This window comes from Oncorhynchus gorbuscha, linkage group LG10 (assembly GCF_021184085.1).
Source record: "Oncorhynchus gorbuscha isolate QuinsamMale2020 ecotype Even-year linkage group LG10, OgorEven_v1.0, whole genome shotgun sequence".
In the NCBI taxonomy this organism is placed as follows: Eukaryota; Metazoa; Chordata; class Actinopteri; order Salmoniformes; family Salmonidae; genus Oncorhynchus; species Oncorhynchus gorbuscha.
This window is the reverse complement of record NC_060182.1, coordinates 82,599,803-82,721,827: the sequence shown is the minus strand read 5'-3', so window position 1 is coordinate 82,721,827 and position 122,025 is coordinate 82,599,803. Positions and strand designations below refer to the sequence as shown.

Here is a 122,025-nt window from a genome sequence, read left to right as displayed (position 1 = left end):
TTTGCCTACAAACACACCAGACATGTCACCCGTTGAGCATGTTTGGGATGCTCTGTATTGACATGCACGACAGTGTGTTCCAGTTCCCGCCAATATCCAGCAACTTCACACAGCCACTGAAGAGGAGTGGGACAACATTCCACAGGCCACAATCAAAAGCCGGATTAACTATGTGAAGGAGATGTGTCACGCTGCATGAGGCAAATGGTGGCCACACCAGATACTGAACGGTTTTCTCATACACTTTTTTTTAAATGTATCTGTGACCAACAGAAGCATACCTGTATTCTCAGTCATTTGAAATCCATAGATTAGGAATTTACTTCTTTACTTGTATGAGCTGTAACTCAGCAGAATCTTTTAAATTATTGCATGTTGCTTTCATTTTTGTTCAGTATATATTGTATGCTCAAAAAAGGAAAATGTATATTTTATACTAATTGTTCAGACAAAATAGATTTTGTCTAAAAAATGTTTAGACTTTAAACAATCTATTTCTCTGAGCAACTGTATTAGTATAAAATGTATTATTTTGCTCATCTTTATCAAGAGATCTAATAATTTCAGACCCCACTGTACATACAGTGCCTTTTGAAAGTATTCAGACCTCGTTACTTTTTCAACATTTTGTTACGTTACAGCCTTATTCTAAAATGGATTAAATTAAGAAAATCCTCAGCAATCTACACACAATTCCCCATAATGACAAACAGAAAACAGGTTTTTAGAAATGTTTGCGAATTTATTGAAAATAAAAAACTGATACCTAATTTACTTAAGTATTCAGCCCCTTTACTGTGAGACTCGAAATTGAGCTCTGGTGCATTCTGTTTACATTGATCATCCTTTGTTTCTACAACTTGATTGGAGTCCACCTGTGGTAAATTCAATTGATTGGACATGATTTGGAAAGACACACCTGTCTATAAAAGGTCCCACAGTTGACAGTGCATGTCTGAGCAAAAACCAAGCCATGAGGTCGAAGGAATTGTCCGTAGAGCGCCAAGACAGGACAGAAGCAAAGTACAGAGAGATCCTTGATGAAAACCTGCTCCAGAGCATTTAGGACCCTAAGCACACAGCCAATGCAGGAGTGGTTTTGGGACAAGTCTCTAAATGTCCTTGAGTGGCCCAGCCAGACCCCAGACTTGAACCCGAACGAACATCTCTGGAAAGACCTGAAAATAGCTGTGCACAAAGCTCCCCATCCAACCTGACAGAGCTTGAGAGAATCTGCAGAAACTCCCTGAATACAGGTGTGCCAAGCTTGCAGCCTCATACATTTACATTTAAGTCATTTAGCAGACGCTCTTATCCAGAGCGACTTACAAATTGGTGCATTCACCTTATGACATCCAGTGGAACAGTCACTTTACAATAGTGCATCTAAATCTTAAAGGGGGGGGGGGGTGAGAGGGATTACTTATCCTATCCTAGGTATTCCTTAAAGAGGTGGGGTTTCCGGTGTCTCCGGAAGGTGGTGATTGACTCCGCTGTCCTGGCGTCGTGAGGGAGTTTGTTCCACCATTGGGGGGCCAGAGCAGCGAACCGTTTTGACTGGGCTGAGCGGGAACTGTACTTCCTCAGTGGTAGGGAGGCGAGCAGGCCAGAGGTGGATGAACGCAGTGCCCTTGTTTGGGTGTAGGGTGTACCCAAGAAGACTCTGCTGTAATCGCTGCCAAAGGTTCTTCAACAAAGTACTGAGTAAAGGGTATGAATACTTACGTAAATGTGATATTTCTGTTTTTTTTAAATATAAATTAGCAAATATTTTTAAAAGCCTATTTTTGCTTTGTCATTATGGGGTATTGTGTGTAGATTGAATGTTGTAATGTAACCATGTGGAAAAAGAAGGTAAAGGGGTCTGAATACTTCCTGAAGGCACTATGAGATTTGACAGATTACTTGAATTTGTATTTGTTTGATTTGACAAATTTGATTCAATTTATCAGTTGATTAAGTAACTGAAAAGACTCCTACAGCTGGTCATGGCAAAGGAACAGCACAGCAGCCATCGAATACCTTTCCCTGCCATTAGTCCCCTTTTGAGGACTGCAGCTCAGCACGCAACTGCGCCGCAACAGTCATTCCCCCCATTCTACCATAGCCTCTTACTGCTCTGTATCTTTGAGGAACTCTAGCCTGGTAACCTGCCTCAAATCGTCTCTACAGTGGGCTCTCTGCTCCATCGGAGTACTGAACCTTGCTCTGTGTGACCTAGCCTACCTGGCCTCCAAACAGTACATAGATCGCCCTGGGCGGTACATGAGAACTATGACTGGAGCATGGGCCTTTCACTGTGCGTCCTGAGTAACATACTCACTCCACTTTGTAGGTCTGACCTCAAGCACCATGTTTATCTGTGCAGTCATCACCGACCGCGTCCTGTCCATAATCTTCCCACTCGAGCCTCGGTTGGTCCGAGCCCACAACGCTGCTCTGGTCTCCCTGCTGGTATGGGCCATTACCGTCCTGCTCATTTACCTCCGCTTTCCTAACATCATCTACTGGCAGCAGAAGAGTGGCATCGGCTACTGTGGTATTGTGGTAACCTCGTGGTTCACGTCAGCGCAGCCACCTACTGTATAATGTGTTATCCTACTACTCTGAAGGTGTCCGTTCCCTTGCTCCTCATCATCCCTTCCTAATGTTAGCCAGCTAGCCACTTAGCTAGAATTCGTAATATATAAGTTTAGCAAATTCGTAACATTATAGTACGAATTGTAATTCCAAACATATCATACAAAATGGGTGATGGACATTCAATAATTAATACATACCGTACGAAACGTAACATATACTAATGGATTGTCTGTACATAATACAATATGTTTCGCGACCAGGTTGGACACATGCATAATTGCCTACATTTTCACTGCATTGCTCCAGTCTAGCAGCAGACCAAATGCTCTAAAGGCACATTTTCACTGCATTGCTCCAGTCTAGCAGCAGACGAAATGCTCTAAAGGCACATTTTCACTGCATTGCTCCAGTCTAGCAGCAGACCAAATGCTCTAAAGGCACATTTTCACTGCATTGCTCCAGTCTAGCAGCAGACCAAATGCTCTAAAGGCACATTTTCACTGCATTGCTCCAGTCTAGCAGCAGACCAAATGCTCTAGCAGCAGACCAAAGGCACATTTTCACTGCATTGCTCCAGTCTAGCAGCAGACCAAATGCTCTAAAGGCACATTTTCACTGCATTGCTCCAGTCTAGCAGCAGACCAAATGCTCTAAAGGCACATTTTCACTGCATTGCTCCAGTCTAGCAGCAGACCAAATGCTCTAAAGGCACATTTTCACTGCATTGCTCCAGTCTAGCAGCAGACCAAATGCTCTAAAGGCACATTTTCACTGCATTGCTCCAGTCTAGCAGCAGACCAAATGCTCTAAAGGCACATTTTCACTGCATTGCTCCAGTCTAGCAGCAGACCAAATGCTCTAAAGGCACATTTTCACTGCATTGCTCCAGTCTAGCAGCAGACCAAATGCTCTAAAGGCACATTTTCACTGCATTGCTCCAGTCTAGCAGCAGACCAAATGCTCTAAAGGCACATTTTCACTGCATTGCTCCAGTCTAGCAGCAGACCAAATGCTCTAAAGGCACATTTTCACTGCATTGCTCCAGTCTAGCAGCAGACCAAATGCTCTAAAGGCACATTTTCACTGCATTGCTCCAGTCTAGCAGCAGACCAAATGCTCTAAAGGCACATTTTCACTGCATTGCTCCAGTCTAGCAGCAGACCAAATGCTCTAAAGGCACATTTTCACTGCATTGCTCCAGTCTAGCAGCAGACCAAATGCTCTAAAGGCACATTTTCACTGCATTGCTAGCAGCAGACCAAATGTCATTTTCACTGCATTGCTCCAGTCTAGCAAGACCAAATGCTCTAAAGGCACATTTTCACTGCATTGCTCCAGTCTAGCAGCAGACCAAATGCTCTAAAGGCACATTTTCACTGCATTGCTCCAGTCTAGCAGCAGACCAAATGCTCTAAAGGCACATTTTCACTGCATTGCTCCAGTCTAGCAGCAGACCAAATGCTCTAAAGGCACATTTTCACTGCATTGCTCCAGTCTAGCAGCAGACCAAATGCTCTAAAGGCACATTTTCACTGCATTGCTCCAGTCTAGCAGCAGACCAAATGCTCTAAAGGCACATTTTCACTGCATTGCTCCAGTCTAGCAGCAGACCAAATGCTCTAAAGGCACATTTTCACTGCATTGCTCCAGTCTAGCAGCAGACCAAATGCTCTAAAGGCACATTTTCACTGCATTGCTCCAGTCTAGCAGCAGACCAAATGCTCTAAAGGCACATTTGTTCTAAAGCTTCCTCTCAGCTCAGTTGGTCCTTCTGTAGCTCAGTTGGTAGAGCATGGCGCTTGTAACGCCAGGGTAGTGGGTTCGATCCCCGGGACCACCCATACGTAGAATGTATGCACACATGACTGTAAGTCGCTTTGGATAAAAGCGTCTGCTAAATGGCATATATTATTATTATATTATAACTACACTGACTTAAGGGGGTGCTCACCCCCCCCCCCCATGTATGTGTAAAATAAAAGGGATCCAGAATAGCATTATGGCAGTAGAGTGACTTGGAGGACTCCATTAGAAGGTTCACCTCATTGGCCACCGTACACGTATTAGTGTAGTCATATAGGGTAAAGAAGAAGATGATGATGCAAGCTATGATATGGAGCAACTGCCCTGTTACGCAGCACACAAAGAATTTGGGACTAACGTGTAATGCATATAAATGATTAATAAAAGGTTTAAAGTCTTGAAAATAAAAGGTTTGAAAATTATATATTTTTCAAGCCAACTATAATTCGCTGTTTACATTTTCAATAGCTAAAAGTCGCCATTCGCCGACTGTTTTCATTCAAATGTTGCATTCGCGTTAGGAGACACAAAACAAGTTGACAGTGGCAGACAGGCCAGGTCGGGAGCTCCACATGAGATGTCCCAGCCGCTTTCAACTACCACTAGATGGCGACAATGACTTGACCAGTTCGGGTGAGATCTGGGTCAGATTGCTTGTTCAGTGTAATCAAAACAAACGACTGTAAATGTTGATACTTGCAACTAAGCGAGACAAGGTCTGCGCTGACAGTCGTGATTTAGAAAATCGTCTAAACGAAAGGGAATGATATAAAAAGAAAGATAGATATGTTGCAATGTGTGATCATTAAACCATGCATTGCAGAACCAGGAAAATAATTATAGCAATGGCAAGGTAGCTAGTGCCCAAGGCGCCTGTGCTAACCTTAGCCCCTATAGGCACGGCTAAATATCTAGCTAGCTAACTATTGTTAGATAAAATGCTAGTTTGTTAACATTGTCAAATGACATGCTCGTAGGCAATAGCACTTGGCATATTCTTATTGAGTGTTTTAAGCAAACGTTAGTATATTTTTTGCCCATATGGGGACGCAAGAGACCGCTGGGACCATAGAGAACCGTATTCTAATTTCTAATTCTATGGCTGAAAGCTTGGCTAGCTGGCTAACCAACTGGTGTTGTGCCACAGATCCAGTTTGCCAATCATTGGTGAGTTCTCGTTGAGGAGGAGGCAATGACAAGCAGAGCGGAGACGTGACAGACTGTCTTCTGTGACCCGACCATCGAAGTAGCTAATCCTGTTGACAATCTGGGAACGTTTACAATTTTTCCAAATGCATCCAGAGAGAGACCCCTCTCCGTGGATCAGAATGCGATCCAAGAAGAACAGATGATGCGAAAAAGCTTTCTAGGCAGAGCAGGGCATGAAATATATAAATATAAATCAACGAGAACTGCACACATGCTGACAGAACCAGCTCATTGAACCTGTAGGAAGCATGACAGCATATTCCTGTATATTTGATCTATTTATTTATTTTGGTGAAGTAGAAATGATTGTGTCTGTATTTCACCACCGGTTTCCATATTTGCATGTACTAATTCTATCAACCGATTAAAGAGATCAGTCAGAATTTATTTTTCAAGATGACGGTGGAGGGTTCCACAATAAAGAGTCGGATCAAAAATCTGCTTCGCTCGCCATCTATAAAATTGAGAAGGAGTAAAGCTCTGAACAACAAAGAAAATCTCGCTAACAAGGTATGTATCTGGCATGGACACTCATCCCTGTACATTTTCATTTTTTTTAACATTGACAGAAGACCATTATAACCAGCTTATAGATTTGCTATCAAACACTGCGAGCGACCTACCAGGCAATATCACAGTCATTTGTATATAATTGAAACAGCATTGATCTAGCAGTAAAATTAAATGCACAGTCCAGTGCTTTCTAATGGGAAGAATGATGTATTGTGTTGCAACTGCACCTGTGTTCTGGAATAATACGTCAAATATTGACAATGCACATAATCATTGGAGGGACATTCATACTTATTTACTTGATCCTCATATAGATTCCATGTACATCACATATTTGGGGGAGTGTGTCACTGACCATTAAACAAAAACATGTTCTTGGACATTGCATGCGGGCTTATTTTCCCTTGCAACAGCAACACCATGGAGGTTGCTCATCATAGTTGACATAAACGTGTCCCTCCTAGTCCTTCAGTCAACTCCATATCTTCATGGCATGTCTCACACACTGTTTAAGTCAATTCTTATACTTGCAGTAAAACAATTACTGTACTCATTTTTTTTACAGTGATTTATATGCTATTCACAACCTTACTATAAGTCTGTTCACTTCCTTGGTGTTGACGTGAGAAAGTGGCATGTGACCTGACAGACAGCTGGGTTCGTTCCATTCCCATGTAGGCTACAAGCTACCTGCACCCCCCCCCCCCCCCCCATGTGTGTTGACTGAACCCCCTAAAAAGATATGAAGAATAGACCTCCAGTACAATCAATTCAGATAACAATAACATTGGCTCTTATAGGTGGCAATAATTCTGTACGTTGAAGACGATACGTCCAAGAATGTTGTCAATATGACAAGCTTTCATGTGTAGTAATTCTCCCCTCTTCCATGAAGTTCACTCTGCTGGTGCATTCCAGTCTGTCTGTTTACGGCTGTAGCAGGACACCGACAGTACACTACCTTCCTGTTCCACCCAGGAGTGTCAGTGGCTGTAGTTGGTGTACTGCAAAGTCTCAAGAGACATGGCAGTGACTAGAACAGTCATACTTAGGCTACTTAATACTCCTCCTTGCTCCCTGTGAAGCGTAGGCTATGAAGCTGTAACAGGCCCCGAGCCATGCTGGACTGTCATTCGTAGATGTCTTTAAACATTGCAGCAGAATCTCCCATTTGTGAATACACGCCAGGATTGTAGGCTCTATGTCTTTGTGTGTGCATGCAGAGTATAGGCCCACAGTAACATCACCTCTCCATTTCCCTCCCTTCTCTCTTTTAGTACAGTAGTGACATGTTAGGATTTATGACTATTATTTACAGATAAATATAGATTTTTTTAAACATTGGAAGGTTACTCAGGCAAGATGAGTGTCCTATTTGAAAAGGTCCACATTGTGTTAGTCCCATTGTTCTATTAGGCGTCCACGGCTGTTTCTCCTCGTGGGTTTTAAGAGGTGTTTGTAGGAGCGCTCCGTGGCACACCTACATCAGAGACAAACCAGATGTCAATTCTAACCTACCACTACTCTACTAGCCTGACATTATGTAACACAGCAGGGAGAAAGCTGAGAATCAGGTATGAGAGAATCAACTACATAGCCTACATATAGGCTATACTGTATCTTCACAACCTTAGTTTAACCAACATACTACATCAGGGGGGGCTATATGGAAATGACTTCTTCCCATTGTTTGTATTTTGTTTTGCTTGATGATATGTAATGATGTGAGTAATTATTAGTCTTGTTGTGGTTGTTTATTATTTAAGTGAGCTTAATTCATTTGATGTCAATCTGCTTTTGTTTTCTTAGGGTGTAGGCTAAGATGTGATGGCAAGCTTATGCAGACAGCCTACTAACCTAGTGTGAAACACTGGAGTAGGGAGTCAGACAAAGGAATGCATGTTTGAGAGATTTAAGGAGGAGTGGCTTTTCTTATTATCCTGGTTCTAACGTTATTAGGCTGTGAGTACCATTCTAGAATATTACTGTATGGGACGCCTACCTGCTGCCTTGAGCCCGTCGACCTCATGGATCGTAGCCTATAGTAACGTTAGTGGATGGGTCCCAAATGACACATTTTATAGTGCACTTCTTTTGACCAGAGCCCATAAGATTAGGCTATTTATTATCAGGAAGCCTACTGGGAACATGGATGCAACTGCACTTTAACGAGAAGAAGTACACTGCAGTGGACTCAGTACTCAATGCTCTTTTTCAACTTTCTGCTGAAAACATCCTCCTATGCTTTGTTTACAAGGAGGAGGTATACTGGGCTCATTAAAGTCCCTTTTTAAAAATGTTGACATAGTCAATTATTCCTTTGACGTAGAACTCTGGTAACAAACAACAGAAAGCACATTGTTCTAAACTCTATTTATGGAGCAATAGCCCAACTTCCACTTATTTTCCTTTTCCTGTCTGGAAGCTTCAACTTCTGTTTTTATGCAACGTCCCAATGATCTAGCCGATGTCTTATGAGCTATAGGCTAGTGGTCATTCATTTATTATATACATTTATAAATTCATCACATCAACTGAATTAGCCTATAGTCAAGCTATTTATTTGTCACTTTGCTGGCAATACTGCTGGCCACTGTTGATTGCTGCCATGGCCACATTTCAACTTGAACCAAACAACCCGGCAAGGTAGGCGTAGAGAAAGAGAGCGAGGCGTAGAGAATCAACGGTTTGTGACGAAAGCACAAACGGGCAGCTGTACAGGAGGTGGAAAGTGTCCCTCACACAATCACACTGGGAGGCACAGTAACTGAATACAGTCATGTGATGACTGGGGGGGTGATCTACCACTCTACAGTTGAAGTCCAGGAGAGGGGATCTACCACACTACAGTTGAAGTCCAGGAGAGGTGATCTACCACTCTACAGTTGAAGTCCAGGAGAGGTGATCTACCACTCTACAGTTGAAGTCAAGGAGAGGTGATCTACCACACTACAGTTGAAGTCCAGGAGAGGGGATCTACCACACTACAGTTGAAGTCCAGGAGAGGGATCTACCACACTACAGTTGAAGTCCAGGAGAGGTGATCTACCACTCTACAGCTGAAGTCAAGGAGAGGTGATCTACCACACTACAGTTGAAGTCCAGGAGAGGGGATCTACCACACTACAGTTGAAGTCAAGGAGAGGTGATCTACCACACTACAGTTGAAGTCCAGGAGAGGGGATCTACCACACTACAGTTGAAGTCCAGGAGAGGTGATCTACCACAATACAATTGGGATTCAAGTAGCTAGCCTATTCTAGCTCGTATCCAGGTGTTTTTATTATTCAGTCAGTGTTCCTGGGGGGGTTGTGATCAGTGCCCTTGGCTGTTCTGGCTTGTTGTGGGGTGATGAGGAAGAGCAGGCCTGGAGGGATCCAATCACAAGGGACGTATAGGCTATCTCTGAGAGGCGGTGAAGATGGTAAGTAGAAAGAGAGCGGAATATCAATGAGCTTGAACTTGACTTAAATCTCATCTGGCTGTCTGATTCCTGCTGGGAAATGTCATTGCTGGTTAACAAACTGCTGAAACCCAGAGAACATGTCAGTGCAGTGTGATGGCTTCGTTTTTGCAAAACATTTCAAATGTCATTAGCTCATAAGTTGGGCTGCTGACATGCTGCTTTTCTCTTCAACTATGCTTATACGGACGTTATAACCCAAGTTGTTGACCAATGCATATTTGTTTACTCTGTGAAAAGGTATTTGTGCAATGCATTGGCCTACATAGCAGTAGTTCCTTCTCCCTTCAATTAACTCTGAGTCTGATATGTCACTTCTCATCTGGGAAGATACAGTAGAATACCATTCATGATCCTCCTTTGTATTAAGGGTACAAACTATATGCACACACACACTGACATACTCTTGGCCTGTAGCTTACGTGTATTCATGATTTAGCATATGCTATGGAACATCTTCTATGGTGGTGTTTATTTGTGAGTAATGTCATGTGTTGACCATTTATTGTTTTGTTGAAGTGATGTTTATTTTGCAGGTGACACTGGAGAAGGTGCTAGGGATCACAGCATTTGGGAACCGCGCTTTGGCTTGTGACCCTCGCTCTGGACTCGTGGCCTACCCAGCTGGGTGAGTGACCCACAGAACACCTGTTACACATCCAACAACTAAACCTAAAATCTGGGGAAATCCACAGAAATGTGTGTTAATGAAGAGCAGTAGTTCAGTAAATGGTTTTAATGGCCAGGCCTAATACTTCACCTCGTTCACCTTCCCACATCTTGTCATTTTGATACTTGTTCATTCAACTCCAATGCAATGTTTGTTGGTTTCTCTTTTGCCCCACTGGGCTCCTTAGTGGCGCGGTGGTCTAAGGCACTGCATCTCAGTGTTAGAGGCATCACTACAGACACCCTAGTTCATATCCAGGCTGTATCACAACTGGCTGTGATTTGGAGTCCCATAGGGCAGCGCATTATTATTTATATATACATTTATATATTTACATTTGAATTTATACATATGTATATATTTGTATGTATGCACACACAGTGGGGCAAAAAATTATTTAGTCAGCCACCAATTGTGCAAGTTCTCACACTTAAAAATATGAGAGAGGCCTGTAATTTTCATCATAGGTACACTTCAACTATGACAGGCAAAATTAGAAAACAAATCCAGAAAATCACATTGTAGGATTTAATGAATTTATTTGAAAAATTATGGTGGAAAACAAGTATTTGGTCAATAACAAAAGTTTATCTCAATACTTTGTTATACCCTTTGTCTTAAGATTTTCACACACTGTTGCTGGTATTTTGGCCCATTCCTCCATGCAGATCTCCTCTAGAGCAGTGATGTTTTGGGGCTGTTGCTGGGCAACACGGACTTTCAACTCCCTCCACAGATTTTCTATGGGGTTGAGATCTGGAGATGGCTAGGACACTCCAGGACCTTGAAATGCTTCTTACGAAGCCACTCCTTCATTGCCCGGTGGTGTGTTTGGGATCATTGTCATGCTGAAAGACGTTCATCTTCAATGCCCTTGCTGATGGAGGTTTTCACTCAAAATCTCACGATACATAGCCCCATTCATTCTTTCCTTTACATGGATCAGTCGTCCTGTTCCCTTTGCAGAATAACAGCCCCAAAGCATGACGTTTCCACCCCCATGTTTCACAGTAGGTATGGTGTTCTTTGGATGCAACTCAGCATTCTTTGTCCTCCAAACACGACGAGTTTAGTTTTTACCAAAAAGTTATATTTTGGTTTCATCTGACCATATGACATTCTCCCAATCTTCTTCTGGATCATCCAAATGCTCTCTAGCAAACTTCAGACGGGCCTGGACATGTACTGGCTTAAGCAGGGGGACACGTCTGGCACTACAGGATTTGAGTCCCTGGCGGCGTAGTGTGTTACTGATGGTAGGCTTTGTTACTTTGGTCCCAGCTCTCTGCTGTTCATTCACTAGGTCCCCCCGTGTGGTTCTGGGATTTTTGCTCACCGTTCTTGTGATCATTTTGACCCCACGGGTTGAGATTTTGCGTGGAGCCCCAGATCGAGGGAGATTATCAGTGGTCTTGTATGTCTTCCATTTCCTAATAAGTGCTCCCACAGTTGATTTCTTCAAACCAAGCTGCTTACCTATTGCAGATTCAGTCTTCCCAGCCTGGTGTCCTTTGACAGGTCTTTGGTCTTGGCCATAGTGGAGTTTGGAGTGTGACTGTTTGAGGTTGTGGACAGGTGTCTTTTATACTGATAACAAGTTCAAACAGGTGCCATTAATACAGGTAACGAGTGGAGGACAGAGGAGCCTCTTAAAGAAGAAGTTACAGGTCTGTGAGTGCCAGAAATCTTCACCTACAAAGCTTGTTTGTAGGTGACCAAATACTTATTTTCCACCATAATTTGCAAATGAATTCAATTAAAAATCCTACAATGTGATTTTCTGGATTTGTTTTCTTCTCATTTTGTCTGTCATAGTTGAAGTGCACCTATGATGAAAATTACAGTCCTCATCTTTTTAAGTGGGAGAACTTGCACAATTGGTGGCTGACTAAATGTGTGTGTGTGTGTGTGTGTGTGTGTGTGTGTGTGTGTGTGTGTGTGTGTGTGTGTGTGTGTGTGTGTGTGTGTGTGTGTGTGTGTGTGTGAATTTACATTTATTTAACTAGGCAAGTCAGTTAAGAACAAATTCTTATTTACAGTGACGGCCTAGGAACAGTGGGTTAACTGTCTTGTTCAGGGGCAGAGCGACAGATTTTTACCTTGTCAGCTCGGGATTCGATCGAGCAACCTTTCGGTTACTGGCCCAACACTCTAACCACTAGGCATCCTGTCGCCCCCGCCACAATTGGCCCAGCGTCGTCCAGGTTTGGCTGATGTAGGCCGTCATTGTAAATAATAATTTGTTGTTAAATAAAAATATATATTTTTTAAAGTCATTTTTGGAAAATGTGAAGCATATGCGTGGAGGCCATGTGTGATCTATCTTTACAGAACTGACTAGGTAGGCAGAGCACCATTAAGTCAGTTCAGAGCTGACTAGGTAAACAGAGGCAGAGCACCATTAAGTCAGTTCAGAGCTGACTAGGTAAACAGAGGCAGAGCACCATTAGGTTTTGAATTTAATACACTTCAAAAGTCCCTAGACGGTAAGATTTTTCAGAGAATGAGTGGAGCGCGAAAGCTGGAGAGAGTGAGAGAGAGAGAGTAGGAAAGTCATTTCTCAGCAATGATCAGGACGTGTGTGTTGTATTCATCAGGGGAAAGATATCTTGTGGTTTATGAACACAGAAGAGCTGTGTCATGAGGAGCCGTTTTAGTCATGTAGCTCGCTAGGTCGACACTTTCAGAAGTAGTCCTTGCTACAAGGTTTGAGAGGCGGTCTGTAGTATACTGTACATAGCACTGCTTTAACTATGATTTTAGCCGTGGTTGATATTTTGGGTCGACAGCTTGATGCTTTCCTTGTGCTATGATAGTCATACCGTTGTATCACTTCAATAACACAGCATGTCTGTCTTTAGAGATGATAGAGACTAAGATGCATTAGTTAGACCTTTAAGTCAGTTTTCAGTGTCTCCACACGAGGTTTCTCTGCAATACTACACATCTAGTAATTGGCAACTAAATTGCTGAGTAGGCCTATGCTCAGCCAACCATCAACAATCCTAATAGTGCCTTAAGTTAAGTAAAATAACTAGTTTTGTCCTGGGGGAACTTAATTTGTTTGCTGTATTCAGTAAGAGCCTCTGACCTTCACATAGGAACCAGGCTATTGTTTTCAATCTCTCCAAGGGGTCTGCTGATAAGGTGGACTGTGGACAACATGGGCTAGAATGTGAGGTAGAGTCTCTGACCTCTATCACATGCTTCATCATCTCATTAAGTTGTTAGGCTTTACAGCTGTGTGTGCGCGGCTATGAAAACAATGAAGGGAATCACATGAGATATATATATATATATATACACTACACAGTGGCATACAGATCATTGATTCTAAATAAATACAGTAGCCATGGCCTACTTCCTGGAAGTGTAATGTGCAGGGGTAAGCCTGAAGTAGATTCCGTGGATTGGGAGGGGAGATGGTCACAGGCATCCCAACAAGGAATTACAGGAATCAGAAAGATATATTCTCTGCTTACTCAGCTGCTTGTGTTAATGTGCATGTTAGGCTGAGGTCCAGATCCAATGAGACCCGGCAGATGTCTTAGGCTGCTTCCCAATAGGCACCCTATTCCCTATACAGTGCACTACTTTTCACCAGAGCCCTGGTAAAAAGTACTGTTGTACTATATAGGGTGTCATTTGGAAGACGCTGCAGATGTTTTTGTGGGAGAGGAAGCATCTTCACACCAGAGAGTGTCTGTCTGTGGAGGGTTTAGGGTCAGTCCAAGCCCTTACACAAAGCTGTCACACATGGCCCGGGTCGTATTCATTAAGAACCAAATGGACTGAAACTGGGTGGGACTACTAACCTGAATTTAAACACTCATTCTCATTTCAAAATGTTTTGCTACGCTTTTCTATGGCGTGCACTACTGAATACGATCATGGGCTGAGTCCTGCACCTGATGAGGTCTAGCTATGGGTGCTGAATACGACCATGGGCTGAGTCCTGCACCTGATGAGGTCTAGCTATGGGTGCTGAATACGACCATGGGCTGAGTCCTGCACCTGATGAGGTCTAGCTATGGGTGCTGAATACGACCATGGGCTGAGTCCTGTACCTGATGAGGTCTATGGGTGCTGCGACCATGGGCTGAGTCCTGTGTGTCTGAAATTGGGCACACCTGATTCTAGCTTTTAATATATGGGTGAGTGCACCTGATGAGGTCTACTATGGGTTTGACCAGACCACTGATGACCCCACAATGCACCTGATGAGGTCCTTCATCGAAAGCACCTGTGAATGGGTGCTGTTCCATTTAGTCCTGCACCTGATGAGGTTCTATGGGTCTTGAAAATGATGATACTGAACACTATTCTATTTTAAAAAACACTTTTTGTCCCAATGGTATCATGAACTGAAATAGCCTACTTCTCTTGAAAAGATTATCCATATGCTGAAATAAGAGATTATCCATATGCACAAAAAAAAAAAACATTTCTCTCAAATGTTGTGCACAAATGTTCTTACATCCCTGTTAGTGAGCATTTCTCCTCTGCCAAGATAATCTATCCACCTGACAGGTGTGGTATATCAAGAAGCTGATTAAACAGCATTATCATTACACAGGTGTCCCTCGGACTGGGGACAATAAAAGGCCACTCTAAAATGTGCAATTTTGTCATACAACACAATGCTACAGATGTTTCAAGTTCTGAGGGAGCGTGCGATTGGGATGCTGATGGCGGGGATGTTCACCAGAACTGTTGGCAGATAATTGAATGTTAACTGCTCTACCATAAACCGCCTCCAACATTGTTTTAGAGAATTTGGCAGAACATCCAACTGGCCTCACAACCGCAGACCACATGTAACCACGCCAGCCCAGGACCTCCATATCCAGCTTCTTCAACTGCGGAGTCGTCTGTGACCAGCCACCCAGACAGCAGATGAAACTGAGTGTTTGTCTGTAATAAAGTCCTTTTGTGGGGAAAAACTCATTCTGATTGCCAAGTGGGTGGGCCTGGCTCCCAAGTGGGTGGGCCTGGCTCCCAAGTGGGTGGGCCTGGCTCCCAAGTGGGTGGGCCTGGCCCAAGTGGGTGGGCCTGGCTGCCAAGTGGGTGGGCCTGGCTGCCAAGTGGGTGGGCCTGGCTGCCAAGTGGGTGGGCCTGGCTGCCAAGTGGGTGGGCCTGGCTGCCAAGTGGGTGGGCCTGGCTGCCAAGTGGGTGGGCCTGGCTGCCAAGTGGGTGGGCCTGGCTGCCAAGTGGGTGGGCCTGGCTGCCAAGTAGGTGGGCCTGGCTGCCAAGTGGGTGGGCTGCGCCTCTGCCCAGTCATGTGAAATCCATAGATTAGGGCCTAATGAATTTATTTCATTTGACTGATTTCCTTATATGAACTGTAACTTAGTATAAAAAAAAATGTTGTTGGTGGTGGTTGTTATTATTATTATCGGGGAATGGGAATATCAGGATCCCAAAGATAAGTTGTTGAATGCTAGTTCAGTGACAAGGGATTGTATATTTTTTGATTTACCATAGCTTTGTTGTTTGATGACTGAAGGATATCAGCATTTTCTGCAAACATCTTAAAGTGGCAATCAGCAGTAGAAACAATAAAACATTACTCCCTGCCCCTGTTTGATTAAAAACTGAGGGATGGGGCTTGAGAAATGGAACCACTCTTAGATTCATAAACCGAGCTATGCATGAATGGCCTGACCTTCCATGATATCAAAATTATAGTCTTAACCATGTTTTCAGGCTATGTATGGTTTGTTTACATTTACTTTGTATACAAACATTGGAATTAAACAAGGTTATTACTGGTTCTGATGGGGTACAACAGTTGAACTAAGCTCATATTCTTCAAGAATCAATGGGTACATATAATTCATATATACGTCCAAAAATGGATGTAGCAACTTTTGATTGCCCCTTTTAAATGTCACCTTTGCCTACCTTTTGTTAGTGCATTTCTGGCAGAACCTGAATGCAGCACATGGACTGTATAGGTCAATATCCATGGTACTACAGTGTGTGTGTATATACAGTGCAACCTAGAATGATATGTGAGGTCATTGAACAGGGTAGGACTGTATGGGTTTTGGATGAATGAATGTCTGGGTTGTCTGACACAGCGGCATCTCTAGTGATGTGGAATCAATGTCCTCTGTGAGCATTAAACGTCCTGCTGGCTGTTGGAGTCTAACATGCGTGACTAGATGTCTGTCAGACAGGCACCCTCGACTTGTCCTGACCGCACTGCAGCAAACTGAGTCCGTATTAACTGTGTGTATGTGTGAAGAGGGAGCGAGGGTTAGGAAAAAGGTGCGGGGGGGAGGGAATAGTCCTCTTGTAGCCCCTAGCTATTAGATAGCCCTGCTCAGAGGTAGAGGAGTGTACTCTGCCTCTGTGCTGCATTGCAGCTCTTTGCTGGAGGGTCCCACAACAGCATCTGTAACTGTATTCTCAAAGGATGCAGTAAGATCTGAGGCGCTGGATGGACTGAAAAGACAAACCGCTACAAAGAAAACACTGACTACAGAGAATAGCCTCAATCCTGAGGCAATAAATATATATTCTTTAGCACTTTGTAAGTCTACAGTAGACAACTGTATCTGTCTCTTATGTAGTCTCTCATTGTGCTCACTCTCATAGGTACCAACGTTGGTACAGCTACAATATGCTGCCTTCATCAGGGTTGCATTGTTCCACAGTAGAATTAAAGAGATTGAACAGGATCTTAAGCATTTACACATTTGTTACCTGTCATATGAATTGTGCAGTGATTTATTTTTTACAGGACGTAACATATCATTTGAAATGGATGACGTCATACACAATGTCCGAGGACCCGTTTTGGCTCGTAAGCGCTGCTTTCCAAACTACTGGTGGAAATGATACAAGCTCTTTATTAGCCATCTTTAAGGACAGAGAAGCCCTCGTTTTGCTCCTGTTGTTGTTAGCCAGCTACCCTGACCGTACCGGGACAGGAGACTTGCAGCATGGCAGATTAATGATGAGGTCGTCCAGTCTGTCTCAGAGTGAACGGAGGACAAGAAATAAGGCAGGATCAGCATGGATAGATGGAGGGGTAGGTTCTTTGAAGTGGAGTGGACTGGCAGATCGGAGGGTGGTCTCTCTGTCTTCTCTCTGGGGTCGGAAGGAAATTGATATACCCTCCCTGCAGACACTACAGACCCTGTAAGGCTTTGTCGTTTCATTTCAGAGCCTTGACCACCTGTCAGTTTGCTGAACGAACCCACCAGATGGCTGATGGGTGGCTGATGAGGATTGCCTTTACTGTGTGGTAACACTATTACTCAGCCTGTCATGAATTAGCCTTAGGTATAGGCTCTTCTTTTAACTGGTCTTCCCCCTCCGCTACTGCATACTCGGCCATGAATTTAGCCATAGGTATAGGCTCCTCCCTCCTTCTTTTAACTGGTCTTCCCCCTCCATTACTGCATACTCAGCCATGAATTTAGCCATAGGTTAGTCTAGGTAGGGAGGCTGTTGTTTTAACTAGTCCACCCCCCCACCCTCCTCAGTCTATGACTGATCCTGTCTGATCAGTAAATATTGGATGTATATTGCTCTGAAATCAGTTAGAATATTTGCTTGAGATCAGGTGCGTGCTGCCATGTTGAACATCAATGTTTTTATTGTTTTAAAGTATATAAGTTTTCTATAGTATGTTTATAACTGTATGACAGTGTTAGCATTGTGATTCTAACTAGTGGTTACCATTCAGCAGCAATTCTTTGGTTTGCTGTAGTTTGCATAATATTTTCCATGTAAATTCTGCTGAACGGTTGAAGCCCCATCTCCTCTCCAGCCTCTCTTATCTGTTAAAATATACTTCATGACCAAAAGTATGTGGACACCTGCTCATCAAACATCTCATTCTAAAACCATGGGCATTAAGATGGAGTTGGTCCCCCCTTTGATACTATAACAGCCTCCACTCTTCTGGGAAGGCTTTCCACTAGATGTTGCAACATTGCTGCAGGGACTTGCTTCCATTCAGCCACGAGCATTAGTGAGGTCGGGCACTGATGTTGGGTGATCAGGCCTGGCTCACAGTCGGCGTTCCAATTCATCCTAACATTGTTTGATGGCATTGAGTTCAGGGCTCTATCCAGACTAGTCAAGTTCTTCGTCACCGATCTCAACAAACCATTTCTGTATGGACCTCGCTTTGTGCACGGCGGCATTGTCATGCTGAAACAGGAAAGAAAGCGTCTTCCCCAAACTGTTGCCACATAGTTGGAAGCACAATGTCATTGTATGCGGTAGCGTTAAGATTTCCCTTCACTGGAACTAAGGGGCCTAGCCCCAACCATTATTCCTCCTCCACCTAACTTTACAGTTGGCACTATGCATTCAGGTAGCGTTGTCCTGGCATCAGCCAAACCCAGATTCGTCCGTCGGACTGCCAGATGGTTTTGCGTGATTCATCACTCCAGCCGACGCTTGGCATTGCGCATGATGATCTTAGGCTTGTGAGCAGCTGCCCAGCCACAGAAACCAATCTCATGAAACTCCTGATGAACAGTTCTTGTGCCGAGGTGGCTTCCAGAGGCAGTTTGGAACTCGGTCCCGAGTGTTGCAACCGAGGACAGATGATTTTAACGTGCTACGTAGTTTAGCACTCAGCGGACCCGTTCTGTGAACTTGTATGGCCTACCACTATGCGGCTGAGCCGTTGTTGCTCCTGTATGTTTCCCCTTCACAATAACAGCACTTACAGTTGACCGGAGCAGCTCTAGCAGTGCAGAAATTTTACAAACTGTTGGAAAGGTGGCATCCCATGACTGTGCCACATTTAAAGTCCCTGAGCGCTTCACTAAGGCCAGTCTACTACCAATGTTTGTCTATGGAGATTGCATGGCAGTGTGCTCTATTTTATACACTTCTCAGCAAAGGGTCTGGCTGAAATAGCCAAATCCACTAATTTGAAGGGGTGTCCACATACGTTTGTTTATACAGTACCAGTCAAAAGTTTGGACATACCTTCTCATTCCAGGGTTTTTCTTTATTATTACAATTTCCTACATTGTAGAATAATAGTGAAGACATCAACACTATGAAATAACACATAACAACATCATATGGAATGATATAGTGACCAAAAAAGTGTTAAATCAAAATATATTTTAGATTTGAGATTCACGCCTGTTAATTGAAATGCATTCCAGGTGACTACCTCATGAAGCTGGTTGAGAGAATGCCAAGAGTGTACAAAGCAGTCATCAAGGCAAAGGGTGGCTACTTTGAAGAATCTCAAATCTAAAATATATTTTGATTTGTTTAACACTTTTCTTGCTTACTACATGATTCCATATGTGTTATTTCATAGTGTTGATGTCTTCACTATTATTCTACAATGTAGGAAATTGTAATAATAAAGAAAAACCCTTGAATGAGTAGGTGTGTCCAAACGTTTGACTGGTACTGTATAGTGTATAACCAGCCCAGTTGCCCTGACCTGTTTAATAAGGAATAAAAACCTGGGACACCAGGTGGGTGTAATTATTTATCAGGTTGAACAGAAAACCAGCAGGCTCCAGACCTCGTAGGGTCAGAGTTGAATACCCCTGATGTAGGGAATAGGGTGCCATTTTGGATGGAGCTAATGTCTGCAGGTTAGAGCTGGTCTGTTTTAGTGTTATGGTATAGGTTGGGAAAACATGTTTTGATGAAGCGTTAGAGCTTTTTCTAATGCTTAGCCTAAGGTAGTAGTGATACTGATTATCTAGGCTACTCTGTAGATCTTCAAGACAGGCTGTTCGTTTCCTGATTCATGTCTTTGTTAATAAATAGCCAACTGTGTTCATTTGACTGTGCTTGCTGACACCGGATGACCAGCAGTGTCTGGAATAGAAAAATCAGGATAGCAGTTTGTGCTAGCCTAGTACTGCAGCCTGTGTTGTGGGAAAGATAACTTGTAGGAATATTTTGCCTGAGAGAGGAAGCTCACGTTCAGCACTCCTACTCAGGTCTTTGATCTGAGCCCTGTCTATCAATCCAATGGTTCTATGTACACACAATAATGCTATTATGTTCTAACCACTCAATATTCCACACTCTCTCGCTTCCCCTGTAAAACCCAGTGGAACTGTAGAAGGGAGGGAGGGAGTTTATGGTGTGTTTGTGGTGCAATGAGTAATGGTGTATTGATCCATGAGCTCATTCCCCTCCCACCCCTGTAGTTCTGGCTGAAGTAATGCCACAGAGTAGACAGCCATGAGCCATTCCTCTACTGCTGACATAGGCTGAAAAAGAACAAACCGATGACAGCCAAGGCATGGAAGGCAGTGATGAAGTGCACTCAATCAACAACGTGCAGCTTGTTTCCTACCTATTGAATGAGATGACAGCACAGCAGACAGGAATTGTTCTGTGGTGTGGTCTCTAACTCTGGGGCCCAGCTGGCCTGCATGTCCTGCCTTCCCACAGTCCTATCTGGCTGCTCTCTGACATGTGACACCAGCAAGCAGGCAGCATAAAACCTGCTCCAGGGGCCTAGGTAGTCAACCACTGACCAACAGACGCTGTCTCAAATGGCACCCTATTCTCTATGTAGTGCACTACGTTTGACCCTTATGGGAATAGGGGGTGCCATTTGGGATGCAGTCTGTCTCTGTCTCTCTCTCTCTCTCATTTTCTCTCTCGTTCTTTCTTGTTCTTTCTCGTTCTCTTTCTCTCGTTCTGTGTGTCTGAGTGTCGTGTTTACACCGTGCCAGGCAGGAGAGCTGACTGGCTGCTGGCCAGTTATTGTAACAGTCCCATTTGTATCTGCAACCTACATATGTGACATTTCAGGCTGCAAGCAGAAGCCTCTCCAGCTCCCCAGACAGCCATTGACCAGGGGATGGAAGGTCTGTGTGTATCTGGCACCTACCGTACCCCGTTCAAAGGCACTTAAATATTTTGTCTTGCCCATTCACCCTCTGAATGGCACACATGAGCAATGCCAGGGTTGACTAAGTCTGGCATGGGCCGTCACCTCCCTCTCTCCTTCTCTCCCTCTCAGTAGGAGGCAGTTCAGAGGGACTGAGGAGCTTTACACCGTTAAGCATCACACAGACGCATGCTGGGCTTCCTGTACAAGTGTGGCATTGGGCTGCATTCTCAGTGCCCAGTTTGATTCTCTGGAGACTCTTTAAGAGTGAATTGGTGTTAGGTAACTTTTGGCATCATGTCAGTAGGACAGTGCATCAGCACAGTGCAGCAGGTTTGGACACTGTAGTCTTGTGGTCATACAACATCTTTCCCTCATTGTATGGCATTTCCCCCTACAGTTCCAGTGGAAGTCCTCTGGAAGAAAAACATGAAGCATTTACAATGTTCCTGCTTGCAGATCCCCAAAGCAAGGCTTTGTCAGCTGCTCTGTGGTGGTGAGGCTACTAGCTCAGTAGACAGCAGTACGGTAGGGCTACTGTAGAGTTTCCGAAGGTGCACCACCATTTCTTTTCTAGAACTTTCTCCATCTTGTCTGTCAATCTCAGTGATGCCATAGTGCCTGGCTGTCCCTTTGATTGTATCCCCAGTACACCTGAAACACTTCTATTCAAAGGCTTTCCAGCTCTGATGATCACAACAGTGCCCAGCCTCTCCCTGAGACATTGTATTCACAGCAAGTATTCTCTCTCATCTTCCCTGCTGTGTGATAAAGTAAAAGGCCCTGGACGTTGTTTAGCTTCTAGGAGTGTTTCCCCACTGGGAGATGAAACAAGAAATGGAAGGAAATCTGGTTTTTGCTTGGTCATGCTACTCAGTGCTCCTGCATTCACACACAATGACTTTTCAGCCATGCTGTCCGCTACTCTGATATTCAACCTAAAATACAGCAAGCGAGGGATATTAAGTATTTATGTAACTTTATTTTAGTGCGGCTTGGGAGTTATTCTTGGCAACAGGGAATTCCGTGTAGTCTGTGTTGTGACTCAGTTTACACTCTCCGCAGTAGTTATATTTACGTTTACTACTTACCTAACTTTGTATGTTTGTTTACTTTACTTTTTATCTAGCACTTTGCTGTCCATTTTAAATGTGTCATTTTAGCAGACCCTCTTATCCAGAGCTTTTGTACTGGTCCCCCATGGGAATCGAACCCACAACACTGGCATTTCAAGCACCATGCTCTACCAACTGAGCTACATGGGAGACCGCTGAGCCTTGATTATCGGGGGTCATTTCCCCTGAGTAAATCTATGTAGTCTAAACCCTATTCTCGTTCCTTCTCTTTCCTACAGATGTGTGGTGGTGCTGCTGAACCCCAGGAAGAACAAACAGCATCACATCCTCAACAGCTCCAGGTGAGGCTTCATACGGTGTAATTGCTGCCTCCTGTTCAGTCCGTCAAGCCAGGCGAAGCCAAGAGAGTGCATGGCTTCAGCCAGCTAGTCAGTCACTTAGGCTTCAGGGTTCCTCCTCATACATCGCTGACATACAAAAGCAAAACTACAACAGTAAAGATTGTAATAGCAATCCCATGACAATAGTCTTGATTTGGTGCATAGGCTACATACCCAGCCATCACCTGTGTCTCAAGACACGTCCAAGTTTATCATAAGACATTAACAGAATCCATCAGTGAGTCTTATTTCCTGCAACTTTTTGAAGAAGCAACCAGAATTCCCTGTCTGTGTGTGTCTACCACTTTGTGTAGCTGTTAGCGATGATGCTAATGAAAAGTCTTCTGGTAGATGGAAAGGCTTTCACAAAAACCTTCTCAGTTAAATGTTAGCTACAAAGTAGCCTATGCTGACCTGGCAGAATGATATCATGATTATTTGCATCAATTCAGTGGGAACCCCTGGAGCGTTTCAGGTTAACTGCCTTGCCCAAGGCCACAGCGACAGACTTTTCACCTTGTCGGCTCCGGGATTCGAACAAGTGATCTTTCGATTACTGGCCCAACGCTCTAACCTCGAGGCTACCTGCCACCCATATACAGTTCCAGTCTAAAGTTTGGACACACTTACTCATTCCAGGGTTTTTCTTTAGTTTTAATATTCTCTACGTTGTAGAATAATAGAGAAGATTTGTGGTTCCATGGAGTAGGATTGCCTAACCCTGTAGGACCTGTTAACACACGCCATCTGGATGAGGGAGGGAGCTAGTCTATAGTGTCTAACACAACATGGCTTAAGGAACGACTGAACAAGAGCACTGGACAGACAGTCAGCCACAACTAAAGCAGCACCCCGGCTTCAAAGCCACTGCCAACCCCTTTCATGTATGGAAAAGGCAGAGGTAGGTAGACGTGGTCGCGTCATTAAGGCTGAAAAGATGTCCTCTAAATCAATGTGACTAGCTGGCTCCATCCAGTCTTCATTCTGTCATATACCGAGATGAGTTTGTTTTCTTAATCTCTCCTTGTTGGAGGCTAAAACTGGAACTTAATACCCTCTCTGCTCTACTCCTACTGCTCATCACTCTACAGACTAATTATTACTCTGCCATGATTAGATCACAGTACAGTAATGCTTAGTACAACATTACAATCATCAGATTTGATGTATTGATTGTGGTGAGTGTGCCATTGTTATAGAGTACACCCCAAGCGGAAAAACCCCTCGAGACCAGGATGCATTCACTTATCTTCGACAGTAATGAAACGTTTCCTCTCCTATCTGTCTCCTATTCTCTTCACAGGAAAACCATCACCACTCTGTCATTTTCACCTGATGGCAAATTTGTGGTCACAGGAGAGGTGAGTGTCATTCCATTGTTAGGGACCTATAAGATCCGTGATGTGAAAAAAACGTGGACATAATCACGGAATCCAGACATTAAAACAGAATTCAACCATATTAAAAAATGTGTCAACTTAATTAGGGAATCAACTAAATGTATTTAAAGTTAATTAATTTGTCAAATTGTATCATAAGACATTAACAGAATGCATCAGTGATTTGTATTTCCTGTAACTTTCTGAAATAGCAAAGAGAATTCCTCGTCTGTATGTGCAGTGCGTCTACCACTTTGTGTAGCTGTTAGCGATGATGCTAATGAAAAGTCTTCTGGTAGATGGAAAGGCTTTCACAAAAACCTTCTTAGTTAAATGTTAACTACAAAGTAGCCTATATTTAGCTGGCAGAATGATATCATAATTATTTGCATCACTCCAGTGGGTATTTGTTTTGCAAACGCTACCATCACATGTGCGCTACAAAACACTGCGAAAGAAAAGCCTCTTGCTAGCGCTGGAATTAAAGGATAACTACACCCCAAAATCTAAATTCCTCAAAACATTCCTAGACCTCCATAATGGTCTCCTGATGTGGTTTAAACATTGTTGTGGACTTAAACACTCAATTCAGTGTTTTTTTCTATAAAGAAAAGTGTGATTTTGAGAGTGAAAACCTGAAAAAACAGGGAAAACGGACACCTGGAGAAACAAAATGGAGAAAACAGAATTTGGGGAAAAAATAAATGGAATCAGGCAAAATATAACACATTTTTTAGGGCCCTATATTATGTCTTTGCATGCCGTGATGAAATTATGATACTTCAACTGTAGCTTCCTAAAAAAGGTGCTGACTGTTTCCTGCTCCACTGCCAGGGCATGGCAGAGCTATCATTGCAGTGTCCAACCCCACAGTTCATAAACGGAACACTGTCTGTGCCACATTTACAAAGGTGTGTGTGTGTGTGTGTGTGTGTGTGTGTGTGTGTGTGTGTGTGTGTGTGTGTGTGTGTGTGTGTGTGTGTGTGTGTGTGTGTGTGTGTGTGTGTGTGTGTGTGTGTGTGTGTGTGTGTGTGTGTGTTCGCGCTGTGTGTGTGTGTGTGTGTGTTCGCGCTGTGTGTGTTAGTTTAATCCATACTAGCCAGAAAAGTGTGTGTGCTGTTGCAGGGTTGCCATGGCAGCAGGAGGGGGCAGGGTGCCAGACTGACTCTGTCAGCTGTCTGGAGGGGAGGGAAGAGAAAGAGGGAGACTTCCATGGATGTGCCAGTGGCAGAAGGCACATAGCACGTGCTGGTGCTCAGCTCACCCTGTCTCTCTGTCCTCTGTGGTGTAGCTAACTGACCATGCTGCCAGTGACCATGCTGCCAGTGACCATGCTGCCAGTGACCATGCTGCCAGTGACCATGCTGCCTACCCTATGTATGTTCTCAAAGGGAGGTCCCTCTGTTCAGTCTGCCTCTGTTCTTTCTTTTAAAGAGCTAGACAACATCTCTCCTGATTGTTTTGTTCTAAGGAGGTGCAGCAAAGCTAATCCCAACCATGGGTTTACTGTGCCTAGCTGCTACTGTAGTTGGTTATATTTATTTACCATCAAAACACTGCACGTATCTGACATTGGTAGAAATATGCCTTATGTCGCTCATACGGGACCTCTTCCCATAGCCAGTATAAGAATGATGCGTACAAAGCCACTGCCTGCAGAGGGGAAGAAGGTACTAGGGATGGATTAGAATATATTTCCTGGGTTAAGCTTCCCTCGCCTGTCCTCTTTAAATTCCCTCCACTTGATCTTCTGTTCTGTCGTTGAGTTGCATAAGACAAATCATTAGCGGATTAGTAAGCAGTTACAGGGTACATTGAAAAGCTTAGTGGAGACTAGAGCGTCTCTTGTCCATCTGCATGATCCAGGGATTCTGACTGTGGCGACATCACCTTGTGAACACAAACCTGTCAGGTGGTTATTATAAGAATCGACTTGCCGATATAAATTAATATAAAATGTGTGGATGGGGGGGATGTGTGACACATGGTGTGTAGAGTTAAAACAAGCACAATGGCTGTCTCTCTCGCTCTCTCTCGCTGACTCACTCTGTCTGTCTCTCTTTCTCTCTCTCTTTCTCCCACTCTCTCTTTCTCTGTCTCTCTTTCTCTCTCTTTCTCTCTCTCTCTCTCTCTCTCTCTCTCTCTCTCTGTATTTGTCTGTCTGTCTCTCTTTGTCTGTCTCTCTCTCGTGTCTCTCTCGCTTGTCTCTCTCTCTCTCGCTTGTCTCTCTCTCTCTCTTTGTCTGTCTGTCCCTCTCTCTTCTCTCTCTCTCTCTCTCTCTCTCTCTCTCTCTCTCTCTCTCTCTCTCTGTATTTGTCTGTATGTCTTTCTCTTTGTCTGTCTCTCTCTGTCTCTCTCTCTGTTTATCTCTGCCTCTCTGTCTCTCGTGTCTCTCTCGTGTCTGTCTCTCTCTCGCTCTCTCTCGTGTCTCTCTCGCTCTCTCTCGTGTCTGTCTCTCTCTCGCTCTCTCTCGTGTCTCTCGTGTCTCTCTCGCTCTCTCTCGTGTCTCTCGTGTCTCTCTCGCTCTCTCTCGTGTCTCTCGTGTCTCTCTCGCTCTCTCTCGTGTCTCTCGTGTCTCTCTCTCGCTCTCTCTCGTGTCTCTCGTCGCTCTCTCTCTCGCTCTCTCTCGTGTCTCTCTCGCTCTCTCTCGCTCTCTCTCGTGTCTCTCGTGTCTCTCTCGCTCTCTCTCGCTCTCTCTCGCTCTCTCTCGTGTCTCTCTCGCTCTCTCTCGTGTCTCTCTCGCTCTCTCGTCTCTCTCGCTCTCTCTCGTGTCTCTCGTGTCTCTCTCTCGTGTCTCTCTCTCGTGTCTCTCTCTCGTGTCTCTCTCTCGTGTCTCTCTCTCGTGTCTCTCTCTGTGCCTCTCTCTCTGCCTCTCTCTCTGCCTCTCTCTGTTTCTCTCTCTGTCTCTCTCTCTCTGTCTCTCGTGTCTCTCTCGCTCTCTCTCGTGTCTCTCATGTCTCGCTCTCTCTCGTGTCTCTCTCTCGTGTCTCTCTCTCGTGCCTCTCTCTGTCTCTCTCTCTGCCTCTCTCTCTGTTTCTCTCTCTGTTTCTCTCTCTGTTTCTCTCTCTGTTTCTCTCTCTGTCTCTCTGTTTCTCTCTCTGTGTCTCTGCTCTCTCTCGTGTCTCGCTCTCTCTCGTGTCTCGCTCTCTCTCGTGTCTCGCTCTCTCTCGTGTCTCGCTCTCTCTCGTGTCTCGCTCTCTCTCGTGTCTCGCTCTCTCTCGTGTCTCGCTCTCTCTCGCTCTCTCTCGTGTCTCTCTCTCGCTCTCTCTCGTGTCTCTCTCTCGCTCTCTCTCGTGTCTCTCTCTCGCTCTCTCTCTGCCTCTCTCTCTCGTGTCTCTCTCTCTGCCTCTCTCTCTCTGCCTCTCTCTCTCGTGTCTCTCTCTCGTGTCTCTCTCTCGTGTCTCTCTGTTTCTCGGGTCTCTCTCGTGTCCCTCTGTTTCTCTCGGGTCTCTCTCGTGTTGCTCTCGTGTCTGTCTCTCTCTCTCGTCTCTCTCTCTCTGACTCTCTCTCTCCAGAGTGGACACATGCCTGCTGTGCGGGTGTGGGACGTTGCAGAACGGACCCAGGTTGCTGAGTTACAGGAACATAAGTACGGCATCTCCTGTGTGGCGTTCTCCCCCAACAGCAAGTACATTGTCAGCGTGGGATACCAGCACGACATGATTATCAATGTTTGGGCCTGGAAGGTAGCTAGCAACTCTCTAAACTAATTTCAAAGTAATGACAAAGCAAAAACAGGTTCTTAGAAATGTTAGCATTTTAAATATATATGTATTTTAAAAAAAACATAAGTATGGCATTTCCATAAGTATTCAGACCCTTTACTCAGTACTTTGTTGAAGCACCTTTAGCAGCGATTACAGCATCAAGTTGGGTATGACGCTACAAGCTTGGCACACGTGTATTTAGGGAGTTTCTCCCATTCTTTTCTGCAGATCCTCTCAAGCTCTTTCGGGTTGGATGGGGAGCGTCGCTGCACAGCTACTTTCAGGTCTCTCCAGACATGTTAGATCGGGTTCAAGTCCGGGCTCTGGCTGGGCCACTCAAGGACATTCAGAGACTTGTCCCGAAGCCACTCCTGCGTTGTCTTGGCTGTGTCCTTAGGGTCGTTGTTCTGTTGGAATGTGTACCTTCGCCCCACTCTAATGTCCTGAGTGCTCTGGAGCAGGTTTTCATCAATGATATCTCTGTACTTTGCGCTGTTCATCTTTGCCTCGATCCTGACTAGTCTCCACGTCCCTGCCACTAAAAAACATCCCCACAGCATGATGCTGCCACCACCACTATGCTTCACCGTAGAGATGGTGCCAGGTTTCCTCCAGATGTGATGCTTGGCATTCAGGCCAAAGAGTTCAATCTTGGTTTCATCAGACCAGAGAGTCTTGTTTCTCATGGTGTGAGAGTCCTTTAGGTGCCTTTTGGCAAACTCCAAGCGGGCTGTCATGTGCCTTTTACCGAGGAGTGGCTTCCGTCGGACCACTCTACCATAAAGGCCTGATTGGTGGAGTGCTGCAGAGATGGTTGTCCTTCTGGAATGTTCTCCCATCTCCACAAAGGAACTCTGGAGCTCTGTCAGGGTGACCATCAGGTTCTTGGTCACCTCGCTGACCAAGGCTCCTCTCCCCTGATTGGTCAGTTTGGCCGGGCGGTCAGCTCTAGGAAGAGTCTTGGTGGTTCCAAACATCTTTCATTTAAGATTGATGGAGGCCACTGTGTTCTTGGGGACCTTCAATGCTGCATACATTTTTTGGTACCTTTCCCCAGATTGGTTCTGCTACACAGTCCTGTCTCGGAGCTTTATGGACAATTCCTTCAACCTCATGGCTTGGTTTTTGCTCTGACATGCACTGTCAACTGTGGGACCTTATATAGACAGGTGTGTGCCTTTCAAATCATGTCCAATCAATTGAGTATATCATCGCTGGACTCAAATCATGTTGTAGAAACATCTCCAAGGATGATTAGTGGAAACAGGAAGCATCTGAGCTCATTTTTGAGTCTCATAGAAAGGGTCTGAATACTTATGGTAATTCTGTTTTTTATTTTTAATACATTCGCTTTGTCATTATGGGGTATTGTGTGTAGATTGAGGAGAGATTAAAAATAAAATAAAATTTAGATTAAGGCTGTAATATAACAAAATGTTGAAAATGTCTGAATACTTTCCTAATGCACTAGACCGTTATAGTGGAAAATGCTAAGTGCTGTTTTTGAGCTACCCTTCAATGTTTTATACTATTTTTACTTGATTCTTGTCTGAGGACAAAGTATAAATCCACCGTTGATCTAAAGTTCTGTTCTGTGCTCTTCTTCTCTGCTCAGAAAAACATAGTGGTGGCAGCCAACAAGGTGTCCAGTAAAGTCACAGCTGTGTCCTTCTCCGATGACAGCAACTACTTTGTCACGGCAGGGAACAGGCACGTATTCAAGTTCTGGTACCTGGATCACACCAAATCGTCCAAGGTATTCACACAGTCACACCAAATCGTCCAAGGTATTAACACAGTCACACCAAATCATCAAGGTATTAACACAGTCAAATCATCCAAATCCACACAGTCACACCAAATCATCCAAGGTATTAACACAGTCACACCAAATCATCCAAGGTATCCACACAGTCACACCAAATCATTAACACAGTCACACCAAATCATCCAAGGTATCCACACAGTCACACCAAATCATCCAAGGTATCCACACAGTCACACCAAATCATCCAAGGTATCCACACAGTCACACCAAATCATCCAAGGTATCCACACAGTCACACCATCAACAACATTTCTTAATGGGGCAGTGTTCAGTTGCTACATCCATTTTTGATGTAAATGAATGATATGTGCTCATTGATTGTTTCGTGAAGAATATAATGTATAAATGCCTGCTGAGCTTAGTTCACCGGTCGTACACCATCAGAACCCAAAATATAAGCCAATGTTTGTAAACAATGTAAACAAACACTATATAGCCTCAACATGGATACAACTATACTGAACAAAAATATAAACACAACATGTAAAGTGTTGGTCCCATTTTTCACGAGTTTAAATAAAATATCCTAAAAATGTTCCATATACACAAAAGCTTATTTCTCTACAATGTTGTGCACAAATTTGTGTTCATCCCTGTTAGTGAGCATTTCTCCATTGCCAAGATAATCCATCCACCTGACAGGTGTGGCATATCAAGAAACTGATTAAACAGCATGATCATTACACATGTGCACCTTGTGCTGGGGACAATAAAAGGCCACTATAAAATGTGCAGTTTGTCACACAACACAATGCCACCGATGTCTCAAGTTTTGAGGGAGTGTGCAATTGGCATGCTGACTGCAGGAATGTCCAACAGAGCTGTTGCTGAGAAGTATTTCTGTCTATAATAAAGCCCTTTTGTAGGGAAAAACATATTCTGATTGGTTGAGCCTGGCTCCCAAGTGGGTGGGCCTCTGCGCCCCTGCCCAGTCATGTGAAATCCATAGATTAGGGCCTAATGAATTTATTTCACTTGACTGATTTCCTTCTATGAACTGTAAGGGAGTAAAATCTTGAATTCTTGCATATTGTGTTTATATTTTTGTTCAGTATAAATGTTGATATGGATATACACTACCGTTCAAAAGTTTGGGGTCACTTAGAAATGTCCTTGTTTTCCATGAAAACATACATGAAATGAGTTGCAAAATGAATAGGAAATATAGTCAAGATGTTGACAAGGTTAGAAATAATTATTTGAAAATTGAAAATTAATTGTGTCCTTCAAACTTTGCTTTCGTCATATAATCCTCCATTTGCAGCAATTATAGCCTTGCAGACCTTTGGCATTCTAGTTGTCAATTTATTGAGGTAATCTGAAGAGATTTCACCCCATGCTTCCTGAAGCACCTCCCACAAGTTGGATTGGCTTGATGGGCACTTCTACGTACCATACGGTCAAGCTGCTCCCACAACAGCACAATAGGGTTGAGATCCGGTGACTGTGCTGGCCACTCCATTATAGACAGAATGCCAGCTCACTGCTTCTTCCCTAAGTAGTTCTTGCATAGTTTGGAGCTGTGCTTTGGGTCATTGTCCTGTTGTAGGAGGAAACTGGCTCCAATTAAGCTCCGTCCACAGGGTTTGGCATGGCGTTGCAAAATGGAGTGATAACCTTCCCTCTTCAAGATCCCTTTTACCCTGTACAAATCTCCCATTTTACCACCACCACAGCACCCCCAGACCATCACATTGCCTCCACCATGCTAGACAGATAGCGTCAAGCACTCCTCCAGCATCTTCATTTTTTTCTGTGTCTCACGAATGTTCTTCTTTGTGATCCGAACACCTCAAACTTAGATTCGTCTGTCCATAACTTTTTACAATCTTCCTCTGTCCAGTGTCTGTGTTATTTTGCCCATCTTAATCTTTTATTTTTATTGTCCAGTCTATTGCTTTTTCTTTTCAACTCTGCCTAGAAGGCCAGCATCCTGGAGTCGCCTCTTCACTGTTGACGTTGAGACTGGTGTTTTGCCTGTACTATTTATGAAGCTGCCAGTTGAGGAATTGTGAGGCGTCTGTTTCTCAAACTAGAGACTCTAATGTACTTGTCCTCTTGCTCAGTTGTGCACCGGGGCTTCCTACTCGTCTTTCTATTCTGGTTAGGGCCAGTTTGCTCTGTTCTTTGAAGGGAGTAGTACACAGCATTGTACGAGATCTTCAGTTTCTTGGCAATTTCTGGCATGGAATAGCCTTCATTTTCTCGGAACAATCATATACAGTCGAGTTTCAGAAGAAAGTTCTTTGTTTCTGGCCATTTTGAGCCCGTAATTGAACCCACAAATGCTGATGCTCCAGGGGTGAGGGGTGTGTCATAATGATTAAGTTAATTAAAATTAATTAGTGAAACTGTTAAAAAATATTATATGGCATATTAAATATATTACGCTATTGTTATCATATAGAAACATAATGGAATATTGTGCATCATATTAGCATCAACATACATTATTGTTTCATTCAATTTCACATAATAATTGTGTATTTCCTTTTTGTTACATGTAATCTTTTGGTTCAACAATATATATAATGAGCATCATCAACGGGGGGGGGAACATATTAGGTGTACGCTAATAAGCTGTAGAAATAATTTTTAAATTTATAAGACTTTCATAAGGAAAATGTTTATTGTTGGAATGTAACAAATATGTACAGCGCTGAGTTGGAGGTCAGAAGAAGAGTCGGGGAAACGTCTCTCTAATCGCTCAAGTTATTAGAATAAAGACAAATGTCACACATCGACTTCAATAGCCATGTTGAGGCCGTATAGAAGGTCTTACATCCCGGGGTGTGGGACAACATAACAAACTGATGGACTACATCTATCAGACCCCATAGCAATGTCTCTGACCATCTCTCCCTCCCTGTGTCTTCTAGGTGAACGCCACGGTTCCTCTACTGGGTCGCTCGGGGCTCCTGGGGGAGCTGAGGAACAACTTCTTCTCTGACGTGGCATGTGGGAAGGGTCGTAAAGCCGGCAGCACCTTCTGCATCACCTCCTCAGGCCTGCTCTGCGAGTTCAGTGACAAACGCCTGCTGGACAAGTGGGTGGAGCTAAGGGTGAGTTAGTAGACTCTGTCGTCACGTTCATTAAGGACACAACGTAGCAAAACCTTTTGCAACCGAAAACAGACATGAGACTTGTTATAAGACAAATTCATAAAATCAAGAATCGGCTTCCTTGACTCAATAATTATAATCATAAGTATTCCTCTGCAGGGTTGAAAAGGAATATAAACTAAAAATGAAACCCTGAATTTGATGACATATTCCAGTTTATTGGACAAATTCAGGCAGTAGGCTACTTCCCTGTTCCCTGTTTCACTGAGACTGTAGCTGCCTGGCTGTATCCACAGGCGTAGAGTAGCACTGAATCGTTTTGTCTAAAACTGTCTGAATGAATGGAGATGTATCACTATTGTAACGATTATGTGTAAATGTTGGCAGAGAGAGTTAGTGATTTATCACAGCTTTCTACTGCATGATCAGATTAGAATTATAACCCCCTTTCAATCTATATGTGGCACAGTTTCAAACTTTCACTTGACTGAGCTACTTCAAAATATTCCTCATTCTACATGTAATCTAGCCACCAACTTTGTCCTACAAAACACAGCTTTCACTTCTGTATAAAGGTAAATTATAGACAGACAACTGGCTCGTGTTGGTGGAGTATTAATTTGACCTTCCATGCTGCTGTCTGTCTAATATCAGTGTTGTTGTGCTTTTTCCTCCTCTCACACTGTCCAGAAGAACGACAGTGTCACAGTAAGTCTGTCCATTGCCTGTCCTGCAGTTCCATGTCACATCAGCTGAAAGTTATTCCCCGCCCCCTCCGTTTCCCCTGAGCATCCAATTGGAGGGTTTCTCAGAATGCTGCATTCTATCATGCCTTTGACATTCCACCCCATTGGTGTGTGTTGATGTGAGCACCACCTTTCGCTATAGGCTGACATTAATTCACATGACAAGCTGTGGTCAATGTGATGCCATTATCAGCATCACTGCTCACATCACTGGTCCCTTTACTTTGGTGTGAGAACAAACATGAACTCATCAGTGTTTCCACCCTAGGCCTTAGATAGATACTGCTCACATCACTGCTAGTGCCCACCTCAAGTTCTGAGGGCCTGAGAAAATGATGTTGACTTGTGGGATACTCTGTTTGTGGGTTTTAGCTGTAATGTACTGCATGGGAATTATCAGTCAAACAGTCAGCTTTTACAGTTTACATTACATTTTACATTTTAGTCATTTAGCAGAAGCTCTTATCCAGAGCGAGCCATTATTGTTAAGTGCCTTGCTCAAGGGCACATCGACAAAACCAGTGACCTTTTGGTTACTGGCCCAACACTCTTAACCACTAGGCTACCTGCCTCTCCGGCTACAGAATTCATGCAGCATTACGATCAAACCAGCTCTGAGGTCACAACAACCTTTTCCTGAACTTGTACCACATGATTGTAACCCCACTCTGCTACCTTCCTGCTAACAGGGCTGAAGTGGGTGCACAGTCATGCTTTTGTAGCAGACACAGGACCGGAGGGAGGGAAGGAGGGAGAGGGAGGGAGGGATAGAGAGGGGGAGAGGGAGAGAGAGGGAGAGGGAGGGAGGGAGAGAGAGTGGGAGAGGGAGATGGAGAGAGAGAGAACTACAATGCTTGTTCTGTCTCAACTGCAGCTACTCCATCACATTCCATCCTGGCATATCAGACAGCTGATATCAACCTCTCCACTCAAGCTGCTCATCTCAAAACTGACTTCATTCATTTACGCTCTTAACATTCTCACTGTGAAGCTACCAGTGTGGATTCATTTAAAAGCAGGCTGTGATCTAGCCTGTATCATGTGACCACAACATCCAACTAGGACATGTCTTTCATCCCCTCACATGAACTGCATATCTTATCTGCTGTAGGCCATGAGTGGGATCATCCTCTGTCACAACTACACTCTTCCCCAGAGGCCACTTGAAGCTGCCACTTTCGTATATTTTGGTTTCTCCCCTTCTAAGATGGTTGCTTCTCTGGCATGCCGTAGTTAGCAGTGCACTGACTGGGAAAACACAGCATGCAACCCAAGTGGAGAATGTATCAAAAAAAAACATTTAGTAAATTAATGTTATTAGACTTGGAGAAAAAGCTGTGTCCATTCTGGGCTGCATGCCAGACTGAATTACTGTTATTCATAATTTCAAGCATCATTCTGGTAAATTGTAAGTGTGTTGTTATTTTCAAGCTGGATGCCTATATCTGGATCTGTTGTGTGGTTCATGGAGTGGATACCATATCCCATCTCCTTCACCACAGTGAAATATATGATGTGTGGTTCATGGAGTGGATACCATATCCCATCTCCTTCACCACAGTGAAATATATGATGTGTGGTTCATGGAGTGGATACCATATCCCATCTCCTTCACCACAGTGAAATATATGATGTGTGGTTCATGGAGTGGATACCATATCCCATCTCCTTCACCACAGTGAAATATATGATGTGTGGTTCATGGAGTGGATACCATATCCCATCTCCTTCACCACAGTGAAATATATGATGTGTGGTTCATGGAGTGGATACCATATCCCATCTCCTTCACCACAGTGAAATATATGATGTGTGGTTCATGGAGTGGATACCATATCCCATCTCCTTCACCACAGTGAAATATATGATGTGTGGTTCATGGAGTGGATACCATATCCCATCTCCTTCACCACAGTGAAATATATGATGTGTGGTTCATGGAGTGGATACCATATCCCATCTCCTTCACCACAGTGAAATATATGATGTGTGGTTCATGGAGTGGATACCATATCCCATCTCCTTCACCACAGTGAAATATATGATGTGTGGTTCATGGAGTGGATACCATATCCCATCTCCTTCACCACAGTGAAATATCTGTTGTGTGGTTCATGGAGTGGATACCATATCCCATCTCCTTCACCACAGTGAAATATATGTTGTGTGGTTCATGGAGTGGATACCATATCCCATCTCCTTCACCACAGTGAAATATATGTTGTGTGGTTCATGGAGTGGATACCATATCCCATCTCCTTCACCACAGTGAAATATATGTTGTGTGGTTCATGGAGTGGATACCATATCCCATCTCCTTCACCACAGTGAAATATATGATGTGTGGTTCATGGAGTGGATACCATATCCCATCTCCTTCACCACAGTGAAATATATGATGTGTGGTTCATGGAGTGGATACCATATCCCATCTCCTTCACCACAGTGAAATATATGATGTGTGGTTCATGGAGTGGATACCATATCCCATCTCCTTCACCACAGTGAAATATATGATGTGTGGTTCATGGAGTGGATACCATATCCCATCTCCTTCACCACAGTGAAATATACTGCATGTTATTCTGTTTCGGTCAAACTGTTTTGTTGTTGAACTGTTTCATTTTCAAAATGTTTATTTTCTAGTGAAGCCACTTCTTCTTAAACTACTTGAGAGATGTTCTTCTATTGTTTACTCAGGTTCCTAGCTACAGTAAAGTGTGGTAATCAGTATTCCCACAGACAAACAAGTATGTGATGCTTACTCCTATGTTCATTTAGCAGTGGCGAGCCTTATACCCAATTCTTTCCGTGATGGTAAAATGTTTACACTGTAAACTTGAACATCTTCAACCAGTTATAAAGTATGAAGAGAAGATAATGGAGAAACATATTTTTAAATTAGATCATTTTTGAGAACTATCAAAAATAAAAACTAGACTTCAGGGAGAATCAAAAAATCCCCAAATGTCATGGAATGTGGCCCCCATTGATTTTGTTATAATATTTGAGTCACAGATGGCGTAAGAAAAAAAAACAACACATTTTTTCTCCGCCCCAATGCAAAAAAGCTAGAATTGCAGGAAATATTGTTTCTATGGCCAAGAGCTGGACATTTAAAATGTTGGGTCTAACCTTGCCGCCACTGCTGAAAAAAACCCTATGGGAAACACTGTGACTGCTAGTTCCTAGTGGGTTCTTTGATGCCTCTCTGGCAATGGTCTTCAATTCAATATGTTCAATATCATTAACAGACAGTACTGTAGCTATTTTCTGCTGTCTCTGCAATTCATTTCCCTGAAGTACTGGGCTGCATCCCAAATAGCACCCTATTCCTTGTGTTGCTCTAGTGAGGCAGAAGGGAATGGAGCCAGGCGGGTCCCTGTCCTGTCTTCTCTACATCCTGTAGTGGAGGAAACCCTGCCGTGTGTGTTTTACGTAGTGGACAGTAAGTGTGTCCTCTCTAACCATCCTCCTCTGCCCTGCAGACCAGTCAGGCCACATCTCTGTCTGTGACGGACGAACTGATCTTCTGTGGCTGTGCCGACGGCACGGTTAGGGTTCAGCCCAGTCAACCTACACTTCATCTGTACCCTGCCACGCCCACACTGCCTGGGCACAGACATCGCCACCGTTGTGGAGGCTAGGTGAGTGTCCCTGACCTTAACCTCCACACAATGCAGACGACGTACAGAGGTTTTTATGTGTGCAATAATTCATATTTTATAATCAATTGGGGCTGTAATTGCCTATATAGTGACATAGGGGGAAAAAATGGATATGAGAGAACCTGTTTTTTGTCAACATTATGACTTTTAAATGTCGCCCTGGTCGTGAATGAAGTATTTAAATGGTGTCTTTTTGACTGTGGGAAGTGGGAACAGTCTCTGTCTGTCCTGTTGGTTAGCCAGAGCGGTGTGGGTTGTGTGGTATCTTGTTCTCATACAGCATCATACTCTACATACTTATGCAAATACCAAGCAAACCAACTACACAAAATACCCTTTAATGATTTCCTGTTCATCCAGGATGCACGTGGGCCCAGCTGGAGTTAAATGTCATTGTTTTGTATTCCTGTATCCCACTCAATCTCTTTTTAAAATCAACATTTTGTTGTTGATGCCTTCAGTAAGACGGACAGAGATTCCTCTGAGAGTTAGTTCTTCTCCTCATAAATATGGACTGAGTGAGTCTGGAATGCTGCTGGTTCATTTCCCTGTTCAACTGACTTCCTGACAATAGACCCCAGATGTTATAACAGATTAGCTGAATAATCATGTATGTAGCATGTTTGTGTGGGTTGTGAAAAATCCCACCAATGGAATAACTTACTGCATGTTTGCATCCCAAATGACACCCTTTTCCCTATTCGGTGTATTACTTTTGACCAGGACCCATAGATGGCTGTGTAGGTCATGTCGAAGCTGCTATTAAGTGAAGCCATCAAGGTCAGCTCACTACTGTTTATAGAAGTTTCTGTGGGAAACTCCATAGACTGGCAAGACCTCTCCAGTAGGCAGGCACATTATGCTCTGGCCAAAAACACAACCATTAAATTGTTGGTAAAGGGATGCCAGCCCAGCCAATAGCTGGGCTTTTCTCATAACCACTGAATTGGGTTAGCTTGTACTGTAACTATAAAGTATCTCTGGGTTCTGGAAAAGTGCTTTATAAATTCAATATATATATTTATTTTATTAGAGTATTACAGTGTTATTACTTCCCAACTCTCCCTCCCTCCAGTCACCTCTTCAGCCACAAGATGGACGCCCGGTGTCCAGACACGGTGGCTGTATCTTATGACCCTGCGAGCCGCTGGCTGTCCTGTGTCTACAACGACCACAGCCTGTACGTGTGGGACGTACGGGACCTCCGCAAAGTGGGCAAGGTCTACTCCGCCCTTTACCACTCGGCCTGCGTGTGGAACGTCGAGGTAAGGCCGGGAGGGAGGCCTGGAGGAACATGTTGCTCTTTACTCCCTGTGTAGAGATCGTTTTACGTGTAGAAAATAAACAAGATACCTGTTGCACACTGTTGAATGGTGGTCTCATATACAGTGCATTCGGAAAGTATTCAGACCCCTTGACTTTTCACATTTTGTTACGTTACAGCCTTAATTGCACATTTATAAAAATTTAAAAAACTGAAATCACATTTACTTAAGTATTCAGACAGAAAGTAGAAAGTGGCAGAAAGTACAGCCTCGAGTTTTCTTGGGTATGACGCTACAAGCTTGGCACACCTGTATTTGGGGAGTTTCCCCCATTCTTCTCTGCAGATCCTCTCAAGCTCTGTCAGGTTAGATGGGGAGTGTCGCTGTACAGCTATTTTCAGGTCTCTCCAGAGATGTTTGATCGGGTTCAAGTCCGGGCTCTGGCTGGGCCATTCAAGGACATTCAGAGACTTGTCCCGAAGCCACTCCTGCATTGTCTTGGCTGTGTGCTTAGGGTCGTTGGTTGTCCTGTTGGAAGGTTAAACTTCCCCCCAGTCTGAGGTCCTGAGTGCTCTGGAACAGGTTTTCATCAAGGATATCTCTGTACTTTGCTCCGTTCCTCTTTCCCTCAATCCTGACGAGTCTCCCAATCCCTACAGCTGAAAAACATCCCCACAACATGATGCTGCCAGCACCACTATGCTTCACTGTAGAGATGGTGCCAGGTTTCCTCCAGATGTGATGCTTGGCATTTAGGCCAAAGAGTTCAATCTTGGTTTCATCAGACCAGAGAATCTTGTTTCTCATGGTCTGAGAGTCTTTAGGTGCCCTTTGGCAAACTCCAAGCGGGCTGTCATGTGCCTTTTACTGAGGAGTGTGTCTTCTGTCTGGCCACTCTACCATAAAGGCCTGATTGGTGGAGTGCTGCAGAGATGGTTGTCCTTCTGGAAGGTTCTCCCATCTCCACATATGAACGCTGGAGCTCTGTCAGAGTGACCATCGGGTTCTTGGTCACCTCCCTTAACAAGGCCCTTCTCACCCGAATGCTCAGTTTGGCCGGGTGGCCGGCTCTAGAAAGTGTCTTGGTGGTTCCAAACGTCTTCCTTTTAAGAATGACGGAGGCCACTGTGTTCTTGGGGACCTTCAATGCTGCAGAAATGTTTTGGTACCATTCCCCAGATCTGTGCCTCGACACAATCCTGTCTTGGAGCTCTACGGACATTTCCTGTTAACAGTGGGACCTTTATATAGACAGGTGTGTACCTTTACAAATCATGTCCAATCAATTGAATTTACCACAGTTGGACTCCAATCAAGTTGTAGAACCATCTCAAGCATGATCAATGGAACAGGATGATCAATGGAATAGCATGTACCTGAGCACAATTTCAAGTGTCATAGCAAAGGGTGTAAGTACTTTTGTAAATAAGCTATTTTTATACTTTTGCCAAAATGTCTAAACCTGTTTTTGCTTTGTCATTATGGGGTAGTGTGTGTAGATTGATGAGGATGTTATTGAATCTATTTTAGAATAAGGCTGTAACGTAACAAAGTGTGGAAAAAGTCAAGGGGTCTGAATACTTTCTGAATGTTCTGTATATTGTTAAACCGCGTGCGGTTATCTTTTTATTTTCGATGAAGCCATTTGTCCCCCCTGCAGCTGGAATCTATCTGTATGTGCATACGCTAGTTTAGAACAAATGTTTCCGTGTCTTCTGTACCTGTCAGGTGTACCCAAAATGTATGTAGATTAATATTTACATCATCTCTCCTAGACAGGTCTACTGATGTTTCATTGCCTCTGTACCTGTACAGGTGTACCCAGACAGGGTAAGTGATGGCAGGCAGCCCTGTTTGCCTCCAGGCTCCTTCCTCAGCTGTTCTTCAGACAATACTGTCCGGCTCTGGAACACTGATGGACACAACACAACTCTTAGCCGCAACGTCATCAGCAACGTGCGTCTGTCTCACTCTCACACACCCTTTATCGAAACCCTGATCTCAATATGAATGACTGCTGATTGAGTTTTGATGCAAAGTAGTTCTACTCAAGAGCCTTTGAATCCTGAGTTATGCCACAGATAGAACAATGAGAGAGATATTTCACTAGATGTATAAATGTGAAGCATCCTGTTGGTGTTTCCACTACAAATATGGTAGTGAGAGGAAGCCCACTGGCGGGCAGTGGGAGAAGATGGAATAAGATGGATTGGCCGACATTCTGCAAATCTTCTCATTTAAACATTTGATCTCAATAAACTTTCCTGTTCCCAAAACTAGAATATGTTCTGAACGGAACAGACTATGTTTTGTAGACTCGCAAAAGTTTTTAAAAATGCTGTTGTTTAGAAAGAGTGCAAAGGTGAATTGAGGTATTGCACACGTGCATTTCACATAGTAGGTGTTCCCTAACTGAAATATGCAGATGTATAGTAGAATGCACCAATAGGATCTCACTAGTGTGTGCTTGGCTCTGCCCACCTCCTTCTTGTTCTTCTGTGCTTTAAGAGGGGGAAACTGACGCTGTTGCACCCCCCCCCCCCCCTTCTCTCCGTCTGTCCAGGACCTCCAGAAGATCATCTACATGGACAACAACACGGCCGGCCTGCTGGACACAGAGTGCCTCAACTCGGGGAACGGAGAGAAGGCCGACCCCCAGACCTCCGAGACCAGGACGGGCATCAGGACCATGTGTGTCAGCCCAGACGGGCAGCACCTGGCATCGGGCGACCGGACCGGCACCTTGAGGTACTGTTGGAGAAAAAGAGTGGTTTGTTCGCACACCTGTAGTTTAAAGTCTATGGAAGAAACTGTTGTAGAATGAGAAACTCTAGCACACTGGTGTTCTTGATTACTCCACAAACAATTGATTGGATCCCTTTTAAACTAATAAATGTTTGGGTCAGTAGACCTTCATCAGGGTAAACCCTGAGGTACAGTACCCCTGCTATGCCGTCCCAGAGAGAGCCTTGTTTTCCTTCACTACCCCTCAGGACTCAGCACCTCTATGTCCTAATGAAATTCCCTAACTAGACTCCTGGGAGGGTGTGTGTGTGAGCGCGTACGTGTGGTAATGTTAATTGGGGTTGGAGTAGGCTGGTGTCCATTCAGGCAGCAGCCTAGCTGACTCTCTGTCCACATCACTGGATGGATAGATGCTGACCCAGTTAACACCAAGACTATTTTTTGTTAATTAACTTTGTCACGCAAAACTGAATGATAGCGGTCTACTCTGCATTTTACTGCAGCCCAGCGGTGTCTCTGTGTGTGGCGAGACTGACCTGTAACAGTGTGCTCCTCGTAAAAACAAAATGGTGTTGTTATGGGAGCATAACAGGACTAATCTAGTACTATTTTGTTCTGTTTGCTGTTGCAGGATCCACGATCTAGAGAGCATGGGGGAGATTCTGAACGTTCAGGCCCACGACTCAGAGATCCTGTGTCTGGAATACTCCAAGCCTGAGACGGGTACATTCAATTGTTACCAGAATTATTTGTAAATGTTTTATTTAACCTTTATTTAACTAGGCAAATTGTTACCGTAATAACATATTCACCTTCTATGTAGTTGGCTAACTCATACTGAATACAGATATTTATTGTTAGCTTGCAAGCCATGACAAGCCTGATACGGCTAAGGCAGATTTCCCCTCTTCTGGGAGGAAATGAGAGACAACAAGGTTAAAGATACTACTGTAGGTATAAACCACTATCATCTGGTTGCCAGATGCTTCACCAACCTCCCGTTGACTTGTGAAACAAACCACTTCAGAGCTCCAGCATGTTATAAAGAGACAGGGTTGGGTCCAAATGTACTGTATGTCAATTCTTCCTCAAAGTTTAAATGAGCAGCTTTATAGAATGAACTTTCCCGGTTCACACATTTAAAACCAAAACATCTGATAAGAGATTTGTGAAATGGAATGTGAAAATTCTTGAAGTTATCTTTGTATCTACTGCTATGGTCAACAATATCAACACACCATGTTTCATCTCATTTGAATGTGTTGTTACAAAGAGTGTCTGTGTGTTCAGTGGGCTATTAAGAGGGCATTATCAGACCTGGTGAAGTCCCGTCCTGTTCAGAGAAAAGCAAGGCAGAGCATATTATGCCTGCCTGGCTTAGGCAGGCCTGGGTGTGTGTGTGTGTGTGTGTGTGTGTGTGTGTGTGAGTTGGGGGCTGTGGTAGTACCCTGGCATTGGTCCCAGACCTGCTTGGCTCTCCTCCAGAACTTTATCGTCTAGCCCCAGTAGCAGCACATCTGTCACAGGATGCGTCCCGAAAGGCCCTGGTCAAAAGAAGTACACTATATATAGGTAATAGGGTCTCATATGGGATGCATCCAGTGGCTCCCATGTTAGTCGGAGGATTGATAATATTCCAATGTTCTTAGTGGATCATTCCTCTACGTATCCATTTGGCAGTTGGCACCACACAGAGGAGCAGATAGAGAGGGCTAAGAATAAGCCCAGTACAATCCCTCTGGCTGCCTGCAGTATACGGTGCCCCCGCACATAGACTCGGTACCGGTACCCCCTGTATATAGCCTCATTATTGCTATTTGGTGTTACTTTTAAAACTGTTTGTTTATTTAGTGAATATTTTCTTAACTCTTATATTTCTTAAACTTTGCATTGTTGGTTAAGGGCTTATATGTAATCATTTCACGGTAAGGTCTACACTGGTTGTATTCGGAGCATGTGACGAATACAATTTCATTTGATAGTAACAACTCAGAGGGTGATAATAATCAGATAACAGCCATTGCCCTGCTGGGCCTGTATTCACAAAGCATCTCAGAGTAGAGGAGTGCTGATCTAGGATCAGTTTAGCCTTTTAAATTACAATGGATAAGAGGGCGAACCTTTCCTCCTGCTATTGTATCTAGCTGGGATCAAGGTTAACAAAGTCACAAAGCTAACAGATCCAGGATCCACGTTCAATCTCAGCAAGGAGAGGATAGTGCTTTTCATTTACTGAAATGATTCCGGTTGGAAATTCAGTTAAGTGCTTCAATCCATTTTTGATTGGTTTCGATATCCATGTGATGTGACGTCAGCTCATTGGTTCTTAAGCTAATTAATATAAGATTCTTTATGGCTGTTAAAAACAAAAAGGACCTCCTAATGAAAAATATTTACCACCACCGAAATGGAGAACAGGGATTGGCTGCTGGTAAGTTGCTAGTGTCCTAGAGTGTCCTGGAGTGTAATGTAGGCCTATATGTGGTGTGAAGAAGGTTTTTCTCTTGTAATGACTGTGATATGTGGCTGTTTTGACCCATTTGAATCCACTGACTATAAGTCCCTCTGGTTTAGAGTGTCTGGTAATGAATAAAATATAAGTGTGTGTGTGTTGTGTGTGACAGGGCTGAAGCTGCTAGCCACAGCGAGTCGAGACCGGCTGATCCACGTGCTGGATGCAGAGCGGGAGTACAGCCTGCTGCAGACGCTGGATGAACACTCCTCTTCCATAACCGCTGTACGATTTGCTGGTGAGATTTGCAGATGACCTTTACAATATCCCGCCAACCACCCCCCTTTACCTCAAACTCTCAAGTCTCACTCCTTTAACAGTTATATCAGCTATGGAAGTCAGACCTTTGGCTTCCAAAGGTGTCACGGAAGTGTCAATTGTGGCACTAGCTCGCAGTTTAAAGTTAACATGGTTATTATTGCCATGGTAACAGTGCTCCTTCTCTTTTAGCCAATGAAGGCAAGGTCAGGATGATCAGTTGTGGCGCTGACAAGAGCATCTACTTCCGCACAGCGCAGAAGGTAAAACACACACACACAATGGCGCTGCTCTAGAACAGCTGCTGCTGGAGGCTTAACTAGGTTAGGGGGACTAATGCTTTTGTGGTAAGGCTTGGCAATATTTCATCATGATCTCTCTGCATATTTTGGCCATGGACCCACATTCTTAACCGTGGCTCAGCCAACCCTGTTTAATTTGTCTATTCCTGTTGCTTACAGCTAATTAATTAAACTCCAAGTGGCCTATTTAATAATGACACTTTTCCTCTAAGGCTTTCTGTGTCCCCTGGCTGTTGTATGCCCCAAGTCCCCGGCAGGACCTCCTTACTACATGTTGTTCTTAGCAGCGCTGGCTGATAATGATAATGATATACATAGAGGAAGAAGACAAAGTGAGACTGGTGATATCATGTGACCAGAGCCATTTTAGTGAACGGAACTAGATTAACTTCAGATTCAGAATTGGAGTGGTCTTTCCAGTCTTTTGACACTTTAGTCTAATCCTGAAGTAGTCAGACTATTTTCAGGTTGTCTCTTGGAACCTAACCTAACCAGTGTATGAAGTAACAAATGGAGAAAATTCTAATTCGTCCACATTGAGATTGATGTGCAATTCTAACCCTCTGTATGTAAATGTTACAATCGAATTAACAAGTAGATGGAAAGTATTGTCATTCTCTACCATTTAGTCCGTGGACTGCTTTAGAAGTCACGGCACACTGCTAGAAAAGCAACAAAATCCCTACAAGGATACATGTTGTGGTTTATTAGAATATGGCTGCATCCCAAATGGAAACCTCTTCCCTATATGTGCTACTATTGACCAGGGCGCATACTATGACTCATTGTAACAAGATGTCTGCCAAAACAGCTTAAATAGAACAGCTCTCATTTCTCACTGGAGCATTTACAGTAGTGTTGTTAATGGCACTAGCATGGCAGTGACCTGTTTTAACCTCTGGTTGTTTTACCCTGTCGTTTACAGTCAGATGAAGGAACCGTGTTTACCCGCACCCACCACATCGTACGCAAGACAACGCTGTATGACATGGATATCGACCCCACCAGGAAGTATGCTGTTATTGGTTGTCAGGACCGCAGCATCAGGTGGGGGCCTGGTCTACTTGTCCTCGTTTGTCTCAATTATTGTTCTCGGTGTATGTATATGTGCGTCAATGTGTGTGTGTGATGACAGTTTTAGTCTGTCTGTGTATGCGTACAGTATGCGAGTGTGAGTACGTGCCAGTGGAGGCTGCTGAGGGGAGGACGGCTCATAATAAAGGCTGGAATGGAGTCAATGGAATGGTATCAGCCACGTAGAAACCACTTCTTTGATGCCATTCCATGAGCTCCATTCCATGAACTCCATTCCATGAGCTCCATTCCATGAGCTCCATTCCATGAACTCCATTCCATGAGCTCCATTCCATGAGCTCCATTCCATGAACTCCATTCCATGAGCTCCATTCCATGAGCTCCATTCCATGAGCTCCATTCCATGAGCTCCATTCCATGAGCTCCATTCCATGAACTCCATTCCATGAGCTCCATTCCATGAACTCCATTCCATGAGCTCCATTCCATGAGCTCCATTCCATGAGCTCCATTCCATGAGCTCCATTCCACGAGCTCCATTCCACGAGCTCCATTCCATGAGCTCCATTCCACGAGCTCCATTCCATGAGCTCCATTCCATGAGCTCCAATCCATGAGCTCCATTCCATGAGCTCCAATCCAGCCGTTAGTATGAGCCGACCTCCCCTCAGCAGCCTCCACTGGTACGTGAGTGTATTTGTGTTTGACCTCTCCGTAATCTGTCAGACTGTACAGTCATCCCTCCCTAGCAGGTGGATTAGTCTTAACTCGAGTGTTGTAAACACAGGAAGGATGAGATCAGAGGCCCAGCCCCTGGCTGGTGAAGCCTGTCTCTAGCCTGTCCTGACCTGAGCCTCCATCTGCCAGCCTGCCTGCTCCAGTGTTTACATCTCTCACTCACGTTCCCCACCCTGCATCAACGACAATAACACACGCTTTGAAAGAAAATGTGGTTTAGCGTTGGCTTAAAATGCTGATATTTCAAATGCAGACTTGTAAAAAATGTGCCTCTCTGTTTCACCTCTCCAGCAGGTCGTATGTCTACTTGTTTGAATGGCCAGTCCCTTTTATATCCTAAATACCCCATGGGTGTTACAATATGAATCTGAGATTAAATTCTTATGGCTGAAAATTCTACCATAACAGAGAAATTTCAAACAACTAAGTTATGTTAACAACTAACCACAAGTAATGCGTCATTACATAGTGCTTTATTTATCCAGGGGTTCCCAAGGTTTATCACTCGGGGCCCCCTTCCAGCATTGGGGAACATCCCACACCCCTTCTGTGCACGTGTCTATTTCTCTGGGCACAAGCACTGTTCATGACACACTGTTCACACCCCTCTTGTTGGTGGAGAGAATGTTGCAGGTTTAAAGATGATTTCCTGCCATTCTATACATTTTGTCATGGGGGAGAGAAAATGTTGCCGTTTTAACGCCAATGTTCTTGCAATTCTATACATTTTACCATGTCTGTGCATTCATGTGATATTTGATTAACAAAATTCTGATATCTATGGGCTAAAAAAACGAAATAGACAAACATTAGCTGACATGGGCTAGTTGATCTGGACATTTCTGACAAGTTATTAACACCTCTCCAAGGTGCACAATGACTAACATGACAAGGTGCACAATGACTAATACCTCTCCAAGGTGCACAATGACTAATACCTCTCCAAGGTGCACAATGACTAATACCTCTCCAAGGTGCACAATGACTAATACCTCTCCAAGGTGCACAATGACTAATACCTCTCCAAGGTGCACAATGACTAACATGACAAGGTACACAATGACTAATACCTCTCCAAGGTGCACAATGACTAACATGACAAGGTGCACAATGACTAATACCTCTCCAAGGTGCACAATGACTAATACCTCTCCAAGGTGCACAATGACTAATACCTCTCCAAGGTGCACAATGACTAATACCTCTCCAAGGTGCACAATGACTAATACCTCTCCAAGGTGCACAATGACTAATACCTCTCCAAGGTGCACAATGACTAATACCTCTCCAAGGTGCACAATGACTAACATGACAAGGTGCACAATGACTAACATGACAAGGTGCACAATGACTAACATGACAAGGTGCACAATGACTAACATGACAAGGTGCACAATGACTAATACCTCTCCAAGGTGCACAATGACTAATACCTCTCCAAGGTGCACAATGACTAACATGACAAGGTGCACAATGACTAACATGACAAGGTGCACAATGACTAACATGACAAGGTGCACAATGACTAACATGACAAGGTGCACAATGACTAATACCTCTCCAAGGTGCACAATGACTAATACCTCTCCAAGGTGCACAATGACTAATACCTCTCCAAGGTGCACAATGACTAATACCTCTCCAAGGTGCACAATGACTAATACCTCTCCAAGGTGCACAATGACTAATACCTCTCCAAGGTGCACAATGACTAATACCTCTCCAAGGTGCACAATGACTAATACCTCTCCAAGGTGCACAATGACTAATACCTCTCCAAGGTGCACAATGACTAATACCTCTCCAAGGTGCACAATGACTAATACCTCTCCAAGGTGCACAATGACTAACATGACAAGGTGCACAATGACTAACATGACAAGGTGCACAATGACTAACATGACAAGGTGCACAATGACTAACATGACAAGGTGCACAATGACTAACATGACAAGGTGCACAATGACTAACATGACAAGGTGCACAATGACTAACATGACAAGGTGCACAATGACTAACATGACAAGATTAACTGATGATGCACTACCCAATTTGGATATTTCACCCTGTGCATTCTACTATTAGCACTTTCAAAAGTAAGTTTAAAGCCGGACTGAGTTCCTTAAGAAAAAAATATATATACAGTACCTGTCAAAAGAGTGGACACACCTACTCATTCAAGGGTTTTTCTTTATTTTTGACCATTTTCTACATTGTAGAATAATAGTGAAGAAATCAAAAACGACGAAATAACACATATGGAATCATGTAGTAACCACAAAGGTCTACTGTATATATATAAATGGGGCGTGCCCCGCCCTCCCCGCCCTGTGGTTTCCACAGTTTGGAAACCACACAGTTGGTGTAATTAAGATGAATGTGGCAGCGTAGTACGACTGTCCAAATAGGCCTTTCCCTCCGCTTGAGATACTTAAAGTCAACTGTAAACACACCTTATGCTCCTCTGCTGTTTCAGCACAGTGATTAAACGTTACTATGGAAACTAGGCTGTTTTAACTGCATCTGAATGATAAATGTCTCCCAGGCCTTTTTGTGTATTTATTTCTGCTAGAGTTAGAGGCCTTAACCTTTGTTTAACAGGCTCTGATTTGTTCCTTATACAACTAAGTGGCGGTGCTTTAAGAGTGTGACTCAATGGTTGACTGGCTGCCCTCACACTTTGCCAGCTCCCCACAAGGTTGGCAGGGCCCTGACTGGGCCTTGTGGGTGGTTGCCTGCCAGCTAGCTGGTGGCTGCTGGTCTCCTTCAGGCACTCAGTGAAAATGCACCAGTTAGGCTGTTAGCGTGACCCCATGTGGTCAGATGGGGAGAGACATGCATACCAGCTGAGCAGAGAGGGTATGCTCCAAAGTTGAATCAATGAGTTGGCCAGCTAACTTTGATAAACGACCAGGAATCACTATTGATTTTCTGGGTCATTAAGAAAGCTTAACTTTATGTGTTTTTGATTATTGAGTAAATTAGACCATGCCAATTTCAAACTTATGCTTCAAAAAATGTAAAGTTGTTTCAGTTAGCTGGCTAATTCATTAATCGTGCCTTGCAGTATACCCCACTGCTGTGCTTTTAGCACACCATGGCACAGAGTTGGTTGACTCATGAACAAATCAAATATATTTGTCACATACACATGGTTAGCAGATGTTAATGCTAGTGTAGCGAAATGCTTGTGCTTCTAGTTCCGACAATGCAGAAATAACCAACGAGTAATCTAACCTAACAATTCCAAAACTACTACCTTATACACACAAGTGTAAAGGGATAAAGAATATGTACATAAAGATATATGAATGAGTGATTGTACAGAACGGCATAGACAAGATGCAGTAGATGGTATCGAGTACAGTATATACATATGAGATGAGTAATGTAGGGTATGTAAACATTATATTAAGTAGCATTGTTTAAAGTGGCTAGTGATATATTTTACATCAATTCCCATTATTAAAGTGGCTGGAGTTGAGTCAGTGTGTTGGCAGCAGCCACTCAATGTTAGTGGTGGCTGTTTAACAGTCTGATGGCCTTGAGATAGAAGCTGTTTTTCAGTCTCTCGTTCCCTGCTTTGATGCACCTGTACTGATCTCGCCTTCTGGATGATAGGGGGTTAAACAGGCAGTGGCTCGGGTGGTTGTTGTCCTTGATGATCTTTATGGCCTTCCTGTGGCATCGGGTGGTGTAGGTGTCCTGGAGGGCAGGTAGTTTGCCCCCGGTGATGCGTTGTGCAGACCTCACTACCCTCTGGAGAGCCTTACGGTTGTGGGCGGAGCAGTTGCCGTACCAGGCGGTGATACAGCCCGACAGGATGCTCTCGATTGTGCATCTGTAGAAGTTTGAGTGCTTTTGGTGACAAGCCGAATTTCTTCAGCCTCCTGAGGTTGAAGCGGCGCTGCTGCGCCTTCTTCACGACCCTGTCTGTGTGGGTGGACCAATTCAGTTTGTCTGTGATGTGTACACCGAGGAACTTAACTTACTACCCTGTCCACTACTGTCCCATCAATGTGGATAGAGGGGTGCTCCCTCTGCTGTTTCCAGAAGTCCACAATCATCTCCTTTGTTTTGTTGACGTTGAGTGTGAGGTTATTTTCCTGACACCACACTCCTCACCTCCTCCCTGTAGGCCGTCTCATCATGGGGGTAATCAATCCTACCACTGTAGTGTCGTCCGCAAACTTGATGATTGAGTTGGGGGCGTGCATGGCCACGCAGTCATGGGTGTACAGGAGAGGGCTCAGAACGCACCCTTGTGGGGCTCCAGTGTTGAGGATCAGCGGGGTGGAGATGTTGTTACCTACCCTGACCACCTGGGGGCGGCCCGTCAGGAAGTCCAGTACCCAGTTGCACAGGGCGGGGTCGAGACCCAGGGTCTCGAGCTTGATGATGAGTTTGGAGGGTAATATGGCGTTATATGCTGAGCTGTAGTCGATGAACAGCATTCTCACATAGGTATTCCTCTTGTCCAGATGGGTTAGGGCAGTGTGTATTGTGGTTGAGATTGCATCGTCTGTGGACCTATTTGGGCGGTAAGCAAATTGGAGTGGGTCTAGGGTGTCAGGTAGGGTGGAGGTGATATGGTCCTTGACTAGTCTCTCAAAGCACTTCATGATGATGGAAGTGAGTGCTACGGGGCGGTAGTCGTTTAGCTCAGTTACCTTAGCTTTCTTGGGAACAGGAACAATGGTGGCCCTCTTGAAGCATGTGGGAACAGCAGACTGGGATAAGGATTGATTGAATATGTCCGTAAACACACCAGCCAGCTGGTCTGCGCATGCTCTGAGGACGCGGCTGGGGATGCCGTTTGGGCCTGCAGCCTTGCGACGGTTAACACGTTTAAATGTTTTACTCACGGGCCGTGTCAGTGGCACTGTATTGTCCTCAAAGTGGACAAAAAAGTTATTTAGTCTACCTGGTAGCAAGACATCCTGGTCCGTGACGGGGCTGGTTTTCTTTTTGTAATCCGTGATTGACTGTAGACCCTGCCACATACCTCTTGTGTCTGAGCCGTTGAATTGTGACTCTACTTTGTCTCTATACTTAGCTTGTATGATTGCCTTGCGGAGGGAATAGCTACACTGTTTGTATTCGGTCATGTTTCTGGTTATCTTTCCCTGGTTAAAAGTAGTGGTTTGCGCTTTCAGTTTCACACGAATGCTGCCACCGATCCACAGTTTCTGGTTTGGGAATGTTTTAATCGTTGCTATGGGAACGACATCATCAATGCACTTTCTAATGAACTCGCTCACCGAATCAGCGTATTCGTCAATGTTGTTGTTGGACGCAATGCGGAACATATCCCAGTCCGCGTGATCGAAGCAGTCTTGAAGCGTGGAATCAGATTGGTCGGACCAGCGTTGAACAGACCTGAGCGCAGGAGCTTCTTGTTTTAGTTTCTGTCTGTAGGCAGGAAGCAACAAAATGGAGTTGTGGTCAGCTTTTCCGAAAGGAGGGCGGGGGAGGGCCTTATATGCGTCGCGGAAGTTAGAATAGCAATGATCCAAGGTTTTACCAGCCCTGGTTGTGCAATCGATATGCTGATACAACACAGTCCAAATCAAATTTATTTATATAGCCCTTCGTACATCAGCTGATATCTCAAAGTGCTGTACAGAAACCCAGCCTAAAACCCCAAACCGCAAGCAATGCAGGTGTAGAAGCACGGTGGCTAGGAAAAACTCCCTAGAAAGGCCAAAACCTAGGAAGAAACCTAGAGAGGAACCAGGCTATGTCAGATGACTCAGTCCCTTGATCTGAATGTTTTTCAGTCTAAAACTTAACTGCTGAGGCAGGACGTAAAATAGACAGACGGATCTGACTTGAGGTCATTGACTTATTGCCCTCCATTTTCGTGGATAGATGTGCTGACATTTGATAAACCAGAGGATTGATCACCTGATAAAGCCACAGGTGCTTCAACAGCAGAACTGTCTTTGGGATTTACTCCTGGAGTACTGAGCTGCTGGTGTGTTTTCATGTTGAGATCTGAATAGAACGTCTGTGCCTGTAGGTTCTTAGTTTGACACTTCTTTCCCCTAACAACAGAATCTTCAACATCAGTAACGGAAAACAGAAGAAACTGTACAAGGGTTCCCAAGGAGAGGATGGGACTGTCATCAAGGTGGGTTAGGCTTGCATGTTTTCATGTCATGTAGTGTTGCTATGAAGACTAATTTGACAACACTGTTGTCTGGTTTATAAAAATTGGCCCACCGTTGTCTCTTTCACTCCTTAGGTTCAGACAGACCCCTCAGGGCTGTATGTGGCCACCAGCTGTTCAGACAAGAACATCAGCATCTTTGACTTCTACTCTGGGGAGTGTGTGGCCACCATGTTTGGACACTCTGGTAAAAACTACTCCATTTAGTTAGAAGAAATACAGCAAAATAATAATATAATAATAATATATGCCATTTAGCAGACGCTTTTATCCAAAGCGACTTACAGTCATGTGTGCATACATTCTACGTATGGGTGGTCCCGGGGATAGAACCCACTACCCTGGCATTACAAGCGCCATGCTCTACCAACTGAGCTACAGAAAAATGTGTGACTGACAATCTGCAGCCAGCAGTGTATTCAGAAAGGAGGAACAATCTGGAACTCCTCTTCATCATCATGTCCATCGTTGCATTTAATGACCTCTCATACTGTGAATTCCTCAGATCATTTCTTTGTTAAAAAATGTCCATAATTGAGTGCCCAGATATTTCCTTATTTTCATTTGTTTGTCATTTTTCTTTTTCACAGAGGTTGTGACTGGAATGAAGTTTACCAATGACTGCAAGCACATGATAACTGTGTCTGGTGATAGCTGTATCTTTGTGTGGCGTCTGGCCCCGGAACTGACTATCAGTATGAGACAGCGTCTCTCGGACCTCAAGCAGAATGGCAAGCCAGTTCAGAAGACCCCACTTCACAAACCTTGCAATCTCAGGTATCTGCAGTATTAAACACACTAATACCTTGACTCATATGACTTATTCCTGTTGTTGTTTGTTCTCTTGTTGCTGTTAGCTCCTCATGGGGCAAAGGGTATGTAGTTAATGGGATAACATGTGTTGTGCTAGCTAATACCCATAGAAAGCAAACATAAAGTTTACATAACTTAGTGGAGACACACATATTCTGAATGCCAATTGACATAATACATTTGATTGATGGAGTGAAGACAAGTGTTAATCCTGAATTGTTGACATTTTAGTCATTTAGCAGAGGAACTAGGGTTAAGTGCCTTGCTCGTGGGCACATCGACAGATTTTCCACTTTGTCTACTCTGGGATTTGAACCAGCAACCATTTTGGTTACTGGCCCAACGCTCTTAACCACTAGGATACCTGCCGCCCCCTTGTTTGTCTACAGGCTTGTTGCTATGAACGTTGTTAGTTATTATGTGAGTTATTCAATGTCAACTGCAAATGCACTCAGTGCTTCCCAAATGGCACCCTATTCCCTATATAGTGCACTACTTTTGACCAGGAGCCATAGGGCTCTATATAGGGAATACGGTGCCATTTAGGAGGCATACAACAGGTTCCATTTGACTATTGTCACCTAATAGTGTGTGTTCTATTCTCTGTCTGTCCTGTGCAGCACCAGGAGAGAGGTACATAGCACCCCTCCCATTGTCACCATGTCCTCTGACAGTGACAAAGAGGTGGAGGAGGAGGGGATAGAAGAAGAGGATGAGGAAGAGAGGGTCTCTCCTTACATGGTGTCAGGCTGCAGTGCAGGGGAAGAGACAGGTTGGTATCTCACTTAACATACAGTACCAGTCAAAATAAGTTCATTTGTGTGATTTTCTTTCCTTAATGCGTTTGATCCAATCAGTTGTGTTGTGACAAGGTAGGGGTGGTATACAGAAGATAGCCCTATTTGGTAAAAGATCAAGTCAATATTATGGCAAGAGCAGCTCAAATAAGCAAAGAGAAACGACAGTCTGTCATTACTTTATGACATGAAGTTCAGTCAATCTGGCGATTTACTGCAAAGAAACCACTACTAATGGACACCAATAAGAAGAAGATACTTGCTTGGGCCAAGAAACACGAGCAATGGACATCAGACCGGTGGAGATCTGCCCTTTGGTCTGATGAGTCCAAATTTGAGATTTTTGGTTCCAACCACCATGTCTTTGTGAAACTCTGAGTAGGTGAACGGATGATCTCCGTACATGTGGTTCCCACCGTGAAGTATGGAGGAGGTGTGGGGGTGCTTTGCTGGTGAGACTGTCAGTGATTTACTTAGAATTCAAAGCACACTTAACCAACTATGCTACCACAGCATTCTGCAGCGATACGCCATCCCATCTGGTTTGCGCTTAGTGGGACTATCATTTGTTTTTCAACAAGACAATGACCCAACACACCTCCAGGCTGTTTAAGGGCTATTTGACCGAGAAAGAGAGTGATGGACTGCTGCGTCAGATAACCTGGCCTCCACAATTTTTTATTTTTTATTTCACCTTTATTTAACCAGGTAGGCAAGTTGAGAACAAGTTCTCATTTACAATTGCGACCTGGCCAAGATAAAGCAAAGCAGTTCGACAGATACAACGACACAGAGTTACACATGGAGTAAAACAAACATACAGTCAATAATACAGTATAAACAAGTCTATATACGATGTGAGCAAATGAGGTGGGATAAGGGAGGTAAAGGCAAAAAAACACCATGGTGGCAAAGTAAATACAATATAGCAAGTAAAACACTGGAATGGTAGAATTGCAGTGGAAGAATGTGCAAAGTAGAAATGAAAATAATGGGGTGCAAAGGAACAAAATAAATAAATAAATACAGTAGGGAAAGAGGTAGTTGTTTGGGCTAAATTATAGGTGGGCTATGTACAGGTGCAGTAATCTGTGAGCTCCTCTGACAGCTGGTGCTTAAAGCTAGTGAGGGAGATATGTGTTTCCAGTTTCAGAGATTTTTGTAGTTCGTTCCAGTCATTGGCAGCAGAGAACTGGAAGGAGAGGCGGCCAAAGAAAGAATTAGATTTGGGGGTGACCTGAGAGATATACCTGCTGGAGAGCGTGCTACAGGTGGGTGATGCTATGGTGACCAGCGAGCTGAGATAAGGGGAGACTTTACCTTGCAGGGTCTTGTAGATGACATGGAGCCAGTGGGTTTGGCAACGAGAGCGTACAGGTCGCAATGGTGGGTAGTATATGGGGCTTTGGTGACAAAACGGATTGCACTGTGATAGACTGCATCCAATGTTTTGAGTAGGGTATTGGAGGCTATTTTGTAAATGACATCGCCGAAGTCGAGGATTGGTAGGATGGTCAGTTTTACAAGGGTATGTTTGGCAGCATGAGTGAAGGATGCTTTGTTGCGAAATAGGAAGCCAATTCTAGATTTAACTTTGGATTGGAGATGTTTGATGTGGGTCTGGAAGGAGAGTTTACAGTCTAACCAGACACCTAGGTATTTGTAGTTGTCCACGTATTCTAAGTCAATCACCCGACCTCAACCCAATTGAGATGGTTTGGGATGAGTTGGACCGCAGAGTGAAGGAAAAGCATCCAACAAGTGCTCAGCATATGTGGGAACTCCTTCAAAAGACTTTTGGAAAAGCATTCCAGGTGAAACTGGTTGAGAGAATGACAAGAGTGTGCAAAGCTGTAATCAAGACAACGGGTGGCTACTTTGAATAATCTAAAATCTAAACTGTATTTAGATTTGTTAAACACTGTTTTGCTTACTACATGATTCCATATGTGTTATTTCATAGTTTTAATGTCTTCATTATTATTCTACAATGTAGAAAATTGTAAAAAGAAAGAAAAACCCTTGAATGAGTAGGTGTGTCCAAACTTGACTGGTACTGTATGTACACAAGCAAACAATATAGCTGCAGTATTAAGAATGTGGTTCTTCACAATGTTGACAGGACACATTGTGATATCAATTGGTTTTGTGTTTGTTTTTCAGATACCTCAGATGAAAAGCACAACTCTCATGAACTGAAAAGGGTTAGTAGCAGCAGTCTTTCTGTAGCAGCCTTTCCTCAGTCATCTCTGTCCCCAGCCTTTCCTCAGTCATCTCTGCCCCCAGCCTTTCCTCAGTCATCTCTGCCCCCAGCCTTTCCTCAGTCATCTCTGCCCCCAGCCTTTCCTCAGTCATCTCTGCCCCCAGCCTTTCCTCAGTCATCTCTGCCCCCAGCCTTTCCTCAGTCATCTCTGCCCCCAGCCTTTCCTCAGTCATCTCTGTCCCCAGCCTTTCCTCAGTCATCTCTGCCCCCAGCCTTTCCTCAGTCATCTCTGCCCCCAGCCTTTCCTCAGTCATCTCTGCCCCCAGCCTTTCCTCAGTCATCTCTGCCCCCAGCCTTGTCTCCCATGTATTTTCACTCTTCTTTTTGTCACTTGTAAAGTAGAAATTTAATTCAGACACGGTCTGTGAATATTCCCACTATAAACTGTAGGCTCACAACTCATGTGTGCGTGTGTCCATCCGTCCGTCCTGTAGGAGAACTCTTTTGGCAGGCGGTCCTCCCAGGGCAGTCACCACTCTGAGGACAGGGGTCCCCGTCCGCGGCGCCGCTGGTCCAGACGCATGGACAGCATGGATCTGATGGTCAAGTCCATGTTAGACCTCAGACAGCTGGACTCCTTTGCCATGCCCCCCTCCTCCCCCACTAAGACCCAGACCCAGCCTGTTTCTGACTCCTTCAGAGACCCATTCAGAGAGGAAGAGCTGGGCAGTACCATCAGCCTGCAACCCCTCACTGCATGGGTGAGTTAATTTAACAGAGAACAGCCATCTGACCTTACTTTGGCCCTGCTTGATACAGTGCATAGACAATGTATTACTCCATCTATGTTACCTATGGATTTACTACTTCTAAATGTTCAATCATGGGTCACAAAATAGGTTGTATGAAACCATGGTACTCTCATCCATATTTTGTGTATTGAGGATTGTGAGGTCCAATTCAGTTATTTCAGGTGATGTTTTATGATTCATAGTATTTTCTCATGTTTGTCTTTCTTGCAGGGGGAGTCTGAGCAGAGGTCCCAGCAGCGGCCCAAATACATCACGCTCTCTCCACAGACACCTGACACAGAGACAGGCCCAGTGCTGTACCCCGACGGCTTTGAGGACAGGGTCAGCTTAGCCGGCAGGTAAATCAATCAAATTAATCAATCAATAAATGAGCCGTCGGGTAACACAGCTTCTACCTTTTTTCTCCTGGATCTCTACAATCTCTCCATGACACCATTGATGTATATCACTGCCTTATCATAGTACACATACAATATAGTTGGGGCCTGTAGTTTTCTCTGACATGGTAAGACTCCTGGCCCCTACATATCATATACTGTAGTTTGTATACTAAATGTAGTGCCTTCAGAAAGTATTCATACCTTTGACTTATTCCACATTTTGTTGTGTTACAACCTGAATTCAAAATGTGTTAAATTTATTTTTTGTCTCAGCCATCTACACACAATACCCCATAATGACAAAGTGAAAACATTGTTTTAGTCATTTTTGCAAATTTCTTTCAAATTAAATAAATATCTAATTTATATAAGTATTCATGCCCCTCAGTCAATACTTTGTAGAAGCACCTTTGACAGTGATTTCCGCTGTCTTTCAAGGTAAGTCCCCTGAGAGCTGTCAGTCTTTCTGGGTAAGTCTCTGAGAGCTGTCAGTCTTTCTGGGTAAGTCTCTGAGAGCTGTCAGTCTTTCTGGGTAAGTCTCTGAGAGCTGTCAGTCTTTCTGGGTAAGTCTCTGAGAGCTGTCAGTCTTTCTGGGTAAGTCTCTGAGAGCTGTCAGTCTTTCTGGGTAAGTCTCTGAGAGCTGTCAGTCTTTCTGGGTAAGTCTCTGAGAGCTGTCAGTCTTTCTGGGTAAGTCTCTGAGAGCTGTCAGTCTTTCTGGGTAAGTCTCTGAGAGCTGTCAGTCTTTCTGGGTAAGTCTCTGAGAGCTGTCAGTCTTTCTGGGTAAGTCTCTGAGAGCTGTCAGTCTTTCTGGGTAAGTCTCTGAGAGCTGTCAGTCATTCTGGGTAAGTCTCTGAGAGCTGTCAGTCTTTCTGGGTAAGTTCTCTGAGAGCTGTCAGTCTTTCTGGGTAAGTCCCCTGAGAGCTGTCAGTCTGTCTGGGTAAGTTCCCTGAGAGCTGTCAGTCTGTCTGGGTAAGTTCCCTGAGTGCTGTCAGTCTTTCTGGGTAAGTCCCCTGAGTGCTGTCAGTCTTTCTGGGTAAGTCCCCTGAGAGCTGTTAGTCTTTCTGGGTAAGTCCCCTGAGTGCTGTCAGTCTTTCTGGGTGAGTCCCCTGAGTGCTGTCAGTCTTTCTGGGTGAGTCCCCTGAGTGCTGTCAGTCTTTCTGGGTAAGTCCCCTGAGTGCTGTCAGTCTTTCTGGGTAAGTCCCCTGAGTGCTGTCAGTCTTTCTGGGTAAGTCCCCTGAGAGCTGTCAGTCTTTCTGGGTAAGTCCCCTGAGAGTTTTCCACACTAGGATTTTGAAACATTTGCCCATTTTTATTATTTTCAACATTCTTCAAGTTCTGTCAAATTGGTTGTTGATCGTTACTAGACAACCATTTTCAGGCCGTAGATTTAAGTCAAAACTGTAACTCGGCCACTCAGGAACATTCACTGTCTCCTTGGTAAACAACTCCAACGTAGACTTGGCCTTGTGTTTTAGTTTATTGTCCTGCTGGAAGGTGAATTAATCTCCCAGTGTCTAGTGGAAAGCAGACTGAACCAGGTTTTCCTCTAGGATTTTACCTGTGCTTAGCTCCATTCCATTTATTTTTTCTCTAAAAACCTCCCCAGTCCTTAACGATTACAAGCACACTCATAACATGATGCAGCCATCACAATGCCTGAAAATGAGGAGATTGGTACTCAGTAATGTGTTGTATTGGATTTGCCTCAAACATTACACTTTGTATTAATTACAAAAAGTGAATTGCTTAGCAACATTTTTTTTTCAGTTTTACTTTAGTGCCTTGTTGCAAGCAGGATGTATGTTTTGGAATATTTTTATTATGTACAGTCTTCCTTCTTTTCACTGTCATTCAGGTTAGTATTGTAGAGTAAACTATAATGTTATTGATCCATCCTCATTTTTCTCCTATCACAACCATTAAACTGTGTAACTGTTTTAAAATCACCATTGGCCTCATGGTGAAACCCCTGAGCGGTTTCCTTCCTCTCCGGCAACTGAGTTAGGAAGGACGCCTGTATCTCTTGTAATGACTGGGTGTATTGATACACCCATGCAAAGTGTAATTAATAACGTCACCATGCTCAAATAGATATTCAATGTCGGTTTATTTAATTTCTACACAGCTACAAATAGGTGCCCTTCTTAGCGAGGCATTGGAAAACCTCCTTGGTTTTTGTGCTTGAATCTGTGTTTGAAATTCACTGCTCGACTGAGGAACTTTTCCGATAATTGTATGTGTGGGGTATATAGATGAGGTAGTCATTCCAAAATCATGTTAAACACTATTATTGTGCTCAGAGTGAGTCCATGTAACTTATTATGTGACTTGTTATTTAGATTTGCCATAACAAAGGGGTTGAATACATAGTGACTCAAGACATTTCAGATTTTCATTTTTTATTAATTTGTTACCATTTAGAAAGCATCCTTCCACTTTGACATTATGGGGTATTGTGTGTGGGCCAGTGACCAACAAACTCAATTTAATCAGTTTTAAATTCAGGCTGTAAAACAACAACATGTGGTCAAATTCAAGGACTGTGAATAGTTTCTGAAGGCACTGTACATACTGTACCATCTAATCCATATATCCAGATACTTAGGGTCTGGAATGTTGTTTTCACTATATAATGTTTTATCAATTGCTGTTATATTGTGTAGTAACACTTGGTACCCTATTTCCTATGGACCCAGGTCATAAGTAGTGCACTGTATAGGGAATATGGTGGCATTTGGGATGCATCCTAGCACTTTAATAAACTTACACTCTACTATGTGTGTTTCTCTCTCTTTAGTGAGTACCTGGTGAAGGAGCTGCTGCCTGGGCCTGGGGCCAGCAGGAGTGTGAAGGGGTACCAGAACCAGAACCAGTGGAGCCAGGGTCACCATGACAAACACAGCCCAGACAGCGCCTGCTCTGTGGAATACTCCAGCAGCAGACTGTCCAGCCCAGACAATCAGCAGCAGCCACCTGGAGAGGGTGAGCCACACACACACACACACACACACACACACACACACACACACACACACACACACACACACACACACACACACACACACACACACACACACACACACACACACACACACACACACACACACACACACAGGGCTCACACACACACAGTTTCCCTGTGGACGTTTTTATGCAATGTACCTCTACTAGTTAATCAAATTGTCTGTGTGTCAGACCCTGAGCCCACGGAGCCTCTCAGTGTGGATGGGAACTCCTCTGAATTGGACCTGGAGGAACTGGAGGTGGAAGAGGAGGGGGGCGTAGGGAGGGGAGATGCCAAGGGGGTGACGGTAGTACCCCAGACCCCCGACCAGGAGGCCTTCCTCAAACAGCACTTTGGCAACCTGGCTGAGCTTAACAACCCAGGTAAGAACAGAGTCTACATCCCAGTTACCTTCTCCTTGACTGGTATAAGACATGTTGGTGGAAACTCCCACTATCCCCTGCCTCCACCAATCCAATGCTATTGTAAATAGACGTAGTGAACGCGTGCACACTTCAAGAGAAAATAAATATTATTGAGCTGCACGCAGAGACTATTGTCCACACAGGGAAATTGATTGTGCTGCCAGGAGTACATGAGACATAGTAGTTTACACATAACAAAGACACACACGGCAATAGTTCAACTATTTTCCAGATGTATCAATTGTATTAATCCTCTCTGATTGTCAGTGAGTCCGACGAGAGCTGCCACCCCTGACAATATCAGCATCTCCTCCAAGTTCCTGTCTCAATGCTCTACTGGAAGGTATGCCAGTTAGTTGATCAAAGAAAATCACTTAAATTAGTATGGGTTATCTCAAACGTGAAATATAATTTTAAATCAACTGAATATTTTGACAAACAGTCCCAGCTGAATGACTCTTAGTTTTTCCTTTCTAGCAGGACCTCCTTTCCATTCCTATCTAAGAGCATTGGTGAGGGGAAGGTAGGCAGCGGTGTGGTGAGGCCCCTGGTCTCTCAGGTGAGGCCTCTCATGGAGCGCAACCAGGACAGAGACCAGAGCCAAGCCCATAGCCAGAGGAAGGTCTCAGAAGACTCTCAAAAGGGCCCCACCGGGAGACTAGAAGTAGTGGACACTACGGAGAAGTTTCTTAATCTGCGGGCCTCTCCTCTGAGGAAGAAGCTGTTTAACCCTGCAGTGGACTCCCGTAGGATGGTCAGCCCTGTGACCAAGGCTGCAGCCTCTCACCTCACAACTACCGGCATGAGGAAGTCCCAGTCAGTCCAGAACCTGCACACTGAGGGTGAGACACTAAGGAAGGGATTGTGATAATGTCTTGATAATGTATTAATGGACAATGTTATGGTAATGTATTGCGGGACAATGTTATGATTTAAAAAGGTCCTCGTCTTATGTTCTATGTATGGTATAAAACCAGTAGATAGTGATGGCGCTGACGTCATCCACATATTCCTATGGGAAACTCCTGATGGCTCATGAAGCAGGAAGTTTTTTAAATTTGTAGCGTTCCATATTGCTTCATGTTGCTCAGCAAAGGATCATGGTCGATGTAGTCGTATTCATCCTGCCTGAACACCAACCTTATGTCTAAGGCATGAGAGCGCAAGCCTCCTCGTAGCCTGCCCGGTCCGTGATTGGGTCTGTGTGAGCACGTGGTCCTGTGAGACAAAAAAACATATCAGAACGGATCACTGTTTAATTAAAGATCTCGATTTGTAGCAAACTTGAAAATAATTCACTGTGGGGATCGAACTTCATAATAAATACACATTTTTGCCCAAAACGGACGTCTAGGTTGCTTTGTAGTAGCCGACCAGCAGAGCTAGTGACTTCACGCTCCAGCCCAGACACTAGGGACCTGTGTAAAACATTGGTCGGCAGCAGGCGGCTTGCAGACCAAAAAAATACTGAAATCACCAGGAATTCAGCTACAAATTAGTTTAATTTTGTAAATCTGTTCCCAAATATTCTCATGACTAAAACCATTTCTGATAAGAGACAGATGTTGTCGCCCTGGCCTGCATAGCCTAATCATTTACCTTTATTCTCTGTCTCTCTCTTGTTACCAGTAGACATGCCTCTAACCCTGTCTCGGCCCCCCAAGGAGGTGGCCCCCCTGCCCCATCACTCCCAGCTTCATCACTCCCATGCCAGCGAGGGTCAAGTGACACTCCCCACCACCCCCCGCAGCACACTGCCCAGCGTGCCCCCCTTCTGCAGCCCCACCTCCCCCCAGCCTCAGGACAACACCAGTACCAGCCACAGCACAGCCACTATGCCCAGGAGTCTAAAGTCCCGCTGCTCCTACATGAGCCCCACCACCAGTTCCATGGCCAAGATGTCCCGCTCCTTTTCCATGGGAGACAACCTAAACGTGACTGAAGAGGAGTCTGGAAGTAGTTCCAACACCTCCAACCCTCCAACGACCAAGAGTCAGAGCTGCTCCTCCCAGAGCCCGAGTACTAAAGCATCTTTCCCAGTGGCCATGGTCTCCTCGGCGTCGTCCTCCCTCTCAGGGATGGGTTTAGCCATGCCCCAAGCTGCTGTTATCCCCAACCTCATAGCTAGCTCTAACCCTAACCCAACCACCAAGAGTCTGCAGGCCAAGCTGATGTGCAGCACCCAGCCCCAGCTCAACCTGGACATCTCCAAGTCCCTCCCAGACAAGCCCTCCCTGGCAGTCTTCACACCCAACAGTACCTCCAAGACCACCACCACTTCCTCCAAGACTGTCAAAGAGGACAACCTCTCCCCCAGATCCCCAGTTAGCTCATTGCCCCAGGAGGGCCAGAATCAACCACCACTGCTCTTCAACAACGTCCAGCTAGTCATTGCACTGTCCCCCTCCCCTGCTGCTCCTTGGGAGACTAGCCCAGTGCTGAGCCCTGAGGCGGAGCAGCTTGGTCTCACCGCTGAGCTGCGTCCTGAGGCCCTTGTTGTAGACAACAGACTGGAACAGCCAAAGACAGAGGAAAGCCAGGGCCTGACCCAGGAGGAGAGCCCCGTGACGGAGCGGTCTCTTCAGGGCAATCCGGTCTACCTGCTGTCACAACGAGGGCCCGGCCAGGACCACACAGGTTTGCTCCAGCGTTCTCCCTCCTTCACCCTGTCATCTCTGCGTCTGGGCCTGACCAGCACCAAGCACTTCTTTACTACTGGTGCACTGTGGCCTGCTGTCTCCACCCCCATGTACTCTTCACCTTCACCCTGTCCATGTCCTCCGTCACTTAACCGGTTTCTCTCGATTGGTGAGGCATGCTCTCATTCTTTCTCTCTCTCTCACTCTACCACTCACTTAATCTCTTGGTCTCATCTCTCGCTTTTCATTAACAATGGTCCTTGTCCTTCTGTGTTTCCGTCCCTTGTGTAAAAGATCAAACATACCAAATTCTATGGTTACATATTGTTGACAACATGTTTCTTATATTGGCATATTGCCCTACTGTTGCCCAATAACCTATTGTCTTGTAGTTGTTGGTTTAAGCAGCGCGAGCCTTAGCAATGTACCACAACTCTCTCCTCTTAAATAGACGATTCTCTCAGTATGGAGTCGTGCAAGGTGTTGGCCAGCGAGCTACAGAACTCGTTTAGGAAGGCCTCCCGGTTCTACAGGATGGTGAGTCACTCACTGAAAGGCTACTATTTTATAGACCACTATCTCTGTCTGGGAGATGCAGAGATGAAATGTGCTGTTGATATACAACAATCAATGTACAACAACATCTTAGAACAGTTCCATACACTTCATTTGTGTGGTAATGTCTGTGTCTTGCAGGTGAACAGTGTGCCTGTAGCCTCCAGGCAGGAGCAGCATGAGATGGCCCGGGTCCTGTCTGAGGCCTTTGAGGTTGTGAGGGCCGAGCTGAGCTCCCTGCCGCAGAGCTCACTACCATCCCCCTCTGGAGAACCGGCAGCAGGAGGCTCCCTGTGTACGCTGGGCTGCCGGCCTGTAGGACCAGGCACAGGGGGATCAGGCTCAGGGGAGGAGAGGACTCTGGCTCTGCTGGAGCAGTACTCTGAGCTCCTCCTCAAAGCTGTGGAGAAGAGGCTGGACAACAATCAGGTCTCCTAGAGACATCTCAAGGGAGAGGCATCTTACTTTATTTACCCCACCCTTTAAGACTGAACCAACAAACCTTCTGACAAATGTAGAATTTTAAGCCATTGTGCAAGGATATCTGCAGAGCTGATTGATCAGGGGACCTACTACAGTACTTGTTATTTAAATCAACTTTTTGAAGATGAACAAATTAAAATATTCATGAGGGACATCTTTTTTACAAGTTATTTGTTAAAGGACTTCTTATCTCTCTCGCGATGGTGAAGCTTGCAGTCAGCACAAAGGCCCACTGTAATGGGCCAACGTATAACACTAACATGCCAACAGCACAGATACTGGTTATGTAGGGAGACCCCTCAGGATGATCGATGCCTCAGCATTCATTCCCAGTGTGGCTAAGCTGCACTACAGACTGTCATTGACTAACCTTCCTCCCTCTGTGTGTCACCTACCAGATAACTGCACTCTCACAACCACTTGTTTTGTTTTATTCACCCATCTTGCCAAATATTGTGCCCTGCTACTTTGTTTTAAGTAAGTTAGCCTGAGGCTAATACACAAGTAATTAGCGGTTATGCCCTTTGTTACATACTCTAGATCTCCCCTCGATGAAGGAAATATGAATAGTTGCTACATTTGATACGGGCTATCATTTTATAATAATAATAAATAATATAATAATAATATATGCTGGGTAGAAGTAGCAGAACATTTTGGAGAATCGAAGGGTGTTGTTGTTCAATACCTTTCCTGACCCCAGTGATCTAAAACAATACAATTGTGATCGCTACAATTTAAACTTTCTGTGTTGGTGTCCCTGTCCCAACCAGGGCTCTCACCCACCAACCCGTTGGACCAGGTCATAGCCTCCTCAAAACTACAAGTGGAACACAAGACCCTTCCAAGTCATAGAAGCCAGATTATCAGATATAATGTTTTAGTGGATGAGTTCATACATTGTGTTTTGAGAGGCCCTGTCGGTGTGTGATGTGTGGTTGTATTTATTATGTTGTAAAAGGTCCATGTTACAAAGGGTTTTTCAGCCTCTTGTTGTACAGTTTGTTTTGAGACTGGTGTCAGTATGTTTTGTGCCAGAGCTAGGTCATCAGTGAGGGACCAACATGCAAAAAACAGACCACCTTGAAGATATACAGTATCAACTGAGTCTCCTCGTTCTTCAACTCTACTGGATGATTTTATAAAACGTGTGAATTGTGTTCCCAGTAATAATACAAATGTTTCAAGGAAATGGGTGCCTTAAGTCAAAACCATATTTTTTCATGGTTCTAAATGTGTTAGGCAATACCAAAATAATATTCAATTGTAATCAAAAGGCAACTACTGAAATGTATCTACTGCTGTGGGAATCAAATGACATTGAGGAGAAGTGTTCTCTGGTGACAATGAATAGAGACATCTTAGTGTTGGGTTACTTGAGGATAAGAACATATTTCATTCATAGCTCTTCAGAGCTCTGCTGCACCAAGTCCTCAACATTAATTGGCTTCATGTTTTTATCCTAGTCTCTGGTACATTTCCACCACAGTAACAATATAAAGCACTTTTTTCCTATCAAAATGGTCATAGGTCAAATTAATGTATTTGTAATAGCTTAGGATACTAAACTGAACCTTCAGGGTCTCTGTGTGTATATAATGGTGGAACGTATGTGAGTCGAGGGCTCAGACTAATTATTATGTTCTGCTTGCTGCTATGGTAATTGTGGCCGCAGACAAGCACAACATTGCCCTCTGCTGTTGGACCTAAATCACTGCCCAGCTGCTATGACAGACAGCCCAATCACTCACCTCCCACCACTCATCTCTGGTCAGGATAATGATATGCTATGCTATAATACACTAGTGCTCTCAAACAATATTTTAATCACCTGTGTATACAGTACTGGGTATTTTCTCAGTTATTGTTACTTGTTGTTAGGAAACTTTCACATCTTGGTAGAAACTGTCTGATCAGGTACCCAATGTTCTTCTACTCTTTCAAAGTGCCACGCCTGTAACTCCTTTCTACTGTTGATTAAAGCATTGTATGTACAAATGACTAGATGGATGTGCATGGACAGACCGCCGAGATGTTAAATTGCAGTCGAGCCCTGAAAGGACATGGGTTATGGTATAGAATAAGAATGAATTATTCTGCTGTTTATTAGTTATTCACTATTTCCCCATCTGATTGACAATATTCAGAACGGTAACGTTATCTAGCAGACTGGAGGCTTCGTTAAGACATAGGATTGTATTTCAATGGACAGTAGTACAGATACCTTGTAACTTTCTGCTGCTTGTATGCATGAGTATATATGCATGAAGGGTGGTGAATGGAGGTTGACTGACTGGCTCGTTCCTTAGTAGGATTGCATGGTTGAACGTACCCTAGGCTTTTTAAAGAGTCAATCCCGCTCTTTTTCACTGACTGGTACCCCTGTAGCTGACCCTAGTTCTAATCTCACCTTTTGTATGTTATGATGATTACTTGTCTTAAACTGCAGATCATGGACCAGCATTTTCCTCTTTTAGGAATGATCACCTTTCAGCCATTTTGTGAGCTGTTTTCTGTTTTGCACCAACCTCAGTGTTTTTACTGTATTCCCTCTCTGAACTTCTCTCTCTGCCAGAGAATAAAAACAGATTTATTACACTCAACTTTGTTTTTCAGACTGAGCACTTTATCTACATAGGTAACATCCCAAATGGCACCCTATCAAAGGGAATAAGAGGCCATTTGGGATGTTACCTATCAAAGGGAATAAGAGGCCATTTGGGATGTTACCTATCAAAGGGAATAAAGCCATTTGGGGAATAAGAGGCCATTTGGATGTTACACAGCCATTTGGGATGTTACCTATCAAAGGGAATAAGACATTTTGCTGGTATTTATTATCAGACTGGGAGTTGAATGTGATTTGATGTCGAATAAGAGGCCCCACAGCTCCAGACAGGGACTCCACCAGCTGGAAGTAGCTGTATTTGATGTCATACCTGAAATTCACTAAAGGAAGAAAAAAAAGTTACGTGATCCTCCTAACAGACTCAATAAGTTGTAGTAACAGGCAGTATAAGTTGTAGTAACAGGCAGTACAGTACGAATTGTAGTAACAGGCAGTATAAGGTGTAGGTAACAGGCAGTACAGTACGAATTGTAGTAACAGGGGTCGCTCTGGATAAGAGCGTCTGCTAAATGACTTAAATGTAAATGTAAATGTAAATGTAGGTGTAGTAACAGGCAGTACTAGGTGTAGTAACAGGCAGTACTAGGTGTAGTAACAGGCAGTACAGTACGAATTGTAGTAACAGGCAGTACAGTACTAGTTGTAGTAACAGGCAGTATAAGGTGTAGTAACAGGCAGTACTAGGTGTAGTAACAGGCAGTATAAGGTGTAGTAACAGGCAGTACAGTACGAATTGTAGTAACAGGCAGTACTAGGTGTAGTAACAGGCAGTACTAGGTGTAGTAACAGGCAGTACTAGGTGTAGTAACAGGCAGTATAAGGTGTAGTAACAGGCAGTACTAGGTGTAGTAACAGGCAGTATAAGGTGTAGTAACAGGCAGTACAGTACGAATTGTAGTAACAGGCAGTACAGTACTAGTTGTAGTAACAGGCAGTACTAGGTGTAGTAACAGGCAGTATAAGGTGTAGTAACAGGCAGTACTAGGTGTAGTAACAGGCAGTATAAGGTGTATTAACAGGCAGTACAGTACGAATTGTAGTAACAGGCAGTACAGTACTAGTTGTAGTAACAGGCAGTACTAGGTGTAGTAACAGGCAGTACTAGGTGTAGTAACAGGAAGTATAAGGTGTAGTAACAGGCAGTACAGTACGAATTGTAGTAACAGGCAGTACAGTACTAGTTGTAGTAACAGGCAGTACTAGGTGTAGTAACAGGCAGTACTAGGTGTAGTAACAGGCAGTACTAGGTGTAGTAACAGGGAGTACTAGTTGTAGTAACAGGGAGTACTAGTTGTAGTAACAGGGAGTACTAGTTGTAGTAACAGGGAGTACTAGTTATAGTAACAGGGAGTACTAGTTGTAGTAACCGGAAGTACAGTACGAGTTGTAGTAACAGGAGGTACTAGTTGTAGTAACAGGCAGTACTAGTTGTAGTAACAGGCAGTACAGTACTAGTTGTAGTAACAGGCAGTACAGTACGAGTTGTAGTAACAGGCAGTACTAGTTGTAGTAACAGGGAGTACTAGTTGTAGTAACAGGGAGTACTAGTTATAGTAACAGGGAGTACTAGTTGTAGTAACCGGAAGTACAGTACGAGTTGTAGTAACAGGAGGTACTAGTTGTAGTAACAGGCAGTACTAGTTGTAGTAACAGGCAGTACAGTACTAGTTGTAGTAACAGGCAGTACAGTACGAGTTGTAGTAACAGGCAGTACTAGTTGTAGTAACATGCAGTACTAGTTGTAGTAACAGGCAGTACTAGTTGTAGTAACCGGCAGTACAGTATGAGTTGTAGTAACAGGCAGTACTAGTTGTAGTAACAGGCAGTACAGTATGAGTTGTAGTAACAGGCAGTACTAGTTGTAGTAACAGGCAGTACAGTACGAGTTGCATTAATAGTCAGTTCAGTACAAGTTGTAGTAACCGACAGTACTAAACTCCGCAAAAAAAAAAAAAACTCACTGTCAACTGAGTTTATTTAACATCTGTAAATATTTGTATGAACATTAGATTCAACAACTGAGACATAAACTGAACACAAATGGAATAATGTATCCCTGAACATAGGGGGGTCAAAATCAAAAGTAAGTCAGTATCTGGTATGGCCACCAGCTGCATTAAGTACTGCAGTGCATATCCTCCTCATGGACTGCACCAGATTTGCCAGTTCTTGCTATGATATGTTACCCCACTCTTCCACCAAGGCACCTGCAAGTTCCCAGACATTTCTGAGGGGAATGGCCCAAGCCTTCACCCTCCGATCCAACAGGTCCCAGATGTGCCCAATGGGATTGAGATCTGGGCGCTTCACTGGCCATGGCAGAACACTGACATTCCTGTCTTGCAGGAAATCACGCACAGAACAACGAGCAGTATGCATGGTGGCATTGTCATGCTGGAGGGTCATGTCAGGATGAGCCTGCAGGAAGGGTACCACATGAGGGAGGAGGATGTCTTCCCTGTAATGCATAGCGTTGAGATTGCCCGCATTGACAACAAGCTCAGTCCGACGATGCTGTGACACACCGCCCCAGACCATGACGGACCCTCCACCTCCAAATCGATCCCGCTCCAGAGTACAGGGCTCGGTGTAACGCTCATTCCTTCAAAGATAAACGCAAATCTGACCATCACCCCTGGTAATACAAAACTGTGACTCGTCAGTGAAGAGCACTTTTTGCCAGTCCTGTCTGGTCCAGCGACGGTGGGTTTGTGCCTGTAGGCGACTTTGTTGCCAGTGATGTTTGGTGAGGACCAGCCTTACAACAGGCCTACAAGCCCTCAGTCCAGCCTCTCTCAGCCTATTGGGGACAGTCTGAGCACCGATGGAGGGATTGTGCGTTCCTAGTGTAACTCGGGCAGTTGTTGTTGCCATCCTGTACCTGTCCCACAGGTGTGATGTTCGGATGTACCGATCCTGTGCAGGTGTTGTTACACGTGGTCTGCCACTGCGAGGACGATCAGCTGTCCGCCCTGTCTCCCTGTAGCAGTTTCTGTCACAGTACGGACATTGCAATTTATTGCCCACAGTCCTCATACCTTGCAGCATACCTAAGGCACGTTGATACAGATGAGCAGGGACCCTGGGCATCTTTCTTTTGGTGTTTTTCAGAGTCAGTAGAAAGGCCTCTTTTAGTGTCTTAAGTTTTCATAACTGTGACCTTAATTGCCTACCGTCTGTAAGCTGTTAGTGTCTTAACGACCGTTCCACAGGTGCATGTTCATTCATTGTTTATGGTTCATTGAAGAAGCATGAGAAACCGTGTTTAAACCCTTTACAGTGAAGATCTGTGGAGTTATTTGGATTATTTGGATTTTTAAGAATTATCTTTGAAAGACAGGGTCCTGAAAAGGGATGTTTCTTTTTTGCTGAGTTTAGTTGTAGTAACAGTACAGTACTAGTTCTTGTAACCACCAGTACAATACTAGTTCTAGTAGCAGGCTGTAGTAACAGAGATTACGGTACTAGTTGTGGTAACAGACAGTACAATATTAGTTGTAGTAAGACTGTACTTGTTGAAGTAAGACAGTAAGACAGTACTATTGTAGTAAAGGGCAGTACTGTACAAGTTGAAGGTGAGGCCAAATGTAAGATAAGAGCCATTTTGATATATGTGTGGCAGAAGTGGCCCCACAGTAGAGGTATCATAATACTGATAAAACCTAGCTGTCAAACAGGGAAATGGTTTCAATCGTTTTTTCCACCATTCATTTTTCCCCATAGGGGATTTTAGAAACATTTCAAATAAATCAAGTCAAATTTTATTGGTTACACACATATTTAGCAGATGTCATTACGGGTGTAGCGAAATGCCTGTGTGTTCCTAGCTCCAATAGTGCAGTAGTATCTAGTAATTTACAACAATACACACATCTAAAAGTAAAAGAATGGAGTAAAGAAATATCTAAATATTAGGATGAGTAATGTCTGAGTGGCGTTGACTAAAATACAGTAGAGTACATTATATACATATGAAATGAGTAAAACAGTATGTGACCATTATTAAAGTGACTAGTGTTCCAATTAAAGTGACCAGTGATTCCATGTCTATGCATATAGGGCAACAGCCTCTAAGGTGCAGGGTTGAGTAACCGGGTGTTTGCCGGCTAGTGATGGCTATTTAACAGTCTGATGGCCTTGAGATAGAAGCTGTTTTTCAGTCTCTGTCCCAGCTTTGATGCACCTATACTGACCTTGGTTTCTAAATGATCGCCAGGTGAACAGGCCGTGGCTCGGGTGGTTGATGTCCTTGATGATCTTTTTGGCCTTCCTGTGACATCGGGTGCTGTAGATGTCCTGGAGGGCAGGCAGTGTGCACCCGGTGATGTGTTGGGCAGACCACACCACCCTCTGGAGAGCCCTGCGGTTGCGGGCGATGCAGTTGCCGTACCAGGTGGTGATACAGCACGAAAGGATGTTATCAATTGTACATCTGTAAAAGATTGTGAGGTTCTTAGGTGCCAAGCTGAATTTCTTCAGCCTCCTGATGTTGAAGAGGTGCTGTTTCGCATTTTTCAACACACTGTCTGTGGAGGTGGACCATTTCAGATTGTCATTGACGTGTATGCCGAGCAACTTGAAGCTATTCACCTTCTCCACTGCAGTCCAGTAGATGTGAATTGGGGCGTGCTCTCTCTGTTGTCTCCTTAATTCCACAATCAACTTCCTTGTTTTGTTGACATTGATTGAGAGGTTATTTGGCACCACTCTGCCAGGGCCCTCACCTCCCTGTAGGCTGTTTTGTTGTTGTTGGTAATCAGGCCTACTACTGTTGTCGTCAGAAAACTTGATGATTGAGTTGGAGGTGTGCGTGGCCATGCAGTCCAGGGTGAACAGGGAGTACAGGAGGGAGCTGAGTACACACCCTTGTGGGGCCCAGGATCAGCATAGTGGAGGTGTTGTTTCCTACTTTCACCACCTGAGGGTGGCCCATAAGGAAGTCCAGGACCAAGTTGCACAGGACTAGGTTCAGACCCAGGGCCCCGAGCTTAATGATGAGCTTGGAGGGTAGTATGGTGTTGAATGCTGAGCTATAGTCAAGGAACAGCATTCTTATATAGGTATTCCTCTTGTCCAGGTGGGATAGGGCAGTGCGGTGGCGATTGCATCATCTGTGGATCTATTTGAGCAGTAGGCAAATTGAAGTGGGTCTAGGGTGTCAGGTAGGGATATGATCCTTAACTAGCCTCTCAAAGCACTTCATTGTGTCATTTAGTTCAGTTACCTTTGCTTTCTTGGGTACATGAACCATGGTAGACATCTTGAAGCAAGTGGGGTCAGCGCTTGGGCTTTGTTTCATGTAGGCTTACCCTGATGTGACATTTTGATAACCCTGTCAATCTCTTTCGGATAAGGTGAGTTTTACAAATATATTCGGATCTATTTACTCTCAGATTCGAAAATGCTAATTAGCATCAAAGTAGATATCCCTGCAAGTTCCTGCACATCATCTCTAGCTGACACCTTTGCTAACAGGTATTATTAATTACTAGATTTAGCTAAAATAGTTAATCCAGAGATTCTTAAGTTTGCCTCGAGTCTTGTCCAGATCATTATGGCATTTGTAGTTCTTTATAATAGCCACATTAGCAGCTAATTAGCATTTCATTTTTGAGGGTCAATTACAGGTGAATATATTGATAAAAGTCACCTTGTCCTAGAGAGATATACACTCTTATCAAAATGTCACGACAGGGTAAGTCTACACGAAAACAGCTCTGATTTGACCTGTTTCTAAAAATCCCCTATGGGAAAAATGAATGGTGGGAAAATGATTGGAATCATTTCCATGTTTGACTGCTAGGTTTTATGGGTAATATAACTCATATTGTGGGAATCTATTGAGATAGAAGGAACACGATTTATTTAATATTATTGCTTCAGTGGGTAGCTTGCAAAGGATTGTCCAGTTTTACAAATGTCCCCTTTTTTAAAGTTTTAACTCACCATGTGCCTCCTGAGGAAAGTCTGTCACACCTTTTCACTGCATCTATATTTTCTGCCATTACATTGCACGTTGCTATTTCAATATTCTAAACTTCTAAATGTCCCGAGGAACATTATTTATAGAAAAAAGACAGTAATATTAGATGGTTTTTGTGTAGAAATCGTAAATACAGTAATTCCATATTTCTTTACCTCCTGTACATAGTTGTTTACCTCCTGTAATGCTCATGTATCGGTCTACTTCTACAAAACAATTTCTAAGGTTCATCTCAAGTTGTCTCCCTCTTCTGCTGACAGACTTGAATATTATAATTGTATATTTTTATTTTATTTATCAAAATAGCATGAGAATCAGGTGAGCATCAAAACTTTTAAATCCCTACTGTGGTTCATTATAATATTATCATTCTCAGTGCACAATGTACTGTGGTCTAGTTATCAGAAACAGGCTACTCCTGCAGGGCATAGACATTCACACCTGTAGCCAATTTAGCCGGGTGTCAGTCAATGAACTCCCCCAAGGCTCCCACTTGTTGCTAAAAAAATCCTGGCTCTGTTCCTACATGATCAATCATGGATGAAGATTCAGCATTGGAGAGTTATTTTGATGACCCAATTGGAAATGTACCAGTAAGTAGCCAGTGGTCCTGATTGCTAGGGTAAACAGAAAGAAGTCTGAGTATTAGGAAAGAAGTCTGAGTATCTTTCAGTAAAATTAACAAAATTGACCTCAACATTTGATTTTAAATTACTTCAACCAACAGGTATTTTATCCTAATTTTCAACTTGGTCTCATCGACAAGTGACACAAGATAAACTGACTAAAGGATGCATCTAATTCCACTCATTATTTTTTTTCTTCTCTGGTGTGATTTCTAGGATGCCTCTGGCTTCCTGTTTGAAGGAGACCTGGGCTTGCAGGGCGCCCCTCAGCTCCAGGACCCATCCTTTCTCTCCTCGTTGAGCCAACCAGAGAAGGACATCGGGGAGGATCTGGATCTCAGCTTCCTGCCTGATGACCTGCCAGAGGACACCTGTGGAAATGCTGCTACTAATGCTAACATGACACAAGACCGCGTGTTCGATGGCTACAGGCCTGAGGAGTCTGCTGAGACTGACCCTAACCAGTCGGCCATGACGGGAGGCTCTACCTTCTGTCCCATGACGCCTATGACCCCCATGACTCCAGTGGCTGAGAGTTCTGGAATAATCCCCATGTTACAGTGCGTGATGGATGTTACGATAACCAGGATCCCATCCATTAGTGCAACGTAAACCGTTTACACCAAATGCTCTAAATGGTTTCTGTTTTGCACTAATTAATATGACCCTAGGAAATGAATTAGTGCACTATACAGGTATTGGCCAGGATAGGCTCAGATTAAAAGTAGTGCACTATAAAGGGAATAGGGTACCATTTCAAAAGGCCTCCTAGTTGTCTAGTCTCTATATTGATGAGTGCTAGCAAATGAGCCCATTTGTCGTTTATGTGCAGGAATATTGTATCTACAGTGAATCTGGCTTGCCCACTGGACCTGAAATCCATCGCTCTTCAAGCCAGAAACGCTGAGTACAACCCCAAGGTAATCAAAGTATGCCCAGCCCAGACAATGTTTAAGTCAATATGGTGGTGTCATGCCATGATGTGGGCATTGTACTCTGTTTCAGCGTTTTGCTGCTGTCATTATGAGAATACGGGAACCTAGGACCACAGCACTCATCTTCAGCTCCGGAAAGATGGTCTGCACAGGAGCCAAGAGGTGAGGAGGGAGAACAGTTCACCACATGAACCATAGTCATGTTCAGTAGAAAATAAAGTGTTAAGAAACAGGGACATATAACCTGAATTTGTCCAATAAAAGCACATGTTTATTTTCTGTTGCAAGATGTTTTGTTACGGTGTGCCCTATTGAACACTGATACTCTGTCATTTATCAGAGCCCACTCTTAGATGATTTACTCTAAATAAATAATTTGCTGTACTGCACCTGTCATTGCTCAAGGATAGGAGAAAGGGGAGGGAGCTCATTGAGCCCTTGTCCCAAAGTGGATAAAGATGATCCCCTCATTCCTCAAGCAACTCCTATGTTTTTGCTGTCTATTCTGCCAGCGAGGAGCAGTCTCGACTGGCTGCCCGCAAGTATGCTCGTGTGGTGCAGAAATTGGGCTTTCCCGCCAAATTCCTGGACTTCAAGATCCAGAACATGGTGGGGAGTTGTGATGTCTGCTTCCCCATTCGGCTGGAGGGTCTGGTGCTGACTCATCAGCAGTTCAGCAGGTACACTCACTGTGACATATTGAGTGTCTGCTCTGTAAAGTACTGACCCCCATTAGTCAGAGAAATTCTGTCCATTATGTTTATTGAATGCTGAAGTTTTAATGTTTTCCTTTATTAATTCCTTTTTACAGGGGGGGAAGGGGGAGTAAAACGCTTAGTGTACAGTTAAGAAGAATACTTTGACAATTAAAACAGCTTGAGGCCTTCCGACCCCATACATGAGCATCCATTTATTTGATTTGACACTATGTATATTAGTGCTGCAGTACTCAGGTTTTGTTTTCACTGTGTCAATAAACACCGTTGCACAGAAGTGCTTTTGCGGCTCCACTATCATTTTCTTTTGTAGAGTTTAAGCCCAAATAGGTTTAATTTAAAGGTTTTCATAATAGCCTTACGGCTTACTCTACAAGAACACTGGACCTACTGATATTCAGAGGATTCCCAGTATTACATGTTCTTTTTTATTTTTTACAGCATAGTCAAATGTACTCCAGACCTGAGCAACCTATTTTCCTGTAACCAGAGCCATATATTTAGATATTTCTAAATGGCTCTCTTTAACTAACTGTGTGGTTTTGGGCCCTCTAGTTATGAGCCAGAGCTGTTTCCTGGTTTGATCTACCGTATGGTGAAACCACGTATTGTCTTACTGATCTTTGTGTCTGGAAAAGTGGTTCTGACAGGTATGTATGTTGACCACTGGTGTTTTCTCTGTCTGACTTCCACACACCACCATGCTATGTTGACATGCTTCAGATGCTTGCTTTTTACATTGTAAAGTTTCCATTAACAAAATGCAACCAGATCTTCTGTACATTTTCTTTCAGGGGCTAAGGAACGTGGAGAGATCTATGAAGCCTTTGAGAACATCTACCCCATTCTGAAAGGATTCAGAAAGCAATAAGTAGTGCAATTCTAATGCTGATATGGGTGAATAAAATGAATCTACATTTATTTACAAACATGAATGTGTCAACAACAAAAACAATTGAGTGTTGGCTATACTTGTGGAAAGTGTGTATGGTGCACTTATGTACTTTTATAATTTTGTAATGGCGGATGGATGAATCTGTAATGTAATATTGACCATCTCAGAGAAATTAATTATAGCAAAGTGTGCATGTAATACATCTAACCCATTCGTAGACGCTATAAGCACCTTTAGCGCCTATTGACGATAGTATCACAGATGTATAAATGTGAAGCATCCGGATGGCATTTCTACTTGCCACCGAATATGGTGGTGAGTGAATTTTGGCCGATATTCGGCAAATTTTCTCATGGATGAAACTTTATCTCAATACAATTTCTGTTCCCAAAACAACAATCTGTTACGAACAGAGTTGACACATTTTTGTTGACTTTACACTTTGCCAAAGTTTAAAAATAAAATCCATTGTTTAGAAGGAATGCAAGGGTGAATTGAGTTATTGCACTGGCGCACTTCACAGAGTAGGTGTTCCCTAACGGAAATATGCAAATATTTAGAACGAGCCTGTGGGATCTTACTAGCTCGTGATTGGCTCTGCCTACCTCCTTACTTGTTCTGCCAACTATGATTGATGTGCTCCCATTGTAAATGACAGGCTGTGGTAAATCTTGAATTTTTTATAAAAATCTTTGACAGCATCTTCTGGCTGGGGAGTTTTGTTAAGAGCACAAACGCTCGTTCGAACGTTAAAACACATCGCTTGCGATACGATTTTGGAAACATAAGGAACATATCAGATAAATCTTTTCTAAAGCTTTCGGAAAAGCTGACCACGACTCCATTTTGTTGATCCCTGCCTACAGGCAGAAACTTAAACAAGAGGCTCCCACGCTGAGGTCTGTCCAACGCTGGTCCGACCAAGCGGACTCCACACTCCAAGACTGCTTCCGTCACGTGGAGTGGGACATGTTTCGTATTGCGTCAGATAAAAATATTGACGAATACGCTGATTCGGTGTGCGAGTTCATTAGAATGTACGTTGAAGATGTCGTTCCCATAGCAACGATAAAAACATTCCCTAACCAGAAACCGTGGATTGATGGCAGCATTCGTGTGAAACTGAAAGCGCGAACCACTGCTTTTAATCAGGGCAAGGTGTCTGGCAACATGACCGAATACAAACAGTGCAGCTATTCCCTCCGCAAGGCTATTAAACAAGCTAAGCGTCAGTACAGAGACAAAGTAGAATCTCAATTCAACGGCTCAGACACAAGAGGCATGTGGCAGGGTCTACAGTCAATCACGGACTACAAGAAGAAACCCAGCCCAGTCACGGACCAGGATGTCTTGCTCCCAGGCAGACTAAATAACTTTTTTGCCCACTTTGAGGACAATACAGTGCCACTGACACGGCCTGCAACGAAAACATGCGGTCTCTCCTTCACTGCAGCCGAGGTGAGTAAGACATTTAAACATGTTAACCCTCGCAAGGCTGCAGGCCCAGACGGCATCCCCAGCCGCGCCCTCAGAGCATGCGCAGACCAGCTGGCCGGTGTGTTTACGGACATATTCAATCAATCCCTATACCAGTCTGCTGTTCCCACATGCTTCAAGAGGGCCACCATTGTTCCTGTTCCCAAGAAAGCTAAGGTAACTGAGCTAAACGACTACCGCCCCGTAGCACTCACTTCCGTCATCATGAAGTGCTTTGAGAGACTAGTCAAGGACCATATCACCTCCACCCTACCTGACACCCTAGACCCACTCCAATTTGCTTACCGCCCAAATAAGTCCACAGACGATGCAATCTCAACCACACTGCACACTGCCCTAACCCACCTGGACAAGAGGAATACCTATGTGAGAATGCTGTTCATCGACTACAGCTCGGCATTCAACACCATAGTACCCTCCAAGCTCGTCATCAAGCTCGAGACCCTGGGTCTCGACCCCGCCCTGTGCAACTGGGTACTGGACTTCCTGACGGGCCGCCCCCAGGTGGTAAGGGTAGGCAACAACATCTCCTCCCCGCTGATCCTCAACACGGGGGCCCCACAAGGGTGCGTTCTGAGTCCTCTCCTGTACTCCCTGTTCACCCACGACTGCGTGGCCACGCACGCCTCCAACTCAATCATCAAGTTTGCGGATGACACAACAGTGGTAGGCTTGATTACCAACAACGACGAGACGGCCGACAGGGAGGAGGTGAGGGCCCTCGGAGTGTGGTGTCAGGAAAATAACCTCACACTCAACGTCAACAAAACTAAGGAGATGATTGTGGACTTCAGGAAACAGCAGAGGGAACACCCCCCTATCCACATCGATGGAACAGTAGTGGAGAGGGTAGCAAGTTTTAAGTTCCTCGGCATACACATCACAGACAAACTGAATTGGTCCACTCACACTGACAGCGTCGTGAAGAAGGCGCAGCAGCGCCTCTTCAACCTCAGGAGGCTGAAGAAATTTGGCTTGTCACCAAAAGCACTCACAAACTTCTACAGATGCACAATCGAGAGCATCCTGGCGGGCTGTATCACCCCCTGGTACGGCAACTGCTCCGCCCTCAACCGTAAGGCTCTCCAGAGGGTAGTGAGGTCTGCACAACGCATCACTGGGGGCAAACTACCTGCCCTCCAGGACACCTACACCACCCGATGTTACAGGAAGGCCATAAAGATTATCAAGGACATCAACCACCCGAGCCACTGCCTGTTCACCCCGCTATCATCCAGAAGGCGAGGTCAGTACAGGTGCATCAAAGCTGGGACCGAGAGACTGAAAAACAGCTTCTATCTCAAGGCCATCAGACTGTTAAACAGCCACCACTAACATTGAGTGGCTGCTGCCAACACACTGTCATTGACACTGACCCAACTCCAGCCACTTTAATAATGGGAATTGATGGGAAATGATGTAAATATATCACTAGCCACTTTAAACAATGCTACCTTATATAATGTTACTTACCCTACATTATTCATCTCATATGCATACGTATATACTGTACTCTACATCATCGACTGCATCCTTATGTAATACATGTATCACTAGCCACTTTAACTATGACACTTTGTCTACATACTCATCTCATATGTATATACTGTACTCGAGACCATTACTGTATGCTGCTCTGTACCATCACTCATTCATATCCTTATGTACATATTCTTTATCCCCTTACACTGTGTATAAGACAGTAGTTTTGGAATTGTTAGTTAGATTACTTGTTGGTTATCACTGCATTATCGGAACTAGAAGCACAAGCATTTCGCTACACTCGCATTAACATCTGCTAACCATGTGTATGTGACAAATAAAATTTGATTTGATTTAAAGCCAAAAGGTTCAATTACTACACACCTTTATAGGGTTAGGTTTCCCATGTGGCCATATTACAGCGCTTATTTACAAGCAGCCACCTGTGCTAATTAGCTATCTAGTGTGCTCCGAACACCTGCGTAAGAGTAACTCGGACGTGTAGTTCGTCAACTGGATGCACACACAGCATATAGATCAGTTCAAACTACTGCAGTAAGTCCATTTTTTTGTGTGAAAACCTTTCTCGTTGATATTAAAGGGGAATATCCGCATGTTTAAAAAGTTTTGCAAGTGATGATTACTAACATTTTAAAACAGCATTGGAATTGTAGTCAACTGTGTGTGGAGATAACTGCAGGGGTTTCTAGAGCTAGTAATAATAAAACATGCTTGTTTTCATATCAGAGTGTACATTACAGGTGTGCGTTACACTGATCCCATCCACATGTAATGTAAAGTAACCATCTCCTTACAGCAGGTATAAGCAACTGACAAGCCCGCCACCCCTCATTTGAAGGCCCTCAGATAAATGTCCAATTTACCGTTGCAAGTTGGGTTCTAAACTTACTGTTGCAAGAGAGAATATTAGAATGAACAAGGTGAAATTTAAATGTGCTCCCGCACATAGGCTAACCGGGCTATCTGCATTGTCCCACCACCCGCCAACCCCTCTTTACGTTACTGCTACACTTGTTCATCATATATGCATAGTCCTTTTTTCGCACTATTGGTTAGAGCCTGTAAGTAAGCATTTCACTGTAAGGTATACCTGGTGTATTCGGCGTACGTGACAAACGTTGATTTGGCATCAGGAGTTTGTCTGTCACTCAATTAGCCAATGTCCGCTAAAATGATTGGTAAATTAGTCTAGCGGCAAGATTTCTAAATTTAGTAATCATGATTGAATTACAGGCTGTGGGGTCCCATTGATGTTAGTCTCTCACAAAGATATCATTAAAACCTGCAAATATTCCTCTCTGCCTCGTGGCAAAATTAGTAGAATTGCATGAAATTAGTTATAAAATCGCTAAATCTCCTCTACCCCATATCAAAATGTGTCAAATTACAGCAAACTCTCTTTAAAACTGCAACATTTTCTTTACACCCCATGGCAAAAAAAATGCAGAATGTAACATTGCACAAAACAGGCAGTAGCTGCAGTATGAAAATGGGCTGAAACTGCTTCTCCAATAGAAACCCCCGATCACACTTTTAGACGTTGTGATTGCGACGTTGGCTTGCTAAACCAAAGCTTCTTTAAAAAAATTTTTATAACTAAACCTCTCTAGAAATCGAATTGTTCTCTGTGGCTAAAACTCATGCCTATATACGCGTTATCGTGTCTGACGGTCGACTCGCACCGAACTGCGCATATGCAGCCCGTCAAAATCAAAGGCACCCCTTCGATCTAAAGTCGTTTTTGACGAAAACGTGCGTCTGTCACTCACGAGGTTAGAGTAATAGCAAGTTTAAAGTAATTGAACTTTGGATCGAATCTAGGTTTCACTTCTCTCATTTACTTCCCAAACCCCGGACTGGCCTGCTTGGTCTGTTTCGCAAGCGTTCCCAGAAGTCTCGCGATGTTGCTCCTCTGGGTTTAGAAACGGTTACATATTGGGTGGCTGCTAAAATGTTTTGCTCGCAATTTGGTGAGGAGTTGTTTTTTTTGTTTTGTGCCCCCTACCACCATCAACATTGTCTATCCCTGCCATACAGCAAATATTATATCCATCTGTAGCATAGACCATATAAAAAAACAAAGATTAGCTACATTCAAAAGTAAACAGATCTGTGCATATAGACTCAGATTATACGTGTGGTCACGTGACCATTCGTACATAAACAAACCATGTCACGCAAAAAAAACAGTGACACAGTTTGCAAGCTAACGTTAGCTAATAACCGAAAATGAAGACTGTATAACATTAACAAGAAGCAACGAAGAGTGTCAGACAGTATACCAGTAGTTATGTAGGTAGTTAGCCAGAGTAGCAGTCATTTTGCTAGGTAAGCTAGCGCTTGAACGGCAGTTCCATGGCATCCTCAGCGGGAAGCGAAGTCCGAGCCCTCGGCCCTAGCGAAGGGACTTTAGGAGCACTGCCCGGTGCTCGGCCACCACTTCGCTCGCACCACCTACACACCACAACCACCGCAGGTTCCCCTGGATCACTGATGGTGGAGTCGGTGGACGACGCGGAGGGTCTGTATGTCGCAGTGGAGAGATGTCCTCTCTGCAACACCGCCAGGCGCAGGCTGACTTGTGCCCGATGCATCCAGGCAGGGGATTTCGTGTACTTCGACGGTAGAAACCCCGAACTGTGCGTGTTAACATTTAACTAACTTCAAAACACGGCTCTAAGTAATGGCACTGATGACGACTTATGCGGCATCATCAGCTAAGATTCATTTTAGTACTCAACAATCGAACAAACATGATAGCTGGCTAGCTTTATTTACAAGAAGCTAGCATTGCCATAAACAAAACGTTAGCTCTTAACACCAGGTCGTTGTTAGTTGGCTAACTAGCAAGGTAGTTTGTTTACAAGAGAACCATGGAACGTTACACCCAGTCGGGCTGTTTGGGGAACATAACACTTAGCTAACGTAGTGAAACTAAAAATAACTCATGACACGTGGTGTCACGGCTCTTTGTTAGTGAAGTCGTGAAGGGTCATTGGCCTTTACTTACATTGGCATGTTATATCATGTTTTTGTGAGTTTATATCATGTTTTTGTGAGTTTCAATGACTAGCTAGTAGTCTAATGGCAGTTAATGTAGTTTTTCTATAGTTAAATGAATCTCAGCTTGTTTTTGTAAAGTAGCTAGTTCTAAGCCACTCTCTCGCTCAATTCCTGTGCTTGGAGCATGTTGGGGGCACTTCACTCATTCTGCTGAGCTGCAGTCAGAAAAAATGTACATGCCATTGAGTTATTAATTACTTTTAAATCTATATTTTTTTATAGATACACTGAGAAATTGAGAAGACTTAAAATGCTGACGGAGAAGAAAGATCTTCTTGAACAGAGGTAAAAAATTAAAGACCAGTTGCAGTTAAAACATAATGACTATGTTGAGTAATATCTTACTACTTTGCTCTTTGTTTTCAATCGTTTCTGCATACAGCAATGTTTCATCATTATATTAATCATATGAATAAATCTACACTCTTTTCCCAGGGTCATTTCTGCCATGGATAAGAAGGTCCAGGCAGATCAGCTGGTAAGCTAAGTTATGACAACACACAAGAACATGATGAAATTAATTTACTTTGCCCTACGCGATGTAGCCTCTGTCTGTGTGTTTCAATATCCTGCCTATTCTTTTCAAATGTAATGTGTTCGGTTTCATTCAGAAATGGAAGATGATGTCATGCAAGATGAAGATTGAGCAGCTGAAGGAGGCCATTGGCTGTGGGAATGAAGAGGTGAAGAGTGGTGAGTTACATGGCCCCAACGGACATTCAAATCAGTGACAAATGACCCTAGGTGTTTACATTTTAATGTAATGTCTTTATACTTTGTGCGTAATGTCTTTATGAAACCTGACATTTGAAATAGTGGAAGACATTGGATGCTTCCCAAATGGCATTATATTCCATATATAGTCCACAACTTTTTCCATTTGGGATGCATCCATTAAACATATTAATCAACATAGTATCCGTCCATCTCACCCACAGGTAAGGACCTGCTGCTTCGCTCCCACGAGGAGAGCCAGAGGCTGCAGCGGCGGGCCAGCCGCCACCAGGAGAAGAGGGACAAGATCAAGAGACACAACCAGCGGCTGGAAGAACTACTGGAGAAGAAGGGCAAGGAGCTGCAGGGTCGCCTGCATCACCTGGCTGAGGTCCGCAAGGGACACATCCTGGAGCTCACTGCTCACATCTTCCCAACACAGGAGGAGAAGCAGGGCAGCAGGTCAGTGACACTGTACCTCATGCAGCAGGGCTATATATGTATAGTTGCATCCAAATATATTTCATAAAGGAGTCCCTTTTTTTTTTTTTTTTTTTTTTCAAATGAGCTGAAAAATAATAGTCGCCTATTGGATTTTCAACATTGCAGATCCAATTTTATTTTTGTAAACTTAAGTTTACAAATTTAATTGAAAAAATAAAGACATGCTTGGATAAAATTATTGGCACCCGGAGTTAGTACTTGGTTGTCCACAGCCTTTGGCCAAGATGACTGCAGACGTGCTTCTTGTAGCCATCCAATGAGCTTGCTACACCTTCCTACTGGCAAACTGCTCTAATTATTCAATGTTTGAGGAGTGCCCTCCACCAACTGCTGGGTGAATGGAATACCCTGAAATAATCCTTTGAAGATTGAGTATTTTGACCTCTGTTAAAGTGCTCACAATCTCAGAGGACCTGAGGAGGGATTAGAGATCAGGGGTCAGGAGAAGGTTGTGAGGGAGTGGGAAGTGGTAAAGGAAGCGATCCCATATCAGTATCAGCAACATGGTTTCCCTTACTCCCCAAAGTTTTAATGTGACACAGACACACACAGCCCTAAGAAGAAAGGAAGTGCACAGAAGTCAAGTCAGTTATCCTCCCATTGCCTGTACCACTACGCCTCAGAGACCTCCCTGGGTTTCTTATAAACTCAGCAAAGAAATGTCCCTTTTTCAGGACCCTGTCTTTGAAAGATAATTAGTAAAAATCCAAATAACTTCAGATCTTCACTGTAAAGGGTTTAAACACTGTTTCCCATGCTTGTTCAATGAACCATAAACAATGAATGAACATGCACCTGTGGAACGGTCGTTAAGACAATAACAGCTTACAGACGATAGGCAATTAAGGTCACAGTTATTAAAACTTAGGACACTAAAGAGGCCTTTTAACTGACTCTGAAAACACCAAAAGAAAGATGCCCAGGGTCCCTGCTCATCTGCGTGAACGTGCCTTAGGCATGCTGCAAGGAGTCATGAGGACTGCAGATGTGGCCAGGGCAATACATTTCAATGTCCGTACTGTTAGACGCCTAAGGCAGCGATACATGGAGACAGGACGGAGTGCTGATCATTCTCGCAGTGGCAGACCACGTAACATCTGCATAGGATTGGTACATCCAAACATCACACCTGTGGGACAGGTACAGGATGGAAACAACAACTGCCCGAGTTATACCAGGACCGCACAATCCCTCCATCGGTGCTCAGACTGTCCCCAATAGGCTGAGAGAGGCTGGACTGAGGGCCTGTAGGCCTGTTGTAGGGCTGGTCCTCACCAGACATCACTGGCAACAACGTCGCCTACAGGCACAAACCCACCGTCCCTGGACCAGACAAGACTGGCAAAAAGCTCTCTTCACTGACTAGTCGCGGTTTTGTCTCACCAGGGGTAATGGTCGGATTTGCGTTTATTGTTGAAGGAACGAGTGTTATGCCGAGGCCTGTACTCTGGAGTGGGATCGAGATGGAAGGTCATGGTCTGGGGCGGTGTGTCACAGCATCGTCGGACTGAGCTTGTTGTCATTGCAGGCAATCTCAACGCTCTGCGTTACAGTGGAGACATTCTCCCTCATGTGGTGCCCTTCCTGCAGGCTCATCCTGACATGACCCTCCAGCATGACAATGCCACCAGCCATACTGCTCGTTCTGTGCGTGATTTCCTGCAAGACAGGGATGTCAGTGTTCTGCCATGGCCAGTGAAGAGCCCATTGAGCATGTCTGGGACCTATTAGATTGGAGGGTGCAGGCTAGGTACAGTCCTTAATGGTGGCCACACCAGATACTGACTTTCGATTTTGACCCCCCCCCCCCCCCCCCCTTTTTGTTCAGGGACACATTATTCAAGATCTGTTAGTCACAAGTCTGTGAAACTTCTTCAGTTTATGTCTCAGTTGTTGAATCTTGTTATGTTTCATACAAATATTTACACGTTACGTTTGCTGAAATTAACACAGTTGACAGTGAGAGTATTTCTTTTTTTTTGCTGAGTTTAGTTTATATACTGTATTACTCCATGGCTGGCCGGAATATGACTTGGGGCTTTTAGTTTTTTTCAAGTTCAGGACCAATAGTCTGTCCAGGGATTTGATGCTTTAACAATAGACATCAAGTATAGGCCTATAGGCCCTCTCAACTACTTGTTGAAGAGTTTTAGAGCTGTTTCTCTGCTCCTCTGTCTCTCAGGGACCCAGCAGACATGTTGTCAGAGTGTGACCTGGCTCTGACCTCCAGCACCGTGAGTGAGCTGGCTGAAGCCCGTCGCACCACCTACCTGTCAGGGCGCTGGATCTGGGATGACCAGAATGGCGAAACCAGCATTAGCATCACCGGACCCAGGGTCACGCTGCCTAGCAACGGGGACTGCTCCCCCTATTACAGCTGGGTGGAAGACAAGAGCACCAATGAGGGGCCAGGTAGGACTTTTTAGTAAAATACGTTGTATGTAATGATTACGTTTGCCATTTAGTGCACGCTTTTATTCAAAGTGACCTACAGTACAGTTGGTGCATATATTTTAGTATACTTTTGTAGCGCCACAAACTTACCAAAAGAAGAAACGACTAGCTGATTGAGAGGAACATCTTGTCCTTGGAGATGAATGATTGACAATATTTAGTTGTCCTGTGCCAAGGCTATTTGTGATCATTAAGAGCTTTCATTTTCAGAGCTGGACCACATCAACCCAGCCCACACCATCAGTGCAGCTCTCTGCTATGCTACCCAGCTCATCAACATCCTCTCTCATATCCTGGATGTCAATCTGCCCAAGAAGTTGTGCAACAGTGAGTTCTGTGGTGACAGCCTGAGCAGGTACAGGTTCACCCGTGCTGTCACCAAGCTCAACACCAACATCCTTCACCTCTGCTTCTCACAGGTACTACAGAGCATGGTTCCTCTTATGTTTTCTCCCCTTGCCGTTCTGCTGCTGCTGCTCTTCTGAGTTCTAAGCAGTGTTTGGGATAGTTCACCCAAATTTATAAAATGACACATTTGGTTTCCTTACCTTGTCCATAGTGATTGCACAGTATGACAAATCCATTCTTTGGTTTATTTTCCCTGGCATGGTGTCTACATGCTAAAGTTTTAGCATTCGTGGCACAAATCCCATTCAAGTCATGGGACCGATATTAGCATTTTTTGCTCATGTCCAAACAATCCCAAAGTATCTAAAAAAATAAACATTTTAAATGATTGTGAAACTTTACAAAGTCAATTATAGATGTTTTGAACGTGTGAAAAATGTAAATATCGGTCCTGTGACTTGAATGGGATTAGGGGTAAGATGGGTATTGATTTTGAGACATGACCTAGTATTTTACTATACGTGTTTGATTTCATTATACCTTTTTTATACACGCATGCATAGTGTGAAATTACATTTCTTATTTAGATATCTCACAAAAACAAGCGTATCTCTCTGAAATGAGTGTACTGCAATCTTTTTACATTTAACTCAGTTTGAGTTAATTTGGCTTTTTGCGATCCGCGGAAACAACTTTGCAGACGACCACCACAGCCATGTAAAATCCTCAAGTTGCTGCGAGAAAGCGCACCGCTATGTCAACAGAGCTCAGCGCTTATTAGCAGATGTATTATGCCACGAAATCCAACTTTTGGGATATAATGGTAATGATATGTTAAAGAAAGACCCTACTGAACCATTCAGAACATTAATCATATTTGTCTTTGTACAATGTATTTTATAACAAGGAAGTGAGATTACATCACCAATGTACGTTTTCAGCCACTCTGGGCCGAGTGGGTGGACACCCTGCACTTACCAGTTTTGTGTATTCTCCTGCAGCATGTTGAGAGTGAGCTGCTGCACCCTCACCACACCCTGAGGAACATCATGTTCCTAGTCTCTCCTGACAACAAGAACCTGGGCAGGTAAGAAAATCACTGGTCAAAAGTTGTGCATTCCATTTTAAATAGGATGCCATTTGGGACGCAATCTCCTCACTCTGTGCAGGACGGGTCCATACGAGGTGACTGCAGACCTGGAGGACTCCATGGAGTTTGTGGAGCCGGAGGCGGCCGGCCCTGCGGAGGAGAGCGGAGACGAGATGGTGACGGACGAGGAGACAGACCTGGGGACAGACTGGGAGACGGTCCCCAGCCCACGCTTCTGTGACATCCCCTCCCAGCCCATGGACCTGTCCCAGAGCATGGCCATGCAGGTGTCTCAGCCTGTGGGCCAGGCCGGGGGCATGATCTCCTCAGCAGCTGCCTCCGTCACCTCCTGGTTCCGGGCCTACACCGGCCAGCGCTGAAGGAGAGAAACCTGGAGGCTCACTGGCCAGGATTGTATTCATTAGTGCAAAAATATATATAAATTAACGTTTTGTAATGTAGAATAAAAACTAGGGTTTCTTATTGGACAAGTTAATTTAGTCCCTCCTTGTTTTAGTCCTTTTGGTTTCTAATGAATACACCCCAGGACAGGCTGGACTGATGGAGCTATACAGAATACCACATACCCAAACACAGAGAGAGTTCTGCTCCATTCTCTGCCTGTTGTCAACTCCTGCCCTGCTCTGCAACCACCAAGAAGGGATATTTTGTTTTTACTAGAAAAGTTGTCATTGAAATAGCAGCAGTGATTCTTCTGGTGAAAATGTGTTTATAGTGAGAAAGACTGACTTTTGGGGAGGTTGTTGTTCAATGAGTAGTCTCTCTCGCGAAGACTTTGGGTGCTCTGCTCTCCATCCCAGTGATTGTGAGAAGACAATTCAAGAGACTGGACCGGCAGTTGCATTAACTTACGTTGATTGAAAATGTCAAGACTAAGGAATGCCACAGCATTGCACTGGATATGAGATGTACAAATGTAGCTTCATTCTATCCTGTTATTTTCCTCCTGAGAACTGGACTGTCCTGTGTACCCATCCTTATTGTCAGTTCTTAATGTTTGTTTTTTTGGGGTCAAAAAGTAGTGCATTACACTGAGTGGTGCAGCATCTCAGTGCTAGAGGCGTCACTACAGACCCTGGTTTGCTTCCAGGCGCCGCCCTATGAAACTCCCAATTGGCCCAGTATAGGCCGTCATTTTAAACAATAATTTGTTCTTAACTGATTTGCCTGGTTAAAGGTTAAATAAATCAAAACATAGGGAATTAGAGTGCCATTTGGGATGCAGTTGATGACCTTCATGCTGCATTATGGTTAATGTAAGGATTGTGTTTGAATACTGACAAATGCCAAACAAGGGGCATGACCTTAGTGTTCTTCTCAGAATTATGACACACTTTGTTTTACTTCAATTGCTGTTTACTTACCGGTCAGGTTTGTGTGATGGAAGCAGAATGGGACAAAGAACTCCACTGAAGCTGTACTACTTTGTACTTTTTCTGGGGGGGGGGGGGGGTGACTTAGTGTTATCTTAACTTTTTATTTAGGGCTCTATTCAATCCATTTTGTGGAAATTTGACACCACAGCCCAATATAAATTTTAAAGGAAATGTTCTAGCATTGGCAGAGACTACATTCATGGTAAATGCTTCATATGTTGGCTCATTCAGAAATGACTTTTAAATCATTTATATTGTGAACTCTGTATCGCTGCATTTGATATGGTTTGAATGGAGCCCTTAATCTTTTTATAGTAACGTGGGTGCCTGAACTGTTTGTGTGGGTCTGTTCTACGACAGGTATGACATATAGGTGGCATAAATGAGAAGGATATAAAGGGACACATCTTTGGCTTACTTCATTTGTACACTGAACAAAAATAAATGCAACATGTAATGTGTTGGTTTCATGAGCTGAAATAAAAGATCCCAGAAATGTTACATATGAACAAAAAGCTTATTTCTCTCAAATGTTAGGCACAAATCTGTTTACATCCCTGTTAGTGAGCATTTCTCCTTTGCCAAGCTAATCCATCCACTTGACAGGTGTGGTATATTAAACAGAATGACATTACACAGGTGCACCTTGTGCTGGGTACAATAAAAGGCCACTAAAATGTGCAGTTTTGTCACGACACAATGCCACAGATGTCTCAAGTTGAGGGTGCATGCAATTGAATGTTCATTTCTCTACTGTAAGCCGCCTCCATCGTTTTAGAGAATTTGGCAGTACGTCCATCCGGCCTCAACATGATGGCGTCATGTGGGTTTGCTGATGTCGACGGAGAGCCCCGTGGTGGGGTTATGGTAGGGGCAGGCATAAGCTATGGACAAAGAACACAATTGTATTTTATTGATGGCATTTTGAATGCAGAGATACTGTGACGATTGAGGCCCATTGTCGTGCCATTCATCTGTCACCATGTTTCAGCATGATAATGCACAGCCCCATGTCGCAAGGATCTGTATACAATTCCTGGAAACTGAAAATGTCCCAGTTTTTCTATGGCCTGCATACTCACCTCACCCATTGAGCATGTTCGGGATGTTCAGGCTCGACGTGTACGATATCGTGTTGCAGTTCCTACCAATATAAAGCAACTTTGCACAGCTTTTGTAGAAGAGTGGGACAACATTCTACATGCCCCAATAAACAGCCTGATCATCTTGATTCTAAGGAGATGTGTCACGTTGCATGAGGGAAATGGTCACCAGATACTGACTTTTTCTGATCCACGCCCCTACCTATTTTTAAGGTATCTGTGACCAACAGATGCATATCTAGATTCCCAGTCATGTGAAATCCATAGATTAGGGCCTAATGAATTTAAATTGACCGATTTCCTTATATAAACTAACAGTAAAATCTTTGAGATTGTTTCATGTTGCATTTATATTTTTGATCAGTATAGAACCTGATCGCTGTGTTCTATTGCCTGTTCTCTCCTTCAGACATGCATTTACAGACGGATGGACGTCTTAAGCGTTTGCTTTATTTTGTCTTTGGGGCTTGTGGAACATAATTTGGAAATCAACGGTAATACAGATTATGCATTTATGCAAAACGTCACAATAAGCACCATTTCCCTAGACAACTTGAATGAAGATCTCTAATGACCAATCACCACATCCTCATCGGCAGACTCGACAGCCTTGGTTTCTCAAATGATTGCCTCGCCTGGTTCACCAACTACTTCTCTGATAGAGTTGTGTCAAATCAGAGGGTTTGTTGTCCGGGCCTCTGATAGTCTATGGGGGTGCCACAGGGTTCAATTCTTGGACCATCTCTTCTCTGTTAACATCAATGATGTCGCTCTTGCTGCTGGTGAGTCTCTGATCCACCAGTACGCAGACGACACCATTCTTTATACTTCTGGCCCTTCTTTGGACACTGTGGTAACCCTCCAGGCAGGCTTCAATGCCATTCAACTCTCCTTCTGTGGCCTCCAATTGCTCTTAAATACAAGTAAAACTAAATGCTTGCTCTTCAACCAATCGCTGCCTGCATCTGCCCAACATCACTACTCTGGACGGCTCTGACTTAGAATATGTGGACAACTACAAATACCTAGGTGTCTGGTTAGACTAAACTCTCCTTCCAGACTCACATCAAACATCTCCAATCCAAAGTTAAATCTAGAATTGGCTTCCTATTTCGCAACAAAGCATCCTTCACTCATGCTGCCAAACATACCCTTGTAAAACTGACCATCCTACCAATCCTCGACTTCGGCGATGTAATTTACAAAATAGCCTCCAATACCATACTCAATAAATTGGATGCAGTCTATCACAGTGCTATCCGTTTTGTCACCAAAGCCCCATTCACTACCCACCACTGTGGCCTGTACACTCGTTGGCTGGCCCTCGCTTCATACTCGTCGCCAAACCCACTGGCTCCAGATCATCTACAAGACCCTGCTAGGTAAAGTCCCCCCTTATCTCAGCACACTGGTCACCATAGCAGCTGTAGCACGCGCTCAAGCAGTAAATTCTCTCTGGTCACCCCCAAAACCAATTCTTCCTTTGGCCGCCTCTCCTTCCAGTTCTCTGCTGCCAATAACTGGAACAGACAACAAAAATCTTTGAAACTGGAAACACTTATATCCCTCACTAAGCAGCTCACAAATTACTGCACCTGTACATAGCCCATCTATAACTTAGCCCAAACTACCTCTTTCCCTATTGTATTTATTTTGCTCATTTGCACCATTATTTCTCTCTACTTTGCACACTCTGCCACTGCAAATCAACCATTCTAGTGTTTTACTTGCTATATTGTATTTACTTCGCCACCATGGCCTTTTATTTTTGCCTTTACCTCCCTCACTTGCATATAGACTTATTTTTCTGTGTTTGCTTATTCCATGTGTAACTCTGTTTTGTGTCGAACTGCTTTGCTTTATCTTGGCCAGGTCACAATTGTAAATGAGAACTTGTTCAACTTGCCTACCTTGTTAAATAAAGGTGAAATAAAAATAAAATAACCTATAACCTACTAGTGACATAGGCTGTTTAAAAAAAGGATTCATGCGATTTCTCTTCCATAAAAGTTTGCGTTGAACCAGAAGCATGTGTTAAGTGGAGTCAAGTGTTTTGTACAACTATGTTCAGATGGACTCAAGGGCATTAGTGTTAGCTGCACTGCAAACCCCAAACTATTGTAACCAGAAAAACGGGTTCCACAGTTGACAAAATCTGCTTTTACACAGGCAACTCAATTCTGATCTTTTTTTTCCACTAATTTGCGTGGATCAATTAGATCAGCTGTGAAAAAGATCTGTGATTGGTCAAAAAAAACAATTAGTGAAAAGATGATTCAGATTTAGGCTGTGTAAACCCAGCCATAGTACACTTCGCTTGCTGGTAAATCTATTTATTTTGTATGGCAGGCAGGCAGAAACTACAATGTACATGAAATACAAGGCCTGCTAGTAAGAGCTCTAACAAGTTTGGATTTAGATGATCAGCATCAAAACCACAGTATATTAATGCATTTTATTGCCAAGCCTTCGTCATCCCCTGGTTGTGACTTAAGGCACCTGGGGGAAAAAATAATAATAATAATTGCATATGACCATTTCAGGAGGCAGACAATATGAACCAGGGTTGGACTTAACACCCTTCATTTGGTACATTGCTTACTCATCTCACCTTCCCTTTTAAAATGGACAGTCCAGACCCTTTGAGAAATCAATTTTTATATTAAATTATAAAATTGACCAGCAGTGAATCTCCCTCAACTGTTTGACATGACTAAATATCAACTTCCAGAAATTAATTTTCACAGCAAGTCATAGATGACGCTTTTATAATTCCGTGGTGCTCTTTTCCAACACACCTGGACCCTAACCAATTCCCCTCGCCCCAGTGAAAGGCAAGCATACCAACCAGCTCTACAGTACAGACCTTAAATTGTGAAGAACACAACATTGACAATTTAATGTTATTGAATGACCTCAAGATGTGATAAATGGAAAGGAGTGACATGTATGGCTGGAGTCCCTCCATATATTCATAAAGTCAATACTCACTAAAGAAAAATAATACATTTTATGTTGTGACAGGTACACTTCCTTCCAGTTTAAAAGAGACAATGAAAAGGTAGGGTATGACAGTTAAAACCTCCGAATTAATGCGCTTTATTGGAAGTAAAATGCATTTACAGAGAATACAGCAGGAATATACAACAACGTAAAAAAAATATATATATCTGGGAGCAAACTACTTTTAGAGACCATTATTTTTCCCATTTGTCATCAAGCCTGATTCTTTTTCTTTTAGATCATGTCCAGTTAGTCATTGTAAAGAACAGAAACACTGAGGTGACATTTCCCATGTTTCCCTTCAAGAAGTTATAGCATTATAAAAAGAGGGATATTAATAACAAACTTGTCCCAAATAGCACTTTTTCCCTATATAATAACACACTACTTTTGACCAGAGCCTTATGGGCCCTAGTCAAAAGTAGTGCATTATATAGGGAAGTGTGTGCCATTTCCAACACACATAAAAAAAATGTTAGAGAAAAAAAACTGCGAGCTGTAATAAGCATATGGGTTACAGACTGGGTTATACATCTGGGACCCACTGCAAAAAAACCCACCCAATAATAATAATTCAGCAATATACACATGACAGGGTAAATACCTTTTTTACCAAACTGAAGCTAATAAATGCATTCAAGTCAAGTCATAGATACTCGTGCTGCTCGTCACGCTTATTCTCCCTGTTTCTGATATAAGACTCTGTAGCACTATGTACAATGTAAACACAACCGGACACAGAGCAAACTAGTTTCAATCAGATCCAAAAGCAACAAAGCCTCTGACCCGGAGCCTGATATAGTGGGGATATAGATTCCGTTACCCAAATGGCGTCCTATTCCCTATATAGTGCACTACCTTTGACCAGAGCCCTGTGGGTGCCTTATAGGGAATTAAGTGCCATTTGGGAAGCAACCGGGATATGGAATAGGGTTGATTCACATTTTGCATAAACCAAGGACCTGCAGCCATGTATGTATTCACTTAGACAACATAACACACACTGAGTAAATCACTTGTGGGTGGGATACACTGCATAACATAGATAGGCTTTACCTTGACTAAAGTATCCATTCCAATGTAACGGTCAGTTGATGCATAAGGAAAGAGCTATGGTAAGGAGGGACACATTAACCATCAACACTGAAGACAAAGACTCATTAAAGCTCTTCTCTTCAACACACACTTATCAGAACCAGAGTTTATGCTTCAACCCAAAACATTGAAGCAAGTAAATAGAATACCCTGACAGAATCCACTGAGGATTGAGAATTCTGACCACGGTTAAAGTGCTCACAATCTCAGAGGACCTGAGGGGTCAGAGGTTAGGGGTCAGGAGGGGGAAGTGGTAAAGGAAGAGATCCAGCAACTTGATTTCCCTCAAACTCCCCACAAATAAATGCACATGCACATATGGCAAGAGACAGACATCAGCCCTCAGACAAAATAAAGCACAGAAGTCAAGTCAGTTCTCCTCCCATTGTCTGTACCACTACTCCTCAGAGACGTCCCTGGGTTTCTTATAGATTGGCATGTTGATACTATGGAAGGCGGGCACCCAGCGGTTGTCATGGAGACCGACGTTGCAGCCGGGCGTGTCTTTGTGGGAGCCATGGCAACACATCCAGTACCCGGGGCCGTAGGGCAGCGCCTGGCAGTAGGGCTTGTGGTGCCAGCGGCAGAGGGACACGTCGCCGCGCCCGTACCGCTTTTTACACTGCTTGCAGGGATCGTCTTTGTAGCGGGGGTCGCACACCCAGCGGGAGTCCGCGGGGCGCACGCCGTAGCTCTCGATGATGAACTTGAAATAGTGGCAGGTGCACTTGAGCGCGGCCAGGCTCTCTGTGGGCAGCAGGCAGAAGATCTTGATGATGATGTGATGAGGCAGGAAGGACATGTACTGCTGGGGTTCCAGAAGTAGTTGGATTTTAAAGCGCATCTCCAGGAACTCGTGACACACCATGCGGCGCAGGGGGAAAGGCACTGTCTCACACCGGCTAACATCACTCCCCTCTCCCTCACTCACCGCCTCGTCCTCCTCTTTGAACAAGTTCTCACTGTGTGATATGAGTTCAGGGAGTAGAGAAGTGATAGAAGGGTCACAGGGCTGAATCTTGGAGGGTTCTGCTGAGTCTCTGGTGGGTTTAGGGCTGGATTCCATTTCCTGGGGGGTGTGTGTGTGGGTGGGAGTATTGACTGTGTGTGGGAGTGTGTGTTCAAGTACCACCTGTGAGGGCAGAGTGTGTGAGAAGAACAGCATGCCTGGGAGGGGCTCCTCACACTGTAGTTTACTTCTGCTCTCTGTACTGCTGGACCTGGCCTGCTCTGACAGGAGCTGGAAGTGCAGGTTCTGCCCAGACTCTACAGCCCTGTTCTTCTTCTGCTGCCCCAGGCCCTGGGCCTCACAGCTCTCCTCTGGCTCTCTGACGACAGAGGCGCCACACCCAGAGTCTATGCTGCGAGACGGAGAGGCTGAGTCAGAGGTGCTAGAAGCCAACTGGGCAGCTTCACGGCAGCTGCTGGGAGCTAGTGTGTCCGTGTGGCTGGTGTTTGCAGAGGGATAGCCAGCAGAGTGATAGCCAGCAGAGTGATAGCCAGCAGAGTGATAGCCAGCAGAGGGATAGCCAGCAGAGGGATAGCCAGCAGAGGGATAGCCAGCAGATGGACTAATGTGGCGGTGCGGAACCCTGGTCGTCTCCTCTAGTGCATGGGGCCCAGTGGGAGACTGAGGTGGTGGTGGCTGGGCTGAGATGGAGAAGGCATCTGCTCCTGCCAGCAGCACCCGGCCCACCCTCCTCCGCAGGCTGTTGTTGCGTGAGAGGTTGTTACGAGTGAGACTGTTGCGTGAGAGCTCTCCCCCAGATCCGGACCCTTCCCTTCTAACACTCTGGTGCTTCAGGCACTCTGACTCCAGCTTGGCCACCATGTCTGACACCTTTACACATTCTGCCTCATCGGTCCCCTGGGGGTTCTGGTCTGGGTGTCTGGGCTGCTTAGACTCCAGGGTCAGTGACAGCCCCCTGGTTAAGGTAATGCTTGTGGAGCTCCGCAGAGACACAGGCTTAGAGTCCACCTGCTTGTCGCTGGCTCTTTGCTCCAAGAAGGCCACCAACTCCACCACAGAGAGAGCCTTGTCAGTCCCAGTCTCACTCACCTCCTCACCCTCTACCCTACACACCTGCTCCCCATCCACCCGTACAACCACCTCCCCACACTCAGGCACTCTGGGGCTCTCTCTGAGGCAGAGGGTCACCTCTACAGGGCTGTTCTCAGTGGGGCTCAGTGTCTCCAGGGCTCCGGATGACTGTCCATCTCGCTCCTGGTGGTGCCCCTGAGACCCTGACCTCCTCCTGCGCTTGGCCACAGAGCCACCCTCGTCCTCCCAGCAGCTCTTCATCTTCACAGACACGGTTCTCACCTGGCTGCTGCTCACCAAGTCCTCAACGGCCTCTCCATCACCACAGTTCACCAGGCTTCCACGGCACTGGGGCGAGGCGAAGATGGCGATCTTCTCCTTGGTGTTGCCAGGCTTGATGACAGCCCAGATTTCCAGCGGTCCCTCTCTGTCCTCCCCTTCATAAGAGACTAAGGAGGCCTCCTGGTTCTCAGAGCCTGTAGAAGAGGTGGTGCAGGTGGAGAGTAGCAGGGAGGGGGGGGTTTTGCAGGAGGTGGTCTTGGAGGCTTTAGTCTGGGCCCAGGTGGCACTACTGCAGAATAAATCCCCCTCTGACTCACTCAGCCTCGAGGTCTGCAGTCCACTGTCAACGTGGTTATTATTACTGTTGTTGAGGTGGTTGGAGCCACTGTTGTCATTATTGCAGCACTGCAGGGTGTTGGTGGATATGACACTGAGGGGGTAGCAGGCCGTACCCTGGCCTAGCCCGTTGCTTATCGGACCAATCAGGGCCACTGCTGGGCGGACCCCCCACACTGTCCTCTGTGACAGGACCCCGTGCTGGCTCACATGAAGGCCTCTCTGGCTGTCTTGATTGGACTCCAGGTAGATCTCTTTCTTCTGCAGTTTGGGGTGTTGCTTGAGATGCATGGCTGCAACCCTGGAACAGAAGGAAATGAATGAGTTACTGTGTTGCATGTGATGTGACCGTCTGACCAGGGGCCTGGTCAGGAAGATGCAATGTCAGAGAATATTCATAGAAGGCAGAATAGCTATTTAAGTCAGCTATAGTGATTATATTTGTATCTGACACATTCTGAACATTTTACTCTTGTCACGGAGATGCAGAAGGAGAGGAGACAAGGCCAGGAGGAGAACGTTTGCCGTGCCTGTGCCTAACAACCCCCCAGGCAAAACCTCCCTCATGAAAACACTAACAGTGGAAAAGTGTTGGGCTCGCCTTAAAACTACTGTAGCTAGCCAGCCTACTTTAGATTGGCGTAAGATGCTCTCACTGCAATGGAAGTTAATAGGAATACAACTCTAAGATGGTGAAAACGTCTATCATACATGTCAGATTTCTATACTGGCCAATTTTATTACATGGGAAATGTTCTCTAGAATGAGCCATTGATATTGTTGCAAAATTCATAAAGAGAAGTTTGTAATTTAACAGAGGGTCTAACACATTTCTCCTATTCGTCTGCCTCTTCAGTCCAGGGTGCATTGCATGGTGCAATTACAAATGTCAGACTCCACTGTGTGGTAACTCGATCTGCAGGTTGAACATGGTGAGATTGTAGAATCCTAAATTGATAGTGCAGTTAGTTAAGGCAATTTTACAGCTAACTAGCTACATACAGTTGAAGTCAGAAGTTTACATACACTTACGTTGGAGACAAAAACTTGTTTTTCAACCACTCCACACATTTCTTGTTAACAAACTAGTTTTGGCAAGTCGGTTAGGACACCTACTTTGTGAATGACAAGTAATTTTTCCAACAATTGTTTACAGATTATTTCACTGTATCACAATTCCAGTGGGTCAGAAGTTTACATACACTAAGTTGACTGACTTTAAACAGTTTGGAGAATTCCAGAAAATGATGTAATGGCTTTAGAAGCTTCTGACATCATTTGAGTCAATTGGAGGTGTACCTGTGGATGTATTTCAAGGCCTACCTTCAAACACAGTGCCTCTTTGCTTGACATCATGGGAAAAATCTAAAGACATCAGCCAAGACCTCAAAAGAAAAATGGTAGACCTCCACAAGTCTGGTTCATCCTTGTTAGCAATTTGCAAATGCCTGAACGTACCACGTTCATCTGTACAAACAATAGTACAGAAGTATAAACACCATGGGACCACGCAGCCGTCATACCGCTCAGAAAGGAGAAGCGTTCTGTCTCCTAGAGATGAACGTACTTCGGTGCGAAAAGTGCAAATCAATCCCAGAACAGCAAAGGACCTTGTGAAGATGCTGTAGGAAACGGGTACAAAAGTATCTATATCCACAGTAAAACAAGTCCTATATCAACATAACCTGAAAGGCCGCTCAGCAAGGAAGCCACTGCTCCAAAACCGCTATAAAAAAGACAAGACTATGCTTTGCAACTGCACATGGGGACAAAGATCGTACTTTTTGGAGAAATGTCCTCTCGTCTGATGGAGAAAAAAAAAATAGAACTGTTTGGCCTTAACGACCACTTATGTATGGAGGAAAAAGGGGTAGGATTGCAAGCAAGAGAACACCATCCCAACTGTGAAGTACAGGGGTGGCAGCATCATGTTGTGGGGGTACATTGCTGCAGGAGAGACTGGTGCACTTCACAAAATAGACAGCATCTAGAAGGATGGAAAATTGTGGAAATACTGAAGCAACATCTCAAGATATCAGTCAGGAAGTTAAAGCTTGGTAGCAAATGGGTCTTCCAAATGGACAATGACCCCAAGCATACTTTCAAAGTTGTGGCAAAATGGCTTCAGGACAACAAAGTCAAAGTATTGGAGTGGCCATCACAAAGCCCTGACCATAGAAAATTTGTGGGCAGAACTGAAAAAGCGTGTGTGAGCAAGGAGGCCTACAAACCTGACTCAGTTACACCAGGTCTGTCAGGAGGAATGGGCCAAAATTCACCCGACTTATTTTGGGAAGCTTGTGGAAGGCTATTTTGGGAAGCTTGTGGAAGGCTACCCGACATGTTTGACCCAAGTGAACCTTTTTGGGCTAGGGGGCAGTATTTTGACGTCTGAATGACAAGCATGCTCAAAGTAAACTGCCTGTTACTCAGACCCAGAAGCTATGCATATGAATTGGTAGACTTGGATAGAAAACACTAAAGTTTCTAAACTGTTAAAATAATGTCTGAGTATAACATATCTGATATGAAAGGCAAAAACCCAAGGACAAACCATCCAGAAAAATAATAATAATTCCACCAACCATAGATTCCTATGGCTGTCATTTTTAATATGAAGGGAAAACCTCCCAGATTTCAGTTCCTATGGGATTCCACCAGGTGTCCATCTTCAGAAAGAGTTTCAGGCTTGTTTTCAGGCTTGTTTTTCAGGCTTGTTTTTTGGCTGTAGTGTTTATTACGAGTCCTGGTGAATGCGCGCACTTTTCGGTTTATCTCCGGTAATGACAATAACGATTCTCAGTCTTACATTTTTTCATTTATTTATGTATTAGGGTACCTGAGGTTTGATTGTAAACGTTGTTGGACTTTAGTTTATTGGCAACGTTTGGGATTCATTTTGTATGCATTTTGAAGGAGGGAAACCGGTGGATTATTGAATGAAGTGCACCAGCTAAACTGAGTTTTTGGGGATATAAAGGACAGTACCGAACAAAACGACAATTTGATATAGCTGGGGCCTTTTAGAATGCCAACAGAATCTTAAAAAAAGGTAAGCGATTTATTTTATCGCCATTTCTGACTTTCGTGGCGCATCTGCCTGGTTGGAAAATGTTTTTAATGCTTGTGTGTGCTGGGCACTGTCCTCACATAATCGCATGGTGTGCTTTCGGCGTAAAGCCTTTTTGAAATCTGACACAGCGGCTGGATTAACAATAAGTTAAGCTTTTAACTGATGTATGACACTTGTATTTTCATGAATGTTAAATATGACTTTCTGTGATTGCAATTTTATCAGAAGTTGTCGATGGGACGCTGGCGTCCCACTGATCCGCAAGAAGTTAAACAATTGAAAGGCAATGCTACCAAATACTTCTGAAATAAATAATTCTCTACTATTATTCTGACATTTCACCTTCTCAAAATAAAGTGGTGATCCTAACTGAGCTAAAACAGGGAATTTTTACTAGGATTAAAATGTCAGGAATTGTGAAAAACTGAGTTTAAATGCATTTGGCTAAGGTGTATGTAAACTTCTGACTTCAACTGTACTTCACATGCTTATATTAAAGTGGGTAAAGAGCATTGTGGGTGTTGCTTTTCATGTTGCTATCAACATTATGACATAATGAAAATGTTAAGAAAAAAATGTTCTCACATAGTGTTATGTAACACGAAATTATAGTAATGGGTGGTTGTGTGGATTCTTCCTTCCTTTAATGCAGCCTGTTTCCTAAGCTTATCTATGAGAGATCTTTCATCCTAATGATAAGACGGGAAGAAGGAGCAGAGCTCCATGCCTTGGAATGGATAGCTCAGAACTAGATGACCCTCTTGTTCACACTGCAGACAGTTTTAGTCCCAAATGGAACCATATTCCCAAATGGAACCATAGTCCCAAATGGAACCTATTTGGGGCTCTGGTCAGAAGTAGTGCACCATGGGTCCTGGTCAAAAGTACTGCACTAAATAGGGAATAGGGTGCTATTTGGGACACATTAAGTGTCTTGGTCATGGAACAGCGTGTCACACTAAACCTCAACACAAGGACTGCTGTTCCCCCAGCCCATCCTCCCTCTGCTCTGACAGAATGGGTGCAGAGCCTTCAAGTCAAGACACAGCTGGGCCCTAAAACAGGCCCTCTCAGCTGACCTAGCCCCCGATACACCCCTAACACACACTAAATTCAAGGGCTTTATTGGCATGGGAAACATAACGTTGCCAAAGCAAAAGTCTCTCTCTCGCTGTCACAGACACACAGGACATGACTTCAAGCAGCCACAGTGGGACAGGACAGACAGCAGACAGGCCCTAGTCCTCACAGCCTTACAGGCACAAGTGCATATAAGGCATTCTTCACTGCAGCCCTGGAACTCTGATAATGGGGGACAGAAAGAAAGGAAGGGAGGTGGGGCATGTCACGTGACCAATTCAGGGATGGCATGCAGGGGTGGGGGAGGTGTTAGAGGGCAACAAGATGACAGCAAAGGCACTGGCTGCTTCTCAAAACGGCACCCTATTCCCTATATAGTGCACTAATCTCGACCAGGGCCTATAAGGTACATAGGGAATCAGCTGCCATTTGGGATGCACACTGCTTTCTAGCGGTGGGGTTGGGTTGGCTTCATCTACTCATTGGCTAGCCGGTGAGTGTGTAAAGCAGTGTGTCAAGGAAAGAAAAATTGCAGCCTGTTGTTGTGTGTCCTTGAAAGGCCTGCAGTAGCCCTCGTCACTCTCCTCTCCTTTCTTCTCTCCCACCAGTCCCAGTGTTCTCACTGCTCTATGGAAACCGACAGAAGGAAGTCATGTGTCAGGTCAGTATCACGTTGTGTGCGTGTATACACACACGGGCAGTCACAGCAACAAGTTAAGAGTGGCACCAACATCAACATGGCTCATATATCTCCATGGCAGCAACTACACTAAGACTTGCACAACACTCCAACTTTCACTTCCTGGTTTCAATGAAGACACTCCTGCCTGCTTAAGTGCTGCCAAGGCAGTCTCAGCTTTCAAGCCGGGGCAAAGATTGTGTTCTTCATTAACCCAGATAAACCAGACTAATTCACCAAGTCCCAACAGTCGGTTTCTGCCATTGTCATGACAACTCCTTGTCATTCATTGTCATGGCAAACAGTGGGTGTATGCCCGGAGAGGAGCCAACTCAGGAGTGTATTATTCAGTGAGGTGAAACATTCAGAAACCTTGCAAATAGAAATGTAAGGAATAGAGATACTGAAATGACAGAATTGTGTGTTCTACACAATATACTTCCATGTGAATGTTTTGTAACGTTGTAGTTGCACCCTCCTAAACAGGCCCCTGGTCTGGATCGCCAAGGTTTACTGTTGCTTATTATTACACAACCTGGCCAGAAGAGACACTTCCCCTTCCCAGCAGTGTTCAGACCCTACAGAGGCTGCGTCTCAAATGGCACCCTATTCCCTATATAGGGGTCTTGTCAAAATGAATGCACTATATAGGGACTATGTGCCATTTGGGGGACACCCCCTAGACATTTCTCAATTACTTGGAATGTGCCTAAAACACATCAGCGCTAATGGCAATTTGAGGCAAAAGTCTAACTTAGCATTAGGTAAAAAGAAAACAAGCGGGCTGAAGTGAAAAGCACAACAGAACTGGCCCTGGGTAGACTGGGGGGTGAGTCATGGGCTCTGATGGGGTGAGCTCATGGATGAACTCAGCGAAAGAGAGCAGCTTTCATTTAACAACCTTTTTTCACTCTCTCCTTCCCTCTTTCAAGAGTCCATGACTTCTTCAGCATGGGGCGCTGCCAGGGAACTGATCCAACTTCAAAAGTATGAAGTCACATGAGGGTCTATGTCCCAAATGGCACCATTCTCCCTATGTAGTGCACTACTTTTGACCAGAGACCTATGGGACCTGGTCAAATGTAGTGCACTATATATGGAATAAGGTACATTTGGGACAAACCCGTGCAATCAGTCTGAGGCTCTGCCTGCTGCAATTATGGTGTAACATCACATCATGTTCTTCCTGAGGCGAGGCAGGGAGCTAGTGGGCTTCAGACCTGGGTTCAAATACTACTCTTGGGCTGAGGCAGCCTGGAGCACAGCACAGGCCTGTGTCATAAAGACATGGGTCGTCATTTACATACGAGGTAAACACAATATACTTTTCTGGATAGGTAAACAAACTCCAAACAAATAAAGCTGTACAATTTGGACAAAATATCTCATTTCTATTTTTTGGCCCAGATATTGCAATTATGAATTGAGGTTTTCAAAAACTTAGGTGACAACATCGCAATTCCATCAGACATGGATAAAACGAGTGTCAGGGTAGAGATCATCACTTCTGACATGAGATTAGATGAATGAATACATTCGTTGCTAAATTAATACAAAGACAAATTAAACAAATCCTTTCCAACATCATTATTGGCTACAGATAAGATGACACCTACATCCCCAAACATGTTGTTTGGAGGTACACCACTAAAAATATATTTAACATGATCAAAGTATTGTGTGTTATAAGCACAGCAATTATTAATTGATGAATAACATGGGTTCTTCATTTCTATTTCACCATTATGAGTTCTGAAATAACCTCAATTATTTATTCAGGCACCCATAGGCTGCAGATGGAATAGGAAGCGTATGATTGTGTAATTATGTACAAATAAACTAAATCATTATAATTAAAATGATAAAGGTCAAAGTGCCAAAAACATGAGCTTTGCTGCTATTGGGCACTTGTTTTAACCATGCAATTGTGGTAAATTAGGGGATGGTTATACTTTAAATTATTGAATACATTTGTCACTTTGCCTCGTTGTCACCACAACCGGGGCACTTTTTGCACAACACTTGCATTTGTTTGACATCGGTGTGCCTGTAGCAGAAATACTGTCATACCACTGAAGACGCGCCATACTGAAGTTCTCGTTAGCACGCACGTTTTCCACAACAAACTGAGGTAAAGACAGATTTTTAAAATCTAATACTGTACCAGACAGAAGTGAAAACCCAGACACGGGGCTATAAAGCTGACGCATCCGTTTAGAATGGTTTCACACCACCAAATATGGTAGTGAGGGGAAGTCCAGTCGCAGGTAGTGGGAGAGGATGGAACTAGGTGAAACAGGGCCATCATTCTGCAAATGTTATTATCTGTGAAACATCTGATCTCAATCATTTTTTCTGTTCCCAAAACTAGAATCTGTTACAAACACAGTGCACTGTTTTATAGACTTGACACTTTGCTAAAGTTATTATTATTTGTTAAAGGAGTGCAAAGTCTAATTGAGTTTGTGCACACTTCAGAGGAGAGGCGCTCCCTTAGAGAAATATAAAAATACATGCTACAAAGCGCCAATAAGATATCGCTAGCTTGTGCTTGGCCCACCTACTTGCTTGTTCTGCCCACTATGCTTCATTTGCTCCCACTGTAAACGCCACAGATGAACAATCTTGGGCTGGTTATAAATATCTTTGACTGCACTGTGAAAGGAGAGTGAAAGGAGTCTAGCGCATCTCCTTGGAGGTACTGTAGAACTAGTTCTCTATTAACAGAGTGTCAATGAAGAAAAATCTCATGTCAATATGGCAATGAATTCGATTAATCGTGCAGCCCTACAAATAAAGCATGAATTGTAGCCTTACTTGGCCATAAACTACTTTAAACATAAGGAGCCAGGTATGTCATTTGGGGGAGCTGTCCCTTTAACAATGCAGTAGGTAAGTAGAGTGGTGATTTGTGTGTGTGTGTGTGTGTGTGTGTGTGTGTGTGTGTGTGTGTGTGTGTGTGTGTGTGTGTGTGTGTGTGTGTGTGTGTGTGTGTGTGTGTGTGTGTGTGTGTGTGTGTGTGTGTGTGTGTGTGTGTGGGGTTTACCTCCAGGCTGACTGCAGCAGGTTGGGTGGTGGTGGTTTCCTAGGTTCCCTGTGAGAGGAGGCAGTAGTGCTGCAGTAACTCATAGATTCACATCTCTCAGGCATTCCCTCCAGTCCAGTGAGACTGGTGTTGCGACGGGCGATTCTCTCCCGTCTTCTCCCACAACCCCCTGGTCGCCTGCAGGCCAAAATCTGATGAGTTTACAGCTCAGGGTCCCACCCAACACACTGTAGGGAGACAGGTACAGGATGTCCAGTTTATTACACAGTTCAGTTTCAGACCACCTTGACTAGGAAGGAACATGGCTGTGTGTTATGCAGACATAACGACAATTAAATTATCCAACAATCATAAGTGAATAACCCTGGCCTCCCAAGAACAATGATCTGAAGAACTGCCAAAGTCAATGAGCCCAGGGCCGATTCAGAAGCAAACACTTCATGACAGAACGCAGCCTGACAGATTGACAGACCAGTTGCAACAAGTAAATATACTAGCAAAATACAAAGAAATATTGTTGTTGTTCTACTGAATGAATGGCTTATGGGCAATTCCACAGTAACATAATTACAGACTCAGTAGTACTTTGTAAATTGTTCAAAGAAAATGTCCAAAACATTTACTGGAAGAACTGTGCAGATGCAAAGTTGGCTAACAGAATTAATGTCAAATCTCCCTCAATTTACTTATGCGACCACGGTTTCAAAAAACTGTTAATAAAGGTGCACTATGCAGAAATTGCTCCGCCATTTCCTGGTTGCAAAACTTCTAATAGTCTGCCTAACAAGCATAGAGAATGTAGATAATCATTGTACCATCTAAATCGGTGTGAAATATATTTTCAATAGCCAAAGATAGTATTTATCTCTTTGAAGCTGGTAAAAGTAAAAAAGCATAACCTAAACTTAACAGGAAGCATAGAAATAAGGCACAGAACAGATCTACCACTTCTTAGACACTGTCTTTCAGTGACATTTACAGTTCTATAACGCAAATATCTATGTTAATCTGGTCTGGGTCACCCAAAAAGTTACATATTCCAGCTTTAAACATCTACTCCGCAATAGATCAAAAGATATTTGCAGAAAGAATGGGGGATCAGCTAGGACATGACACCCTGAGTTAGTAAAAAAAAAACATGTAAATTCACTACCTACTGTAGTTTAATAGCATCTGGTAACGGAATTACATCTGTACTATACAGAAATTCATCTTCATGGATAGGTATATCGTTCTCGTCATGGTAATGTATCCAGAATAGGTACACAAAAATGGTAGAAATATGCAAAATCCTTCTGCATGTTTGGGTATTATTCTAAACACGGGCTATTTTTCTAATTAGTTCCGTCCCCAAACAAGACAACATTTGGTTGGTCCTGACCAGACCAAATCAGAATCAATCAGATGTCTATGTTTGGACATCACAGTAAACTGCATTGTTGGTTAAGGGCTCGTAAGTAAGCATTTCACTGTAAGGTCTACACCTGTTGTATTCAGTGCAAGTGACAAATAATATTTGATTTGTGTAAAGAACAGTAGATATCAGTAAAGTACATTACTGTACTCTACAGTACTCCAATTCTTTACTTCACTGTAATGTTCTGTGCGGTACTTCTCTACAATACTCACACAATGCCAGTGGAAGGGAGGACAGTAGCAGGTGACCCAACTCTGGTTTGGGACTACTTTGATTTCCCATTGCAGTAATTCCGTAACATTTGGTAACAGATTCACTTAATAATTCATAAATATAACAATTATCACACTAATTGGTAAGTCTACCTTTAATTGTTACTTCTGTGAAGGTTCATTATACTCCCTCATGCGGGAGAGAAATGTAAAAATATCAGAAAGATGTGGGTTTTTGGTAATGGAGTTAAGGCACACGGCAATGTTTCTTAAACTTCCAGAAGGCAAATCATTTATTCAAAACTAAATATGTGTCAATCACAGTTGGAAACCAGAAAGTCACAAGACCCCTTTTCCATCTGTTTGACCAGAAATCAAATAAATAAAAGTATATATACACACATTCCCTTAAAAAAAAACACTTTAGCTTTCATTTGACACGCTCCTATGAACTTCACACGTTGGAGCTCATGGCTCCTTTTAGATGGAAATGCCCTTATGTAATGCAAACCTGGCACCTAACAAAAACAGACAAAAAAAAGATGCCTTTACATGGTTTACACTGCATTTTTGTGGTTTAACCACCTTTGTATTGAATTCCCTTAAGCCTCATTTCTAAGACAATCCAATATGAATCTAATGGAGACAAGTCCTAAAAATAACCCACCATCACTGATCTGTAACAAAAGTCAACCACAGTGGGTTAAAACAACAAAGATGTGGCTGTGCATCAAATTATTTCCCCCCTTCAACATAAGTCAGAAATCAAACCAAAATGACAGTTTGTAATATTCATTATCAGTCATTGACAACTTAAAAACACAGCAGCCTACATTTAGCCTGTCCTTGTATTAAACTCTGTAGCTTTGTAAAGACAAAGCAAAAGTATTGAACCCAGTCCAAATGCTCATACAGTATAAATGAACTGAAGGCATGGGCTTCAGTTCAAACTAAGCCAACATTGAAATGGAAACATGCTCACTCGAAGGTTGCATCCCAAATGGGATCCTATCTACTCTATTAGTACACTACTTTTGACCAGGGTCCATATGGCACTGGTCTAAAGTACTGCACTATACATGGAATAGGGATGCCATTTGGGATATTCAATTAAGCCCTTCCCCCATTCTAATTCGCAGGCTGGGGAAAAACAAGCGCCCAGTTTGTTTTCAAAGAGATATGTCAGCCATGAAGACCAGATAAGCCTGAACAAAAGCTGCTTTGGGAACAGTGGAACAGTGACCAGCCAGGGGACTGAGGGGACAGAGGGGAGGGGAAACCTGCTCTGCTTACCATCCACTTGGCTAGCTAAAACACAAGACCATCAGTCACTGAGGGACATGCTTGCACCTCTTGTACACAATGATAATTAAGACTACTGGCCTCATTCCTTTATTTCAGTATTATCTTTTAGCCCAGCACAAGTATTTTCAGCACCAATGTGCATATCATATCAAATCACCCTCCTTTTCGTCATGGACTACTGTCCCTGCCAGGGTGGCTGGATAAGGGTGGAAAACGAGTTCCATTCCTAAATGTTTGGTTACATTCGAGGGTCAGTACTGGACATGTGATCCTGCATGCTTGCACAATTGTATCTGTTGAGAACCCTGATAAAGAACTGATGTAACCTAGCAAGCCTACAACATTTGCGTTTAATGTACAATAAAAACATGTTCAGCTAGCATGTTAATCAATAACATCCACATATTTACACATGGGTGATGGATAAGAGGCAGGCTGAGGAAACACCACTTTCAAGTTACGATTGATTAGACACTGGCCAATAGTAAGCAGAGAGTTAAGGCTATATAGACAAGAGGGAAAACAGAACACTGGTCCATTGAATGTTTTTCAGCACATCGAAGCAGAGAGAGGGGTCTGAGCTGGATACAGAAGAAAAAGTGCAATAAAACAAAAGTCTCTGTTGTCTGAGCAAAACAAGGACAGCAAACTAGGCTACTTCCACAGCGCATTCCAGCAAAGTCTGCTAGAAAATTAATCTGTACAGTTGTGGCCAAAAGTTGAGAATGACACAAATATTCATTTTCAAAGTTTGCTGCTTCAGTGTCTAGATGTTTTTTCAGATGCTACTATGGAATACTGAAGTGTAATTACAAGCATTACATAAGTGTCAAAGGCTTTTATTGACAATTACATGAAGTTGATGCGAAGAGTCAATATTTGCAATGTTGACCCTTCTTTTTCAAGACCTCTGTAATCCGCCCTGGCATGCTGTCAATTAACGTCTAGGCCACATCCAGACTGATGGCAGCCCATTCTTGCATAATCAATGCTTGGAGTTTGTCAGAATGTGTGGGTTTTTGTTTGTCCACCCGCATCGAGGATTGACCACAAGTTCTCAATGGGATTAAGGTCTGGGGGGTTTCCTGGCCATGGACCCAAAATATCGATGTTTTGTTCCCTGAGCCACTTAGATATCACTTTTGGCTTATGGCAAGGTGTTCAATCATGCTGGAAAAGGCATTGTTTGTCACCAAACTATTCCTGCATGGTTGGGAGAAGTTGCTCTCGGAGGATGTGTTAGTACCATTCTTTATTCATGGCTGTGCTCTTAGGCAAAATTGTGAGTGAGCCCACTCCCTTGGCTGAGAAGTAAAGGGATGCTTTACTCTTGGCATGACACAGGACTGATTGTAGCGCTCAACTTGTCTTCTCCGGACAAGCTTTTTTCCGGATGCCTCAAACATTCGGAAAGGGGATTCAGAGAAAATGACTTTACCCCAGTCCTCAGCAGTCCAATCCCTGTACCTTTTGCAGAATATCAGTCTGTCCCTGATGTTTTTCTTGGAGAGGAGTGGCTTCTTTGCTGCACTTCTTGACACCAGGCCATCCTCCAAAAATCTTCGCCTCACTGTGCGTGCAGATGCACTCACACCTGCCTGCTACCATTCCTGAGCAAGCTCTGTACTGGTGGTGCCCCATTCCCGCAGCTGAATCAACTTTAGGAGACAGTCCTGGCGCTTGCTGGACTTTCTTGGGTGCCCTGAATCCTTCACGACAATTGAACCGCTCTCCTTGAAGTTCTTGATGATTTAGGTGCACTCTTATTGGCAGCAATATCCTTGCCTGTGAAGCCCTTTTTGTGCAAAGCAATGACGACGGCACGCGTTTCCTTGCAGGTAACCATGGTTGACAGAGGAAGAAAAATGATTTCAAGCTTCCAGTCTGTTATTCAAACTCAAATCAGCATGACAGTGATCTCCAGCCTTGTCGTCAACACTCACACCTGTGTTAACGAGAGAATCACTGACATGTCAGCTGGTCCTTTTGTGGCAGGGCTGAAATGCAGTGAAATGTTTGGGGGGGGGGGGGTTCAGTTCAAGAGGGACTTTGCAATTCATCTGATCACTTCATAACAGTCTGGAGTATATGCAAATTGCCATCATACAAACCAAGGTAACGGACTTTGTGAAAATGAATATTTATGTCATTCAAAACTTTGCCATGACTGTACAGTGCAGGCCTACTATTGAGAAAACATGAAATGATCTCATTTCAGTCAGACACAGAATCACTCGCCGTTCACAGACAAACAATTTAGGACAAAGGGTGGGAGGGGGGACAAGCAGGAAATACAGAATTCTCAAATGTGGATTTCTGAAAACCAGGGATTTTATTGAAAGTTCCCAGACTGCAGTGCTAGGAGTCACTACAGACCCAGGCATTGTCGCAGCCTGCAGCGAGTAGGCGACACGAGGCCGGCACACAATTGGCCCAGTATCGCCCGGGTTAGGGGAGGGTTTGGATGGCCGATGTCCTTGTCCCACCTCACTCAAGCGACTACTTGTGGCGGGCCAGGCGCATGCATGCGGCCTTCGGTCGCCAGCTGTACGGCGTTTCCACCGACACATTGGTGCGGCTGGCTTCCGGGTTAAGCGAGCAGTGTGTCAAAAAGCAGTGCGGCTTGGCGGGGGTCGTGTTTCGGAGGACGCATGGTTCCTGACCTTCGCCTCTCCAGAGTACGTACGGGAGTTGCAGTGATGGGAAAAGACCAACTACTACTTGGATATCACGAAAAAGGGGTAAAAAAGGTACCCAAAAATTTTGAAGTGAAAGGGAGACCGTAGGACTTTAAAGATCCAACGTTTTTAATTGTTACTGTTGAAAAGCGATCAAGTATAGTGAAGTACACACACTAAGGGAAACAAATAGATTTTAAACAAACTAGTGTTTTGAAAACTGCAAACTTCAAGGAATAGGGCATTCAAGGAGTTGGTCTGATAGGAAGTCGTGATGTCATCGGAAAGGCCAGCTCCCACCACTTATGCCATGTCATGAATTACCTGAACCACCCATTTTGTTGTGTAAATCAGCTGTTAAATGAGGCGAGAAAGAGACTGGAGTGACATTAAGTTCACCACCTCCCATTAAACAGATTGGCTTAAAATGACAGGTTTTTGAGGAAGTAAACCACTGCTGCTTGTGGAGGTGCTAAAGGTTATTGCACATGACATGATTATACACTAGTCTTGCAAATACACTTTTAGCCCAAACTTTGTACTTAGGACTGGCCTGTGATTAACAAGTCAATTGTCTACGAGAGGAGCTGATGGATTCAAAGGCTCTGTTTTTGCCATGAGGGAAGTAGGCTGTTCAAAAAGTGTTACAGCAGTGTTTTGCTAATTTGTAGTTAAACTTTTCATACGATACAGTCCCCACAACGTGTCGGATGATGAAGACCAATGAGCTAATTGACAAAAAGCTTGTCGAACAACATTCTGAATTGTGATTGTTGTATAATAAATTATTCTGTTGAGCATTGCTCTTGCTGCGTAACTAATTCTCCGAAGTGCTTCTACTCAACATTAGGGTTTTCCTCATTTTGTCAGTTGTGGTTTGTGACCAAACTACCAGGCTAAGTAAATCAAATTACATTTGTTTTATGGGTCACATACACGTATTTAGCAGATCTTATTGCGGGTGTAGCGATATGCTTGCAAATCAGGTTTCTCAGAGTAGGAGTGAAAATCTAAGCTCAGTTTTGCCTTTTAAAATCATAATGAATAAATGTAATGAAATCATAATGAATAAGACATGATCCTTAAATTAGCACTTCTACTCTAAGCCACTTTCTGGGTGGGGGCCAACAACAGAACTTGATAACACCACACTATGCTTAAAATGTTCAATCAAAATATCATTGGAATGATACAGAATAAATTAAACTGGAACTAGGCCTATTGTCATTTCACTGAACAAGAGAGAGAGACTATTTGAGAGAGAGAGACTAACTTACATGGTTCCTGAAGAGGCGTTTTCTATTTAGCTAGAATCCTTGCAACTCAACGTTTCTCTGTTGCCCATTGCCCTGTGGCCTGCATGCCTAGGGCACAGCACCAGTGTAGACTAGAGTATGTGGGTGTATGTATGCATGCACGGGAGTTAACCTAAAGCTAGTAAAGTACTAACTGAAATTCTTCCCAACCTTCCCCATACAGCACAGCATTGCAGCACGTGGTTAAAGAGAAAGCTACACCTAAACAGCTGTCATTGGCCACCACAGAGCTGGGCCCCAGCTTCTCCACTTACAGACACGTGTGGCTGTCAAGGAGGAAATAAAGCATTGCAGCCAATTGGCTGCCAGGACTCTCTTATGTCTATATACGGCAGCTAGATAATCAATAGTTTTGGAGAGAGAGCGGGTCTCCTCTCCACTGACTCCTGATTATGATTATGATGGGTAGGTGTCAGATTCTCTCCTGCTACTCTACTCAACATGTGCCCCCGCATACGCAAGTAGGCCTACAGACTCTACAAATACACACAAACACCCTACTGAGCCAAGCAAACACGCCAGTCCCATAACTGGGACAAGACCAAAGGGGAAAAAGGACACCCTGAATGACCCCGAAGCCGACAGAGAAGAGCAGAATCTCCAATGTCAGCAGCAGAAGGAGCTCAGACTGGCCACATTCTGATCCTGCTGCAGCAGCATGTCCCTATGGACACAGGGAGACACTAAAAAGTTACAAGCTCCAATCCATTGACCTACGTAAATGCGTGTAGGCTTGAGCGGTATACCGGGGCATTTGGAAAAAGCCACAAGATGGTTTTTCAATACAGTCCAAAGTATTTGAAGTTTGTCCCAATACATATTAATATTTGTAGCTACTTTAAATACCTGCAGTCAACTTGTGCAATACGTTAGGAGATAAAGCAGATTATGTTCATTTCACCCGTCACATTTTACCCGTCACATTTTACATTATGAAGCTTACCTTAGTTCCCCAGAACAGTTGAGCCAGTCACGTGTTTGTTTGTAAATATCACAACGGGAGAAAGCGGGAGCTGGTAAATCCATAGTGTTCTATACGGATCAGCTGAACACGAGGTGATGAAGTTACACTTGTATGCAAGTTGCTACTAAATGTTTGCCATTAGATACACTACATGACCAAAAGTATGGACACTTGCTCAAAAATCTCATTCCTAAATCATGGGCATTAATATAGAGTTGCCCCCCCCTTAGCTGCTATACCAGCCTCCACTCTTCTGGGAAGGCTTTCTACTAGATGTGGGAACATTGCTGCAGGGACTTGCTTCTACTCAGACCTCACTTTGTGCATGGCGGTATTGTCATGCTGAAACAGGAAAGGGCCTTCCTCAAACTCTTGCCATAAAGTTGGAAGCACAGACTCGTCTAGAATGTGATTGTATGCTGTAGCGTAAAGATTTCCCTTTACTGGAACTAAGGGGCCTAGCCCAAACCATGAAAAACAGCCCCAGATCATTATTCCTCCTCCACCCAACTTTACAGTTCGCACTATGCATTGGGGCAGGTAGCGTTCTCCTGGGATCCGCCAAACCCAGATTTCTCTGTTGTACTGCCAGATGATGAAATGTGATTCATCACTCCACAGAACTGCTCCAGAGTCCAATGGCAGCTTGGCATTGTGCATGGTGATCTTAGGCTTGTGTGTGGCTGCTCAGCTATGGAAACCCATTTCATGAAGCTCCTGATGAACAGTTATTGTGCTGACGTTGCTTCCAGAGGCAGTGTTGCAACCAACGACAGAATTTTTACACTAGATGCTTCAGCGGTCCCATTCTGTGAGCTTGTGTGGTTTACCACGTCGCAGATGAGCCGTTGTTGCTCCTAGACATTTCCACTTCACAGTTGATTAGGGCAGTTCTAGCCTGGCTGAAATTTTACAAACTGACTTGTTGGAAAGTTAGCATCCTATGACGGTGCCACATTGAAAGTCACGGAGCTCTTCAGTAAGGCCATTCTACTGCCACTGTTTGTCCATGGCGATTGCATGGCAGTGTGCTCTATTTCATACACCGGTCAGCAAAGGGTCTGGCTGAAATAGCCGAATCCACTCATTTGAAGGGGTGTCCACATACACTATGTAATAGAAAAGTATCTAATAATGGGGTTTCTGTTAGAGCTCTTGAGTTCTGTACAGTTGCCATTTTTCCCCTGTGCTTCTTACTAGCGTCCCCCCCCCCTCCGTTCTTCTCCCCTCTGCTCATGGTACACATGCATGCTTTCTGAAGGAGGCGTAGTGTCACAACTTTGTTAATTTGCACAATTTGTCTCGTTCACTTCAGATGGAAAATGTCCACAATCACCGAAAATGAGATTTGGTAACTACTAGCTATACTTAGTCGGTTTTTTGCTTTTTTAGCATTTAGCAAATAGCAGCTGTGATTTCACTATTAGTTTGTGCTAATTTTGTTAGCATTTGGTATTTTCTTGTATGCTATGCCGGTAAGTAATATCGTAAATCCTGAGATGAGAGAAGAACGGTATCTGGGTACCACACAAGCCTATGTGGGAGGAGTTGGATTTTGAGTAGCGGACATCTTTTGGTAACATGATATCCTCGCCGGTCCCATTTACAAGGAGGCGGGGGGAATAGCTTGCTGGCAGCCTGGCAATCTAGCTAGCCTTTTTAGCTTGCCACATCTCCATGTGAAATAAATCTGATTTATAAAAATGTAAAAAAGATATGCCCTGTCAAATATACTTATTTTCCCAGTTTGATATGCTGCTTGTGTGTTGATTTCCATAGCGCCTAAAAATAGAACATGTTTGGTCAGAGAAAAAGTCACATGACATGCTAGTTGGCTACAGCAGGTTCAAACATTTCACAATAGCCTGTAATCACTAGTTATTACTTCTAAACAAATTACATTTTGGGTTCTCTTGTTGTCTTCTCATTTGTGGTGAAAGCAAAAGTAGTGTCCTCCCTTGCTAGCAAGTTGACTAAACACTGCTAGCTAGCTAGCCCTTTAGCTTCTTACATCGCCTTGTGAAATAACCAGATTTAAAATTAAATATGCCCTAGCAAATATTCTTATACTTGCCAGTGTAAACTACAACATTATCCTAATTTGATATGCTGCTTCAATGTATTCACTCGCATATCCCTTTTAGTCACAGAGAAGAAGAAAAAGCACATATCTGTTTTAGCCTAAAGTAACATCACCTCAAAACAAAATATTTGGGGGGAATTCTATAAGGTTGAGATGTAGTTTGGTTTCTTATCTGAGCAGTCGCTGAGACTCAAAGGTAGAAGAAAACGGCATCAAATGCCGGAGCGTATTTTTTGTGTGACAAAAACGACATTGCTGTCGGTCCGGTCTACGTTTTCTCTGTAGATGCTTTAAGGAGACTTTTCTGACCAGGATCCAATTGACAGCCCAACTAGCCAAATCTAAAACTGACTCTTACATTAGGCTAACCCTAACATTAACCAAACCCAATTTTAACCAATTTGGAAATTAAATATATGTTTGCACGTCAGCCACGTAGCCTTTCCCATAAATGAATGGCTGCCCTCTCCTTTCATAAGGCACTTCCTTCACCTGAACCTACTGGGGTTTTCCATACAAATACAATAGCACTTTAAAACACACCCGGGAAGAGGGGTGCGGCTGCCTGACTGCCTGTAATTCGTATACAAAGCTATTTCCATACCCAAGCACTTGTGGACAAGCGCTGTTGAAATACCTTTTGAGGGAATTTTCTAATCTAGTGGTGTACAGGACAGTACATCCAAAACACTGAAACATCAAGCCCCAACTATAAATCAGAAAGCAAACAGAGAGAAAGCAGCTTTCGTTTAATGTATTTGGACCACTAACAAGTCAGTGCTTTCCTGCTCTTAGTAGCAATCTATCATAACCAAAACACCTCGTAAAGAAAGAAGTTCAACCAATATTTCACTGCTCGTGACTCCATTGAATAGAGCATCCTGATCACTGACTGACCAGTAACAGTTGTGCAATGAGCTGTTATGTGTTCCATCCAGGCTAAGTACAGAGACATCCATGATACTCAACATTCCACATACTGAGTTAGTGTGCTGCACAGCATTTGTAACACAAGTGCTGTCCTGTCGGAAGAGTAACATGGCACACAAGACCTTTGATTTGGGGGTTCTCTCTCTCAGCAGCATGAGCATTTCATAGCATACAGACTCAGAAATAATCTCAAGACTTCAGTTGGCAACAACCCATCAACTTAACCTATTGTTGATCAGTTACTACATGTTAGCTGGGGCCTGGGCCAATAAAGCTATTAGCTCAGTAAGGTCTGTCTAAAAATAGGGAAATATTAGGTAAGCAAACACACAATTTGACTACTATAAATCAGATCTCCTCAAAAGCTCAAACAAGAATATCCATATTTTTTATGATTAGGCTTTTCAACATAGAGTAGATTTCTATTTCAATGCTCTAGTTACACATGCAGCCTATGAATAACACCATTGCAGGCATACATATGCCCACCAAAACAGAGGACCTCTTACCTAACAGGTCTTGAATTCCACACCTCTACTAAGAAGTTCACAGCGATTCAGTAATTACTTCAGGAGGGCCTGTGAAGGGCCTATGAGTAGCTAGCTTTCCAGAGCCTAAAGTGTCTGTGTATTCCCCCCATTGCCAAACACAAGGCGTCAGCTCTGACACCACCAGACCAGGAATGGCAACAGCCTCGTCTATCTCACCCTGCCCACTGGATAGAAACTCATCAGGGGAATGGGAAACACATGTTGCAGAGTTACAGGCAGAGGATACGGACATGACCTACGCTACAAGACATAGCAAACCAGTTGCGTTATGTTAAGACTGGGCAACTTTATTTTTTTTCCACTGAGAAACTGGATATAGGCTAACAACACACCTTGTACAAACAACGACCATCCCAGTTTCTTTTGGCTTAGTGGATTCCTTCCTATCTGGCCCTTTGAGACAGTCACACACCATTTAATGATTCACAGTTCTATGCTATAGCCTTTCTTGTACTACAGTAATCTGGAAGCCAACCATACAGTTGGTCTGTCTGTATGTCTTTGTGGCAATTGTGTAGCCTAATGTCAAAGCATGTTACAAACCTTTCAGTCACACACCATTCAGTTCTCCTACTTAAACTGAGCTTTTTCTTTATTACAGTAGCATACACAGACAACCATAGTGTTTCTGTATGTCCCAAAACACAGGCACTCTCTTCCATGTCTTTGTGGCAATTGTGTAGCCTAACATCAAAGCAGCATGCCTCCAACTTTAGCATTGACCCAAATGAATCAGTGTGAAAAAGACCAATGCTGGAATGCACTGAGGGACAATGAGCATGTAGGAAACGTGCTCACAGCACAAGGCAAACACACTGGATGCTGTATGAGCATTCAACAGGCCAGGCTGAATATAACATGTAAAAAGGACAAGCATGGTGACAATTCAAACAGCCAAAGGCAACCTCTTCTGTACTACAAAAGTACCTTTCAATTGTTGTTTACAAGTAGTATGGCCAAGAAGTAGAAAACAAACACCTCAGCTTTTCTCAAGTTCTCAAGGGTGAATTATTGGGGCTCAGGCAGGTGGAAGGCTGAGAGCAAAGACAAGCCAACGCAGAGCGAGAGAGAAAGCAGTGGGAACAGAACAGGACAGGATTAAAAGCCACATATCTAAAAAAACACAAAGGCTTGTCACAACCTGTTACACTCGCAGGTCTGGCCCTCCTCACACACTCCAATCAACAGCTTGTTTTGTCAGGTAGGAAAAACTGTGTTGAACACAGAGCTGTAAATAAAATGGTAGCACTGGTGCTCCCAACTTAAAATCAAATTTAGCAGCACCAGAAAATATTGATACAGCCTTTATTTGGTCTACTCATTCATCTACTGTTGAAGCACATGTTGTGCCCAAGAAACTATATATAATAATAATAAATGCCATTTAGCAGACGCTTTTATCCAAAGCGACTTACAGTCATGTGTGCATACATTCTACGTATGGGTGGTCCCGGGGATCAAACCCACTACCCTGGCGTTACAAGCGCCATGCTCTACCAACTGAGCTACAGAACCACCAACTAAAGACTGTTCATTATACAAGCTAAAATGCCAATACAAATACCAGTCATTGAAATTACAAAGTAATTTGTGGAATATTACAGCATTACATTGTGTAAAAGCACAGTTTCCTGTTGAGATGCATTATATTAAAAATTGTACACCGTCTCTTTTATGAACATCAAGTTTGTGTGTGAAGACATGCAAATCTGTCATTCATTCACTGCTATGATCACTGAGCTCATGAAGTTATCCCTTTACCATTCTTTCGGTGCCTCCAAATGTTTAGACTGGTAAAGTTACCAGGTTGTTAGCAAGCCAGCTAACGAGGTAACATGAGGTGTCAGGGGGCCATGACATGGTTTATGAATGTAAAAACGCGGCATGCCAATGGAGATGCATCCAGCTGCAGCGCGAATGTGCAATAGGAGAAAAAAACGTAGTGCTGGTAACGGCTGAATGGTTTGGGTTAGAGACGAGCCGTTTTCTCTGTTGTAATGGTGCAACCACCACAGTCACAACTCTGCGTCTTAGAGACGATTTGCACTGAATCGCCACACATTCAACCCTAAAACACTACCACCCAGCACAGCTGGTGTTCTACTAAAAAATAATAAATATATATATATATATACATATTCAACTGACCAAGACACTAACCACTTTATATTTTGTAAATCCAGTCATACTTATAGCACATTTATTATCCATTCTGTATATCCTATTGTTCATTAACTATATTGTATATCCTATTGTTTACATACCAGGTTATTACTAGGCATACTAATTCTTCCTTTAATAGGTAGCTAGCGCACAAGCATTTAGCTGCAGCTTTTATACCTGCTGTAATCTGGACGTGACATAAAATGATTGATTACAACAATTAAATAGATGAATTTTTTTCTAGGTGCACTGGTGCTCCTAAATTAAAATTCCAAGTCGCAAAGCAAAATATTTAGGAGCATATGCGACCAAAATGCCCGCACTTTAGAGACATGGTTGAACACGTCTTTCTCCTGCTACGCGAGTCTTAATAGAGTGGACAAAGATGTTTTTGACACTGAGCTGTCCAGTTGTCTGGGTGCCTTGGTGGGACAGATAGGCGAATTCACCTCAACAGGTGGTAAAGGTATTTCAGACTACACTAAAAAGGGGTTCTCATCATTTGTTCATAAAAAAGGTAGGTCGCAGGGCCTGGGCTTGACAAAAAGAGACTCACCAAATGTGCACACAAATGTCTAAGAATACACGGCAACTGTTGCTCAATGCCCCAAAAAAGTATATGGATACAAGCCATGAATATTTCTGTCGATCTTTATTGACAACGCTGAAGCGGAGTGCTTGTTTTCATTATGTATTGTAGAGTCCAGGGTTCAACGTAAACTTTTCTCACTGTCCCGAATGGAATCCCTACTGGCCCAGATATTGGGATCATACAGAGCCTATTGGTATGCTTTCTCTCTATATTCAGCTGGTAATAGCTTACATTTGGTTATTATGGTAAGTATTAAAAAGCTGTTTAATATCAATTAACAATTACATTTGTTTGTATAATAGCCAGTCATTTTAAGATTACAATTTTTAAAACCTTAAAATAGGACATTGCCCCAAAAAAGATACCGATCTGGGTACAGTAGGCTATCCAAGACAAAGATTAATTTTTACATACTATCAACAGTAGCCAGCATGTTCACTATTGAATATCTCCTTTTAGAAATCACTTTCCCTAAAATAAATAAGCTGAACGAGTGGGTTGATGAGCTCTTCTTTTTGCTCTGGACAGCTGCCATGTGAACACAACTAAGGTACAGCTCAAGAATGAGAAATTCTGACTCCCGGGGAGCATGACGGTGCTTTAACCACCAAACATATTGACCAAATACAAATAGCATTACTTTTCCACGTGTTGTCTAGTCTTCAATGGTTTTCAATGGCAGACTGCAACAGAGCAGGTAAATGTTGAACTGGAATGCAAATTTTGCGGGAAAGTTAGTGGCCCTGTTGGGTCAGTGACTGACTAGATCCACTGGCCCAACACGTTTTACTGGCCCCAGGCCAGCGGGCCATTGTTAATGTCAGATCCTGGAGTCAAACTATTTCTCCCATTTAAGTAAGATTGTAAAAGCATCATTGCACAATTTGGGTCTAGGCCTACACGTGAGATTATTGTTAGACAGTTAAGGGGTTCTGATGGATTAATTGGCTAAGAGAGAAAACACACCAGACCTGCATTTAATCATTTGTCGATGGTGACCATCCTATCCCCTCTGACCACAGAACATTGGCCATCATTTCCCAACAATTATACATGTTGAATCTGTACCTTTTGTTGACACCCAGCAGGTGATCTACTTCGCACAGCTGACAATCATCATGGTGGCATGTACTGTCCATAAGGTCTTACAGTAGTTGGGAGGTGTTCAATATTAAAATCAACGGAGACAAGATCCACCCATAAACATCTGCTTCAGTTCCATGGGAGTGCCAAAACCTTCTCCGACTGTACAATTAAATCAACCACTCAATACCATAAGTGGATCAGGCAGGTCTAAGTACAAAGTGTGGGCTAAACGTTTATTTGCAAGACAAACAAGAGTATGTGTATGCAATAACCTTCAGCACCTCACAACATGCAGTGGTTTACTTCCTCAAAAGTATATGTTATTTTAAGCCAATCACTGTTTAATGGGAAGTGAATAACTTAATGTTGCACTCCAGTCTCCTCACTTCATTTAACACCTGATTAACCTAACAAAAGAAATGTCTCAATAGGTGGTCCAGACATGTCAACATAGCACAAGTGGAACTTTTACTGCTTTTCAACAGTAAAAGTTATTTTTTTGTTAATCACTGGAGGAGGTCTTTAAGCACAACCAAAATCAAGGTTCTTCACTCATTTTATGATGGGAGTCAGTGATATGACATTGATGCACAAAGTAAACAGCACGGTGGGCACATTTGAGCAAAAACTAGCAAGGCTAAACGTCTGCTGTTTTAGTCCAGTGGCTATCACATTGTAAGAGCATGATGTGAATCCATGCACAGATACCATGTGTGACTGAATGAAGTCTTGCTCATTGTAATATCTGCAGTGCTTCTCGTGCTACGTCATTTGGCTGACCTTTAAAGATGCTCATAATTTAAACTAACACACTCCGGGAGGTTCTAAGACTTGGCCATCTACAATCAAGATGGAAGTAATCCAAGACTAAAGTAAGGAGAGGTTGTTTTACACTTTGGACAGAGCTGAATGTTCTCTTCAATCAGTAAAGACAATGACCACTTTAAATTAACAATCATGTTTTGTAAATGCACAGCTAAGTGTTGAATGCAACTATTTTGTTTCACTGGCTAAGGGATGTGCAATGAGGTTTCTGGGACTGTGTGTCTGGTCAAGGAAAGGGACTGCTCCAAGTCCCATCCATCTCCGATTTCCTCAGTGTTTGCGCCTAGTTTATAGTTCATCCAAAGGGCAGGCAATAATTTACCCTTGTACATATCAGAGCACCTAACATTAATAATTGGATTATCCATGTTAATACATTCATAATAAGGAAAGTAGCTGTTAGCGACACAGTCAACACCGCTACACAAACTATTCATACACAACGTAACGTTAGCCACTTAGTAAGATTGCTAGCTTTTAGATAAGTGACAATGTATTCACACATTGCACTATTTAGATTTAGTAACGACCATGCGTGTTGTTTTCGTGTCAATAGGATGACAAACGCGCTAGCTCAGTCATCTAGTTTGCTAAACTACTGTGGGGGGAAAAAAGTTGCCAGTGACAACGACATTGTTACCTACATAGTTAATTTATAATTTGAAATTAGCTCGTTACATTTCCGCAAAATGAGATAGTAACTTTGATAAACGTTTGTTCGATTTGAAAAGGCCTTATCCACCCGTACAGCGAAGGTTTGAGGAAAGCAACATCATAGTCAAGGTACTAACGTTAGCAGTTAGTTATGTGGCGTAACTTAATGCTAGGTACACGCTAACACATTCCGTACTAAATAAATCCATAACGTTAGCAAGCTAACGCTGGTTAACTTTCAGTGTCCAAATATTTAACTAACCAATTACCTTATCAGATTCAAATGAATTGCAGTGCAATCTAAGCGAGTGTTTAAACGGACCCATCAGTGTTCATCTCCACTCCACCCACCTCGACTTTCCAGGCACGTTAACGCTATTAGCTAGCTAGCGTTAGCATTGCTAAAGGCTAGTTAGTTATACAACTTTTTTAAATATTTTTTTTACTTGTGTGCTGGGTTGGCAGAAAGTCAACGCAGTTTAACAATATTAGCTAGAATGTGTTAATTTAATTAATGTAGCTAGCTATTTAACAGTACACACATAGAGGAATACCAAAGCAAAGGTAAAACGTTCAAACTGACCTGTGCCGCTGCGAAAACTCGGAAATGATGAGGTCTCCAATCCCCTGCCTTACTATGAGCACTTGCTGGGCAAAGCAGTGTTCGGTGTTCAGCAGTGACCTTACAATAAATTATAACCGTATCTATAATTATACGGTCTTCATAACTATCATATAAGGAGTAAAATCGTTATAATTTTCGTCCGTATTTGATGCTACACTCTTTCTAACAATCCCATACTAGCTAGTCGTTTTGCAAAAGATATTCGCGAGCGAGCGACGTCCCCTGCTTGATATTATAGCGCTCAGCGTTCTGACGTGCTTGCATCTTCAACAATGATGAACGTGTCCGTAAAACTATCATGCACGCGCAAAATAATTGCGTCAAAGACAATACTGTACTTCGTGAATTGAACTAAGATTGATCATTTATATAGGTAATTTACATTTTCGGAATAGGCCTACTTGAGGAAACAAATTTTAAAAAATGGACAATATTACATGTTTAAAATAGATTAA

General features: G+C 43.7%; 4 protein-coding genes and 1 non-coding gene across 10 annotated transcripts; 3 read left to right on the top strand and 2 right to left on the bottom strand.

Annotated features, from left to right (window-relative positions):
* Window positions 1-5,099: 5,099 nt before the first annotated feature.
* On the top strand, window positions 5,100-66,680 carry LOC124046653 (mitogen-activated protein kinase-binding protein 1-like). Its single transcript, XM_046367271.1, is given in 30 exon segments — window positions 5,100-6,105; window positions 10,108-10,199; window positions 22,448-22,510; window positions 23,853-23,910; window positions 27,444-27,614; window positions 29,251-29,391; window positions 32,343-32,525; window positions 36,760-36,830; window positions 36,832-36,918; window positions 38,015-38,204; window positions 40,020-40,160; window positions 40,768-40,952; window positions 41,581-41,672; window positions 43,574-43,699; window positions 43,912-43,982; window positions 44,947-45,068; window positions 51,852-51,927; window positions 52,042-52,153; window positions 52,557-52,743; window positions 53,400-53,551; window positions 55,740-55,780; window positions 56,274-56,540; window positions 56,802-56,929; window positions 59,769-59,953; window positions 60,167-60,358; window positions 60,668-60,743; window positions 60,878-61,242; window positions 62,033-63,208; window positions 63,491-63,576; window positions 63,736-66,680. Coding segments are annotated over 30 exon segments (5,247 nt in total). The 5' UTR covers window positions 5,100-5,991; the 3' UTR covers window positions 64,033-66,680.
* trnas-uga lies at window positions 22,286-22,361 on the bottom strand. The gene has a single exon. It is a non-coding gene; the product is annotated as a tRNA-Ser (tRNA).
* Window positions 66,681-73,225: 6,545 nt separating the features above from the next.
* On the top strand, window positions 73,226-76,273 carry LOC124045325 (TATA box-binding protein-like 2). The gene is made up of 7 exons (XM_046364626.1): window positions 73,226-73,276; window positions 73,532-73,875; window positions 74,148-74,235; window positions 74,321-74,412; window positions 74,763-74,930; window positions 75,522-75,616; window positions 75,761-76,273. Exons 1-7 carry the CDS (start codon window positions 73,226-73,228, stop codon window positions 75,835-75,837), a joined length of 915 nt encoding a protein of 304 aa, XP_046220582.1. The 3' UTR covers window positions 75,838-76,273.
* A 2,998-nt stretch (window positions 76,274-79,271) lies between these two features.
* LOC124046652 (beclin 1-associated autophagy-related key regulator-like) lies at window positions 79,272-88,932 on the top strand. 2 transcript variants are annotated; one of them, XM_046367270.1, is made up of 9 exons: window positions 79,272-79,395; window positions 82,147-82,209; window positions 82,360-82,402; window positions 82,536-82,617; window positions 82,863-83,100; window positions 85,325-85,554; window positions 85,807-86,015; window positions 86,946-87,031; window positions 87,114-88,932. In XM_046367270.1, exons 1-9 carry the CDS (start codon window positions 79,358-79,360, stop codon window positions 87,412-87,414), a joined length of 1,290 nt encoding a protein of 429 aa, XP_046223226.1. In that variant the 5' UTR covers window positions 79,272-79,357; the 3' UTR covers window positions 87,415-88,932. The 2 variants fall into 2 exon arrangements, with proteins under 2 accessions (XP_046223226.1, XP_046223224.1); XM_046367268.1 differs by lacking the exon at window positions 79,272-79,395 and adding an exon at window positions 81,005-81,500.
* Window positions 88,933-92,603: 3,671 nt separating this feature from the next.
* On the bottom strand, window positions 92,604-121,803 carry LOC124046650 (F-box only protein 34-like). 5 transcript variants are annotated; one of them, XM_046367267.1, is made up of 4 exons: window positions 121,529-121,803; window positions 104,170-104,396; window positions 95,201-96,592; window positions 92,604-95,140 (listed from the first exon to the last, which is right to left on the bottom strand). In XM_046367267.1, exons 2-4 carry the CDS (start codon window positions 104,271-104,273, stop codon window positions 94,030-94,032), a joined length of 2,607 nt encoding a protein of 868 aa, XP_046223223.1. In that variant the 5' UTR covers window positions 104,274-104,396; window positions 121,529-121,803; the 3' UTR covers window positions 92,604-94,029. The 5 variants fall into 5 exon arrangements, with proteins under 5 accessions (XP_046223223.1, XP_046223219.1, XP_046223221.1 ...); XM_046367263.1 differs by having other exon boundaries at window positions 92,604-96,592; XM_046367265.1 differs by lacking the exon at window positions 121,529-121,803 and adding an exon at window positions 121,215-121,292 and having other exon boundaries at window positions 92,604-96,592.
* Between the last annotated feature and the right edge of the window lie 222 nt (window positions 121,804-122,025).

What these genes read in the sequence shown, in the direction of transcription:
- LOC124046652 (XM_046367268.1), top strand. Translation starts at nt 81,217, where the DNA reads ATGGCATCCTCAGCGGGAAGCGAAGTCCGAGCCCTCGGCCCTAGCGAA. An exon ending in GACGGTAGAAACCCCGAACT is followed by an intron (nt 81,501 to 82,146) that starts GTGCGTGTTAAC and finishes ATTTTTTTATAG; the next exon opens with ATACACTGAGAAATTGAGAA. An exon ending in AGGTCCAGGCAGATCAGCTG is followed by an intron (nt 82,403 to 82,535) that starts GTAAGCTAAGTT and finishes GGTTTCATTCAG; the next exon opens with AAATGGAAGATGATGTCATG.
- LOC124046650 (XM_046367263.1), bottom strand. Translation starts at nt 104,273, where the DNA reads ATGCCTGAGAGATGTGAATCTATGAGTTACTGCAGCACTACTGCCTCC. An exon ending in CTGCTGCAGTCAGCCTGGAG is followed by an intron (nt 96,593 to 104,169) that starts GTAAACCCCACA and finishes CTTCTGTTCCAG; the next exon opens with GGTTGCAGCCATGCATCTCA.
- LOC124045325 (XM_046364626.1), top strand. Translation starts at nt 73,226, where the DNA reads ATGGATGAAGATTCAGCATTGGAGAGTTATTTTGATGACCCAATTGGA. An exon ending in GGAATAATCCCCATGTTACA is followed by an intron (nt 73,876 to 74,147) that starts GTGCGTGATGGA and finishes GTTTATGTGCAG; the next exon opens with GAATATTGTATCTACAGTGA. An exon ending in ACGCTGAGTACAACCCCAAG is followed by an intron (nt 74,236 to 74,320) that starts GTAATCAAAGTA and finishes ACTCTGTTTCAG; the next exon opens with CGTTTTGCTGCTGTCATTAT.